This window comes from Camelus bactrianus, chromosome 34 (genome assembly GCF_048773025.1).
Source record: "Camelus bactrianus isolate YW-2024 breed Bactrian camel chromosome 34, ASM4877302v1, whole genome shotgun sequence".
Lineage (NCBI taxonomy): Eukaryota > Metazoa > Chordata > Mammalia > Artiodactyla > Camelidae > Camelus > Camelus bactrianus.
This window is the reverse complement of record NC_133572.1, coordinates 6,178,968-6,309,451: the sequence shown is the minus strand read 5'-3', so window position 1 is coordinate 6,309,451 and position 130,484 is coordinate 6,178,968. Positions and strand designations below refer to the sequence as shown.

The following is a 130,484-nucleotide window of genomic DNA, read 5'->3' as shown; positions in this document are numbered from 1 at the left end:
GAAAGACTGTTGGTGATCATGTAAGTAGGTTTAGTTCAACCTTTGGAAAACAGTTTGAAAATATCAAAAACTTTGAAAAGATTCATATCTTTCCTTTGATGTGAACATTTTTTTGTGGAGGGAGAGCATTAAAGAAATAATCTTGGATGTTTAAGACGTAACCACAAAAATGTTTACCCAAAGGGTATTTTTAGTAGTGATAAATCAGAAGCCACTTAATGGTTCAAAACTAAGAATTAAGTTAAATAAGTTGTACTACATGATGAAATAATACGTTGTCACTGAAAAATAATAATGAAGAAGAATGTTTACATATATGAGGAAACTACACAAAGTATTATTCCTAAGCGTCTTAAATATTAAATATGTAAATTTCATGTTTCTAAATTCTAAAAGAGATTAAAAACTATTAAGGTAAGCACAGTGGTTTCCCCTGAGTAATAAGAGTATAGATATTAATTATGTTTCCTCTCTATGCTTCTCTATAATTTTGAAATTATGAATAGTTATTTTACTCTTAATAAGGAAATATTTATTTCAAACAAGCCTAAATATAGTATCATTAAGGAAATAATTTCATTATTTAAGTTACAATTCTACTTTCTAGTGATGAAATCCAGTCCCCTTCAAACTGAGTTCCCCTGTCTTGTTTACAATTAACTTTTCACTCCAAAACTTTATTCCCTTTCTTATCCTGCCCCTGTTTGCCTCAGGATTGAAGAGAATCAAAGAAAAGGGGAGACTGAAACCAAGTAGGGCCCTGTGGGGTCTTCCCACGTACAACAGCCCCTCCGTGTCCCCAGTTTCTTATTTGTAGAAAAAGGCTTTAATGTCCTTGGTCTTCCCAGAGGTCAAGAGCAGGCTCAAGCAGCTAATGATTAGGGCACGAGAGTCAGAGGACTCCTAGGTCCTCCTGAGGGGATAGAGATAATCTGATGCCACTCCCCGCAGGTGGAGAATGGTGACTGCATGCTGACCACAAGCTTGTAGACCCCAGAGTGGATGGATCCAGAAGGTTGTGATTCCGGAAACATCACCCTGTAAGTTACCTCACCACCAACCAATCAGAAGATGGCCCACGAGCCCATCACGCCGCCTACGACCCGCTGCCCTAACGCTGACTTCAAAACCCCTCGCCTGAAAGCATCGGAGTTCAGGTCTCTTGGGCTGACGCTGCCCTGTTTTCCTTGCCTGGTGCCCTGCAAATAGACCTTTGCTTTCCTGCAAACGCTGTCAGAGTTTGGCTCTCTGCACTGTGAGCACATGAGTCCTTGCTCTGTAACACAATTACATATGAGTTTGCTTCAAGAATCTTCCCTGCGCTAAATTAAACCATGGTCACCAAACGTGTGGGCATCCACAGGCTACAGTGCCATCTAGTGTCTGCACAAAATCATTGCAGTCTTGTTTCGTTTCTGGGTCTAGAAGGTATATTTAACCTGGGAACAATCGTAGTTTGTTTTCTTTTTTTTTTTTAACGCAGTTTAAAGTTTATGGGTAACATAATTTTGTTTCTGTGTTTCATTATACAGACATTACATGTAGTTTCTGCCCCTTAGCCCAGACCAAGGAAATGCTTTGCACCCCAGATAGTAATCCTTAATATGTATTTTTGTTCTGTTTTGGGTTTTTTTCCAGCTTTATTGAGGTGTAATTAATATTCTTAAAAATTTAGTGGAGAACTTTCAAGTGAACTTGTAATATTGAACAGGTGTATTTTTTTCTGCTTCCTTTGAAACTCCGTTAAAACATTAATTTAAAAGATTGTTTAATGGTATAAGTTTTGAGGGGAGAAAATAAACATAAGAGAAATGTCCATATATTTTAGAATATGTCAGTAACTTAGGGCATAGAATCCTGGAAGCTAAGGAATTAGAGAGACAGTGCACACTTGAAGTTGGCTTATGGTGACCCCCACAGTCCTTTTCTGGTGTTCATACCCTTGTGTGCTTCCCTCTCCTTGGGTGTGGGTGGAACCCATGACATGCTTCCACCCCACAGAATACAGCAAACATAATGGGGTGGACACGAGTGCACATATGTACATAAGACTGTGATATTCGTCCTGCTGGAGGAGACTCTCTCTTTTACTGTCTCCCAGAAAATAAGATTCCATGTTGAGAAAGCCTTTGCTGCAAGAAACTGTAGCCCTCAGTTTGACAGCCTGCAAGGAACTCATTGCTGCCAACCGTCACACGAGCTTGGGAGCAGATCCCTTCCCAGCTGAGCCCCAGATGAGACCACAGTCACAACCAACACCCGGATGGCAGCCTTGTGAGAGACTGAAGCAAGGGACACACCTAAGCCCTGCCCAGACTCCTGGTATCCAGAAAGTGAGATAATAAATGCACCTTGTTTTAAAATCACTACGTTTATGGTAATTTGATGTTCAGCAATAGAAGATAAATATGGTAGAAGTGAAAAGCGGGGGAAAACAGGAGGACTAGACGAACATACATAGAGGGAGCAGGGTGGCGTCTGGGAATCCTCTCCACCTTGAACAACCAAACTGCAACCCTCTGTCCCTGCAGGGGATGGAAGTTTACTGCCAGGCATGACTTAAGCAAAAGGAATCTGAATTCAGGTTGGGAGTCTTTACAAAAGGCTAAGGGAGGAAGTACTTCATTAAAAACAGAAGAATTAACTGAAATTCTGAATAATGTTTGAAGAGACTCTGGGACATATATCCTAGTCAGCTTCAAGATCCTTAACAGCCAGGCTTAAGACAATGAGGCAGGAAACTGGAAAATTATTATTTTGATTTATTTAATTGAGATATACAGTAGCTTCACGTGTACACCATAATTTGTATATATTGTGAAATAACCACCACAGTATGTCTAGTTAACATCCATCACTACACACAGTTACAGTTTTTTTTCTTGTAATGAGAACTTTTAAGATCTCTTAATAACTTTCCCATATACAATATGGTATTATTAACAACAGTCCCCATGTTGTACGTTACAGTCCCATGATTTATTTATTTTATAACTGGAAGTTTGTACCTTTGACCCCCTTCAGCGCTACCCCCTGCCTCCGGCAACCACCAGTCTATTCTCTTCATCCATAAGTTCATTTTTTGTGTTTTGGGTTTTTTTTTTTTAATTCCACAGATAAATGAGATCGTACAGTATTTGTCTTTCTCTCTCGGATTTATTTTATTTAGCATAATGGAGAATTGTCCTTTTGAAAAAACTGACCATAAAAAAGACCTACAAATATTAAGAATAAGAAAAAATAAGCAGTCTCTCCCTGAATATCTGCAATGGTGTCCACTGATTCCAGAAACAGAACTCCCCACTGTTTATTTAGCATGTTGTTCCCACATATTAACGAGCACTCAAGGATCACTAGATATTTAGGAAAGCCTCCAAAAAAGTAGAGACCAAAACAAGCACCTATCAGATGAAATTCAGACCGAAACTGATAGCAAAGGATAGGAAAAATTCAAATTGTTCTTATAATTAATAATCTCAGCGTGGGGGGAGTAAAGAAAAAACTGCATCTCAAACAGAGTAAACTGAGAAAGAACATCTAAGGAACAAGAAAGAACCCTTGGAAATGAAAGTTATAAGAAATACTTTAAGAGAAACTTCTATACAAGTGTAGGAAAAACCTGAGGAAGTCTCATCCTAGTAGAATCTAAAAAGAAAAAGACTTAAAAACTAGGAAAACATATCATGATGTTAGAATATTGACCCGGGAGTAGCAGGATCTCACTAACAGGAATGCCAGAAAAAGGCAGTGGAATAAAAACTGGAAGAAACTGATGGAAGAAATTTGAGAAGTTTTTCTCAAAAGCTAAGAATATGAATTCCCTGCTTGTTTAAAATGTTCCATTAAATGACTGACAGAAAGGGTGAGACTAGACCCTCAAGACCCCTCACGGTGAAGTTTCAGAATTCAAGGGGTAAATCAAAGATTCTTAAAGTTTCCAGATAGAAAAGTTAGACTGCAGACACAGGATCAGAAATTGGAAGGATACTGTGTTTTTAACAACAGATTGTCATCTGACAGAAGGTGCCACTAAAATTCAGAGGATCTATTTTGAACCAATTTCTGTTCTGATAACTAAGGAAATGTCTCCGTTGTTTTGTTTTTTTTTTAATGGAAGTACTGGGGATTGAACCCAGGACCCCATGTATGCTACTTACAAGGTAAATTAGCAAGTGTAAAATCTCTTATGAGTGCATGAGTTTAGTTGACAAAATATAAATTTCTGCTCAGTTTCTTACAATGATCAATTTTTAAATGATAAGAAATCAAAGGTACTATTTTAGCTCTAACTAGCTCTTAAGTTCTCTGGAGAGCGGTTTTGAGAAATAAAACTGAAGGCCAGAAGAACCGCTTTGCCCACCGCGTTGCTGCGTGTTGCTGAAATTGTGTTAATGGTATATTTTCAGTACAATTTGGACAATATTTTCTGAGGTCCCTTTTAGTCTCTGGACAGATGGATATTTTCATGGCTGATGTAAAGGTTTCTTTCTATAGGTTTTCAACAGAAGAAAATAAACTACAGACCTGAAGTATGAGATGCGCCCTGGTGTCTTATATTGAGATAGTTGAATGCACTTATGAGAACAACAGTCAGTGGATTTGTCAGCCTTAACCCACTCTGCAGAAGACGGGTCTCTATGTCCCTGATTGAAACCCAGAAAGTTTGGGTTCAGATCATAGGAAAGTTCAGAGGGTCGAATGTGTCATCCTGGACGGCTGTGTGCACGTGTGTGAGTGTGTGTGTCAATTTACGATTCATGTGGGGATAGTACTATTTCTCAGAAGTGTGGGAAGGGGGATAGACAAAAATTAAACATTTTAGAAAATGAATAGATTTGATGAATAGATTTTTACATCTGAATTATCAATGCAGTTATTCCAGCATTGTCTCATTTTGCCAGTGTGTTTGGAACTTCAGTCTTTATCTTTTCTACATCTTCCTTCTACACTATCCTTAGCTTATCTCTTACAGTCTCACAGTTTCAACTACCACATACAAAGCAATGCATAGCAAAGTTTTATCTCTAGTCCAGATCGTTCCCTGATCACCAGACCTGTATGCCTTATTGCCTCCTTAACATCAAATCTAAAATCTCAAAGGTACTTCAAACTCAACATAGAAAAATAATTCATTACATTTCATCATAAAAGGAACCGTCTTCCAGTACGCCATGTCTCAGTAAGAGATATGCCATGCAAGACAGTCACACAATACAAGACAGTCACACAATACAAGACAGTCACACAATACAAGACAGTCACGCAATACAAGACAGTCACACAATACAAGGCAGTCACACAATACAAGGCAGTCACACAATATAAGACAGCCACACAATACAAGACAGCCACACAATACAAGACAGCCACACAATACAAGGCAGTCACACAATACAAGGCAGTCACACAATATAAGACAGCCACACAATACAAGGCAGTCACACAATACAAGGCAGTCACACAATACAAGACAGCCACACAAGACAGCCACACAATACAAGACAGCCACACAATCTATAAACCAGCTGTTATCCTATCTCTCTCTATCTCACACTGCCAAGGTTTATTTATTTTTTACAAAACTTCTCTCAAATCTGTCCTCTTCTCTCCATCACCACTTTCATGATCTTAATACAAAAGTGCTAAAACATTAAATAACCATAATAACAAGATCTTTTTGTTCCACTCTTAATCCATTTCGATCATCCGCCCTCATGAATCCTGAGTGATATATTAAAAATATAGAATGACAATCCAACCTTCCTATTTAAAAATACCTCAATGTTTTCTTTATAATTATACCAAACTCCATAACGTGGCTTAGAAATCCCTATGAGTCTAACCCTCCCTTACTTACTCAGGCCCTTCCTACACCAAACTTACCCAAACTCTCGGGACTGCAACAAATTCATTTTTGGAACTCATATCATTATTTCACCACATAGCCTTAGCAGAAGGTGTACCCTAGACCTGAAATTCTCTTTCCTCTCTTCTTTATCAAGTTACTTCCCAAGCATTCTCTATATTTCTGCCCTAAATATAGAGCTTTCTCAGGTGGCTGCATGAGACAGAAGATGCAAGCTCCAGCCAGAAGCAGAACAGGAACAGGAGGACCTGGCCGTCTGAGCAGGGTTCATATTTCCCCACGCACCTGACTTCACCAGACCCCTTCTACCCTCACCTCGCCCTAAGGCTCTCTTCACATTGCTTCCGTACGGTTTCTCCTACTTAATGTCAACCTGAGCTGTACTGGGGGTCTGGAACCTCATACATCATGTGAGGAAGAAGGATACAGGGAAGAAAGAAAGTAAACTCATCACTTTTTCAGAAGAGAAAGCCAGTCCTGTGCCATCTCCGTTTTTTTTATGGTAAGCTCCCCAAGCTTGGAAACCAAGAGACTCTATTACAAGCGTTCAAGATCAGAAGCATCTTATGTGGAGCTAAGTAGAATTAGTCTTTGGGAAAGATTCTGAGAGATTAGTCTTTGGAATCTTATTCTGGAGCCCTAAACCATACTTACCCAGATGGTCTGAGAGCTTCTATCCATATGACCCCTGCCCTGTGCCATCTATCCTGTGAGAAGAATGATATCTTAATTTTCTGAGAGTTTCCATCTTGGTTGTCTCTCTGTGTTTGCATAATTGGTGTAGAAAAATGGGAAGGCTACAGGACCAAAACAGAATTAACTCCTGCTAGGGAATGAGCCTAGACTTCCCTTACCTAGTTGACGTCTTTCACGAGTATTAGCAAAAATTGATACCGTAAGAGTAACAGAGAGAGAAAGAAATGCACATCACACTCTACAAATTAAAAATCACCTCTGAGTAATTTTCCCCAAAAAATCTCTTTTGGACTCTGTCCTTGATGATCCCAACTCTCTCGTCTCCATCCATGCAGTTTCCTCTTTTCTGGTCCCCCCCCCCCCCCCGCTCAGGTCCCCATCCTGCTCCTCACATTTTTTATTCTTCTTATTCATCCTAAAGAGAAATTCACCTCTGCCAAGTCCCCACCTCAGTCTGACCCCACAAATCCACCACGTTTTGGAGAGTATGTGGGAAGCCTCGCTAACATAACCCAATTTCGTACAAGAGAGTCATTATTATATAAAACAATGTATTTTGGTGACTTCCACTAAGCAGGATTCTTTTATTTTTCTCATGCACTTTCTATTTTTTTTTTAACAAAAACTCCCTTTTACTTCTCAGTACTCATTTTCTAGAAAGCGATTGCTAAGAGATTTACACTCAAATATACAATTATTTTGAAAGTAAGTGGAAAAACACTACAAATAAAACAAGATTGTCAGGGTATATTTCAAAACAAGGAAAACAAAGACTAAGAAAGCTGAAATGTCATTGATCAGCTGACCTCCTTCTCTGACCCACTCTGACTAGTGTAATACGGTGATGCTGTGAGTCTCCTGAAATTAATGTCAGTCCACAGCCAGAGCCCAGGAACCTCCCCAAAGTCTGATTCTTTTTCTTTTCCCAATGCATAGTCACTCAGGTAAATGGTCATAGATTTCTTTGGGGAAAGGTGGGGGAAAGATTAACTATAAAATGTTGATCACGTTAGCAGGGTCCTTACTCCACCTTTAATTAAAGACATTGTGGCTCTGTAAACTGGCTCCTGTCTAGGAATTGACTGATGAGACAAAGTTTTGGTGACTCAAGTTAGATTTCTGTTTGCTCACCCTAGAACTCTTGTACGTAAGGGAGGTCATGACAGATTCTTCAGGCAAAACAAAGTTAACCTCCTCACACAGGGGCAGAGGGCTACTTCTAATGGCAGAAAGGACTCAATAGAATTTAGAATTCCATAACCCTGGTTTGATTGGAATCTTCCCATATGTCCCCATTCTAGTTTTCAAGATCTCAGAAGACGTCTGCAATGTTGGGAAGCAGGAACAACCTTCTCTCCAGCCCCTCAATGGGGCAGCTAACCATGGTTTCAAGAAATTTCACTCCTGGGAAAATTCCAGATATTTCTAGGGACTTGCCTGGCTTGTCCCTGCATAAGTTGTGTCTGTTAACAACAAGCAGTTCAGATTCTCTCCAGCAGATGGAGCCATTAAACAAAGACATTCTTAGGCATCATTTGAAAACTTTTTCCATTTCTCTGTAATTTTCTAAGATGTTGAGAGCAGACACAAATATTAATAACTGATAAATTAGATGAGAAAAAGAAATAAAAGGCATCCGATTTGGAAAAAGAAGAGGTAAAATTCTCTTTATTGTTAGATGATATGATATATACAGAAAACCCTGAAGACTCCACCAAAAAACTGTTAAGACTGATACATGAATTTAGTAAAGTGGCAGGATACAAAATCAATATACAGAAATCTGTTGCATTTCTATACACTAATAATAACCTATTAGAAAGAGAAGTTAAGAAAACAATTGCATTTACAGTTGCATCATAAAGAATAAAATACCTAGGAATAAATTTAACCAAGGAGCTGAAAGACCTGTACACTGAAAATTACAAGACATTGATGAAAGAAATTTAAAAACACAAATAAATGGAAAGATAATCGAGGCTCATGGATTGGAAGAATGAGTATCACTAACACCTCACACCTGTTAGAAAGGCTATTATCAAAAAGATAAGAAGTAACAAGTGTAGGAAAGGATGTGGAGAAAAATCACCCCTTGTGCATTAGTGATGGGAATGTAAATTATTGCAGCCATTATGGAAAACAGGAGAGAAGTTCCTCAAAAAGTTAAAAATAGAGCTACGATATGATACAGCAATTCCACTCCTGAGTATTTATCCAAATAAAATGAAAACGCTAACCTCAAAAGATATATGCACCCCCATATGCACTGCAGTATTATTTACAATAGTCAAGATATGGAAGCAACCTAAGTGTCCATTGATGGATGAATAGATAAAGAAAATGTGATATATATATATAGTATATATATATAGTATATATATATAGTAGAATATAATTCAGCCATAAAAAAGAATGAAATTTTGTTATTTGCCACAACATGCATGGACCTTGAGAGCATTATGCTACATAAAATAAATCAGACAAATAAAGTCAAATATGATCTCACTTATATGTGGAAAATTAAAAATAAACAAACTCCTGGATACAGAGATCACATTGATGGTTACCAACCAGAAGCCAGGGAACAGGTGGTGGAAGGTGGGCAAAATGAGTAAAAGAAATCAGAGGTACAAGCTTCCAGTTATAAAATAAATAAATCTGGTGGATGTAATGTACAGCATAGCAACTACAGTTAAAAACACTATATTGTATATTTGAAAGTTGCTAAGAGAGGAGATCTTAAAATTTCTCATCACAAGACAAAATATTTTGTAACCGTGTGATGACAGATGTTAACTACACTTACTGTGGTGATTATTTCACAGAATATACGAATGACAAATCATTATGTTGGTACACTTAAAACTAATATAATGGTGTATGTCAGTACACCTCAATTTAAAACAAAGAAAAGAAAATTAAAACAATCAGTAACTGACTTACCCACTATAGCTTACTGATGAGGAAGGAAAAAGAAAAATAAATGCAATTAGTAGATACCATACAAGAAGCTTAGGGAGTAAGAGAGATTTAATTTAAGAAAACCCTGACATCGGGAGAAGCAAACCGATGTGGAGACTAGAGGGTGAAAGCGTGAGCCAAGTTGTTTTCAGAGCTTGCTGACGCATTGTGGTCTCTGGGAATTCCCAAAAATAACAGGAGGGAAATATCTGGACGTTTTCGAGACCGGAGGTGGGAGGGGGACAGAGAGGAGGTTTACAGGTCCCCGCAACCCCGCTGTCCACAGGTCTTGGTGAAACAAAACCTGTATCAGGAAACTGTGAAAACTGGAGTATCTGAGGATTCACAGTGAAGCCCAGACAGTGGAGCGGAGGAACAAGTGTTTCAACACGAGTCTGTGTTCTCCTGTCCTTTACTGCACGATGTATCATAGACCTATTCCATGTCGCTGTACGTGCTATATTGTATTTACAATGTTAGTGTCTGCCATCGTGGAGGCATATTACATTAATCTGAGTGACGATCAACACTTTACATCACCATTTGTTTATTTTTGGACATATTGTTTGTTACTAATCTTTTGTACCATAAACAGAGCTGAAATTAAAACAAAAAATGAGTTTATTAATTATCAGTTTCATGTTTTCTAATATAAATGAAAAGAGATTTGAAAAAAAATAGATTTGACTTTATAGACTGACTCCTGAGTCTGTCAGATTAAAAAAAGGTCTTAAGATTACCATTAGAATAGGATCTGCTAAATCAAATTTTATTAATCTAATCTCAAGTACTGTATTTACTGAATGTTTGTTTGTTGAAAGGGTAGAGGAATAAAATAAAAGTATGGAAGGGATCTGGCTTTTACAGAACCCCATGAGCTATAACTGCTCAGTAGCAATGTGATTTTTTTTGTTAGAAAACTATTGAGTGAACATATATGAAATATCAAGTGGAAAAAATATAAAAATAACAAAATTTGTGGCTCTGAAGAAATTTTCATTCAGCTGGATTACTAGTAAATTCTTTTTCTTTTTTTTCTGTTTTTCTAAATTAAAAAATTTTTTTAAACTTTTGTTATTGAGTTATAGTCATTTTACAATGTTGTGCCACATTCCAGTGTAGAGCACAATTTTTCAGTTATACATGAACATATATATATTCATTGTCACTTTTTTTCTTTTGAGCTACCTTAAGATCTTGCATATATTTCCCTGTGCTATACAGTATAATCTTGTTTATCTATTCTACATTTTGAAATTCCAGTCTATCTCTTTCCACCTCCCGCCCCCTTGGCAACCACAAGTTTGTATTCTATGTCTATGAGTCTGTTCCTGTTTTGTATTTATGCTTTGTTTGTTTGTTTGTTTTTAGAGTCTACATATGAGCGATCTCATATGGTATTTTTCTTTCTCTTTCTGGCTTACTTCACTTAGAATGACATTCTCCAGGAACATCCATGTTGCTGCAAATGGCATTATGTTGTCGTTTTTAATGGCTGAATAGTATTCCATAGTATAAATATACCACATCTTCTTTATCCAGTCATCTGTTGATGGACATTTAGGCTGTCTCCATGTCTTGGCTATTGTAAATAGTGCTGCTATGAACATTGGGGTGCAGGTGTCATCCTGAAGTAGGGTTCCTTCTGGATACATGCCCAGGAGCAGGCATATATGGGTCATACGGTAAGTCTGTTCCTAGTCTTTTGAGGAATCTCCATACTGTTTTCCGCAGTGGCTGCACCAAACTACATTCCCACCAGCAGTGTAGGAGGGTTCCCTTTTCAACACAGCGTCTCCAGCATTTGTCATTTGTGGACTTTTGAATGATGGCCATTCTGACTGGTGTGAGGTGATACCTCATTGTAATTTTGACTTGCATTTCTCTAATAATTAGTGATATTGAGCATTTTTTCATGTGCCTATTGATCATTAGTATTTTTCCTTGGAGAATTGCTTGTTTAGGTCTTCTGCCCATTTTTGGATTGGGCTGTTTGGTTTTTTCTTATGAAGTCATATGAGCTGCTTATATATTCTAGAGATCAAGCCTTTGTCGGTTTCATTGTTTGCAAAAATTTTCTCGCATTCTGTAGGTTGTCTTTTTGTTTTACTTTTGGTTTCCTTTGCTGTGCAGAAGCTTGTAAGTTTCATTAGGTCCCATTTGTTTATTCTTGCTTTTATTTCTATTGCTTGGGTAGACTGCCCTAGGAGAACATTTTTGAGATGTATGCCAGATAATGTTTTGCCTGTATTTTCTTCTAGAAGGTTTATTGTATCTTGTCTTACGTTTAAGTCTTTGATCCATTTTGAGTTTATTTTTGTGTATGGTGTAAGGGAGTGTTCTAGCTTCATTGATTTACATGCTGCTGTCCAGTTTTCCCAATACCATTTGCTGAAGAGACTGTCTTTATTCCATTGTATATTCTTGCCTCCTTTGTCGAAGTTTAGTTGACCAAAAGTTTGTGGGTTCATTTCTGGGCTCTCTATTCTATTCCATTGGTCGATATGCCTGTTTTTGTACCAATACCATGCTGTTTTGATTACTGTAGCTCTAGTATTGTCTGAAGTCTGAGAGAGTTATTCCTCCAGCCTCTTTCTTTTTCTTCAGTAATGCTTTGACAATTCTAGGTCATTGATGGTTCCATATAAATTTTATGATTTGTTCTAGTTCTGTGAAATATGTCCTGGGTAATTTGATAGGGATTGCATTAAATCTGTAGATTGCCTTGGGCAGTGTGACCATTTTAATAATATTGATTCTTCTAATCCAAGAGCATGGGATATCTTTCCATTTTTTTAAAGTCTTTTTTAATTTCCTTCATCAATGCTTTATAGTTTTCTGTGTATAATTCTTTCACCTCCTTGGTTAGATTTATTCCTAGGTATTTTATTACTTTGGATGCTATTTTAAAGGGGATTGTTTCTTTACTTTCTTTTCCTGTTGATTCATCGTTAGTGTAAAGAAATGCAACTGATTTTTGTACATTAATCTTGTAACCCGCTACCTTGCTGAATTCTTCGATTATTTCTAGTAGTTTTTGTGTGAACCTTTCAGGGTTTTCTACATATAGTAACATGTCATTGGCATATAGTGACACTTTTACCTCTTCTTTTCCAATTTAGATCCCTTTTATTTCTCTCTCTTGCCTGACTACTGTGGCTAGGGCTTCCAAGACTATGTTGAATAGGAGTGGTGATAGTGGGCATCCTTGTCTTGTCCCAGATTTTAGTGAGAAGCTTTTGAGTTTTTCACCATTGAGTACTATGCTGGCTGTAGGTTTGTCATATATAGCTTTTATTATGTTGAGATATGTTCCCTCTATACCCACTTTGGTGAGAGTTTTTATCATAAATGGGTGTTGAATTTTATCAAATGCTCTTTCTGCATCGATTGAGATCATCATGTGGTTTTTGTCCTTTCTCTTGTTGATGTGGTGTATTAAATTGATTGATTTGCATATGTTGAACCACCTTGTGTCCCTGGGATGAACCCTACTTGATCATGATGTATAATCTTTTTTATGTGCTGTTGGATTCTACTTGCTAATATTTTGGTAAGGATTTTTGCATCTATGTTCATCAGTGATATTGGCCTGTAATTTTCTTTTTTGGTAGTGTCTTTGCCTGGTTTTGGTATCAGGGTGATGGTGGCTTCATAGAATGAGTTTGGGAGTATTCCCTCCTTTTCAGTCTTCTGGAAAAGTTTGAGGACTGATATGAATTCTTCTTTGTATGTTTGGTAGAATTCCCATGAAGCCATCCAGTCCTGGACTTTTATTTGTAGGGAGGTTTTTTTAATTGCTAATTCAATTTCATTTTCTAGTGATCAGTTTATTCAATTGGTCAGTTTCTTCTTGATTCAGTCTTGGTGGACTGCATGTTTCCAGAAACTTGTCCATCTCCTCTAGGTTATCCATTTTGTTTCCATACAGTTTTTTGTAAATTCTTTTTTTTGAATTTGGTACACATCAGAAGCATTTGGTGATTATCAGTTGTACATAATCATTTAGACATCCACACACATCAATCCCTTAGTAAGTTTGATGCCAGTTTACAATAGTTTCAAAATTCAAACTAAAGATTTACTGAAGTTTGGAGAGAGGTGATTCTGGGTTCTCAAATTACGGAAGTGCTAAGAAGGTACGGAACTCTCAAGAAGACATGGAACTCATTTGTCACTAGTTAGATCATCATTTCTTCATCTCCACAATACTCCTAATTCCTTGTACAGCCCAATCAGATAGTTAAATAAGCTAGTCTGACATGACATTTCTCAGTTTCCATTAGCCAGAGATGAATCATACTACCTGACTCTAAATACAAAAGTGAAATACAAAAGTGACACAAAATTTTTGAGAATTAGGATGTTACAACAAGAAAAGTGGAAAGAGAACCAGGACTGAATCAGAGCTATGCCCACTGCCTGAAGGAAAAAGATCAGGGCACTATAGGATCAGCATGGCTACTGGAACTGAATACTTTTATGAAAAAGAATTGGCCTCAGAGTTACGAATTAGAAGTTCATTTCACCAGGATGCTTGGAAAAGTTGAAGTGAACAGTATTATGACTATAAGTTGAACAAATAGAAGATAATAGCACAAAATTATCCTATATTTGCTTTAAACAACTCACTCTCTCAGGTCCCAAACTCAAATACTTTAAAATTACCACTTAAATGGCACTTACTGTTTGTTTAGCATAGTTCTAAGAGTTTTAAAAGTATTAAATATTTGAACCTCATCAAAAAACTACCAAGGGGGGGGGGTTCCATTTTTATTCTCATTTTAAAGATGAAAACATTCTGAAGAATTTGAGTAAATTTTACAAGATCTCACATCTAGTAAGCAGCAGAGCTGAAATTTAAACTCAGATAATCTGGTTTGAGTCCATCCTTATCTATGGAGTTATATTGTAACCCAAGGGCCAGATGGCAACGTTTGTTAAGTGAAGATAAGAGTTTGGGGGACAATGATGAAATTGGACGGACATTCAAAATCAATATTGCTGTTGTCTACTTAAGCCTACGGGGTGATAAAAATCCCATAACTGTGAACCAAATACCCTGACCGTCCTTGGTGTGCAGTCTGCCTTGGACCAGCATTGTACCATGTGCATCACACACACATCTTAACCCACAAACTTTAACAACATGAGTCACTAACAATTCTTTTAGTTTTAGAGGAAACACCTGCATTTTGATGATTGTGTGACAATTAAATAAAAGTTTGTCTGTGGTCTAACATATCTCAATACAGAATATTCCATGTAAGAAGCACACTTTTGAATATTAGAAAAATAAATTTCACAGCCCCTAAGGAATGGATATATTTGGTGTTTTCAATAGTGAGGACTATGTAAATAATCACGCTTTGGGGAGCAGGGTGGGAAGGGACAGACTAGGAGTTCAAAATTGGTAGATACTGACAGGCATATGTAGAATAGATAAACAGGATTATACTGTATAGCACAGGGAAATATATACAAGATCTGGTGGTAGCTCACAGTGAAAAAAATGTGACAATGAATATATGTATGTTCACGTATAACTGAAAAATTGTGCTCTACGCTGGAATGCGACACACATTGTAAAATGACTATAACTCAATAAAAAATTTAAAAATAATAATCACGCTTTTCTCTCAGTACTAGCTACCTGAAAGCTCAAAGTTTATTCAATATTTAATAATCACAAGTTAGCTAAATATAAAAATAAAAATAAATATATAAATAATAGCAAGTTTGCTTAACTTTACAGCCTCGAATTCGTTGATCCTGATAATGAATATTTCTCCAAGAGTATATATTTTTGCAAATCAACTAAAACACTTTTAAAATAAATTTTGGTAGATATAAATGTGGGTTTTGGTTCATTTTATTTCATGTTTTTAAGGCATGTCTAGGACCTATGCCAGTGTTCATATGTTAAACATCAGGTAAGATACTTAAGAAAGACTTAGTTTAGGATGCCTATTTATGAAATAATTTTTGTGTTGAGGAGATGAAAAACTCTAATTGGTCAGTTCAGTTTATGTGCATATCCCTTAGTCAATGTGGCAGGAAGGGGACCCAAGACATGACAGTCCCAGGGGGTCCAGATTAGGTTCGGGAGAGAATTTTTGCCAGAGGAAAATTAAAATTCTGGAAGCTATTTCCAGAATAGCTGTGAAAAATGCCTGTGAAAAAACAAGAAAGAGAAATAGGTACGTGGTACAGAGAGAAGTGAGAGAAATGGCTTCGAATACTGTGCATGAAAAATTACTGTGTAGCAAAGAGTAACAATTCCTCTTTCTCATTCACAGTGACAGGAAGCAGCTGAAAGCAGGATGTGGGATTTGGAGGAAAGTTCCTAATGAGAAAGAAACGTGCTAAATGTATTTTTCAAAAACTTGGACAAAATTTTTAAGGCTTTGGGTTACATACCACACTTTTGACCTCAAATTTACTTCCTGTTTTTGAGAAGAGGAAGATGAAAAGAAAGCACAGATGCAAGAATCTTCTACTCTTACTCGAGGTGCATCATCATCTGGACCATTTTCAATTTCTAACATTATTTAGCACATCCCCTCGATATAAACCTACACCTTAGCGAGGCATTCATTTTCCGTTAATTAAAAAAGACATTATTATTTTTGTTGTTGTTGTTGTTGTTATTGTTATTTTAATTAATCCACAAGGAAGAGGTTGTGGTCTTTGTCCAGGTCTGGGTTAGAAGAGCAATTGTTCCAGAGAAGGTAAGAAATTGTGCTCCACGAATAGGTGGCAGAAGCACCTGCTCGCTCCAGGAAAAATAGAAGCCAGGTAGCAAAGGAAAACTGCAACCCTAAATGAAGGACCCAATTTGGTGGAAAGTTAATCGTATCCTGTGTCTCCAAAATGCATATTAGTGCCTGAATTTGGCAGCCCTAAGATATTGGTGGAAACAGCTTCTGGAAAAGAAAAAGACCTTCACCTATCATAGCATTAGCTTAGAGTCAGGATATGAAGAAGCTCCAGGTGATGAAAACAGCAAGAAGGACAAAAGAGCTGGTTACTTTCTCGTGCAGAATCCGCATATCCAGACCTTCCTCGCCATCAGTGTAAATTGCCTGGTGGGATGAGGCCAGCTGGCACAGACTTCCTTGTACAGACAGCACCCTCCCTGTCTTTCAGTGATGCAGGATTCATATGTTCCGTCTGTCCATCTTCAATTATAGAAACAGAAGACTGGATACTTGATTCTCCAAAAGTCCATGTTGTGAAGTAAGGAATGCTCAGCATCTGCACTAACCAAACCTCCCACTACATTTCATAATGATAAAATAAACACGGTCAAAATCAAAATTAAACTAAGCTTTGTCTGCTTTCAAATATGTCAAGCAATCTAGTGCCATTTAATGAATTAGTAAATAGCCCTACGCATTAAGTATCTGAGTGAATGCTGAGTAAAGGAAAGGAAAGTAATTAGTATTCATGACGATAAATGTGGGGCTAAACTAAAAAGATAAATTACTTTATTTCTACATATGAGATTTAAAATGCAGCGCAGTAGATAACACCTTAACAAAATTGCATATGAGGCATTTACATATATGTCAATTCTTACATGCAAAAGTTGTTCAGAAAAATTCTTAAGCACAAAATACTTAATTCTAGCTAAATAAGTAAAGAAATAAATATATTTTGTTATAGAAACAAAATTACAAGTCATTCTATCAAAATGAAAATATATTTATTACACTGCAAAATAGTTTATTGAATTACATGAGTGAGGATTAAACTTTCACTCTGTGCAGTTGCTTTGAAAAAATCCACACCTACAAATACAAGTGTAAGGATAAATGTGTGCTCGTCTTAGCAATTTGCTCAGTTCATTTATAGGTAGAAACTGAACTGGTACAAAACAGGTTGAATTGAATGGTATTGAGTGGAGGGTAGCTTTAGTCTGGGACCCAGGTTTCACATGGGAAAAGAAGTCACATCGCCTACTAAAGCAGTAAAAATAAGAAGAAAGGGTACAAAGAATAAGTCTTTGCAACATATTAGGGAAAGAATTAAAAAAAATTTTTCAAAAAGAATTTTCTTTAAAAACTAAAATACTTTTTGAATGAAAAAATTATAAAATAGCATGAATAATATAACACTACCATGTAAAAATTTTATCTTTACTTCACATATATTCTTATTCCACTCACTATTTGTATATAGTTTCTTCCATATCCAAAGCATCTTTTGATGTATACATACTGACAATTTCCAATCTTTAGCTTAAATATTACTTCCTTAAAATCTAGAAGCTTGTTTACAAATGCCTACTAGACAGTAGGACAGAAAAAGGAACTAATATTATTCACCTAAATGTGTTCCTTCTGTATTTCTCTTTCTGCAGGAAACAGAAACTGCTGGTATCGGTGGAAAATATTTTCAGTTCCACCAATACACTGGGATCTAAACATTGCTAACGTTATCACAGCCTGACCTCACTCCCGCTGCGTCTGTGCATAGAGCTCCCTACTCAGGACTGGAGTTGAGTGCCTCCTACTGGGCTTAGCCCACCTGCCCGTCAGCCTTCTCAGTTCCAAGGGCAGCTGGGAGGATGGGAGAGGCTTCTAGACTGAGAGAAGGGCTTCCTGCCATCTGGACTCCTGTGGTGAAGAGCTGTCTAAGCAAAGGAAAGGGACTCCGTCACTGCACATCCGAAATAATGACAAATAAATATCTGCCACACTATTTCCCTGGTCATCCAGACCAGATGCCTGGAAGTTATCCTACAGTTATCTGTGTCCCAGTGTAAATGTTTGACAGGATGTGTCACAAGGGGAACCAAAAAAAAAAAAAAAAAAAGTGAAGAAGAGGGCTTTGGTGTGATATGAAACAGGGTAAACAGAGAAATTTTAAAAGAAAGGCATAAAGGAACAGCTGATGAGATAAATCCAGGTCCTAAGGCTACCAACAACTGAGAGAGCTCTCTTTTGTGAATGAAGCCCTCTGAGGGTCTGGTGAACGGGATGACCCAGAAAAATTAAAAAATCACACACACACACACACATACACAGATTTTTGTATATGGTTCATGAATCCTTTGAAATTCAAGAATTTATTTGGTAATGTATTCCTTTTAAAAAAAAAGGAATCATAGTACCTCCTTCAGGATTAAGTTGTTTGGTCTCAAGAAATGTTCTGGTCTTGACTAGAGTTTCTCTATTCAATACTAAGGGATTGAATTTCCATGGAGAATTAAGAAATTAATCTCAGGAATTAGATGTATTAAAATAATTTGCACTGGCTCTGTCGTCCCCCATGAAAAAGAAGAAATCTCAAATAGCAATGATGGGGCATAGGGAGCAGAAACCATTGTCTATCCTGAAAATATGAAAAGTGATGCAGTTGAAGTGGCAAAACTACCCCGACCAACATTTTGTGACATGTTCCTCATTTGCAGTAACTGGTACTCTCTGCAGTTAACATTAAGAGGAAGGTAGATGCTGTCAGCAATGGACAAGAACTTGAGGAACACTGGTCTGCCCTGTCCAAATGTACCAAAATTCTTTACAATGGAAGATTTTGCATGTTGATTATTTCAAACAATATTGACTTAGTAAAAGAAAGGGGACTAGTCATATAAAATCATAACTAATAATAAATGTCTGAGGCGTTCCAAATAAATTCTATCAACACTCTGAGAAGGGGTCAGTATTTTAAAAGCAGATTCGAATGTGAATAAATTAAAAGGAAGAGAATGATGTCCCCAGTGGGATGGAAGAAATTTAAGGTTTATACTGTCGCTCCTATGGACCCCCCACTTCTCACCCACTCCCTGAGCTTTTTTCATGAGGTAATTATGTGTTTGTTTTTCATAGACGTCAATCCATGGTTAGTTTTTTTTTTTTTTTCAGGCTCTGAGGTCCTTGGCTACTAGTTATGGCCTCAACTCCTCTCATTTGCTCATATGGCTGTAAATACGAATCATTTTTCATTGTTGCTCCAGGATAGGTCCTCCAGAGGACACGGAGCCCTGACAATGAAACAAGAGCTGACATGGTTACTTATCTTGCTTTTGTAGGGTCCACGCTCTGAAACTTCTCTGGTAAGTGTTGAACACCTATAAAGGTATCACTGACCTGGAAGTAGTTTTAAAAGCATTGGAAAAAACTGCAGAAAGAATTTCTTTGAGTATATGAGCCCCCACGGCAAGGAATGGACTTGGAAGAAAAAACTCTCTTAGTTTGCTCCTAAATTTTCTGTTGGAATAATACTCAAGTTGAATGAGTGAGTCTAGAGACCATTTGGCAAACAGTTTCAAAGTAACAAAACAAAGGGTAATATCAAAATGCATATGACCAGATGGATTTTGTGGGATGAGTCAGTGAATTAATCAAGATTTGCAGATACTAACTACTATATATAAAATAGATAAACAACAAGTTTATACTGTGTAGCACAGGAAACTATTCACTATCTTGTAGTAACTTATGGTGAAAAGGAATATGAAAATGAATATATGTTATGTTCCTATGTGACTGAAGCATTGTGCTGTACACCAGAAATTGGCACAACATTGTAAACTGACTGTACTTCAATAAAAATATTTTTCAATTAAAAAAAAGATTGTGATCGGCCAATAAGTGTTTGTGGTCATTCTTTATTTAACAAAAGATAATTTTTTGGCTTTTCCAAGGAGATAAAATTTTGTAGATGCCAGCAAGCAATAGATTAACGAAAGATCCAGGTACCCATGTGAGAAACTAAGGGCAGGTGGAGAAAAGAAACATAGTGTTAATCTGATCTAGGTTGTTTTATGGAGAGTCATACTTTTTTGGCTCCAGTGGAAATATTGTCAATAACTTAGCTTGGGCCAGGGAAAGTGGCCAGGAAACAAAACCAGAGACCAACAGGGTAGAGAAGAACAAACATTCATTTTTTTAATTAAAAGAGATTTGTTTTTAGAAAGACTAGACTACTTCAACTATGCTGAACCAAAGACTGCGCAAAAAGGATCTGGGACATTCTTTCATTCATTCATCAGACACTGGCTGTAGCACTTTGATTCAGGTCAGTTACTATGTGGTGATACAGAGGTGAATGGATTGATTTCCTTCCATCTTGGATCTCGTAGTCCCTTAGAGGAGACAAACGTGAACAAAGAGATGTAATTTAATACGGTAAGTTCTATAATACAGTTTGTGGACCCAAAATTGTAGTCTGAGATTGATGGGGAAAGAAACTAACCCTCCCAAAAGGCTTAAAAGAGAAGGTTGTGGGTTTTTGTTTGTTGGGTTGTAAGTTTGTTAAGCTGGGGAGACGAGAAGAAGAGGCCACATCAGGTGGAGGTCACGACCTGTCCTCAGGCAGAGGAGACAGAGAACAAGAGTATTTGAAAAATAAGGCAAAGTTCAGTATGAAAAGAAGAGAGAGAGAGGAACTGGATACTGTACGTTGACATTTGAATTTCTAAAGTCATTCTATGGAGTTTAATTTTTATCTTGGAGATAACAGAAGAAAAAAATTCAATAACGAGGCTTATGAATAGAGATGTGTTCTAGAAAAACACCAGATGTGAGAGTAACAGGAAGTTTGGATTGAAAGAAAGGGAAGAGATTGGACTGGAGGAAAAGCGATTGGTTAAGAGGCCATCACGCATGTCTGGCTGAGGGGTAATAAGGGACTCAAATATTTAGAAAAATTGAGGAGGGAGAGAAGAAAACAAATTAGAGAGACTGATGCATAATTGTGACCAATCTTATTTGTGGGTAAAAGGATTCCACAAGTTGGATATGAGTCCCTGTTTTCTGGTTTGAATGTTTTATGAGAATTGGGAACAGGCTGTCAAATCTCAATCAAATTTACCGACTAAGTTGGACTTAGATGTTGAGAAAAACTAGTAAACTGGTAAGCAGGGAATCAGAGTCCTGTATTAGTCAACTGAGTAGCCTTGAATAATTAACTCATTTATGCTTGATCAATTTTCCCTACCTGTAAAATATGGCGGTTGAAACAGGGCCTCTCATCTCTAAAACCATGGCTCTGACTACTTGCAAGTCAAATCTTTGTGTTCTTACATATCTTTACCCTCGCAAAGGTGGGTGACTGTACTTTGCAACACTTCTTTTTGAAAAACATGACAGGACCAGCATGAAGTGGTGAAGGGAAAAGGAAATGGATAATGCATGGAACAAAGATGAAAAGTTGATATGGACATCATTTTGAAAAAAGATGAACCTTACTTCACATACATAATTGTCCGCAACTATTGCCCGTAAGGGATGCAAAGAGGCTGAAAGCGGCTCTCTTAGGTAAACTTCTTAATTTAAAAACCAAAGGGAAAAAGTTTTAAGAGATTGATTTAAAAAACAAAAACAAAAACAGACCACTGGCAGACTGAGCAGATTCGAGCAGGAGAAATCAAGAAGTGCTCTAGCAAACTGCGATCTGTGAATTACTGGCCCCAGCTTAGTTCTTCTTGCAGCTTCTGCGGTGCAGCTTTCTGGTTTCTGGAAGTCCAGGGTACTTCCCTTGACTCAGCCAGCAGGGAGCTCCAGCCAATGGGGAAATGGCAGTGAACTGAGTGGTCAGGCTGACTCTCTGGTGACTCTGACGTCTCCCGGAGAAGAGGTTCTAGAGTAGCAGTTCCCTGATCAGTCTGGACCCGAGGACACAGAGGTAATGGAGACAAGCAGGAGGCTGGCAGCCTGACGCAGAGCCACGGAGTTGCCAGCTGCTATCAGACAGTGCTTGGCTGATACAGCACAGACTGGTAAGTGGAGCCAGGGTTTGGGGTACAGTTTGTAGTAGAGAGAGCATTAAGGTGGCCATAGCTAAATGGTGCACAAGCAAAAGTGATGGCTTTAAGATAGCATATAAGCTTTGGGGATGGTTTATGCTACAGGTAGTCTTGAATAGAATAATCTAGCCATAGTTTCCCCTAATCTCTCTCTGTCTCTAATGTGTGTAGATGTATACACACACACACACACACACACACAGATTGTTTGGCTCCTGAAATAATTGTTTGGAAGCTGCAAAACAATATTCATACAGTCAAAAGCTCAACATACAAAATTAGAGAAAACTCTATACCTTATAGTCCACCTTTAAAAAATGTTAACCCGTTGCTTTTTGTCTGCCTCTCAAGGAGATGCCTTTGGAATACAGGCTGCCACGTGTTCATCCTCACTTATGCTGGGTAACCTTAGGCAGTTACAATCATCTTAGCACGATGCTAATAGCACAATACTTTTGTTATATTTGTTGCTGAACTTGAGGTCTGCTTCCTATATCTGGAGTAAAAGTTCTGCCTTTGAGAAGGCTTGTGGCAGCCCTCCTGACTAGTGGGAGGCCAGAGGGGAGAGCAGAGCGGTTGAATGCCCAGAGCTGACCTCTGCCACGTATAGCTGTGTTACTCCAAGAAAGCTTTGTAACCTCTCTGCTACTTGAAGTCGTTGCCTCCTCTATAAATCAGTGATAAAAATAAGCCCCTATTTGATCACGTTATGGTGAATTTAAATTAAATCATAAAAGTTAAGCGCTTAGAACTAGGCTTACCGTCAAGGAAACACAATAAATATTAGATATGATTCTTTCTGCTATTGTTATTGTTACTGTTATTACTGCTACTACTGCTACTACTAAAGCAAAATCATGTTCTTTCCCTGAAGTCTAAGTTGCTCTTTAACCCCCAGATCTTTTCTGTTGGATCTGCAGTGGTCAAATTAACTAAGAGTTTTGGTAGGTCGCGGTGATGATCTGAAGACTCAATCTGTTGGCTTCACAAACCACTGAACCTCACTTCCTTTCTACCAAATGCAACCGTCAGAAGAATCATGTCAGTCACCCACCACCACCTGCAGAAGCTCCACAAAGTGCAGTGAGAGAGAATGAGTTTTGGAAGCAATGCGCCAAAAAGGAAGGCGCTATGTGAGCGGTCAGACCTCTGAGCGGTCAGAGCCTTCATGGTCTGCGGACTAGCGCGCCGTTCTCACTGCAGGTCGCCCTGACGTGGTACTTGCGCTGCGGGCTGTCTTCCTTCCTTTGCCGAAGTAAATCCAGGTAGTGGGCAGGGACCTAGAATCCCGTGTCTTCACTCCAGTTTGTGTTTTTTTTTACTTAGAAGGAGACATGGATAATCAGAGAAGGCTGATGAATGCAGGAGATTCCCAGTCTTCAGGTAAGAAGCACGGGTCTGAGGGCGCTGGGTGCTCTGTGTGTAGTAAACAGACTTACATTTGGTGAGTCCTTGCTCTCGGTTTTGAGAGTCAGTGCCTCACATTCTTCATCTTTTTTCTTATCCATGTCAAATGACTTCCAGCTATGTATCCGAGGGAGCTTAAAAACAGTATAAATAAATCCATACTGTGTGAATAAAAGCTGCCTGATTTTTGGACTATTTTAATAGCTTTATTTAGATAAAATTGACATACATTTAGGGGGGAGGGTATAGCTCAGTGATAGAGTGCATGCTTAGCAAGCATGAGGTCCTGGGTTCAATCCCCAGTACTTCCATTTTTAAAACAGTAATAAATAAATAAATCTAATTATTCCTCCCCCCAATTTTTAAAAAAAATAAAATACACATATTTAAAGTATGCAACTTGATAAATTTTGGCATGCATGATGTACACCCATGAAACCACAAAGACATTCAAGATGATGAACATATCCATCAATACCAAGTGTTTTCTAATACCTCATTATAGCATTTTTCTATTGCCACTTTTAGCATGCCCTCCTTGATTCAACCACAGGTCAGCTTCCAGTCACTATAGACAGACTTGCATTTTCTGGAATTTTATATCGATGGAATCATGCACTATATAATCATTTCTCTTTGGCCTCTTTTATTTAGCATAATTATTTTAAAATTCTTTCCTGTTGTTTTAAGTATCAATAGGTCATTTCATTTTTATTGCTGACTGCTAGTCCCTCATATAGATATACCATAGTCTATTTATTTATTCAGCTGTTAATGAATATTTGAATTGTTTCTAGTTTGGGATTATTACAAAATAAGCCTCTATAAAAATGTGCACCAGCCTTGGTATGGACACACTCTTCCATTTCTTTGGGGGAAATACCTATGAATAGAATGGGCAAATCATATAGTAGGTGTATATTTAACTTTTTAAGAAATGTCTGCACTGCCTCCCGTAATGGTTGTGCCCTTTATGTTTCCACTAACAATGGATGAGACTCCCAGGTCTTCCATATTCTCACCAACACTTAGTATGGTCAGACGTTCTAATTTTACTAATTCTAATAGGTAGGTAGTAGCTTCTAAATCTGGTTTTAATTTGCATTTGCTTTATAATTATTGATGACGAGCCTCTTTTTATGTCAAATTTGCCTTCTATATACCTTATTTCATGAAGTGCCTGTTACACCCTGTTGTTCACATTTTTTGTCGTGTTGTTTGTTTTCTTATGAAGTATTGAGCGTTCTTTATGTATTCTGGACACAAGACTTTTATCAGACATCAGACTTGCAAATATTTCTCCAGGCTCTGGCTTGTCTTTTCATTTTGTTAAAACTGTCTTTTGAAGAGCCTAAGTTATTAATTTTTACAAGTCCAATTTATTACTTTTAATAGACCATGTTTTTGGGGCTGGATTGAAGAAATCTTTCTCTAATCCAAAATAACAAAGAATTTTTCCTATGTTTTCTTCTAAAAATGTTATAGTTTCAGGTATTACATTTATTTCTATGATCCTTTATGAATTAATTTTTATATATGGAATGTGGTGTGGATCAAAATCTTTTTTTGTACATGGATTCCAATTCTTCCAGTACTGTTTATCAAAATGATTATTCTTTTTGGCTCCTCTCTGGTCTCCACATATGTTGGGTCTATTTCCAGACTATTTGTCTATTTTTTATACCAATACCATGCTACAGTGACAACTGTGGCTTTATAATAAATCTTTAAACCCAGTAATGTTTGTCCACAAACTTAGTTCTTTTTTGAAACTGGCTATTCTAATTCCTTTGCATTTTAGTATGAATTTTAGAAATAGCTTGCCAATTTCTACCAAAAAAAGTCTGCTGAGAATTTTGTTTGGGATTGTGATGAATCTGGGTAGAACAGACATCATAACAGTGTTTTGTCTTCTGACTCCTGGGAACAGTATCTCTCCATTTATTTATGTCTTCAGTTTCAGCAATGTTTTGTAGTTTTTAGTGTACAAGTTTTATATATCTTTTTTTCAGATTTATCCACAAGTATTTAATATTTTATGCTACTATAAATGATATGTTATATTTTAATTTCCTATTGATAAATGCGAGTATATAGAAATATGATTGGTTTCTATATATTGATCTTGAATCTTATAACACTCTAAGCTCACTTATTAGTAATGAAGAGCTGATTTAATTTTTCTATAGGAGATGTTATCTCTTCCAACCTTACCATAGAGTCACACGAACCCCCAAAAGGGAATAAAAAGAAACCTTGTGTCTCTAAAATCATCGCTATCATCATTTTCCTGGTGATCCTGATAATTACACTGGCCATAGTTTTAGCAGGTGAGTTGAGTTGTCCATTTCCCAAATATGTTCATGTTAACCCTCCTCTAAAATATTTGGTCATACATGTATGTTTCATACTTCAGCTCAAGATTAAGGATAATTTCAGACATCTTTGTACATGACATGAGCATATGATTCTTCTTCTATAACGTGAAGATTATAGCATTTCTAAATACTATGAAGAAAAAAAATAACTTAATGTATATGAAATTCCTTTTAAGCCAGTGTTGCTTATAGTCCTTACTAGGTAAGGAACTTGTGGTAAAATGTAAATCACCACACTGCTTTTTTCATCCATAAGGTCCTATTATGGAAAAAAAAAACAAAAAAACAAAAGAACCAGACAGTATATTGGGTGACATAGTTAGTTAACAACGTACTATGAGGTTCTATCTCGCTGTGGACTGGCGGCACGCAGGGTGTGGAACGGCATCTAGCAGTGGACTGACTACTTTGAAAATTGAGTTCAAGGTGCAAAACATTTGATTTCTCTCTGATTGTGTGACTTGCAATGATGAGGTCAAATTTCCAAGCTGTCCTCATAATTCACAAGGGTAGGGATGAGTCATAGAGAATTAGACAAGAAAAAAGTGTTCCTGTCTTAATAACCAACTTTTTTACACTAGATTACCTTTAGGTTCTAAAAACAGCCTTGTACACCTCTCCTTCATGATAGTAAACTATGGACATACCTTCTACAGATAGCTCAAATTATTTTAATAAGATGTTTGAAAATATATATAAGTATATATGTGTATAGATGCGCATGTATAAATATTGTATGATTTATACATCAATGTTTTATAAATGTGTATAAAATATGTACATGTATAAAGTAATTTATAGAAATTAATGTGCCTACATATTATATAGACACATATACATAAATGTACATATACATATAAATGAATTTGTATGGTGTAGACATATTAATCAAGCTTATTCTATGAACTATGCATTAGGAGATACATGAATACATTATATCTGTGATTATACTGTCTATATCAACTTAATAATATCAGTACATACATGATAGTCAACACCATGAAAATGAGGGTCCAAACCCTTTGGGTTGAAGGGCTAACCTGGTGAATTGTATTCATGGGGATAATTGTTTTAAGTTAAGGGATTGCCACCCCCCAGGGAATTAATCTATTATTCGATCGTTTTTAGTTGAAAAGCACAAATCTTCCATGGAACACGTGTCATGCTTGGATGGCTGGATTGGCTACCTAGGAAAGTGCTTCTATTTTTCTGAAAATACAACCACCTGGGCAGCAAGTCAGAACTTCTGTGCCGCTCACGCTGCAAACCCCGCTGTGTTCAACACCACCGAAGAGCTGGTGAGGCAATGCTTTGGAACTGTGGTTATGTTTACAGAGGTTATAGCTGATGGGAGAGTAGAAATGGTCCAGAGAAGACCCTCTCACTAAGCAGAGGAGGCCCTACTTTCCATGTCAGCTTAAACCGTAGAAAGAGCTCACATCAGGTCAGATCACATTCATGTCACAGGTCAGGTCAGATCAAATCATGGTACGAGTTATTAGGCAACGTTCAGGAGATGACTTCCCCTACTTGACTTTTCAACTGGGGATAGGTGTATTTAAAAACAAGGCATACACTAGGCCTTTTCCCTAAGCCCTACATAAAGCTATTTAAATACTGCTGCCCACCAGAAAGACCCCAACTGTTCTTCAAAGAAGTTCAGCCACATAATCACCCAGCTCTACATTTTCAAGAGAAGTTACGGCTCCCAACCCCAGGGAAAGTCCAAAATCACAGTTCAGAATTGAGAAGTTCTAACAAAGCCCCCAGTCATGATTAACAGTTGTTAATCTACTAAGTTCATGCTAAATGAAAGTTGCCTTTTGTGAGACTACGTGAAAGAAATAATAAACAGAGAGTCATAGCAGACTGTTTGTCAGAGATACGGGGAAGAATTAATAAATGAGTCATTATAGCCAAGACGATCTGGGAGCTCTGGGGCACAGAAAAGAGTAAATAGAAAACCTTAAATGTGTACAATACAAATTGCCCAAAACAGAAATAATCGAGACGTAGAATGTCAGAGATGGTAAGAGACAGAAAGGCTAAGACTAAGGAGCATAAGGGTATATTTATCATTTATAGAAAACGTTCTCTACCAGGAATGGGCAGAAGAGAGATTCTCCCATCCTAAAAGGCACCAAACCTAGAAAGATTTACTGGCAAGTTTAATCGAGCTTTCACAGAAAAAAAAAAAAAAAAAAAAAAACTTCTGCTTTACAAAAACTTTTTTAGAAAACAGAAAAGAGAGGAAGCTAACCAATGCAATTTACTACAGAAGTTGTTACCGAAGTAACACAACCCCTGACCTTACCATGAACCAGATAAAGTCACCTTTAAGATCCTTTCCAAGTCTGAAAGTCTGTACTTTAATAAAAAATATATTGAAGTAGACCGAAAAAAAAAATCAAAGAGAATGAGGGCTTTGCTATTCATTCTGTAAATATTCTATATTAAAGAATTTCCTGAAGCGATATTCTGACCATTCTCAGTATTGGATTGGACTGAGGCAAAAACCAGGGCAGACTTGGCAGTGGATAGATGGGACCATATACAGTGGTTGGTAAGTCCTGGGTATATAATTTACACACCTGAAGCTGGGGCTCAGAGCCTTTCCCACCATGGAGAGATCTGAGTTATAATCCACATCCACCGTTCTCCTGGAAACTTCCTTTGTGGTGGAGAATAAAATGAGCTCAGAGAAAAAGTCATACTGCAAGTTGTAATACAAATGATTTAATATCTGTCATCTTCCAAAGATGATGCTTCAACATGATTATATCATCTATCATCTAACCTCCACAGCAGCTGTGAGGGGTGCATATATTTACCTCTATTTTACAGATGAAAAAAATCGGCGTTCAAAGATGTTGAATAATTAGATTATCTTACAATAATCTGCCCTTCTCCATCATATAGGGTATTGTTGTTTTGTGTTTATAAATCTACCTTTTTAGGGCAACAAAGCATACGAATTCAGTTTGCTTTATGTTCGAACAATGTGGTGTTGGGTTAGAGTAAAATCTCACAGCAGAGGAAATTTTTTCTCTAGCCATTCCCATCAGTATCCATTCATTCTGTGCCCCCCCCTTCTTCCTTTTTTCCTTCTGTGTTTTGTTTCAGGTTGAAAATAATTGGAATTGGAGAATGTGCTTATCTACACCAAATTGGGATTAGCAGTGCCAGTACTCATTTGGTTAGAAAATGGATTTGCAGCAGACCAGACACATGTATACCAAGAAGCTAAGACATCGTAGATCTAAGATGTTTCGCATAAAATGAAGTTTTTATTCCTTTTGAAATATATTAATATACAGGTACATGAAATTCATACTTAGAACTATTCACTAATGTTTCATTTCAAATCTGTAAGTCCATTTTCATAAACCTATTAGATTCTTGGCATTCAAGAAATATATGCCACAACATATTTAAAGGTTTCCAAATCTATTATAGAATAAAATTTCTGATACGTAATACATTAAAATATGAATGAAAAAGTTAGACATTTCAAGATATATAATCATATGACTTCAGACTGATGTCATTTAAAACTACTTGTTTTTCTAAGTAAGAACGCTGGCATTTTTACAGTCTCATTAATTTTATTATCAATGCTAGTTGTTGTCTTTTCTTTCAGTTTTGCAATATTTGCATTATTTGAATTATGAGATTCACTCATGAATGTAGTGTAACATAGTATAACAAGAATAGTGCGTAAGTGTGTTGATTTACTCGTTAAATCAATCTCTTTCACACACCAACCTTAGCAAAAAAAAAAAGAAAAAATGAAACAATAATAAAATGAGTTCACGTTCAGACCATCATAGGATGGGCGTCAGGTGATGGGTAAACAGCCTGAACTAGCAGAGTTCTATTTATGGATGCAAGGACCTACCACCTGAAGGACACCAGGAATAGTGCAAATTTGGGGGACAAATCGGGGAGGGAGTGGTTTGAACTTTGCTGCTCAAACTTCTTTCTATTTGAGAAAAACAACAATTTAGGTTCTGTGTCAGAATATATACTTTTCAGAGGATATTATCTTCATGTTTACTCGAGGTTAGCAATATCTCTTTGTAAAACATAATTTTTCTTAACATAATTGTGAAGTCTGTGATCTGCATCCTATGGGTGCTTAGTGTATACTCGCTATTAGAAATTTAAATAGTTCTATTAAACGAATACGTATTGGAGAGTAGGGCTAGTAAGAATTTAAGAAAATAACTTAGTAGAATTTCATTCTTTTATGTTTTCTTGTAGACGATACCATTTTCCATCTTTTAACCTCTCTCTTTACCCTCATTTTCACTTTTTCCCTCCCTGTTCTTTATAAATGTTTATTTGATTATTTTAATCTCAACATGAATAAGGGAGATAACTGTCTACAGGCAAATAAGTGCCAAGACAGTAAAAGACTAAAAGAGAAAATTTCTTTCCTAGTTAAAATCAACCATTACATGGTTCCTTAGAAAACTCAGGACTTTGTTCTTAAGGTCTTAATTGTAACAACTTGTATTATTACTCCACTGTTGTCCTGTATCAGGAGTATATAAAGCTATTTTTATTGAAAATTAGACTGTAATAAATGGTGGCAAGGAATTTAGCATTTAATCTACAGGTTAGAAAATCAGAAACTAGATAGACGAACCTTCTAACATTTAATTACCAAACAGTGTAAGACATATAAAAGCAAATGCACATGATGTGTAAAAAAGTTCAGTGCCAGCACAGGGAAGAAAGTGTCTCAGAAAATATAGGACAATAGCGATGAAGAATAGATGTGAAAAATGAATCCCATGTTTCTCTCCAAGTCAATCAGAGGAACAGTGGTGCTATTAGCTGATATAGACAGAAAAGGATATTTTGGAATTACTGAGTTTTAGGAGTCAATAGGTAACTCGGGGGGAATGTTTAGGAGGTTGTAGGATGTACTGTTCAGGGACTCCGGAGCAAGTGTGGGCTGGATATAGGACGTAGATGCAGACAGAGCTGCAGAGATCTAAGCTGTAAGCTTACATGACAAAGGGAGAAAAAGTGCATGGTGACGAATGGGGGAAAGGTACAGCTCAACCAGTAGAGCGCATGCTTAGCGTTCTTCAGACAAATAATCAGCTCATGTGTATTTAAGAAGCATTAAATGACAGTGATGCTTATTCTCCAGCATATGTCGCAATATTCTGAAGTATTGGATTTTCAAACCTTCTAGTATTGAATAATGTCCAGAATTAAGTAGAAAAATATACTAATGTTTCCAGTTATAGTTCTAAAAATTACATGATCATTGTATTAGCCTTTAATAATAGAGCAGCAATGTCAAGAATCTCTTTGTATGACTCATGGCTTTTATGGTATCTAATTCTTTCATTACTTAATGACATAGATTTTTTTAAATGTCTTCTTAATATTTTTTGAATTAGCATTAAAATAGAGTTACTACTTTAAAAACAAATTGAGAATCGTGGTGTTTTTTAGATAAAATCAGAAATATTCTCATATCACCATTAGGGGGCGATAATGGATAATTATGCCTGAAGTTGGAAATTTAATTTCTAAAACTATGGAAAGACAACTTCTAAGAGTTAAGCCTTTTTTATACTTGATTATAATTTTTGCTATATTTTTAAGTATAATATATATGCACTTAAATATAAATAAACCTGTATATGTATGCATATATAGATATACGCTAGTAAGTTTGAATAAAGTATAAAATTAACATGCTAAATTTTAAATTCTTAGTAGGAAAGCCAGGTGTTCAAAACAACTTAATGTAAATGAGGAAAGATATATATTCAGGAATATAATCTCCTCACTGTGTGAGAGTGAATACAATACTTCATTTGACTTAAGAGAGGCTCGCTTGGAAACGGGAATGCAAACTCAATTGATATATCGTATCTGTGGACATATGTTCCTAGAGTAATAATTTAATACCTATGCATGATTTCCTATTAAGAATTTATTGATTCTTTTTATCTTCTTGGAGTTCTGCTTTTGGCTAGTTCTAAATCAACATTTATCTCAAACTTCCCACCCTTGAGTTGCCGTACCATTTGATGTGCATTTCATCTATTAAAATAATCCAAATGTATTTGTCTTTGTCTTCTGAGAAATAGTCAAAAGATTTCTAAGGATTAAAAAAAAAAAAATCAGTGGAAAAGTAATGATACGGACAGAAAGGAAGCCCCCAGAAGAATGAAGAAGAAAAGTAGAGTGGAGAGTTCCTCCTCCTTAGCCAGGGGTGTTCAGACACGTCACTCTGCTGAACTGACCGCCTGGCGAATCGGAAAGCAATCCTGTCTGTGCAGGGCAGACTCAGTAAGGCCCGCCTTCCCGTGTGGACCTAACGCCGAAGGGGAACAAGAGGGAGTGGCCGGTGTGAAGATGCAACTGGACCTCTTCTTTATTTTCACACTTCTAGGCTCCCCAGCGTTAGATCTTTTTTGGTTGGCAGAGCTAATGCATCAAATGAGGTGGAAAACGGTTAATGCAAAGAAGGGCCAGGGAGCAAGGGGAGCGGGAATGACTATTAAAAAGGATTTCAGGAGCAAACCTAAGCTGTTTTTCCCTTCTGGGGGACTGGACGCAGATGTCACAGTCAGTTCTAATGGGGGTCCAAGTGGGAAGTAGAAAGTGGCCTCATTAAAAGCCTTCCCTGGTGAAGCAATAATTTTCCCCAACTGTGAACATACACAAAAAGCATAAACACACGTACATTCCAAAAGAAGTCTAAAAGCTTAAAGATAAAAGCTTTTAAAATGCCATAAATTATAATTGTCCAGTTTATTCCTAAAGGTTTTTCCACTGAGACTCTTCTAATTTACATATTATTTCATATACTCCCCTCCCAGGTAGGATCACTATATAATTTAAAACATTAATTCGGAGGAATGCGTGATCTAAAAATGACTTTAGATGTTGTGATTCAGGCAATCTAGTCCCTCAAAAACATACATATATGGATGTATATATGGAAATAATAAGACAAGCTTTGTTTTTAATGAGGATTTTTAGACATGACTAATTAAAATCATAACAGTTTTCCTCAGATCTCTTAATCCTTCATCATTTTTTCTCTGCTTCCCTTCAATAATTTCTACAATTTTTTCCACATTTCTCAAATGTAACTTCTATGATTTTTCCACATTTCTCAAATGTTCCTACTAATAAAATAGTATGTATTTTTGCATTCATTATACTAGGTAAACATGATTTTGTGTTCTTTGTACTTAATTTTTTGAGTCAAAAGTTTTATATTTCATTCCTTATAAATTGTAATTGCTTCTGTTCATACATATGAATTTGAAGCAAGTATTTTTTAAAATTCTTGTATGATCTTGAAGTTTTACTGTTAGTGTATCTAAGACCTTAAAGTAGTTCCATTGGTGAACTTATAGTCAATCAACAAACATCACTGGAGAGACTCTCTGCTCCAAGTCTCAATGTAGGTTCTTGGTTAAAAACACAAACAAGCAACACACACCCTAGAAAATTTCATTTATTGGCCCATATACACTGACACTTATTTTGAAAAAAGAAAAACAATGATTTTATTTCTCTGTATGAAGGTTATGATTATCTAGACTACGGAAGACTAGTAGTAAAAGTCTTGCTGGGAAAGTCAGAATGTGTTACAAATACATACTCAACAACATAAAAAGTACTTATTTATCATCCATTCTGTATCAGTCACCTAGTTCACACAGTGACAAGGATTATTGACCTTACAGAGCTTATAGTGCATTTAGAGACACAAGCAATTAAGCAATGGTTCAGGAGAAAAAAAGAAACTAAATGTTACAATTAGATCAGCACAGGGAGCTATGAAAATATATATTAAATCCTTATAATTTAGTCTGGAGTGGAGAACAGTCAAGGAAGTATTTTCCTCCAGATGACATTTAATTTGGCCACCTGAAAAAAAAAAGCAAGAGTTAAATAAGTGAGTAAGAAAAAGAACAATGTTTGTTAAGCTGAGACAAATGTATGATTAGATCAGAGACGAGCCATCATGACGCATGTGGGGAACTGAACAAAGTTTCGTGTGTTTGCGTCACTACAAGGGTGGAAGTCGGGGAGGAATGAAGAGGAGCTGAGACACAAAGCATTTGGTCGGAGACAGTAAAAGGTTTAAGCAATGAAATACCACGGAAGGGAATTAAGTAGTGAGTGATGTGGCCGAGTGTGAAGTTTAGAGAATCATAGTATGGAGAATGGACTTTCACAGACAAAAAAAAAAAAAAAAAAAATGCATGCAGTAACCCAAGATGACTGGGTGTGCAGGAGGATGTGTAAATGGACTCCAGAAATAATTACATGATAAAACTGACAGGACTTAAGTAGATGTTTGAATATTGAGGGTGAAAAGATGGAAGATATCATGAAACCCTAGAAATATGGGTTTGGGAGTCAACAATAAACGGATAGCAATTGAAGTTACAGAGTAACTTACAGCCAATGATTGCATATGATAGAGGACCCACTAAAACTCTGAGGAACATTAATATTTAAGAGATCAGAAAAGGAAAGAGACCTGCAGCAAAGACTGAGGAGGGATGGATGGAGAGGTAGAGAGAAATTCAAGAGAGCACCGTGTCGTCGACGCTAAGGTCAGAGAACATCTCAAGAAGAAAGGATCGCTCGACAAAGAGCAACGTTATTGAGAGTTAAAAGGAAGCCTAGGAAAAGCAGAAACAGATTTCAGAAGAACTTGGAGTGGGAGGCAGAAAGAGGAAAAAGCAAGCCTAAAAAGTTTTAGGAAATTTGACTCCAAAGGGGTGAGAAAAATTGGGCAGGAACTAAAAGCCACATGTGGTTAGTGAAAATTTTTCTTGTTGCTCTCACGTTTAATTATTGATAGAAAAGGAAGCATAAGAAGACAGAGGAAATGGTGAGAAATGGGTCTCCTTGAAAAAACTAAAATGGATGCAATCATGACTAGAAACTCAGAGGACTTGGATATTTGATTTAGACAGAAAGAAAGATAGCTCTTTTTTTGGAAATAGGAGGAGAGGACAAACTAATAAATAAGATACAGATACAGGTGTAGACTCAGTGGTAGAAAGTTCAAGAATATATCATCTGATGGCTTCTTTTAAAAAAAAATTAAATGCTCTTCCCCTAATGTGAATGAGAGGTATAGAGAGAGAATTATTGAGGAGACTAAAGGATACTTTGTCTGAAATAGCCACTATCATGCATGGAGGATGACTAGGGAAATACAGTTCTAGGTAGAAACAAAGAATCAGTTAAGGCTGACAGCCCTGGTGGATTGTGACACAAATCTACACTCTTACCATCAATCATTATCACTGTAATATTTGTTGTAAAAACAAAGTGTTTCTACAAAAATATATAAATTTTTTAAACTTGCACTTTTTTTTATAGGCAGGATACCTGTGATCAATTCAGAAGTCATCATCTGTGGATGAAGAGATCACATTTTGACAAATCCAGTAACTCTGAAGGAGACACTTTCCAGCAAAAACACCCTTCTTGGTTATCACAGCACAGGCGTTACCTTCAACCTCTCCCTGGACTTCAAATCTATCGAGGAAAAACAACGTTAGCGACGCCCATGGAAGCTGGACTCTTTCCCAGATATCTGTCTTCCCTTGAGCCAAAAGCACACAAAAGCACAACTGTGTGGTGCCTGTGTTTTTTCTCTCAGGAGAATGTACTCTCCAAGCTGGAATCTAAGACACTGTAATAGTCAGACAGGGAACGTACATTCAAAACAATTTCTTTCATGAAGGAATTCCTCCAAATAGTTTCTTAACCAAAAAACAGTCATTTGTAAATAGAAATCCTACATGTAAATAAAATGAAAATAAAAATGTAAGAAACACTGGTGAAATGTAGGAAATCCATGTGATCGTATGAAAAGGAAAGGTCTTAGGGACTGCAGCTGTCTGCGGGTGTGCCCCGCCCCCACACTTCCTAGGTTAAAATCCTAACTCCTTGAAGTGACAGTGTGAGGAATTAGGGCCTTTGAGAGGTGCTTAAATTATGAAGGTGGAACCTTCGTGAATGGGATTAGTTCCTTATAAAAGGGTCTCTAGAGAGCTCCCTGGCCCCTTCCACCATATGGGGACATGGCGAGAAGGCTCCGGCTACAGACCAGGAGCCCTCACCAAAACACAGTCATTCTCCCGCCTTGCTCTGGGAACCCCACCCTCCAGAACTGTCAGAAATACGTCCCTGTTGTGTATAAGCTACTTAGTCTGTGGGATTTTGTTACAGCAGCCTGAACAGACGAAGATCTTCTAAAAACCTCTTCTCACTGTTTGTCTCTGATGATATTCCTCGTTCTTACAAAAGGTCTTGAGAAAGAAGAACACTCTTTGGCACATCTAGACTCCACCTGCTAAAGACGCAACAGCAACCCCAGACTGGATGAGGAGGAGGGGGAGGAGTTAGAGAGAGGAGTAGGGGAGAAGATCAACTCCCTTCAAAATTTTTAAACTCACATGGACACCCCAACTAGAGTATTTCTGTGCTCATGTGTAAATAAGGATGTACCCAACCCCCTCACCCTTAACACAGAAGGAAATTGCCCCTAAATTCTGTTTTTTTTTTTCCTGTCTTCAACAAATAAGCCACAAGAAATCTTAAAAATCAGAAAATACTCAAAGAACCAGATTAGCAAATTAATCATTCTAAGCAAGTCTGAATGTGGGTTGATGGAACATCACTTTAAAAATACGGGAATAGATTTCTACTAGACATAATCAAAGGTAAAAATTTTAAATAAATTTAGTGTGTGTGGTACACAAAGATTATGACATGCGTGGGTACAGAACATAAATTTTAACAGGAGAGACTGTAAACAGTCTCTGGGTAAGAATATTCATTCATTCATATTCACTCATTCATTTGTATGGTGATTTTCTTAATATTTCCCAATAATTGAAGTCATTATTCAAAATAATGATACTAGTACCAAAAATAATACTAATCAAAATAAAGATTATTCTGTAAATCTTTAAGAAACACTTTGTAAGAATTTAAATTTAGAGACTTCTACATTGACCATGATTTTCCATTTATAGCATTATTTCCATTTATAGCATTATCTGTAAATTAAAAGAAAGTCCAAATATGAAAATACATTAGCTTAAGAGCTTTTGCTTCACTAAGGCAAATTTCCTGCCCGTTTGCACACTAACAAAGATTAAAGTCTTCAATCTGTGGGAACCAACTGGCTACCTGGAGGTTCAGGCAGCCCCCGTAAGGATCGGTACCCAAATGCCAACACTTACAACTGTAGGTTTAATGAGGTACCATCCAGCCAGGTCCACGCCTTTTGTGGATATGTAATGTTCAATCCGATCCAAAAGTAAATTCCATCTTGTATATTGCTCTGCACGAAATCCTGTGAAAGGAGGTCCAGAGGAAATTGTTACACCTATTGAAATAGCTTCTTCTGACTTTTATCAGGACTTGAAAGTTTTTGATATTTATCTTTCTATTTAGTAAAGTATTAAGAAGGCTGACGAGGTTTCCTATATATGTGTGTGTGTGGAGAAGGAAATTGATAAGGGAAGGTTTTCAAAACACTCTTGCGTACATGCGTACATTATGTGAAAATGTGTGCTACTTAATGGAGTTCAGGAGGACAATGGTATCAATTGCAACTGATGAAAGGGTTGCAAAGAGAAGATGAAGCAAAAACTAGGAATTAATAAGTCTGCCTAAAGGAGCAACAACTATCTCTGATGGCTGATGTCCACCAGCGTGCAGTCTTGAGTAAGATGGATGCTTATGGTGAAACTAAGTAATGAAACTAACGAACCCCAGACACTAGGCATAGTGTAAGGTATTGATAACGCTTTCGGTGAGCACCTCAAAGAGCTCCTATCTTCCTCTGCCAGAGGCAATGTGAAAGGGTGGCATCAATATCCCAGTGAAATAGGCAAGTTTATGCAACCTGTCAAGTTCTGCAGATTCCTCTTAGGGAAATACTGCCTAGCTCATAAGGTCATTGTGAGCACTAAGTTATATAACCTTTGTAACATGCCTACCACAGTGCCTGGCATATGGTAGGAATTTGGTAAGTGGCAGTCATTATTTGTCCTATAATTCCTTCATTATAAAATATACTTATTTCTCTTAGCTTTAAAGGGGCTTTTTTCATAGCAAATCAGCTCTTACCAGTTCAGCCTTGTCTTGGATTATCAAGAGATGTGACTTCGTTATTGAACAGGCTTTTTGGCTATCAATCCATGATTTAAAGGTTCTGAAAAAGTTATAGCATTTCTCTTCTTTCTGCACCCAGTCATTAAGGCATAAGTTTAGGCTAGGGTTTGCTGAAATAGAAAAATAGAAGGAATAGGATTGAGAACAAGGTTTGAGTATCAAAAACCATTTTGGCACTAACTTTGCAAACTAGTTCTTTAAAAATAAAGGTTTTTGGCTCACTTTTAAGAAATGAACTCCTCTTCCACTGATAAATAGTCTTTAGAAGCGATAAATGCCAGAAATAGTCATAGTTATTATTGGTTAATTACTACAGGCCAAATAATTTCCTGAATTCTTAGCACACTTGAATATATGAAATATAAGAAAGTTATGAAATACATAAAATTATTAACTTCACGTTCCTCATTTTGTAAGTAAAGGTATTAAAGCTAAGGCTAGTGAAGTATACAGTAGGAAACTAAAGTAAAGTTTAAGTAACTCACTCCAGGTCATATGCAGTAGGGCATAGGAAAACTTAAACAGAGAGTCTAAATGCCAAATGCCTAAAAGGCAGGAGAGAAAACTGTTTTGAAAAAAAAGTTCTTTTCGGAGTCCCTTTGGATGCAGAAGAATATGTTTCATAACACATTTTATCAGTGACTTTGTAAAACAAAATGTTTACCGTGATCCCAGTACCTCTATGACCACCAGACTTACCTCTAAGAAATGGAAAAACCTGAGAAAGTTAGTAAAATCAACCTATATTCAGAAATGGGTGCACACACATCTCAACTGTACTAATAATTTTTATATTTTAAGCTAAGTAGTAGGTACATAAGTATTGACTGTATTCTATTTAAATTTCTGTATATTTTAAATACTGCATAATATTTTTAATATCCACAAATCTGTGTGAAAACTTATCTGATATGCTTATAGTAAATGAAACAAACATGAAAATATGAACTGTAGAATACTCTACACAAATGTGAGTTATAACCACTAGAACCTGTGGGAGTGCTGGAGAGAGGGCATAAGGAGTCACATTATTGGGGGGAAACATCACATACTACGTTTCTGTTTTGAATCAGCAGAGCACCCTGATTTTTCACAACCCTCTCTCCAGAGCATTTTCTTTAGAAGTCACAACATCAAAGTGGGCTTTGAAATAATATATTAATCAATTAGATTTTAACTGCATTGGCCAGGAAAATTACCCAACAATATACCTCAGATCAAAGCTGCAGACAAACTTTAGTTTTGCTGAAATTCAGTGTCATAAACTATTGACAGAAATAAATGACTTCAAGCTCTTCTGCTTATTCAGAGGGTTCCCTTGCTATGACCTTCGCTAGGGTAGAATTTGGCCTCTAAAATAAAGCACGAATGATTCACTTCACTCTTCTTATTTGCCTGAAAGTCGCAGACCTCAACAATGAAGAAAGCCAAGCTCTGTCAGTGTAGTAACATGGAAGGCAATTCATCCATTGAAAATCACAGTTATTTGTAGAGAGAGTGACTGTTACTGACACGCCAAAGATAAAATGATGGAAAGTCAACAAATAATTCATGAGTGCTGTCGTGCTGGGACCCCCACGGGAGGAAGGCCTCCGGTGGTCCGGAGAAGCGCAGAAGCATGCATGCTTGGGGAGGGAGAGAGAAATGGTCATAATAGGGAATAACTGAGATGACCAATAAAAGAGACATGACATTATAAAGACTAAATCTCAAGGGAAAAGTACCATCACAAGCATACACATTAGCTATATTTTCATATTGTATTTGACTCTGGTATGGCCATCAGTATTTAACTTGAACGAATTATTAACCCAAACTTAACATCAAGACAATAAATATATTTTAGTATAATTCACGGTACTTAAACTGTGCGAAAGTTTATAGTTTTAGGTAGATTTTTTTTTTGACTTGGAAAATAGTTGTAACTTGTGAGGAAGGTTCATTTTCTTCTTTTGCAATAAACACATAAATAAGAAAAAAATAAGCACATCATTTTTTTTTCTTTACAAAAGAGCAAGGATGATGAAGAGGCAGTTTACAGGATAAAAAATTCAAAGATCTAACGTATGTGATTTTGCATTTAATTTCCCCTACTACATAAGAAATACAACTAAAATCAACTATGTGTATTTTATCATATTATATTAGCATGTATACTCTGAACTACGTATGTGTGTATGTGTCTTTGAAAGGATGAGATGGTAGGAAGTTGCAATGGAGAGAAATATTCAAAAGAGATGGATAATTGCTCTTACAGGAAGTGAAGACTCAGAGGGACTTGCAGACTACGTTAACGCACTTAGAATTCACTCTAAGGACTACAGAAAGTCACTGCAGAGTTTTAAGCTCAGGAGTGCCTGGCTGCTGATCTGCATGTTAGAAACATCCCATTGGCTGCATGGAGGTTGAATAAAGATCCAGATAAAATTATGTCACTAATTCCCTTCATAGTGAGACATACTGATCTCCAAATACCTTACAATTCAATCTTTTGAGATTATAATTTTTAAAGAATGATCTAAAGCACCCTAATCACATATTATAACAAATAATAATTATAAAAACAGCAATCAGCAGAGTATAGAAGAGTCAGCTGCATGGATAAACAGAGGAATATAACGCTGGTATAACGTCCTTGGGTAATAGAGTAAAAGGCAATCATATCAATAAAACTATTGTAGACTAATGCACCTCACCATTTTCCACCAAATCATCTCCAACAGTGAAGGACAATGAACTTGTTCCTTAAGGGCCCAGGCACAATTTCCTGAAAAGCTGACTTCATCTTAGGTTCTCACACAAATGCTACACTCTAATCCTTACTATACTATCTCAATTAACTTCCATGAGATAAAATTGATATTCCAGGAACATGACTCTATTGTCATCAAGTAATGTAACCACAGAACCAGCCCCAAACTGGCCCCATCTTGTTTCTAACAAGATACTAAGTTGTTCTCCAGAGAAAACAGAACAAAACCACAAGTCCTGCAGCCAAAGCACATGCAGAGGAGAAAATTCTGATCTCAAGAAACACTAGGAACCAAAGTGTCTCCCCCAGTGGCGTTAAAGGACTGGCAGACAACTGGAACCTTAAGGCTTGCGGGCTTTCAGAAGCGAAAGGTCTATTGTCCAGGGTGATTCAGAGCTGATCTTTTGCGCATTTTTTTTTACCCCTTAACCATATCTTACCAGAAACAGCACACCAACCTCCCTCCTGTAACTCACAGAAGCTTGACCGAAACCCAGACCAGGGATGCAGGTTCAAGCCTCCTGTCTCCTTGCTAGTGGGCCTCGCAGTACATCTTTTTCTTTTCTCAGAAGCCAGTGTCATAATATTAGCTTCTATACGTGTCAGGGAGTGAGCCCTTTGCTCCTTGACTGTGATCATATCATTCTCAACCACACCACGTCCTGTGCTCACCTTACCTTTCAATATTTGCATGCTTAGTGCAAGCAGCTACTCTGGACCTCTGTCAGGAAAGAGTTTTATCAGTTTAAACCTCATGTGGAAGTGGTATTTGACTATATCTCACACATCTGGCTGGCAGGGACTTTTTCTTAAATTTTTTGCTGTCTCAACATGTCTTATCATTAAGCCAGGTATTTTGTCTATGCCTCTAAGTATATAAATCAAATAAATACATTAAAATGTTGAAAAATGGGAAGAGAGAGTGATGTTGAAACCAAGATCCCCTGACACCGAGCTTCTCTGCAGAATTTACGACTAACCACTCTATCCAAAACCTTATTCCCTTCCTCATCCAATACCTGTTCCCCTAAGATTGAAGAACATCAAAGGAAAGGAGGAAAGGGGGAGTTGAAACCGAACAGGACCCGGGGGCCCCTCCCAGGTACAAAAGCCTTTCCATATCCCCCGTTTCTCATTTGTAGGCTTCAGTCTCTTAGACCTTCCCTGAGTTCCAAAGGGCAGAGTCAAACAATTACTAATGGGGCGGGAGGAGGGAAGGCAGAAACAGAGGAAAAGCAGTCAAGAAACAATAGTGCAGCAATAAATCGGGGTCTTTGTTCCTCCTCAAGGGATGTACATAGCAATATATCTCTGAGTTCTTCCAGAGGAACTAAGGTCCCCAGCCAGGCAGGGGATGGTAACTTCAGGCTGAGCACAAGCATGTGGACCCCTGACTGGTAGGATCCAGAAGGCTGATGATTGACATTCCTGGAGCGACGCTCTGTTACCTCATCACCAACCAATCAGAGGAAGGTCACACACCCTGCAGACCTCCCCGCAAATTGTGCCTATGAAAACTCTTCCTCAAAACCATCCAGGAGTTCAGGGGCCCTTGCAATAAAACCTTCTCTGCTCAAAACTCTAATGTTTCAGTATCTTTGGCCTCACTGTGCTTTCGGACACACAAACTCGGGTTGGACAACAATATGTGTGTTACCTAGCAAGGAAATTACAACACTGGAAGTAGCAGCAAGGTGGCTGTTGGAGACAGCGGTACTGAGAAGAGTTTTAGCAGCAGTAAGGCGAGCACGTATAATCCAAACGGTGAGCCTGAACAAATTAGCAGGAGCCAGACTTGGAGGCAAAGAACTGAAATAAGAAAATGACTTCAAACCACTGAAAGGGATCTGAGTTCGCCAGGCCAACATATTCCATTTTGATATAAGGGTCATTTTAAGCTGAAGACACTTGAGATGCAGCAGATACAGGAGGAAGCCTTCCCTTATCTGACTAGAAGCAGACACTTCTGAGAGAGAAGGCTGCCATAAATCCCCCTTTTAGGGCAGCTTACTCCCAGGAGAAAGACTGAGAGGAAACCTTCCCGAAGTTCCTTCTCTCGGGGAACTTTTTGGCCATGAAGAAGTGGGAGAAACTACTCACATCCGCTTAAACAGACGCTGTCGCCAGTTCTTACTTCCCGTTTGTACTCTTGAAAAACCCACTTGTGTAGAAAGACAAGTGTGTCTGTTCCATCAAAGTCATTTCTCCTCCCTCCCTGCTAAGTAGGTGCCCAAGCCTTTACCTTTAACCACTTAGAGTCAGCTGCTTCTTTTGTTAGCTCTCATATGCATACAAATAAACCCTTTTCTCCTGTTAATCGGCGTTGTCCTCCCCTACAACATAGTGAAATAAAACCACTCACTTGTGAAGTTTGTATTGTCCTGCTGTTTCCTGGGAGAGAAATTCATACAATTGCACTCTTTGGTTCCATTCTCACTACCAAACATCTCGCTGCAGGAATATGTGCTTAGATGACTTACTAAGAAATGAAGAAAAGTAGTAACACTAATTAGATTTCTACAAATATAAACCTGTGCCTTTTAATTCTCCATTAAAACAAGTGAATGCACAGACTACTGGTTGACAGGAGGTCTGTTTATAACATTTTCACCTTTTAATTTGACAAAGGATGGTGATAAGCTTAGAGATTCGGATGTCCACTTAGGGAAAAAGTACGTAGAATTAATAAAAACAAATTGCCTAAATAAATTTAAAATATATTTAAATTTGCATCTGTTTAGTATAATAGGTTAGAATTCTGTGTGATCTTCAACTAGTAATGCAGCCTCTCTGTTCCACAGTTTCTTCATACATAAAAAGGGGAAATATTTAATGAATTTAAACTTCTTGTAAGGCTAAAAGATAATGTTCATAAAATGTTTATCACAACTCCTAACATGTGTAGGTCACAACAAATAGAAACAGTAGCAGATAGAATTACAGCTCTTACTGAGGTAGATCTCATTTTTAGGAATAAATCTTAAATTTTACTTACCCTGCAAATTTCAAGCAACTGATAAATGTTGTCAAAACTTCAACATATCAAGTCACATGTAAAGTGTAAAAGTTTTATTTAAATGACCAAATCAACTTTCACAAAACTAAATGCTTTCTCCAAAAGATAAAACTCCAGTTCATGGAATTGTGACTACTAAACCCACACCGTTTAGCGATTAATTACAATTATGAGCAGAACAGACTTTATAAATGAACAAGATTTTTATGTCTTCTGTATAGGGAAAAACTACAAATTATTAATAAAATCATCAACTGTGTCTAATACCAACATAATTTTTTAAAACGATGAAAGAGAATATCAGGTAAATGTGAACAATGATTCTGAAAAAGTTAGAGAAATTTTTAAAACTCCAAAGGAAATATGTTGGTCTCGACAGTTGAACATACAGCTTCAATTTACTCACCCCAAGTGGTTAGTCCTAACACTGCGACAACAAGCAAAATCAGGGCGATGCTAATCAGTCTCAGAGCAGTCTGATGCCATTTTGGACATTCAGGGTAATCTGTAAGAATTAATTTTTGTTTCTGAAATATTTAAACATTTAAAATGAACTTGAAAATGTGTCATACAAATGTCATATTTGGAGGGTATGCATTATCTTAAGGTGAGGGAAAAAAATCTACAATCTCTGTTTAAATTTCCTCGCCACAGAGAAAGGAGGGGAGGGACAATTTAGGAGTTTAGGATGAACAGACACACCTACTGTATATAAAATAGATAAACAACAAGGGCCTAGTGTATAGCACGGGGAACTATATTCAGTTTCTTATAACAAGATATAGCAGAGAAGAATTTGAAAATATATGTAATTATATTTTCTATATAGTTGAGAAACTAACTGGAACTGACATGGTAAGTCAACTACACTTCAATAAAAAGATAAATTAAAAAAATTCATATTGCCACAAAAAACTAAACAAATTGCCTTACCATGAACACATGTTTAATTATCTGTAAAAAACTGGATGTGTTGATTCTAAATTAGGAGTCAATATGCTTTATTTGCTATTTATTAAATACTCCTCTTAACACTTCTGTTCCAAAACTATAATTCATATAATAATCACATTAATTAAAACATGTCCACTAAAACCTGTCATTTATCTTTATGTACATCTTGACTGAATTAAACAGATAATATTCAGTGTGACTGAGGCCCAGGAAGGAAAAATATAAGTACCAAAATACCAAAATAATTGAATGACAGTAAAAATGAATGCCTCATGTAGAAACATAAGCAAGATTGAGTACTGCAGCCATCCATTTTCCTAAATGTTGTTTGAAATAAAAGTTTATATCTATGTCAACTCGTGAAACAAAACTCAGGTGCCAATCTTTATGATTATAAACTTTGCTTCGATTAAGGAATCATTATAACACTTTCATAATTTTTAACCCAGATCAAGTCAAATCTGATTAATTATATACTCAACTGAACAATGTTTATAAACGTATAATCACATGCCAGGAATTGGGCTGGATGTAAGCGTTGCAGAGAGAAAACTGCCCAGCCGATGGGGAGACATCTGCGTAAGCCTATTATTTCAGAATAAGTTGATGAATTTTCTGAGCAGTAAATTCTAGTTCAAGTTCTTAAAACTTCCCATTAAAAGCCTAAGATTACGAGACCCACAGAAAATTCTCGCTGTATCGATTCCTACCTGTGCATGCCCACTTGCGTTGGCAGTGGTAGGGGTGTTTCCTTGGCTTCTTCACCATTGCTCTCTCTATGTTTTGACTCTGTCCAAGCTTTCTATAAATAGAATAATCCATGTTTGAATGAGATGGAGAGACAGACATCACCTGATCAAAAGCAGTCAGTGTCTACAGACTGTGGCACCGAAACAAAGCTTAGAGCTAAAAAACCACAAAGGATATGGCTTAAGTTGGGGGAACTTCATTGTTTGAATGAGTGTTTTCTTTCAGGATATTTTAGATTTATAGAAAAATTGTGAAGGTAATACAGACAGAGTTGCCATATACCCAACACCCAACTTCCCCTATTATTAACATACTACATTAATATGGTACATTTTTTGAAACTTAATGAATTAATGTTGATATGCTATTATTAATTAAAGTCTATATTTATTCAATTTTTCCCTAATACCTTTTTCTTAGTATTTACCTAACACCTTTTTCTAATCAAGGGTCCCATTCAGGATGTCACAATGCATTCAGTCCTCACGTCTCCTTGGGAGTGACAGTTTCTCACTCCTTCCTTATTTTTGATTATTTTTAACAGTTCTAAGGAATGTTGCTCAGATATTGTGTAAAATGTCTCCAAACAGAGATAGTCTGATGTTTTTTTCTCATCATTATATTTGGGTTATAGGTTTTTGGAGGAAGACCACAGAGATAAATTACCATTCTTAGCACACTTTACTAAGGGTCCGTACTATCAGCATGACTGCACTTGACTGCAACAGTGTTTGGCAGTTTTATCTACTGCAGAGTTACTCTTTGTTCCTCATTTCCATGCTGTACCCTTTGGAAAGAAGTCAGTGTGTGCAGTCCACACTTACACCCCACCTCTTTCAGAACGGAGCATCTACATAAATTATTTGCAATTGTTCTGCAGAGGATACTTGTTTAGTATCTCATTTACTTACTTATTCAATCATTTCTTTCAGTAAAAATCATGCACATTTATTTTACATTTTGAGTTATAATCGAATACTACTTTTTTGTTCACATTGTTCCAGCTTTGACCATTGGGAACTCTTTGAGTTGGCTCCATGAGTTTAAACTGATGTCTCCACCTCTAATTCATTACACCAGGGGCCAGGCTAATCTCCTCATTTGCATTGTTATAATCTCCCACTCCAATAGTGGGAAACATGGCTACCACCATCACCATTCATTTACTAAATTGTTCAATTCCAATATATATATTTAGTAGTTTCAGAGATGCTGTCCCGTATCAATGTGGGAGAGTATTTTACTCCTTACAAAACATCTGATCTATCCAAAGCATCCATTGAGACATTTGGGACATGATTCAGCAAATAATATATTAACTTTGTTAAAATTTTATTTGTGTTTTTATTATTATAATTCATGACAAAATTTGGATTTCACATTTATCCTTTCTCCTTCTCGAATGAAGTTTGGCAAGGTTACTCCTAAATCCATGAGCAATTTTTCTCAATTGTTGGTTGTCTATTTGCTCTATCTGTTAATAATTTTGTATATATAAATTTGATTTTGTCATTATCTTCATAACTGTGGTGGCCGTATTTGAATGTGACCACTAAGAGCTTGGGTGATAACTTGTCCATTGCTTTGCTGTTGATCTTTTAACACTTCAGTGAATCTCCAAATTGAAGAATAATGCACTACCATCAGCTCTTGAATTTTGCCAGCCTTCCGCTGAGTTGTTCATCCCATGATCACCATTTAATACTGACGTATAAACACTCTAAATTCCTGGTGGAAATCTTGGAGCTTTTGATCTTCTTTTGCCCCCGCCATGCCATCCATGGACATACAGTCTCTCAGCATAATCCATTAGATTGTCTAAATTCTCTTCTGCATACTCCACAATGTACTCACAACTTTCATTTACATCTTCTAAAGGCACAAGCGGAAGCCCAAACAATATGGTGCACACTTACGGGTTAACCATACTCATATAATCACATGTCAGACCCAAAGACTTTATATATATATACATACACACACACATATAGCCACAGTGATTGTGAAAAGTGAAACAAGCATTCTTAACTTGCTCATTTTGTAGGAGCAGTCAAATTGTATTTGTATTTGCATCCAAAATCCATCATGCACAATGAAGGGTTAATGTTGAGATTTCTTTCCTGTGCAAATACAGGTATTTTCTTATATACATATGTAAGTCTTGTCTTACCTTTTCATTGTGAGTGCATAAATCAATGGCACATCATAGGTTCATTGCCCTAAAAGAAGCCCCTGTGTTTCACTTTCCAACCCTATCCCTCTCCCAAACTCTGATAATATTTACCTTCTCTACAGCTTTGCCTTATCCAGACATCATATAAATGAAATTATATAGAATAGGGCCTTTTCAAACTGACTCCTTTCAATATTAAATACAAAGATTTATCTATATATTTTTGTGGCTGGAGAGCCCATTCCTTGTTGTTGCTGTTCCCAGCACATGAATGTACCACAGTTTGCTTATCCATTCTCCTACTGAGGGCATCTTAGCTGCTTCCAGCTTTGGGCAGTTATTATAAACATTCATGTACAGTCTTCTGTAGCATTCCATTGTATAAATACACCACAACTGCTTTATCCAGGCACCTGTCGATGGACATTCAGGTTGCTTCCATGTCTTAGCTATTGCATATAGTGCTGCTATGCCTTCTGAAGTCATAGTATTGTGAGAGATAACATCTGTATCTGCGATGAGAAAAACCAACACACAGAAGAGGAGAAAACAAATACTGGAGAAAATAATCTGTTGCTCTTCAGACTAAAAAATGTGACTCATACAGAGTATGAGAATATATAACCCAAGTCTTTAGAGAAACTTTTTTTGCCTGAAGCAGAAATCAAAATTCTTTACTGGTAGTTTATGTAGAAGAAGTAATAAGAGTCTAGATCAATTAAAGATGCAGTGAGCCAATGGGAATGTATCAAAAGAATCACTGAATGTGTGTTAGTGACCAGAACATCCAGAGAAGTTACGCCTTCAGTTGCTCCTCTCTATGACATTTTGTAATTTGAGAACTGGAAACTTCATTGTACTATTTTTTCAACATGGACATTATGTTTCATTCATTTATTCATTTTATTTCAACTTTTTAAAAATTTTAATCGGATAATGGGAGAGTTTGTTTCTGCTTATATGTTAAAATTGTTTTAGTCCTTACAAACTATTCAGCTGGAATAATTTAAATGCTTTCCCTCTCATAAAATTATTAAAAATATGTTCTACCTATTTTTCTATAATGAATACAAACTGACAACACACACATAGAAAGAATGACTGCTTTTAATTATTGGTCTACAGTGAGAGAATTTATAAGATAAGACAGAAACATATGCACCTTTTATTACTTAAAATGCTCATTCAGATTCCTGTTTTTGACACATTCAAGCAATGTCTCATAATTTGAAGAAAAAAATTGTATGGATCTGTAAGTCTCGTGAGAAATGAGAATCTGAACTATTGATTTACTTTTTTTTTTTCCCCGAGGGAGCAAGTGCAAATAATCTAGGTTGTGGTCCCTGGTCATGATCACATTTCCTGAATGGTCTTATTAAAGATAATGATGTGGTCATTTGAAACAATACCGATTCCAAATGAAAGTATTGATTTCTGGGACTCAGAGAAAGGAAGCCCTAGTCAGAGGACCAGTCCTTTCTATTTCTGTGCAAAGGAAAGACAGCATCTCCTGTTCACATGTAACCGAATGTTATTCATCCCTGATCCTCAGAGGAAAGCAGAGCTCAGCCACAAGCAATACAGGATTGGGTCACTCAACTCGCCATTTGGTTTTGTGTGTGTGTGTGTGTGTGTCTGTGTATGTGTTTGCTGTTGAAAACATAATACAACTGAAAATACACTGTGAGCTAATAGAGCTAAACCATTTTTAGAATTGTGCCTCATAATTCCTCTGGCAATAATCTGTTAACAGAAAAATCTGAGCTGTTGACCCTGGGATATTTTAAAAAGTGACATATGGCAATATACATTTTGGGAGGGTTTTTTTGTTTATTTTTTTTTATTAAACAGTGTTGTAAAAAGTGTTTCTGCACCTACTGAAGTACATGGCTGTGCATCATAGACTTTGCGAGTGTAAGGAGATAATTAAATGAACCAAATTCATAACTTTGGAGCTGAAATCAACCATAGATAGAAGCCTTGTTCCAAATTTGTCATCACAGCCTTTAAAAAGTTCAGATTCCTGGTTCCCAACCCCCAAAATTATAATCCAATAGATTTGGGGTGGTACATGGGAATGTATATTTTAAACAAAAGCTCTCCAGATCGTCTTGACACACATTGTAACTGGGAGGCATTGGTCGAAACGAACAGTTCAGCTTTGAAAAAGAAAAAATATCTTCTGATGTTAACTGCTCACCCAGACAATTGTAATAAAGAAGAAACTAAAACACAGCCTCCAGCACTCTTTCTAGCATACAAAATTACTCTATTACTGACTCTTTTTCTAATGGATATAATTTGACAAAAAATGAAATTGATAGCTCTTAAGAAAAGTTAAGTGAAGGTAACTATCTTGTTAGTTTTATTCCTCTAAATATCTACAACTTGACAAGCTGGGTCATACACCAGGTCCTGTTTCTTTAAGCACCCAAATCACAATATCCCAAGTTCCATCCCACTTTTACGAATAAAATCAGTATTTACCAATTTCACTTTCCTGAATATTTAAAAAAGAATCAATGACAATTCTTCTGAAGAATTTCCCAAAAATTTAAGAGGAAGGAACCCACCCAAATTTATTTTATGAGGCCGGAATTACCCTGATACCAAAGCCAAAAAAAGACAATAGAAGAAAAGAAAATTACAGACCAATATCCCTGGTGAATATAGATACAAAAATCAGAAAAGATACCTGCAATATACAGTGGACAATGGACTAGCATCCAAATATATTAAAATAAAACACCAAGAAAACATAGGATAAAGAACACTCACAAGCAAAAACTGGGCAAAACACTTGAAAAGACTTTCACAACAATGGATATTTAAATAACTAGTACACATGAAAAAAGATGGTGATTCTTGCTTATAATCAGGAAAAAAATGTAAAATTTAGGAAGCTTGACATAGCATTATATAGCTTTCAGATTGGCAAAATGTAGCCCATCTAACACAACCAAATATCACAGAGATTGTGAAGCAACAGCAACAATGACCTATTGTGGGTGGAGATGTGCAACCATTTTGGAAAACACCTTAAGTGTTATCTAGTAAAGTAATAGAAACATATTCCCAAAGAACAAAAAAATCTAAGACTTTTTCCTAGAAAAATTAGTGATGGAATTGTGATTATGTTTACCAGGACACATATAAAGAATATTCATTGTAGCTGTTTTCCTTTAAAGCCTCAACGAACAAAAAACACCTGAATTGTCCATCAAAAGAATTATTTTAATTACTGTTGCAGTAATTAAAAGTGATGATCTGAATAGCTACATATAACGACAAAATAGATGTCATGACAGAGATAGAGGCGAATGCCGGTGGGAAGAGGGTTAGTGGCTGCCGATTTTGTGACAGTTATCAGTGAATAATTTTTCTTCTATCGCTGTTAACATTTATTGCTTTCTTACACAACCTCGTAACTACAGCCATTCTGTGAATGAAAGTTTGGAGAATGGGGGCTTTTTGTATAATATGTTAAAGTTGTAGATGTTTTAATGTGATAAAGTCAAGAGTGACTTCATTATTTCCACTATAGTTGACTTAGGTTACATAATTTGTTTAAAGTCACAGAATCAGAATAACGTAGCAGAGATTTGTACCCAAATCTGTTCCTGCACCAAAGTTCTGTTTAAACTAATGTATTATACCGCCCCCTAGTGGTATGAACCTACATTCACAGGCATCTGTAAGTGAAATCACGTTATTTTCCCTTTATTGAGGACTTGGGAAGATTGAAGACCTATTTACTTATCCATCATCAAAGTAATCTTTTTACTTTTTAAAAAATATTCATGTATTTCTGAATTTGTATAATTATATGCTTTAGACATGCAAGGAGGGATTAATTATATGAAAGGCTAACATGTATAGTGTTTGTGTTTTCTGAGGCATTGTACTATATATCCTAAAAGTTATGAAACTATTATTATTCCTACCTTAGTAGTGAAATGAATGACTCTCAGAGAGTCTATGTAACTTGCCAATATTGTATGGCTAACCATGGCCAAGTCAAAGCTCACACGCATTTGTTCATCACCGAAGCCCATTCTTGTAACCATGAACTACACTACGTAGTATAGTTTTTCCCTAATTAGAATTTTTGTCAAGGTTCTATTCTTTCACTGCCTGATGAATGCTTCTCCAACACAGTATCTTCTGACTGACCAGAAGCATCAGATCTTTTGAAATCAACCCTTAGGTAACACCTCGTTCAGATACTCATTTGTGTAAACATAACAAGTAAACAAATATCTGATTAATGCCTATGATCTATAACTGTCTGAAGTAACCGAGAGTTTGTTTTGGAACATGTGTTGATTTTGCCACTCCACTCTTGACAGTGGTGGTGAAAAACTGATGGTAAAAAAAATTCTTCTCATGTGCCTTAATGTCTAAATCCAAACCATACCTTCAGAGCTCCTGTCCAATATTGTAGCCATTAATCATATTTGAGTATTTAAATTTAAATCATTATAAGTTAAATAAAATTTTAAAATCTAGCCACATTCCAAGTACTCAACATCCACATGAGACTAATGGTCACTGTTTTGGGTGCACTGATATAGACTAATTCCACCACTGCACAAAGCTGATTCGACAGTGTTGGTCTAGAATAAAGACAATAGTTTTCCTCTAGATGTTAAACAAAAGTAAGTCCAGCTCATTTGTTTTCAGACAATAAACCATAGATAGTGCAATGCATTTTACAGCAGTTGGAAACAATAGCTCTTTTCAATAATTGGATCTGTAAGAGGTGCAGATGTTAAGATCCAAGTGAAGCAAGACTGAATAAGATGTCAGTGTTTAAAGAGAATCTCAATATAGATGAGCAGTGCCATAAGTGTGCTCAAGTTTTGATCCATTACTGAGGTCAAGTAGATACCTTTAAAGTAAACAGCAGCACGTGTCTATAAATGGCAGAGGCTTCTGGTGAAGAATGATGTGTCTACTCTTCCAATCGCTCCTTAAATGCCCTGCAACACATATGGTACCATAAATTAAATTTTAAGTTGAATATGTGTCACAATATGGAATCAGTTTCTACAGGTAAGCAACCAATGGGATGGGATTAATCAAGTTCCTTAATGGCCGGCAGAAGCGCTACCACCTGCGCCGCGACAGACAGAGATCTGGGAAGTGACTACAAAGTAGCTTTTGAGTGCGGCTAATGACAGTCTGTCAAACTGGCATGGAGAACTGAAAGAGAAACAGCCCAGGTGAGAAATGACCTCAGGACAGTGCAGGAGGCCAGGGAGGAGCCCCTGCTTGAAATGAGGATTCCTTTGACTTTTGCACACTGGCTGCACCACAATTCTACAGATGGAGCAAACAAGTCATTGAACTCCCACAACTGAGGGAAGAAAATATTTCATGCCTCCGCGAGAGAGCTGGAATGCAGATTTTAGCAAAAAGCCACTCTGCATGAAGTTTGGTTTGAAGCGCCAGCATTCAGAGTCCTTCCAGCAGTAGTCACACGAGGCTTGGACTTGTCTGTCCTTCCTCCTTCCTTCTCTGAACCAAAAGCATGTGCTTTGCACCTTCTACTGGTCTCAAGAGGCCACTTAGATTCACCCACGGAGAAAAGCAGCCACGCTCTGTAATGCCGTCGAGTACGAAATTTAAGTGTCACCACATGACCAAAGTGCTCTCCAGTCTTACGCTGGAGAGAAGTACGCTGAAAGTTACCAACTCTTTAATGAAACGTCCAAAAACTGAGCGCTCTCTTTTACATAGCAGGATATAGCTCCACTCAAGAATGAGGAAATAGAAAAAAATATGCATTTTTATGAACAAACACACTTTTCTGTGCACATGGCAATCTGGTGAGAAGAAAGAGAAGAAATATATTACTCTGAAAATATTTCTTTCAGTGAAATCCAAATTTCCAGGACTATTACAAAGAATTAATACATCAATTACATGAAAACTTGCCCTCATTAAGCAGTCACTCTCTCCCCCTCGTACCTCCCGCCCTCTCGGCACCAAACCTTAGGCAACCACTTATCTACTTACTGTCTCTATAGATTTGCTTATTCTGGACATTCCATGTAAATAAAATCATATACTATGTAGTCTTTTGCCACTGATTTCTCTCACTTGACTCAATGTTTATCTTTTTTAAGAAGTAGCCAAGTTCAAGTCGTTTCGCAAACAGGTTGTATTTTCTATTTGTTTTCTATTTTATAGACACAGACAAACTTATTCTAAAATTTATGCGAAAGGCACATGAACTAGAACAGCTAAAACAATTTTGAAAAAGAAGAATAAACAGAGAGGAATCACTCTACCAGGTGGAAAGGCTTACTATCCAGCTCCCTGTTCAAGACAATGGGATACTGGTGGAGGGGGGACTGGTCAATAGAGCAGAATTGAAAACCCACGAATAGACCCACTCAAATACGACCAAGCGAATTGTCACAAAGCGGCAAAAGCAATTCAATGGAAGAGTAATAGACTTCTTTCTCAACAAATGGTGGTGAAACATTTGAATAGCCCTAAGCCAAAACAAACAAACAAAGAAAACCCAAACAAGCCAGCCAAAAAAATTCTCACTTAAGCAAAAGTCAATTCAAAATGGATCAATGACTTAAGCGAAAAACACAGGCATGTAAAAGGCTCTGGTTAAAAGAGCAGCGCACGGAATCCTCCTGATGGAACGGCTCTGTGTCTTGATAGGGGTGTTGGTCACACAAATCTACACGTTATAAAATTGCATAGAACTAAACTCTCTCTCTCTCTCTCTCTCTCTCTCTCTCTCTCTCTCTCTCTCTCTCTCACACACACACACACACACATACACACACACATTCATGTAAAACTGGTGAGATCTGAATAAAGTCAGTGGATTGTTACAACGTCAGTTTCCTGGCTATGGTACGATGTTACAATTATGCAAAATGTCGTACCGTCAGGGGAGACTGAATGAAGGGTTTATGGACTCTCTCTGTGTTTTTTCTTAAATTGTATGTGAATTATTTCAAAATAAAAAGTTTTGAGAAATTAAAATCAAAGAAAAAATTTAAAAGGTAATTTTTGTAATTTAAAAAAGTCACACAAAGGAGATACGAGGAAATGAGAGCCAATGATAAAAGAATACAAGAAAACATACTGGTGTTTCAAAGAAAGAATTTCAAGAGATAGTAATGCAGCTGGTCAAATGCTTCAGATGGTTGGATAAGATGAGAACCGAGAAGTGATAAATTCATCTTTTTTTTTTTAATTTACTTTTACTAAGCCAGTAAATAACCAACACATTTTCCAAAGAGACGATGAACCTGAGCAGTGAAATTCCCAGTAGTGCTAGTGAAGACAAAGAACTACCGCACCAGCTACAGGCAGTGGGTGTAAGTCGCCGTTTCCATCCTTAGGGGCCTAGGAATAGACCCCAACATAGGTATCTGCTGGCAAGGTAGCCTTCGTTTCTCTGAACAGTTCTAGTTTCAAAAATGTGTATATAAATGTTCCAGAAATCATGCTTTTAATTCTAATAAAATGATAAAATAAAATTATTATGTAGGGTCAGATGCTAACATTGCAAATTAATATATAACGTTTTGTTTTCTTCCTTTCTTTATCCTCACGATGACTAGGTTTGCGATTTTTGCCAGAACTCTTCACTGATGTTCACCGAAACCTACACAATGATTTGTACTAGAATTAAAACCATAATTTCTGAAACTCCCAATAGTCTTTACATTGTTTCAAATGGGCATATACTAACCCTTACACCATTCCACATACCAGCCTGAGAATAACTGTCACAATATAGCAACATTTTCATAGAACGTTCTTTAAGGCATCGGGCACATGGAATGCGAAGTATCTGTGAAACAACATTATAATTATGTACAGAAGGTGTTTCCTTGAAATTCTCCTTGTGAAACTTAAGTTCTAAAGATTAAAAAAACAAAAACAAAAAAACAAGGAGGGGAGAGTTTAGCTCTAGTGGTAGAGTGCATGCCTAGCAGGAAGGAGGTCCTGGGTTCAATCCATCAGTAAATAAATAAATAAAGCTAATTACTTCCCCCACCCTGTACCACCAAAACAGAAAAAAGAGAACACACACACACACACATACACACACACACAAAATAAACATATAAAAACCAAGTGTCAGATGTTAACAAAACATTAAAATAATATGAGCTTTCTATTAAGATGACAATGACATTGTAAATTCATAAAAAATACAAGAGTCTTATATACCAACAATTCATCATTGAAAATGTGTTCCAGATCCTTCTTTCAGCATAGCATTACTCATAAATATTTAACATAACGTATTTCTAGTTAAAAAGTAGCTCTGAGGTAGCAAATATCAGATGTATGTTCACTTAGTTATTAATACGCCATGCAAACATGCGCCTAATTTATTCTTTTTGTCAAGGTCACCATTGTAGAGTATGGAAGTCAATCAACAAAACCAGCAAGTCAAGTCAGCAGAAAGTGGTTCTTTGTCATTTTTTGAACAAAGAAAGTCATTTATACCTTTTCTTATAGTTCTAAAGGATATTTACTTTTTATGGCAAATAAAGGGCTAAAGCACAGAATTATAAATACTGGTAATTCTTTTGGCATTAAAACACACTAAAATCACAAGCACAAATGCTTATATATTAAATATTAAGGCTATATGTGTATATATATGCACATAGTATATATGTATGTATGTATGTACATATGGTCACACACATGTCATCTCATGTGTATGTATATTTGGGAATACACTTTGGCAGTGTTCTCCAGCAGTGGTTTGAAGTTGGCTTGTGAAGAGGTGCAACATTTAACACATCTCCTGTACTCCAGGAGGCATGTGTCTTAATCATTCATTCACAGATATTGTATTTAAAGGAAAGTAACATTTTCTGATTTGACAGAGTGGATTTCTCCAGAATGAACTGCAATCAAAACACATCTGGATCTGCTCTGGGTCAGATTTTGTGATGCTAAAGAAGTTTGTCTCTTAAGAGTGAATAATGAGGAGGCAGTTGGACACAGTCACTGAGATTTCAGTTGATTGCAAGCAATGTTCTTTTCTTTGGGTTGTAGGATGTCCACTAGCTTATGTACAAAACCAGTCTTCCCTTCCTCTGTGTTTGTTGGCAGGACCTTCACTCATGAGGGATGGTGACTCATGAGGGATAGCGCGTTCTTTATGAGAAGATTGTGACTAAAACTTTTAGGGTGAAAATTAAAGCAGAACTCAAGCACGTTTTCGCGGAACTGAAACTTTTCAGTCATCCGATTTAGTGCTACTAACTGACTGTCAAAAAGAACTGTCTTCAGAGTTATTGGAGGAGCATAAATGTCCACACGTTTGTAACTGATGTCATTGTTAGGGTTTTTTTCCCCTTGTTTTTCAATCTGAGGCTTGGGAGAAGAGTCAGTTGCTTAGTGTAAGAGAGAAAGAGTTTGCTCTGGGGGAAACGACACCTTCCTTTCTACTTCTCTATTTTGCTGCTCATTTTCAGTAGGATTAGGTGGAGCCTAACCTCGGGCAGCTGCAGAGGTACTTCTGTTTCCTGCTCCTGCAAGAAAAAAAGAATTTGATACTTCTTGGGGATTTGAAACCTCTAATCTAAGTTTTAACTCTGAAATAGTGTTTATATCTTCCAACGTTGCCACAAATGGATTTTCGTACAAATATCTCTAATAGCCCTGCAAGGTGATTTCACTTGATCTTAGCCAAGAAGCAGAGAAGCGATGGGGGTCGATGTGAGAGGACTGGCCCCTGTACCACCAGTCATGCTCCCTGCGCTCTGCGCCCGACGCACCACTTCCAGGCGAGGTTTTGGTGTCGGCGAGTAGCCTTTCCAATTCCGGACCTATGCTCTCTGGTAATTTCATTTGCATGTTTTGACGTGGGTTTATAGTCTTATCTATAAAATGGATGATTCTTTGTCTAAGAAGCAGTTCAATTTTTATCAGTTCCATCTAAAGGAGTCAAAAGATCATCACGGCACTGTACATCTTACCCTGTTACCTGTCTACACCGAGTTGACTCTATTTTTGATCCAAAACTAATGAAGTGGCGGGAGTATTTTTCCTTGTTACAATTGAAGTAGTTTTACATGCCTGATAGTTTGATAGTCTGTCAACCTCATGACCGTGTCGTCATTTCAGCCAACATCCCCTACACTGATTACCGTTCTCCTCACTCCATTTGTCGTAGTATCTACTGTGTTCATTGGAAACAAACATTTCATTTGATCATTTTCTTGGTTTGGGCCCAAACACTTCAATTTTCTTCCACAGCTAACCGCCATCTTGTCATGGTCTGTATGGTGTATCTTCACGCGGGCTTCTCCATCTGCGTTTTTAGCTTCTCAGGCTTTTTCCCATGGAGTTTTATAAGGACTCTCCAGTGTCATTGCCAAGGGCAGACTCAAGATCATTTGGGACACATATCTGACATCAGTAGTTACAAAATGCGGGGAGCTGCCTCAAAGACTGAGGGTCCAGCACTCAGGAGTTAACAATCCTGTTTGCAAGACATAGCCCTGGGAAAGTTGCTCTGCAAAGATTCCCTGTCCCGCCACCCCACCTTAAAGATTATAGATTAACAGGTGTTTGTCCTGGAAGAGGATCTGGACTTTGCTCCTTGCCCAAGGAAAACAAGATAAGGAAAGCTTGACATCTTAACTTTATGACTACAATAAGTATGTCCAAAACAGCATTGTAAAAGATCTTGAGGCACACTATGTAATCCTCCTTGGTATGCAATGTTTTTTCTCCTTAAGCATTATAAAAAGAATTGCTGAATAAACCACAGCGGCGGTGTCAGGTCTCTGCCTCGGCAGGCTGCAAGACCCGTCCCTCTCGATCCCATTCTTTGTGTGTGTGTCTGTTCTTTTTTCCTAGTTGTGGCGACCACGTCTTCAGACCTGTTTGTTTTGCCAGCAGGCTCCGGCAACAAAAGGAATGTCTTGTGACTCCAGAGAAATATTTGCAGCCTCATTTTTAAGCTTTGCACCCAGCCCATTTTTACCTATCTCTTCAAGCCTGGATTAAGAGTTTATTCCAGATTTCAGTGATACTACAATTGCATCAGTCATTTCTGGGCAATCAGAGATGCAAGTTGTACCTGTCAGCTTGGTACAGGGCACTGCTTTATGATTGGGTAGCCCAGAGCCAAGGCAGGCATCTGGGTTGGGTAACTTTTCAGCAGAGTCTGCTTCTGAGTGCCATCTGCATCAACAGCTTACAGCTTCTAGGGGCTGCAGAGCATTCACGTGGCTCTTTCCATGTGAGGAGTATTTCAGAGGATGAAGAGGGTGCTTTTTGCTTTGTTCTTCTCAAAGCCAAGTTCTCTAAGGAAGTGGTTCTCAGCTGCAGGGAGCCTGTTCTCACAGTACCCGCTCTACAGAGATCTAATCTGTTTCATCAACACTCACGGAATTCACTCCACAAACAGCCGGTTTCCCTTGGGTTTTGGGCGAGTCCCATGGGGCACTCTGGGACTCTCACACTGAAGCAAGGGATGTCATGTCTTCGTAGGTGGAGCCTACGGTAAGGGTTCAAATTACATGATCTGGAATTGATTTTGAACCTCATAAAAGTCAGGGCAAGGCTTACTTACTAAAGCATTAAAAGGGCACCTGCGATTTCCTCCTGCTTTTTTCTTGCTGCTTTGGAAAAGGCTGAAAAACCCTTTATTTTCTTTCTCTTTCATGGTGCCTGGGTTCTGTGATGTTTGGCAGGACTCTTTGCTGGTACCTACGTCATCCCATTCTTTTGGTCAGGAAGGGACTTTGTTGGGTAGAGAGGCTCCTGAGTCTGATAACCCCTCAGAAGCAGGGTGTGCTGGTCAGTCTCACACGTGCTGCAAATGACAGGGACAAAGTGCCGAAGTGACCCACCCACTAACCCTCGCCATTGTCTTCCGAGTTTTCTCTTCTTTTCTTTGAAACTTTGCAATGACTGTATTTCCATGAAAACTGAAGACAGTACATTTCAGAATTGGGGATGAGGAAAGGCAGACAGCAAAAATCAGATACCATTTTTAAATGTTTCACTTCAGTTTACCAAAGGACCTATTCGATTGTTGAGTTACAGACAGCTTTAAAAAAAAAAATGTTCCCTGATAGATACGGAAAATCAAGCATTAAAACAATGTTGACAGAATTCCAAACGACCACAGTAAAATAGTCCCTATCAGTTCACACAGCCTCATTCTACTGGACTTGGGGTCAGCAGTCTCACAAAGCTGTCTGTTTCTCAACTACAAAGAGTTCTGGAAATCTTGATCAACACGCTGGAAAGGTCTGACCAGTGTCCAGGCAAGGCCACCAGAAGCCTGTCCCCACGAATCTATTTTTTGGATGGGAGTGTGAGGAGTTTGAAGTGCCCCGTACAGTCCCTTTCTGTGGGGCTCTGAGGTGGTCCTTCGTCCTTGAAGTCACAAACTCTGACCCTACCAAGTTGCAGACACTTCCTTTTTATTGTTTTTTTGTTTGTTTTCTCTCTCTCTCTTTTTTTTTTTTTTTTTCATGTGTCAGCCTTGGCCACATGCTGGAATCAGCTGAGGCGGGGCTAGAAAATGCACTGGTGCCTATAGTTTTGTCCCACACCTGGAGGGCCTGATTTAACTGGGCTGGGGTGTGGCCTTGATACTGTTTGTTTTTTTTCTCCTGTGCAGCCAAGATTAGAGCAGGGCTGTATTAAAAGCTAAGCTTCCTTCCTGCCTTTGCTCACACAGGGTTGACATGAGTTGGGTGTAACTAACAGAGTGGGATGCGTGGTTAAAATAAAAAATCATTCTAAGTTAATAGGAACACTTATTAATTTAATTTGGGGGGGGCAGGTAATTAAGTTTATTTATTTTTATAACAGAGATACTGGGGATTGAACCCAGGACCTCACACAAGCTAATCACACGCTCTACCACTGAGGTAGACCCTCACCAGGACCACTTATTAATACGGAGCCTTTAAATGCCCATTCTTTGTAACATTCCACAAAAACAAAAGAACAATTAAAAACAAAAGCCCACATGCAGGCCCTTCAGACAAGCGTCAGAGTGAAACAGAGCGGGCTGCAGGTGGACAGCCACACCTTTTCTTTTTTTTTACGCCCATTTTACGAAAGACAAAATTGGAGTGCAGAGAATTTGAGTAGCCTGCTCAGGGTCACAGGAGTAATAATCAGAGTCAAGAATTCTTACCAGGCAGCCTGGCTCCCACACTGCAAGCACAAACCACTAAAGTGGAAGAGCGCCCCCACCCGGACCCCCACCACCGCTATGCTGGTGCCCCTGGCAAAGCAACTTCCCTTCTGAACAAAGTCCGAGGAGCCTCCCCACCTTCACAGGCTGAGCTCTGGTGATCAGCCCCTCCCTCTGGCCTCCTGAGGGGCTGCTGATGCAGGTGTGCCCAACTCGAGTGAGCTCCATGGGGCTCATGGTTTGAAGCCCTCTTGCCAGATGCAATGGTGTTGTGGAAAAATGTGTTCCAGGTCAGCGTTACAGCTCAGTGTTGCAGCTCAGTCCTGACAGCAACCTGGATCCAGGCGAGAGACTAAGCCGCACTCCTAGATTTGGAGAACTCAGGTTTATAAGGCCCACAGGAACAGAGAAGTTAACACTCCAAGCTCTGGACCCCATCTGCACGTTTACACAGGCTTTTATAGGCTGTTAGTTTACACTTTGCAACATCATATGCAAATAAAATATAACAAAAGTTCACCAACCAGGAACAAGCTTTGTAGAAATAGACCAATCAGGAGGGAGAGAAATAACCAATCAGGAGTGAGCTCCATGCAAATGAATTACTACAAAAAAACCAATCAGAAGTTACGGAACTGGGCCAATCAGGAGTGAAGGAAATAACCAATCAGAAGTGAGCTCAAGGAACCGATAGAATTTTAGGGGTAATTAAGACATTTCAGAGGCAAAAGGTGAGATAGAGCCTTTGGGACAGGGAACCAGACGGTGCTGGCAGGAGAGTAGTGGCCCTGCTTGGGGGTCCTGCCGGTCTTTTTTATGGGGCTTCCCGCCTCAATGGAAGTGAATGTAACTCCAAGATCAACCCCTATGAACTCAGAGGGGCTGAGACAAGACCCCCCCCCCCTCTAGTCATGTGATGTCCTTTGCACACATAAGATAAAGCACCCCTTTGGGGATAGGGAGACTTTTCATAAAAGTACCTTATCTGCCCCTTCTGGGCTGAGACAGAGCCAACCCAACCCACCCAGATGCAGACATCATGTGAGCTTTCTTAAAACTGATCATGCCCTAGGGCGTTCTCCCGTTACAGGTCGTAGGGCTCTTTTTTCATCCAAAATCGTTCCCTTTAAAATGACCCTCTCCACATCCAACATTCCAATCAGACTATTTGGCTTAGAGCTAAATAATGAGATTATTTACAACCTGCAGCAGATCAGCCCTGCGGCTTGGAGGCTGTAATGACACTGTGCACACAGGAGCATCAACAAGCCGTGTGCTACCTGGAAGAGTAGTAGATGAATTTCCTGCAGAGGGCGATGTCTTAACCACGTTTGCCTTTTGTTCCAAGATGAAAGGAAATTTCCCAGATCTGTCAGCAGAAGAAACTTCTATTTATGGTCTCAGCTGGAGGAAGTGGGGCACTGGTTCGCGTCTTCTCTGCGGTGACAGCTGCGGGCAGGGGGTGGGACTGCAAGGGCAAGTGAGGACAACCTGTGTTTGTGGTACCCAATAGCCCTGCCCTGTAGGTGTCTGCACCTGCTCTCTGTCCTCCCACTCACGCTTCCTGGGAAGAAGTAGCAACTTCTCCATAGTTCAGTCCAGCGCCTAAGGTCACCATGCCCTTCCAAGGCACAACAGGGCTTTCCCCCACACCCTGCACCATTTGCCTACCCAGAACTCAGGACCTGCTGCGCCTCTTCCAGGGCATCGCCCGGAAGCGGGGGCGAGGCTGGCTGCATCCCAGCCAGAGAGGCATCCGGCCAGAGGGAGGGTTCGAGGGTGGGGGAGGGAGACACTGACTCTAGGTTTCCACTGAAAGGAGGTCACTGGTGACCCTGACAGGAGCGGTTTTGGTGAAGTGATAGGGAAAAAAACCAAAAACTTAAACAAGCAAACTAAAGCAGACATCCACGTGGGTTCAAGAGAAAATGAGCGGAGAATAAGAGAAGAGGGGATTATCGACATCTCTTTTGAAGGTGTTGCTGTGAAAGGAGCACCAAAGTAGCTGATCATTGTCATTCTCACAGTGCAGCTGTGATGGGAGCTGTTTAACCCAAAGGAATCCTTGATTTTAGTTCCTGACGCTGCTCTTTAACTTATTGTTTTAATTTCTTTGGGAGTTAAATCAGCTAGCTTGAAACCATAGACTGTTTCATTCTTGCCAAGTGCTTAGGTAAAGGGACAAGAAAGTTTGGATGGAATGGTTGAAGATGAAGAAAAATCTGATGCAACACAACATTGTGGAGAGAAGTGGGAGGGTGGAGAACGACAAAAGCAGGACTGGAGCGTTAAGATTTGCAAAGTGGGCTCTAGAAACTGGGAAGCAGAACGCAGAACAAACAGTGTTGACAGACAACATAAAAACATTTATTCTTCCCAATTTTTCTCAAGGCACACCCTGCTGACAGTCTTCTCCTTATCATTTGGATTTTGCCACCAGAAGTCACTAGAGCTCAACTTTGTCCATCAGAGATGAAGCCTTCCCAAGAAACATACCAATGGTTTTCAAAGACAAATAAAACATGGCTGAAAAGCAGAACGAGCTGTAAAGAAAAAACACGCTGCTGTGGTCATTATCTAGGGTTCTAGATGGGGAGGACTTGACTACATGATGTCCAGAGTCTTTATTTAACACATGGCAAAAGGGGTTTTCTTTGCAATTATATTTTTCTGTTATTCCTTTCTGTGACAACAACAACAAAAGCAAATAATAAGCCACGGTGAGAAGGATATTTTAAGTCAGTCACTGAGCAAGGGCATGCTTGTTAAGTATTTTTGGCTCCTGGGGCACAAAACAGAAAGGTCCCTCCACGCAAAGGGCTGACCTGGAGGATCAGCACAAGTTTAACTGAGGACGTAAAGCCTGAGGTGCCTTTGAGTGAAGTAGGAGTTAACCTGAAGAGGTAAACTGGAGAGGCGGTTCAGGGTGTGGAGGAGGTGGAGGAGGGCTTTCTGAGTAGTGAAAGCAGCCTTTTAAGTTCGTCAAGGCTTGCTGAAGATTTTTGTTAGTTTCTCATTTCTTTTCTTTGCCATAAAAAATAAAACTGTACCTGTTCTGAAACTGGTAAAACTGGGAGCTATATCTTTTTTTGGCCACCCGCATTCCATAGGATGAAACTGATCTTTTGCATTCTGTTCTACACAGTATTCTATCCAGTTTGTACACTGAGATCCCCACTGTGAACAGAAGTTCTTATTTCACCATGTTTCAGTTTGCACATAATAGTAGTTTTCACAGCAGTAACCAAGATCAACCACAGTATGCACTTTTACCTCTTTTTCTTCTGTTCCCAGTCTCCTCAGAATCAGAACACATATATCCCCTGTGCTTGTGAGGCGGGAAGCCCCATAAAAAGACCAGCGGGACCCCCAGGGAGGGGCACTGCTCTCCTGCCAGCACCATCTGATTCCCTGGCGCAGAGGCTCTCTCGCTTTTTGCCTGAAACTGCTCACATACCCCTAAAATTCTATTGGTTCCCCGAGCTCACTCCTGATTGGTAATTTCCCTCACTCCTGATTGGTTATTTCCTTCACTCTGATTGGTTATTTCTCTCTCTCCTGATTGGCCTATTTCTACAAAGCTTGTTCCTAGTTGGTCAACTTCTGTTCTATTTTATTTGCATATGATGTTGCAAAGTGTAAACTGGCAGCCTATAAAAGCCTGTGTAAACTTACAGACCGGGTCGAGAGCTTGGAGTGTTAACTCCTGTGGGCCCACTGGTGTAATAAACCTGAGTTCTCCAACTCTCCAAGTGCTGCTTGGTCTCTCGCACAGATCCATGTTGCTGCCACAACTGAGCTGTAACACCGAGCTGTAACACAATTTTCTGCAACACTTGCAATATGGTGTCCTCAACACTGGCCAGAGAACCGTGGTCCAAGCCTGGTGATGGTATTACGTACACCCAGGGCCCCTCAACACTCCTAGCAGGTGAATATTTGAGTTTCTCCATCAATCACCCATGTCTCTTAATTTTTCCATATTTTTCAACGCTCTGTCTTTCCATTCTGTTCTGTGACAATTTCAGTACAATCTGCTACCTCACCACTTTGCTTTTTGTTTTCAGCTAGGTCCATTCTCCTGTTTAGCCTTTCTATTGAGTATGTTTCAACAATAATTTGTTTTGTTTTGTTTTCAAGATTATAATCAGGTTCTTTTTCTTTTTTATATTGATTTTTGCCTGTTTTATACCTACTCCTTTATCTCCGTAGGAATAGTAAGTATAATCCCTTTAAAAGTTATCTTGGGGGAGGAGCGGAATCAAGGTCATTTTTCTTTAATTTATTTATGCATTTTTACAAATCATTCTGTTAGCTCTGTTTCCTTAGGCACAAATCTCTGTGTTGTTGGAGACTGCAGACTATCTTCTCTGTCATTGGTCTCTCTTATACATTTGGTCGTTTCCTGGGATGCGATGGCTTCCTGGTGAGGCAATTTCAGAATGGCCTGAGTCTTGGCCACGGAGCAGGCTCCGCTCCGGGCCAGCAGTGATGCTGATGCTTCATTTAGGCGTTGAGGTTCCCATCCAGTCCCAAATGGCAAATCTCTACCATTTGACGAAAAACTGTGAAAGACTAACTAGTGTAGATATTTCTTTGGCTCCTTTAAGCACTGACACTCCATCACATCACTGGTAAAAATAGGTGTTTCCTCTAACCTGAGACATACTGGGGAGAACTGGAGGCAGCCACTCGCTGTTCACTTTAGTTGAGTAGAAAATATTCAAGTAGAAAGTGGAAACTAAATCTGTGCCCATAAGCTATATAACTGACCTCATAGCACAGATTCCAAAATTTCTTTGGCAGGAGGCTAAGATCTGAAGCCCAAAATGATTGTGCTTCTCCTATTAGTTTTCTACAAACAAATAGAGCTAAACATAGAGATTTGTTAAAATAATACAATGTTGACTTACTAGTATGAAATATCAGATCTTGAGGAAAAACCATATTTCTATAAAGTGAATGTGTAGAGGAGCTCTATGACACTGGGCTTAGAGAAAAATTAAACAGCTTTGATCATGTTTGATATAAGTGATCCTACTGAAAAAATATTTTAAAAGTGAGCCCTTTTCTTATGACCAGATGTTGATGCAAAACAAAACAAAACAAAAACAGAAAAATGAAAGTGTTGTGAAAATACCAATATCTGAGTATGTATCAAAACAAACCTGTTTCATGAGTTTAAAATATGTTTAATGAGTTGGATTTTCTTAATAATCACATATTTCCTGTTAAAAAAAAATCCCACCGCTCTGATTCAAAGAAACAAACAATTATTAAAACATGAGCAGAGAAATTTAATAGGCTTTTTATTAAAGAAGGTACACAGATGGCCAACAGGTACATGAAAAGATGCTCTACAATCATCAGAGAAAAAAATTAAAATCTCATACCTGTTAGACTGGCTGCCATCAAAAAGATAAGAGACAGGTGTTGGCAAGAATGTGTAGAGAAAGGAACCCTTGTCCACTGTTGGTAAAAATGTAAACTGGTACAGCTTCTATGGAAAACAGTATGGAAGTTCCTCAAAGAATTTAAAATAGAACTACTGTATGATCCAGCAAGTTTCTCAATGTCTCATCGCTCCTTTCATGACAGTATTATAGCTTTAGTTTATTACTGTGTATTATTTCACTATATGGCCATATCACTTTTTATGTAGCAGCATTCTTATTGAAGATCATGGTTTTTGTAATTTTAAATCTTTAATGAAAATGAATAAATTTTACAAATAAGTAGATAAATTTTAAAAGATGTCTAAAATTATGTCTTTAGAAAAAGCTGGGCAGATCGTTCATGCCAGGTTATGCCAGATGCCTTCAGAGAGCCTCTGTCAAACACCTGTGCTTCCAAATTGTCCAGCCAAGGAGGCAGAGGAGCTAGGGAATGCATCGTATTTTCTCCCTGTATCCTGTCCTCTTTAGTCAAAGTTTGCTCTGGAGGAAGTTAATTCTCTATGTCAGTCAGGGTTCTCCAAAGGAAAAGAGCTAAATAGAAACACATTGAGAGAAAGAGAGAGAGATTTACTTTGAAGAATTGGCTCATGTGATTATGGAGGCTGTTAAATCCAAAATCTGCAAGGAAGGCCAGCAGACTGAAAACTCAGGGAAGAGTCAAAGTCCAAAGGTTGTCAGGCTGAAGACTCAAGGAAGAGTTAACATTTTAGTTCAAGTTTGAAGGCTGTCTGCTGCCAGGATTCCTTCTTATTTGGAAGAAGTCAGTCTTTGTTTTATTAAAGCCTTCAACTGATTGGATGAGGCCCACCCACATTAGGGAAGGCAATCTGCTTTACTCAAAGTCCACTGAATTTAAATCTCATCCAAAAAACATCCTTACAAAATTATCTGGAAGAGTATTTGACCAAATATATTTGACTCAGATATATTTGGCCCAGCCTGGTTGACACAAAAAGTAACCCTCTCCCACACTTATGGATCTCCCCAGTTCAGCACATACTGGAGAACATAAGCCAAATTCACTGCAGTGAATCACAGCACTTTCTCTGGATGGAGAAGCAACGGAAGGAGAAGGAAGCCTCAGCTGAGGCCTTGCATAGCAACAGACTTCAGGAAGTCCACACAGATGGCTCAAGGAGAAGGGAGCTCAGTAGACCTTACCACACACCCATCTTTTTAACCTTGTGTGCCAATAGGTGAGAACCAAGTTAGTCAGTGAAAACAGTAACCACAAGAACAGACTTTAAACAGACAGGATTCTACTACTGGAAAACTGAAGAAAATGAAAGCACTGAATTTCAAGCAAAGTAATTACATTAGAGAAAGATTTAAAAGGTGACCCTAAGCAGTGTCTTGGCTTCACCCCATTACCAAAAGCATCATCTTCAGTTTGTTTATCAGTATAGAGACTAATTTATTAAGCACCTACAAATATACATCTGAAGGTCATTTAGGGCTTTGTCTCCTCATCTGGATGTACATGTCTGGCTTTGAACAAATCCACTTCCTCTCCGAGTAGTGCCTGGCGCTGCTGGCCCCTTTGTCATTCAAATAGGCACATTCGCCTCCTCCTTTAATAGGAAAACTGCAATGGAAGAAGCAGAATCAATCAGTTGGTCACTGGACAATCCTTCAAAAGCAGAGAGAATAAAGATGGAAAAATAAACAACATTAACTCAGCTTCTAAATAGAAGACACATCACACATACCATCTCTTCAATATTAAAAATTACCCAGTAAGATATTTATTATTATTATCTCTTTCTATAAACAAAAACAACAAAAACCTTTGAACTTCCCAAGGTCCCGTAACAAATAAAACTAGGATTTATACCTAAATCCATGAAAAACCAGGGCCTAAGCTATTTCCACCTTCCTCACTCTGAGAAAGAGAAAAGTGAAGAAATGCTGCTATGTTGCAAGTACCTTCTTTTCATTCTTAGGGCCAGATTTTCTCCTGGCTTATGTGTTGATCACTAACTAGTCAATGGGCTTTGATTAGCTGCAGCTACAATAAATCAACTAGAGAGTCAATGAAGCAAATCTATCTTCCATCTATAAGCGTAGTGTTCTTTTTCTTTTTTTTTAACATTTTTTTATTGAGTTATAGTCATTTTACAATGTTGTGTCAATTTCCAGTGCAGAGCACAATTTTTCAGTTATACACGAACATACACATATTCATTGTCACATTTTTTTTTCGCTGTGAGCTACCACCAGATCTTGTATACATTTCCCTGTGCTCTACAGTATGACCTTGTTTATCTATTCTGCATATGCCTGACGGTATTTACAAATTTTGAAGCGCAGTGTTCTTTACTACATCCAAAGCTCCAGTTGGCTCGTGGGAAAGGTCAGACCCATAGTCTTTTCTCAGCATTTTCAGCAATATTCCACTTCCTTAAATAGCTGGAGACCTCAGCAGCTTTTTCTAAGCCCCAGATTTCACGACAGTCTTCATACTTCCCTGGTTGTTCTAGTACTAAAAATATGATGCAGTTAAGCTGAGTTTCATGGCCTGACACAGACATTTGGGTCAGCATTTAGACTGTAACTTTCTCCACTTTGCTAGTTGAAATTTCAGTACTCTGATGGGATTTGCTAATTGTTGAGACATGCTAGGTCTTAATAAATATAATATTTTTCGTTTCTATAGTGATCATCAGTTTTCAATAACTGGATAGTTAACAATGTATTTGATCCTTAAAACACTTTTAGACAGAGTAAATACATCAGAATTGTAAAGAAAGAAAGGTTAATTCTAATATTTATCAAGCATCCAAAATTAGGCACTGCAGATACCACAGTGGATAAATACACATTCTAATTCCTATAACTTACTATCTGTCCAAGGTCAAAGAGTTAATGAGTAAGAACTAGCTTTCAGACCTACTAATGTCCAGTCCAGGGCCCTTGTCACTAAATGTTTTCAGTGTTGACTATTTTATCATCATAAAGCAGCTTTTCAAAATCCCCTCATCTCCTCAGACAAGAAAGCATTTAGTGAAAATATCTGAATCCAAGTCTCCCAGCATTATCCAAACTGTTTTCAGTAATAGGAAGATCTTATAAATATACAATTGAGATTAAATTTGACAACGCCAAACTTTGCCTGTCCTATACCTTATAGCTATAATTTTATAAATATCAGGTATTATTACCATCTCTCATCATCCCCCGTAAAGGGCCAAAGACTGATGCAATGGTAGTTTAATTTAGCAACTTATCTTGCATTTACGCAACATTTCAAAGTTCAGCACATCACAGTCATACACCTCAAAACTCTGATCCTCATGTCAACCATAAGATCAACAGGGCAAGTACAATCGATTTTGTGACAGAGGTAAGTAAGCTGTTGCATGGTTTGCTCAAACTGAAAAAGTTGGTAAATGGCGTAGGCAAGATTGGCATCAGATCTGTAGTCCTTGTACCACGCCACCTGCGATAGGCTTTGGGTTGCTTCAAAGAGCTTGCAAAGCCCTTGCAACACACCAACTGGCACTTCCTTTATGACTAGTCTTAAAATAAGAATCTTTAGAGCAAACAACTGAAGAACACTCTCATTTTCAGGCAAAGTAAATTCAAACACAAACATTGCTGCCGTAGTTTTCAGAACTTACGAACTGTTCCATTCAGTGCCATTTATCCATTTCCACAGCTGTCCTTCTTCTCTGCTCAGCCCAATCCAGTGGTCGTAAGGGCCTTTATACCTTAAGAGGAAATCCTTCCAGAAAACACAGAGATGATATTCATTAACCTGGCATTACCCAGCCTCTCCCAGAAGAAATGCTGCATTTACGCTGGATTTTTAACTGTTCTTTTAATTTTCTTCTTGTTAATCTTATATTGCATAATAATACACAGAGAATACATTTAAGCTATCTATTTCTGTCAGTACTGCATCCGTTGTACACCTTCAGTTTGGGTGTTTTGTGTTCTCATTTACTTTGTGTCAATGTATTTTCTAATTCCCCTGTGATTTCTTTTTTCATCATTGGATATTATGAGTGAGTTCTTTAGTTTCCACATGGCTGTGAATTTTTCTGTTTTCCTTCTGTTATTGATTTCTAGCCTCATTCCATTGTGACTGCAACAGGAACTTGGCATGGTTTCAACCTTCTTGATGTTTTAAAAACATGTTTGTTTTAAAAACAAACCTTGGGTTTATCCTGCTAACACAGCAAGTCATTATATACTTAACACAACTGAGATGCACCGTTTTGATGAGCAGATCATTTTTTGGAAACACTATTTTCATACTACATAAAATACAAGAGCTTAGGGTAACATGAGATTAACTCTACTGTTGAACCTGTTAGTAAGGTTTTCATTTTTTTTGTCCTTTTCAGCTCCAGAATTTGTTTGGTTCCTTTCTACCTTTTTATTGATATTCTCATTTTATTTATATCATTTTCCTGATTTCTTTTCATTTCTTGCCTGTGGTTTCCTTCAGCTCACTGAACATATTTTAAACAGCAGATTTAACATATTTGACTAAAATTTCCAACGTCTAAGTTCCCTTAGGGATGATTTCTGTCAGGTATTTTTTTTCCTATGAATAGTCTATTCCTTTATATGTTTTGTAATTTATTGTTGACAGTTAGAAATTATGGGTATTTTGTGATAACTGAATCTTATTCTTCTGTTCTTCAGGGATTCTTGAATTTTTGATCATTGAAGCTTGGAGCCATCTCTTTGTGATGTTTCAGAACTGTTTTTTGCAGAAAACGTATTCCCTTTTGCATGTGGTCACTAAAATCTCTGTTCTGTTATCTCTCTATGATCCACAAGTTATCTGCCAAATATTTTCTTAAATGTTTGGTCCTCAAAGGGGAAAAATCAAACGCTATTTCTTTATGACCCTTGGAAACCACTTCAGTTGGTGGAGTTTTAACCAACTCCTTTGTGCCTGCCCCTTAGCAATGAAAAGCAGATCTCAGAAATGACAGTACATAACCCCAGTATCTGGAGGTCCTCATTGCCAACCCCGGCTCCAGCAAGCTGCACCAGGACCAAGGACAGCAGTCCCCTGGCTCCCTGCTATAATGGGGTGTGAAGAATGGTGGCCACTACTGAGCAGGAAGGCTGAACTTCACTAGATAAACTGAAATTTACCAACCTCTTCAGCAAGTGTTCAACTAGACTCCACAGTTTCAAATTAGTTATTTTGGAGAGTTTCTGTCAATTCAATAGTTATTTAGGTGGAGGCACAAATTCCAGGGGCTTCCCACTCTGCTGTCTTCCCCAACATCACTTCTCCTTGACTTATTTTGAAGCAGTGTTATTAACTTCACAGAAATTTAAAATTGTTTCCACCTCTAATTTTGAAACCCCTATTTGCACAACTCTTGCTCATAATGAGACAGGAAGGGGGCAGGGTACAGCCATTCAAGGAATGCTACAGCAATTAACATCAAAATGGTAAAAGATTCAACTCCTAGGAGGCCTTGAGGCTCAAGATGGTGTGAGATTTAACTTCTAGCAGGTCTTGAGCTTCATTATATGCTCACTGTAATATATTAACATGGTGAATAACGTGCCCACAGGCACCAGGGCAGTCCCAAGGCTGGCCACAAAAGGTCAGAGTGGGAAATGGCCAACTTCCTGGGAATCCCAGCCCCTTCCCCAGACTAGTCAGACTGGTCCTTCCACTTACTAGCATATGAAGCCCCTGAGCCCATAAAAACTGTCAACACTGCCCCCGCACCACCCCCCCCAATTCGGAGACGGCTCATACTCTGTCTATGGGGAATGTACCTACTTTTAATCTGAGCACCCAACCCTCACACTTCATGGCCTTTCTCTTGCCTTTCAGTGTATCTCTCTGAAGAAATTTACCTTTACTCAACTGTGGCTCGCTCTTGAATACTTTCTTGCGCAAAGCCAAGGACCCATACTTGGTGGGGCACATCCCAGGGGCTCAAATGAAGCCTGGGAAAGGCCCCCCTCACGCCCCACATCCATTTTTCCTGCTTCAATAAGTCAAAGAAGGCACTGGCTTGCTCTCTGACTATCTTCCTGCTGTGAATGTTAGGGGAATTATAGACGGCACACATCAGAATGAAGGACCTGCTGGATTCCTCTCTTCTTATGCTGAAAATTAAGTATCTACGTAAGTATAAAAACACAAAGAATATCATAGTGTCTTAATGGGGTCAAAAATTTTTATTCTAGCCAGAAGTATTTTCTTACCAGTTCCTGGAGAGTTTCAACCTGAACAAGGTCAGCACCTTGTGAGTTACAAAATCTCTGGCTGAATGTCCAGTTCTTGGTGTCATCAGAAAAGTAGAAACACTTTCTTTGGAAACCAATCCAGTATTCTGGGCATGCAGGTACAAGACATTCTGATGGGTTTTGGTGGAAGATAGCTCTAGTTACTGAAATGAAAAACAACTGAAGTTTATATTTTCCTACATAGTTTTCCAAGCAGAGCAATCCCCAGATGGGCTTTCTAGAGAACAGGCCCTTTCATGTTCCCCACCTCTTGCTTAAAGAAAAACTTCTATTTCCTGAATCTTCCCTGAATTTCAAGAAGTCTTACTCACCAGTTAATTATCAGAGAAGTCAGAACACACACAGACAAAGAATAGCAATCAGGCAGGAGAACTGGCAACAATTTAAACAATGATCACTCAGACAGCAGTCACTGTGTGTTTATTTTCCCCTGAAGCACACAGGTAGCAATCAATGATTCACATTCCTAAATTGTTTTTTCAGAAATCAGACTCCCGTATGATGAAACCAAGCACTTAAATCCCAGACCATGGAGAACTAGAAGGTTAATGATTGAAATTCCTGAAACATCACCCTGTGACCTCACTTCCAGCCAATCAGAGAGCTGTGCACGTGCTGATCACGCACTCCACAACCCTTTCCCTCACTCTGTCTTTAAAAACCCTTCCCTGAAAGCTGCTGGGGAGTTTGAATCTTTTGAGCATTAGCTGCTCATTGCTCCCTGATTGGTGTCCTGCAGTAAACACTGCACTTCCTTCACCACAACCAGGTGTCAGTAGCTTGGCTTTGCTGTTCTTCAAGTGAGCAGACCCAAGGTGAGTTTGGTAACACAAATGCTTTCTAATGCATTTTCCACCAGTTTTGTGAAATACTAAAAGTGCTATCGCATCTGCTCTGATTCATGCAGCATGTGTGTTGTGGAAATAAAAGCAAATCTTTGTCTCCAGCTATGACAGAATAGAGACTGCTACACATACTGGACAACAAACCTATTGACCAAAGTTCAAGCAAATCTTTCTTCTTTGTATTTGTTTTACAAAATTCAAGTTTTGTTAGAGAAAGTGGTGAGTAATCACTCTGCTCCACATTTCTGTCCAGAGGTGATCTTGAGCAAATATCTAAGAAATCTTGGTAGGTGACCATGAGGATGACCATGAAGGGTTAATTATTACTTCTGTCTTAAGTCCATTGTCCAAGTTCAATCATATACAAGTTTTATCATTACAACACCAACCAGTAAACTGAAGCACAGAGTAGTTATTAGAGCTGTCCAAGGTTACAGAGCATCACAAGTAAAAGAGCTGAAATTCAATTTCGAGACATCGGAATCCAGAATCTGCACTCAGATCTGTGCCCTTAAACGTTACACTCTCACTTGTAATTTGACTGGCAACTTGGTGACCTGAGAGCAATTTAATAAAAGATGAACAAGTGGTGAGGATGACAAAGGACATAAAAATATAAGAGGACATGAGCATATACTTCAATAAGTTATTACCTGTCTTTGAATTAAATCGTAAATTTTATTTTAAATTGCTCAGAGTTATAGGTTTCTGTATTATTCTGATCACACCAAAACTTATCAAGAAGACTGACCTGGGACCTCAATGTTTTTTGGCCCTCTCTTCTTTTCAATGTCATTAGCCTATACCCTAACTAATATGTTGTTTAAAAAATACACACTGAATCCTTGCCCAAAAGTCAACCATAAACACAATTTTACAAACTGTACACATAGGCTGTTACTGGACTATTTCAATATATCTTCTACCAGAATCCTAGGCCCAATGACACTGAAGTGATTTTAATTGAAAACGTAGTTTCTGAGAAAAAATATATATAGTAAAACCACATGATAAAAGGCCTGGTAACAACGTAAATTAAAGCATAATCTGACTGTCAATTGGGTTCTGCTTTCTGTAGATTCTGGTCATTCCATTAAATTTGTGGCAATGTGACTTCTATCTTACCCAGTTAAAACTTAAAACCCTCTTATAAGGTTATTGGAATTTAATTCACTTGGTGAAATAAAAAAAAAACTATTAGGAGCTATAAAAGACAAGAAAATTATCATGTCTTCTTTTAGTAAATGGAATTCTCTAGGTGAACAAAGATTGCAATTCACTTACCGAAAAAAGTAACCAGTACACACACCATGAATGTCAGACATAGGATAAGAACCACATGTAGTTTCAGGATAGGTTCACCAGGATGCCTTTTGGAAGGACAATAAACTGGAAAAATCATCAAAAATTATTTTTTACATTAAATACAGACATCAGACTACTAGATGCATTCCTCATCAAAATGTTACTTCCGTTTAATTTCTCCTCTTTTCACCAGAGAGATCTAGTGACCTGTCACTTTACGAATTTACAATTCAGTCTTTAAAGTTGTATTGTTCATAGAAGTTAAAATTAAACACACAAACTATGAATTAGCCTTGCTGTGTCTTGAACTAGCTTGGTACATTTGTCACGATTGATGAGAGAATTATCAGTACATTATTATTAATTATAAGTTTATAGTTTGCATTAGAGTTCACTCTTTGGGTTGTACATTATGGGTTTTGACAAATGAATAAGGAAATGTACCCACCGTTAGTGTCATACAGAAGGTTTCCACCGCTCCCCAAATCCACTGTGCCCCACCCATTCATTTTTCTTGCTCTCACCCAACCCCAAAACCCTGGCAACCGCTAATCTTTTTACCATCTCCCTTGCCTTTTCCAGAATATCATAGAAGTAGAGTTATAGCACGTGCCTTTAGATAGCCGCCTTTCCCGTATCAATAGCATTTACGGTTCCTTCATCTCTTTTTGTGTCTTGATAGCTCATTTCTTTTTATCACTTAATAATACTCCAGAGTATGGATGTAATAGTTGATGAATTCACCTATTGAAGGACTTCTTTTTTTTTTTTCAATTTTTCTCTCCTTTTTGGATGGGGTGGTGGTAATTAGGTTTGTTTATTTACTTATTCATTTTTAGAGGAGGTGCTGGGGATTGAACCCAAGACCTTGTGCATGCTAGGCATGCACTCTCACGCTTGAGCTATATCCTCCCCCAAAGGACTCCTTGATTGTTTCCAAGTTTTGCAATTATGAATAAAGTGGCTATATACACTCTTGTTCAGATTTTTGTGCGGATGTAGGTTTTCAGTTCATTTGGGTAAATACCAAAGAGTGCAATTTCTTGGTCATAGGGTAGGAGTATGTTCGGTTCTGCAAAACGCTGACAAACTGTCTTCCAAAGTGGCTGTGCTATTTTGCAGTGCGGCAGCAGTGAATGAGAATGCCTGTTGCTCCACAGCATCACCAGGACTGGCGTTTAGGATTTCAGCCATCCTAATGGGCACGTGGTGGTCACATTGTTGTTTTGATTTTCAGCCCCCTGATGTTGTTCTACCAAGCAGAATATGATTATTTGCACTCTGTGTATCTTTTTTTTAGTAAGGTGTCAGTTTAGAGCTTTTGCCCACTTTTTAACTGGGATTTTTGTTTTCTTACTGTTGAGTTTAAGAATTCCTTATATATTTTGAGTATCAATCCTTTATCAGATATATGTTTTGCAAAGATTTTCTCCAGTCTTCTCATTCACTTAATGGTATTTTTTATAGAGCAGAAGTTTTTTATTTTGATGACCCTAACTTTATTTTTTTTTTCTTTCATGGATCATGCTTTTAGCATTGTATTTAAAAACTCCTTACTGAACCCAAGGTCACCTAAAATTTCTGTGTTATCTTCTAGAAGTTTTACAGCTTTCCAGTTCACATTTAGGTCTTTGACCCATTTTAACTTTTGTGAAAGGTGTAACGCCTGGGTCTAGATCCTTTTTTTTTTTTTTTTTTTTGCATATGGCTGTCCAGTTGTTTCACCACCATGTGTTGTAAAAACTGTCATTTCTCCATTGCCTTTGCTCCTCTGTCAAAATCAGTTGATGAGAGGTGAGTCTGTTTCTGGGGTCTCTTTTCTCTTCCATTGGCCTGTTTGTCTACTTTTTCACCAATACCACACAGTCTTAATTGCTGTAGCTTTATAGTAACTCTTGAAGTTAGGTAGTGTCAGCCCTCCAACTTTGTTCTTCAAAACTGTATTGGCTATTCTGGACTTTTCATCTTTCTGTGTAAACTTTAGAATAAGTTTGTAGATACCAATAAAATACCTTGGTGGGACTTTGAATTGAATGACTAGATTAAGTTGGGGAGAACTGACATTGTGACATTATTGAGTCTTTCTTTCCAAGTACATGGAATATACCTCCATTTATATTTTTACTAATTTCTTTCATCAAAGTTTTATAGTTTTCTTTATACAAATATTATATATATATATATATGGTTATATTTATTCAATTTTTTGTTTCATGCTAATATAACTGGCATTGTGTTTTTAGATTTTTAAAATTTTCTTTATGGATGTCAGTTTTCTATTTTAATTCCATTATGGCCCGAGAGCATATATTGTATGATTTTTCTTCTTTTAATTTTTAAGCTATGTTTTAAGGCTCAGAATGTGGTCTAACTTGGTAGATGCTTAATGGGACCTTGAGACAAATGTATATTCTACTGTTGTTAGATAAAATAGTTTTATCTAATTACTGCTTTCTTTAATTTGTGGGATCTGATGCAAACTACAATTAGTTACAGTCAGAACTGAATTGAATTACAGGATACCCAATTGGTGTCAGAACACAAAGCCACAGAAGATATACTGGTCAAAGAAACTGGGTACTATATCCTGTGGAGTTTCCTTTCCCTGGGTTCCTGCTCCAGTCAGGTGTGGTGCCTGTATCCAGTAGTGTACCTCTTCAGTTCTGGGGCAGTGATTTTCCATATCACCTCAGTTGTCTGGTCGATATAAGAAGAGATGTTGTTTTTTTTTTTTCAGTTTTTTCTTGTTCTATAGATGGGAGCAATGACTTTTAAGCCCCTTTTATGGTAGACCAGATATCTAAAGTCCTTTAGAAGACAGTTTTCTCTTTTATGCCCTGGTGCTAAATTCATATACCCACAGGACAGGACAGGACAGGACAGAGGTCTCAGGTTAAGCCTAAACCATAAATTCTAGGCATCTATGAACATTTCTGAGGGCAAGAGGATAGGCCAGTCAAGAGATCTCAAATGGGAGGTGGGGTTATCTGAAAAAGCATGGACCAAAGGCAAAATAGGCTGGGTTAATACAGAAAAGAAAGGGGGAAGATATATAGCTCAGTGGTAGCACGTGTGCCTAGCATGCATGAGGTCCTGGGTTCAATCCCCAGTACCTCCATTAAATAAATAAATAAATAAACCTAAATACTCCCCCTGCCCCCCAGAAAAACAAACAATAAAATTTTTAAAAACAAAATAAAAAAGGAAAGTTGATTAATAAAAACTTTTTGTCATTTTATTGTAAGTGCTATCAAGGACAGAACTTGGTCGATTTGCTTGCCATTTCGTTGTACCTCCAGCATCTAGATCAGTGTCTATGAAATAGAAAGGATTCGATAAACACCGGACAAATGGGTGATTCTGGTTCCATGTAAGTGGAGTTAGCACAACACAGACTGTCTCTCCTACTGAATGTAACTATAAAGCCTTGACAGAAAGCACAGAGCAGCTACTTGAGGACTCTAAAAACTATATAGCAGCAGTAATTCTATGAAAAACACCAGAATTTGAGCCACCAAGTCCGTGTTGAACAAGCCCTCCTCCGTCTCCCCAGTGGCCGTGCCCTGAGTGTAACACACCCAGAAGCCAGGGATGGAGCGCCCATCAGGGCACAGACCGAGAGAGCCTCCGGAGAAGCAGTCCGGCTCCGCCTTGAGTAGGGAAGTGAGCTCCTAACCCAGACAGTATGAAATTACCTCATTTTTTTCTCTCTTTGTTCTCCATTCTTGTGTGCCTCAAACCTGGGGCAATCTCAAGACAGCAGCAGCAGTGACAATCACGACACCTCGTGCCCGAATCCCGGAGGGAGGTGAGCCACCCTCTTCACTTGGTGGAACTGTGGTTCCAAGAAGGTGGAGCCAAGTGCTTTGCTTTCTTCCGCCTCCTTTCTCTTTCCTCCTGCTATGTGGGCTTACAGATGCAGCCACAATTGTAGAAGTGCATGTTCTAGCAGGGTAGCTACAGTCACAAATTTCTGGCTGAAGGATGGAAAGAAAAAAGCTTCTGGGAACCGATGACAAAGATGGAGGAACTCTGTAGAGACCTCTGAACCTTATTTGTTAACTCCTGGCCTCACCTCTACCCTCCACATACACACACAAGCTGTGCATGTGTACCCTTGACTCAAATTAAAGCACTGAAGACATTAAGACCTAAATTATTTATAATAGAACATTGCCACAATCCCAGATCGGCCACTGGGTGAAGCACTTACAAGAAATATCTGAGTAACACTCCAAAGGCTCTGAAAACTGAACTGACGTTGGGACCAGAGACCACAGAAGGCCTAAACATAGGTAGAGTGATTTCCTGCTAAAACCAATGCTACTTACGTGCTCTAAAAATATAGACACAGTCCAAGAGTCTCATAAAAAAAACTTATTCAAAATGTCCAGAATATAATCCAAAATTATTCAGCATATGAACAGCCATGAAAGTTTTCACTTGCATGGGGAAAGGCAGTCAACAGAACCCATGCTGAAGTAATGCAGAGGCTGCAATTATCTGGCAAATATTTTAAAGCAGCTGTTATAAAAATACTCAAAGTACCAAATGAATGAAGAAATAAATGAAATAATTTAACAAGAATTAGAAATCATCTTTTTCTCATCTCAATTGCCTTCTCTCTAAGTTGATTACTACTTTTATCAAGGACAAAAATACCTTTTCTATCCTAAATTATGGTACCTCAATTTTCCCCAACTAATAAAAATTACCTGGATTGAACCCAGGACCTCATGGATGCTAAGTACATGCTCTTCCACTTGAGCTATCCCTGCCCTCTTGCTCAGCTTTTTGATTTGTAAATATCTTTTACTTACTTTTTAATGTTTTCTCTCCTATGATCTCCCATGATAGGTTTTCTACCTTATTGAATAATAATAATACGTTACGTCTGTGTAACACTCCACAGTTGGTACTCTTCTCAGTGAAATTAATCATTTCATTCTCAGTCATAAATTTAGCTCAACTCTGTCCTCTCACATCTTTCTCTTAATAATCCCCTCTTTGTACCTGTTAGTGCAAGGACTTCAATATCTGCTAATGGTCACACAAATTATAAAGCAGTATGTGACCTCCAGCACCTCGTCTCTCATCCTTGGAAGCTCTGTACCAGTTAACCATTTTCGGTGTAAAAACTAGAGTCCATCAGTATCACTACCTTCCCACCCTGATTACCACACTCACTCCATGCAGCCCAGCCTCTTACCTGAATTTTTAATCAATTCAGTTGGAACAAAGTCTTTCTCTATGTTATCAGCACTATGCATTTTGTCTTCCATTTTAAGAGTAAGCTAAAATTGCAGTCAACCGTTTGAGCTTCAAGAAGCATGTAAAGTAGAAACCATTTGAAATTAGCATTAAGGAAATGAAATGGTTAAGCTAGGCAAAATATGAGTGGTGTAAAGATAGATCAGTGAAACACGTCATAACAGAATACACTGAGTTTTTCCGTGATCTCTTTAACAGGTAGTGAAGGTACAAAAACAGATCTATGGATCAATAGATAAGAATAGAGAGCCCAGAAACAAACACACAAACTTTTGGTCAATTAATCTTTGACAAAAGATGCAAGAATATATAATGGAGTAAAGACAGTCTCTTCTTCAGTGTTGGGATAACTGTACAGCTGCATGTAAAGCAGTGAAGTTAGAACACCCCCTCACACCATACACAAAAATAAACTCAAAATGGTTTAAAGACTTAAAGATAAGACAAGAAACTATAAACCTCTTAGAAGAAAACATAGGCAAAGCATTATCAGACATAAATCTCAGCAGTGTTCTCCTAGGGCAGTCTACCCAGGCAATAGAAATAAAAGCAAAAACAAACAAATGGGACCTAATTAAATGTATAAGCTTTTGCATAACAAAGGAAACCGTAAGCAAAACAAAACAACCTATGGAATGGGAGAAAATATTTGCAAAAGATGAGAATAACAAGGGCTTAATTTCCAGAATATATAAACAGCTCCTATAACTTAATAAGAAAAAACAAACAACCCATTCAAAAAATGGGCAGAAGAACCAAAGAAGCAATTAATTTTCCAATGAAGACACACAAATGGCCAATAGGCACATGAAAAAATGATCAACATCACTAATTATCAGAGAAATGCAAATCAAAACTACAGTGAGGTATCACCTCACACCGGTCAGAATAGCCATCATTCAAAAGTCCACAAATGATAAATGCTGGAGAGAGGATAGAGGAAAGGGAAACTCCTACACTTTTGGTGGGAATGTAAACTGGTGCAGCCATTGTGGAAAACAGTATGGAGATTCCTCAAAAAACCTAAAATGGACTTACCATATGATCCAGCAATCCCACTCCTGGGCATATATCCAGAGGGAACTTTAATTCAAAAAGATACCTGCACCCCAATGTTCATAGCAGCACTATTTACAATGGCCAAGACATTGAAACAACTTAAATGTCCATCAACAGATGACTGGATAAAGAAGCAGTGGTATATGTATACAATGGAATACTACTCAGTCATAAAAAAGAATAAACAATGCCACTTGCAGCAACACAGATGGCCCTGGAGAATGTCATTCTAAGTGAAGTAAGCCAGAAAGAGAGAGAAAAATACCATAAGATTATCACTCATATGTGGAGTCTAAAAAAAAAAAAGCCAAATAAACTTAATTACAAATCAGAAACAGACTCACAGACATAGTAAACAATCTTATGGTTATGGAAGGTGGGAAAGGATAAGTTGGCAGTTCGAGATTTGCAGATACTAACTACTATATATAAAACACGTAAGTTTCTACTGTATAGCACAGGGAACTATATTCAATATCTTGTAGTAGCTTATGGTGAAAAGAATAAGAAAACAAATATATGTATGTTCGTGTATGACGGAAGCACTGTGCTGTACACCAGAAACTGACACAACATTGTAAACTGACTATACTTCAATAAATTTGTACTTTTGTTGTAAGACAGATTGATGCTTGTTCATTTGAACAAAGAAAATAAGGACTTATTAAAAGGGATAAAGAGTCTGTCAGAGGAAGAGAATATTATGCAAGTGGAAACAACAACAACTCTAATCCAAATTAAAATCCACGCCTCTGTTTTTCTGGCCATTATGAAAAAGCAGCTATGAACATTCAGTACAAGGCCTTTGGGTGGACATTCATACATCTTCTTGTTGGGTATGTATCTGGGAAGGGAGCTTCTGACTTATAGGGTTTGCTTATGTTTCACTTTAGTAGATTTATCAGTGTTTTCCATTTCCTTAATGTTTTCAAAGAACCAGTCTTTAGTTTGGCTGGTTCTCTCCACTGCATTCCCTTTTCTATTGTCTGCATTTCTGACCTTTAACCTTTCCTCTTTCTACCTTTGGGAGGTCCAATATGCTGTTTTTTTAATCTCACTTTTTGAGACAGACAATTTGCTCATTCATTATTTTCTTTCTCCTTTACCAATACATGCATTTAAGGTTAAAAAATTCTCTACGAGTATAATATTAATTAAATCGTGCACGTTTTGATTTCTGGTTGATTGTCATTGTTTGTGGTCGTTAGGTCCCATAAAGTTTCCATAAAGTTTCCATAAACTGAATCAGTGACTGTTGACCCCATTGCTCCTGGAGAAATAAAAGCTGAAGTTCCTATGATCCTCTAGGCAAAGCATTTACATCAACCAATCAACAGGTAGCCTTGTTTTATGTGTGTTTCTATTTCAAGACAGAAGAGGCAATTTTTCATTCATGAGCATGGAGGTCTCATAGAAATGAGACCTAATAAGTGTTCAAAACAGGCAGCTTTTATCCTGTTTAGGAAAACAAACAATAAATTTGTGAGAAATTGACAGGGCAAAGAAATTTACGCTTTGGGTGCTTAATTAGTGAAGAATCTAAACTGAGTTTGGGCTTGGAGTAGTCAATCAAACAAGTAACAGGGTTTGTTTATGCAGGTTTCTCAGCCCCAAATTCCCTGTCTCTGGTGATAAGAGCATCCTTCCACCCCCAGAAGCAAACAGTGTTCTTCCTATGAGAGACTTATACTCTGCGTTCAGGGAGACAGGTGGGAGGGTCAAAATGTCCATCCTGCGTCCGCCATTTCTAAAGTGACTTTCGTTCAAAATAGTCCGTATGCCATTGAGGCACATTCAGGGACAGTCTACCATGGGCCCTAACAATAGCCTGCATGTAACAAATTTTTCTAAGTATTTCAAATTCCCTAGAAAAGAATGTGTATTCACTCATCATTGGTTAGCTGTTTTCTCTGACAACTAGTCAACCATTATTGTACCCATTGTTTTTGTGTTTCCTCTAAGATAAAAGAGTATCCTTCACTTTATGCTGTCTCATATATTTTAGGACTTTACCACTTCCAAGAACTGCTTGAACTCAATGCTTTAACTCAAATGACTTCTTTCCCAACTTTTTATTGTTGTCATGCACTCAATTCTAGTTTTACTTTTTACACTTCTCAAGGTATTTTTATTATTGTTTTGTGTAATCAATATTAATTTCTATTCCCCTTTCCATGGCTCTTTGGCTCTTGGCCACATTTCCATGTTTCTATCTGAAATCATTTTTCTCCTGCTTGAGGAATTCCTTTTAATGTTTCCAGGATTGGGGCTGATAAATTCTTTTACGCTCTACATAAATGTCTTCATGCTAACTTATTTAATTCTTGCTGCAGTTTGGGGTTATAAAATTTCCACTGGATTTGTATTTAGAGAATCCACTTCTCTGGTAAAACATGTCATTTTCATCGACTATTGTCTGGAATGTGTTAATCATAATCATAGGTATTTTAAAGTTTGGGTTTGATCATTCCAATTTCTGAGTCATCTATGTGTCCGCTTCTTATTTGTTTATACATTTGTTTGTTTTACCTCTTGACACAATAAGAGAATTTTTGCTTGAATTTTGTCAGTGTAAATACATCTGTATCTAGATCTAGATCTAGATCTATATATAATATGAAAGCTTCCTCCAGGAGTATTCACATGATCACATTATCCTCTGGTCAGCATTAGATTGGGTAGCTATTGCCTTAATCCACCAAGGACTGAGTGGATTTAAATCTACATTGCAGTTTCTGCAAGATTCTCTCAACCCTTTCTCTACCATTCCACCATTTCTTGTTTGTTTTGGTACCTATGGTTAAGCCTTCTAGAAATTCCATCTGCGAGCTCAGATTATTACTAAAGCTCCTTCTCCTTGTTGGAGATTGAGTTTTTTTCTCCTCAACATCAGATGACTGTCAAAAATCCACTCTGCTTTTCACATTTGTCTTCCTAGTCTCTCCCTGTGAAGTTGAAGAATCTGCAAATGGCTTGAGGGGAAAAGATTCATCTCACTTCTCTGGCTTTCTCTTCTCTTTGGAATTTTGGCTCTTCAAGGACATTGACAAAGATTTTTTATCTCTCCTAGGAGACTGCCTGCTAGCCCAGAGCATGTCACCCATCACCAAGGGGCCTCTAGGAGAAGAATCTCTCACAAAATGTTTACTCACGTCTCTGAATCTTTCCTTGGAAGTGTTCCAATTCCTTCAAAGATGTTTTTTTAAATCTGGCTCCTCTAAATTCTCAGTAATAGTTTGGTGTCTCTCAACTTGTATTATAGACAGAAGTACAGAGGAACTTTCAGGTTTATCCTTTTTCCATCATTTCTTTATTTTGTTATCAAAGAGGAAAAGAAATAAACCTTGATAAATTTCACATTTTCTCGGAATTCCCATATAGGTGACAGAACTAATAACGTTACTTTTACCGCTATTCTCATGGCATGATGACCTAAAGCTGCAGTTTATTATCACTTCCTGTGATCCCGAAACTTTGGGCAAAGATTGAAAGATATGTTCTCATTTAATGGGTCCAAATATTATTACTTTGATTTTAAGAAGAGTTCCTTGAGTGAGAGTTCAAGTAACTTTGTCTAAGTTCACAATTAGGGGCAGAGTTCATGATTAAATGATTTGATTTGGAAATTAGTTTGAAATGAAGGTCAGTAAATAACGGTCAAGTGTTGACTCATGTGGCACTTCTGCATTAGTCACACCGTCTATTAATATAAAATTTCTCAGTTTCTACTAAAAACTGCTAACTGAAAACTAGCCTTGCCACCTGCCTCTACAAGGACATGATCACATTGGCACTTGCCATCCACCTCTGCTGGTATTAAATCATGAGCGGCAGCCACTGACCTCCAACCCTCCCTGAAAGGAGCTCAGGGCGGAGATCAGGAATGATCAGTCCATGCTTTGGAAAAACTGGCAGAACAGGGCTTCATACAGTCAGATATTTTCAGAAGATTTTTATGAGCCCAAATGCTTGCATCTCCTCATATCTAGAAAAGCACTAAAACCATTAACGGCGACATCCGCTCCTCATGACCAGTAGCAGCCTCTGCCTGTGTGTGTGCTTGACTGCACGACCCTCCCCTTCACTGAAATCATATATAATACTGGGTTTTCTCCACCTCTTTGGAACAGTTTCTCAGAGCTTTCTGAGATGCTGTCTCCCAGGCTACAGTCTCCATTTTGCCCCAGATAAAACTTATACAACTCTCACACTGTGTGTTGTTGGTTTTTTTTTTTTTTTCTCTGTTTTCCCTTACACCAGGTGAAGTTCCTTATTAAACCACGTGATTTCCCGTAACCGCTGAGCCAAATCAGCCTGTTTCCTGTAACTGCTCCTCTTTCTAACAAAACGAAACTGAACATTTTGTGGCTGGAGTCAGAATTATATGATTACTCGATTACCATTTAGAGCATGTTTTTGAAGCTTCACACGTTTAGCTCACCATGCCAGGTGAATTCTAAGCATACAGTAATGAAAAGATACAATCTTTTCCTTTCAGGAACTTAAAGGGGGAACTGGAAAGCTGAGTGAGTATTTAAGACGATTCATTGGGACAAGTTGCAAAAGGCAACAGAAAAATTTATTATGAGAGCACTTAAGGAGAACCCTGATCCCAGGGAAATTTTTCCAAGGAGATGTTAACTAAATTTGCAAACTGAAGAACTGAGTAGGTGTTAGCTAAATGTGAGGCATTTGAGGTGCATGGAGAAGTGTTCTAGTTGAAAGGAACTGCATTAATTTATGCCCAAAGAGAACATAATACATAGTAGATTTGGGAAAACTTCTTAAATTTAAAATGGCTTGAGTACAAATTATGAAAGAAGGATGAGAAAATAACCGTCCAGTTAACACAAGGTCTCCTTATCCATCTATGTGAGTTCATAACTCCTAAGCCATAGCCTCTTGTCTATTTTCTTATAAAACCCCATCTGATAGCTGACACCATATGTGAGACATAGGACATGTTTTTATATGGTTCTTAGGGAGTTGTGGTATGAAGGGGGAAAGTACACAGAATCATTTTAATTTCACTATGGAAAGAATTTTATTCTTTCCCCTACCAAAGTTTTTTTAATTGCACCTACATTTAGGAGACAGAAATGAGTAATTGACTGGATGTGAAGACAGAAGAAAAAGCCCCTTCAAGTTACCCATTACTCCATTTTATTCCCTGACAAATACAGAATCATAATCACTAACATATATACCTTGAAATAGAAGCATCTGATATTATACTGAGTGAGAAAAGCTAAACTCAAAAGACCACCACCGTTATGATTCCACTTATACAATATTCTCAAAATGACAAAATTACAGAGATGAACACATTAGTCGTTGCCAGGGGCTAGAAACTGGGTCAGAGGGTGTGGAGAGAGAAGGAGATGGATGTAACTGTAAGAAGGAAGCAAGGGGGATGGTTGTGGTGATGCAGCAGGTCTGTATCTTGATTATGGAGCTGGTACACAAATTTGCACATGATAAAATTGCATAGAATTTTAGACACACACAAGTGCATATAAAACTGGCAAAATCTGCATAAGATTGGTGGATTGTACCAACTTCCTGCTTTTGTTGTAGTTATTAAGACATTAATTGACAGAAACTGAGTGAAGAGTACATAGAACCTCTTTGAACTTCTTTTTACACTTCCTGTGACTCTATGATTATTTCAAAATAAAACAATGATAAAAGAAAAAGAAACCTTGCAAGTTACTCATCAAGTTACCCATTACTGCTCTAAAGAAGTGTCTGTCTCAAGCGATTAAAATAAAAGTACTACAATCACTGATATGTGATTGGATGTATCAGCTCACATCTGTGAGTTACCAGGTGACTTCTGCCCCCGCTTCCCTCGGGCCTTTCTGCCTTTGACAACAGGATGGATGGTAGATGTAGTCAGTGAAAGAGGAACGCAGTCAAGGAGAGAGACAGGAAAGAAAGAGCCTTTGGAGCCAAGTAAGTCCAACACAAATAATGACTCTTCAGCCTGGTGGTTATTTGACTTCACATACACACAGTAGGTAGAACACCAGACCCCCTAAAGAAACCAAGTCCTAACCCCCCAAACCTGTTGATATGTACCTTATATTTTTTAAACATGAGTCTTTGAAGATGTGGTTAATTAAGGATCTTGAGATGGGGAGATTATCCTGAATTATGTGGGTTGGACCAATTGAATACCATGGCTTCTTATTAGGGGAAGGAAGCAATGTTACCATCAGAGAGAGATTTAAGATGCTACGCTGCTGGCTCTGCAGATGGAGCAGGACGCTACAGCCAAGGAATTCAAAGGTCTGCTAGACGTCCTAAAAGGTGAGGAAAAAGATTCTGCGCTGGAGCCTAAAAAAGACACATGGCTCTTCCAATACCTTGATTTTGGCTTGATCCATTTTGAACAAACAGCCCAATCAAAAAATGAGCAGAAGATCTAAATAGATATTTCCCCAAAGAAGACACACACAGATGGCCAACAGGCATATGTAAAGATGCTCAATATCACTATTGGAGAAATGTGAATCAAAAGTACAATGAGGTGTCACCTCACATCAATCAGAATGGCCATCATTAAGATGTCCATAAATAACAAATGCTGGAGGGGGTGTGGAGAAAAGGGAACCTTCCTATACTGTTGATGGGAATGTAAACTGGTGCAGCCACTATGGAAAATAGTATGGAAATTCCTTAAAAAACTAGAAATAGAGTTACCATATGATCCAGCAATCCCATTCTTGGGTGTATATCTGGAGAAACACAAAATTCAAAAAGATACATGCACACCAATGTTCATAGCAGCACTATTTACAATAGCCAAGACATGGAAGCAACCTAAAAGTCCATTGACAGATGGCCGGATAAAAACGTGGTGGTATTTCTATACAATGGAATACTACTCAGCCATAAAAAAGAATAAAATAATGTCATTTGCAGCAACATGGATGGACCTAGAGACCATCACGCTAAGTGAAGTAAGCCAGAAAGAGAAAGAAAAATACCATATGATATCACTCATATGTGGAATTTTTAAAAAGGAAAAAGAAGATACTAATGAACTCATCTACAAAACAGACTTGCAGATATAGCAAGCAGTCTTATGGTTATGGGGGGAAAAGGGGTGGGAAGGGATAAATTTGGGAGTGTGAGATTTGCAAATGTTAGTCACTATATATAAAAATAGATTTAACAAATTTCTTCTGTATAGCATGGGGGACTCTATTCAGTACCTTGTAAAAGCCTTTAATGAAAACGAATATGAAAATAAATATATGTATGTATATACATGACTGGGATATTGTGCTGTACACCAGAAATTGACACATTTTTGTAAATGACTATACTTCAGTTTTTTTAAAAAAGCTGTCAATTCATAAAAAGACATTGAGTTAATGGGTCTTAAATACTCGTTACTAAATGAAAGAAATCAATCTGAAAAGCTGTACAATTCCAACTATATGATATCCTGAAAAAGGCAAAACTATGGAGACAATTAAAAAAAAAAAAAAAAAACTGGTTATGGGGGTGGGGGGAATGGAGGGAGATAAATTGGCCCAGAAGAGAGTATTTTAGGGCAGTGAAATTGTAATTATGCACATATGTCAATATACTTTTGTCCAAACCCATGGAATACAAAACACCAAAAATGAACAGTAAAGTTAACTATAGACTTTGGGTGATGATGACGTGTCAATGTAGGTTCGTCCCTGGTGAAAGATGTCCCATTCTGATTAGTGTTACTGATAATGGAGGAGGCTATGTATGTGTCTGGTTAGGGAGTATATGGAAAATCTTTGTAGCTTCCTGTCTATGTTTTTTGAAGTTATCTCTGTTGCAACTGGACCTTTTTTATTGTTGAGTTTTGAGAGCCCTGTATTCTAGGTGTGAGTCCTTTGTCAGACATCTGATGTGCAGATTTTCCTCCCACTCCCAGGCTTCTATTTTTATTCTCTTACAAAGTATTATACAAAATAAAAGTTTTTCATTTTGATGAGATCTAGTTTTTTAATTTTTTTTCCTTTTATAAATCATGCTTTTGGTGTCAGGTCTAAGAATTTATTGCCTAGCTCTATATCCAAAATTTTTTCTCCTGCGTTGTTGTTTTTTTTTCTCAAAATTTTCTAGTTTTATGTTTTAGATTTAAGCCTAGAGTCCCTTTGGGGCTAATATTTGCTTCAGATGTAAGATTAGGTTGAAGTTCATTTTTGCCAGTGGATGTCCAAGTACTCCAGCATCATTTATTTACTGAATTGCTTTTGTACCCTTGTGAAAATTCAGTTGGCCATATTTGTGTGGGTCTATTTATGGGTTTGCTATTCTGTTATGTTAATCCATGTGCCCAGCACTCTGCCAATATTACTTTAATGACCTTAGCAATAGAGTAAGTCTTAACATCATATAGAATAATTCCTTCCACTTTATTCACCTTTTTCAAGATTATTTTAGTTATTCTAGGGCCTAGGGCCTTCCATTTGAATTTTGGAATAAGTTTGTCTATAGTCTATATGTCTACGAAAATCCTGCTGGATTTTGATGGAAATTGCACTGAACCTATAGATCACTTTGGGAAGAACTGATATTTTTAGTATGTTAAGTCTTCAAATCCATGAATACAATCTTTGCCTCCATTTATATGTAGTTTTTCTCTCATTCTGTATCAGCACTTTAAAATTTCAGCATTCCTATCTAGAATACGTTTTAATTTTATACATAAGTATTTCACTTTCTTTGGAATGATTATAGATGCTACTGTGTTTTTGTTTCCACATGTTAATTGTTAGTATATAATAAATGATTAATATTTGTGTGTTAAACTTGTATCGTGCAACTTGCTGGACCCACTTAATTCTAAGGGTTTGCTATTTTTTATATTTTGAGGTGTTTTCTACATAGATAATCTTGTGATCTGCAAATTGAGCCAGTTTTCTTTCTAATCTGTATGTCTTATTATTTTTATTTTATTTTTATTTTTATTTTTATCTTATTGTATCACCTAGAACTTTCACTCTGATGTTGAATACTGATGGAGAGAGAGGACATAATTACTTTGTTCCTGATATTAAGGAGAAATCATTTAGTCTTTCATCATTAAATATGATGTTAGCTGTAATTTTTTTTTTTTTTTGGTAGATGATGTTTATTGAGTTGAAGTGCTTCCCCTATTCCTAATTTTCTGAGAGTTTTTAATCAAGTTTTCCCCTGGTTCCTTTAGGTGACTTTCTGTTGTATCCTAGAACTTTGGCTATTATGTTTGGAAACTTGGGAACTATTTATTTTTATTTTATTTTAGACTGCCTGTCTAAACAGGCAGCCATCCTGTTTAGACTTAGCATGCATGTTCTGACTACTGTTGTGATCAGTGGTTCCAATGACATTCTAATTTTCAGAGACTTTCCAGTGTTATTTTGATCTCCTTGGTTGATCTGGTGCCACAAAGGCTCCCTTGGTCTCTGCTGGTGCTGCTTTATGGGGCAGAAGGACTTTCCCAAGCTGCTCAGCCTGGCCTATCTCATTGGAGGAAGTGAGATTCCACCCCACAGAGATGAAGGAAGCTTCATAGATGGTGATGAATTCACCTTTACTGGTGTTCCTGGCCATATGGTGTCTCTGGGTGGGACAGGGGGGTCTCAGATCTGGAAGAATGAGAGCTTTCCTTAGCTGCTCATGTCACTGGGTCCACTAGGTCCCCTTTGCTGGTGCTGCTGGACTCCCCTGGAGTTGTCAGTGGGAAGCTATCCATCAGGGAGAGGAAAGAGACTACCTGGGTTGCCTTTTATCATTAGATTGGGGAATCAGGAAATGCCAAATCATAGTAACTTTCTTCTGTTGGGTGTCATGGGAAGGGAACACAGAATTCTCTGACAGTTTTAGTTCTCCAGTCCTGGGGTCCCAAATCTTAAAACATTCTCCACAGGTAGTTCCCTGAGTTATTTCCAGACAAAGATCAGGGACAGATGTGTCTACACCAGCTTGTCCTACAGGAAGTCATGGTCCCACCCACATTTTCCATCGAACTCCTCTTGCAGTAAATCTAATCTAAACTCACTTTTGACCTTGCTTCTCTTCTTTTCCATTTTTATTACTCTGGGTCTTTCTGTTTCTTGCTTTCCTTCTGTTCTTGGGTCATCTCTGCTCTTGAGGTCTCAATACGCTCTCTGGTTATTACATTATATTCTGAGAAACACCAGAAGTCCAATTCTAATATTCTAATATTCTGACTGGAATATTAAGAGCATCCAATTTTCAAAATGAAACAGCCTCCATGGGCATTCCCACTGAAAAGATTTAAACACCAGCCCTAAATCTGTTTCACATATTGCAAAATAACAGCTGTACACACATGGGACATCCTTTCCAATGAACAAACATTGAAATATATTTCTAGTTTATTTATTTCATAATCAGAACATTAGCCTAATGAACAATGACCTCAAATGAGTTTAAATATAACTTGCATCATTGCTGTGTTTAACACGGGTGCCCTTTATCTCAAGTGTTTCCAGATGACTTTCAGGAGAGTGTTTCATTGCTAAACTCTCCTTGACTCATAGCCAAGAAACTCAGAAGAGTATTAAGTACACTCCATAACATAGCAGGACTACATGTTTTTAAGTAAACTGGCCACAAACTATTAAGGGTAAATATGGTGTTTTAAAAAATACACAACAGAAAAATATGTCACTCAAAAATGTATTTATTTTATTTAATACAAAATAATAGCATCCCCACCATCCGCTAGGGAGTACACAAAGCACAGACAACATGGTGAAGGAAAAGCACTGTAGTTTCTCCCCACAGGTAAATCCTACTTCTGCACCCACTGTGTGCCTCCGGCCACTCTCCTCGAGTGGGCGCCCAGTTTGTCCCAGCTCTCATTGTTGCAGAAAAATGTGTTACAGCTCGGTGTTACAGCTCCGTTGTGACAGCAATCTGGATCTGAGCGAGAGACCAAGCAACACTCAGAGAGTTCGAGAACTCGGCTTTATTATGCCAGCAGGCCCACAGGAGTTAACACTCCAAGCTCTGGACCCCATCTGTAGGTTTACACAGGCCTTTATCATATGCAAATAAAGTATAACAAGTTGACCAACTAGGAATAAGCTTTGTAGAAATAGACCAATCAGGAGTGAGAGAAATACCCAATCAGGAGTGAGCTCCATGCAAATGAAGTACAACAAATGGACCAATCAGAAGTGAGAGTAATAACCAATCGGGAGTGAAGGAAACAACCAATCAGAAGTGAGCTCAGGGAACCAATAGAATTTTAGGGGTAAGTAAGCCGTTCCAGAGGCAAAAAGTGAGATAGAGCTTCCCGGTCAAGGAACCAGATGGTGCTGGCAGGAGAGTAGTGGCCCTGCCTGGGGGTCCTGCTGGTCTTTTCATGGGGCTTCCTGCCTCATCATGACCACAGCTTACGGTGTGATGAGCATCCTGTTCCATGAGAGGTGGTCTGAACCACATATCCCAAGAAAGGCTGCCTGGTGGTAGACTGTGAGTAATTCTCAGTCAGCAAGCGTGTGTACATTTATGTATTGATGGGTGGTTCCTGTTTTCATGAAAGCAAAGATCAGATAAGGGGAAACCATGCATAAAGTCACAATTTTTAAATGTGTTATTTCATCCTGATTATAAAATTATACTCACTTAAGAAATTTTTGAAATTCCCAAAGAGTATATGAAGAAAAATTAAATTCAATCATTAGAGAAGCATCATTAAAAAGTTGCGAAATGAGAAAACTGATTAAGAAAGAGCAACAGAATGTAATGAGTTTTAGATGGGGGAAATAAACGCCATGAGAACACAGGAATGGGGAAACACAACCTGATGTAAAGATCGGAAAGTACCTCCAAGGAAGGTGATGTTTAAATTAAGACTCGAGATGAGCCAAGCAAAGGACTTCCTTATGGCTGCAGATCGCTGCTCACTGGGCACAACCAAAGATGATCTGCACCTCAGTCTTCACTCTCTGCAGGACTTCAGCTCTTTGACCCTGCAGCAGCCAACGTGGCTAGATATAATTCCAGTTACTCCCGAATAGCTGTGCCCTGATTGCTTCTACACGTTGCTGGAACAGCAAGATTATTCCCAATGGTTGTGAACACCATGGACTTTCTGTACAAGCCCTGGTTTGACAAGTTGCAACTTCTGGAACAGTCCCACAAGTTGGGGTTCTGTGCGCTAGCAGAAAAATTGCTCGGCATATGATCACTTTTCTTCACTTTTTAATGGCAATTTGGAGGCAGGGGTAGAGATTTTAAAGAAAATGACTAAGAGGAGAAGATAGAAAACATTGACATAATTACATTTTATGACCTTGATTACCATGAGGAGTTTGGGTTGTATACTGAAAGTAAAGGAGAAGTCATTAAAAGATTTTTCAAAGGAGTGACCCATTCATATTTTGCATTAGAACAAACATTTTGATTACAATGTAAAGAAAGAGTCAGAACAAATTTAAAGTGGAAGAATGAGTAAGTCCCAAATTATGCAGATTTCTCTTTCTGTTGCAAGCCATGTATTTTGGAGGCTTGTTCCTATGAAGAAATGTTTCCCACATGAATTTTCAATGATTAATTCAACCAGTAATGATTTCCACTGAAACATTAGAAACTGATTTATACAGTGGACAGACTTCCTGCTGGGGGCAGAGGAAAATAACAACTTAACATCACTTAGACATTCCCACAGGGGTGGCATAAGTATTGGGGCCATTTTTACTTTTATTTCCATTGAGCAATAATGGAAGAACAACAACTATTTAAATATTTACTATGAGGCAGATACAGTGGGAAGAGACTTTGATCTCTTGGCTCATTTGAATCTTAAAACTAGCCACTATATTAATCTTTCACATGAAGAAACTCTGCTTTGAGGGGCTTTGTAAATTATCAAGGTCACAGCTGGTAAGAAATGGAATCCAAGCTTTAGATTTATGGATTGGAAACCAGTTTATAAGAGAATATTAGGTCAGTAAGGGTCGGAGTCTGACTCAGATATCATCTGTGAGCTAGTCACACTCAGTTTATCAATATGAACTTTTTTTTACTTTCCAGATTTCTGTGGAAATTTAGCTTCCTCTATGAGAAAGACAGCAGAAACTAAGAAATGAGATAGAATCTTGTAGTCATGAAGGCATATATATTTGAGACACTGTGCTCATCTCTGAGGACACAGAAGTGAACTAGACATATTCTCCGTGAGATAAAATGCAGTGTAAGGCAAAAAGTATCAAATACATAGTCTCTAATATATATAACATAAATATAAAATATATATAAATATATACAAAATTGTGCAGAATTATAAGAGGAAATTGACAAATACACCAGTGAAATGGGAGAAATATAAGTACATAAAGAAAAACGATGTATTCCCCCCGACTTTATCTTTTTTTTTGAAATACAGTCAGTTTACAATGTGTCAGTTTCTGGTGCACAGCATAATGTTTCAGTCATACGTACGCATACATATATTTGTTCTCATAGTCTTTGTCATTAAAAGTTACAACATGATATTGAATATAGTTTCTGGTGCTATACAGAAGAAACTTGTATATCTATTTCTTATTTTATTTTATATATAGTAGTTAATATTTGCAAATCTCAAACCCTCAATTTATCCCTTCTCACCTCCTTGGCCCCTGGTAGCCATAAGTTTGTTTTCTATGTCTGTGAGTCTGTTTCTGCTTTGTAAATAAGTTTTTTTGTCTTTTTTTTTTTTTTTTTTTTAGATTCCACATATAAATGATATCATGTGGTAATCTTCTTTAAAGAGAAAGTATATATTCTAAATTGCTATTTCATCCTTTTTGGGACTCATCAGTACAGTGTAGCTAGGATATAAAAATTTAAAACATTTTATTTCTAAAGCTCAATCATATATGAACAGTACTAAGATTGGGTATTGAATGCCTAAAGACTTCACATAATTAATTATTTGTCATTTAATTGGAATAAAAGCAGGACTTTAAATCCAATAAAGGGTAAAATAAAGATGGGTATTTGTTCATAGATACAACATTTATTTAGCACACTAATTTAAAGCATAAATACTGAGAATTCTTTACAAGAAGCAAAGTCCCTTTACGCAGGAGGAGGGATGATACCATCTTCCAGACCATCCTCTCTATCCCTGACAAATCTGCCCAGTGTCCCCACTTACCTAACTACTTAATATTGTCTTGCTACAAATCCAGTTCCTTTCTGTGTAGGTCCTGGCGCTGCTAATTCCGTTGTCACTCAGATAGGCATATTCCCCAATCCCTGTGATGGCAAACCTAAAACCAAACACAAAAATATTAACAACAATGATAACAAAAAATCACAGGTGGGTCACCTACATTTATTCCCCTTCTATGTTCTATTATCCTAGGTAAAAATACCTACTCCAGGTATTTTTAATGTGAACGAGAGAAAAGTGAAAATCTGTCATTCACATTACTTCTTAAATATACACCATTTCTGTATTCCGTTCCTTTTATAGTCTCTTGAATATCGCGAGATTAGCATCACCGATAACACACCCAGCTGGTACCGGGCAGGTGTTTAACGAGTGCTTGCTGTTGTAGCCAAGTGAGCTGTGGCCTTCGGGGGCCTTCAGTGAAGCTCATTCTCAGGGTCTCCTCACCTGCTTCATGCACGTGTGGAAACAACAGTGTTTACTTACTAGTCAATTCGTTAGAGGGTTGAGCTTTGATTGAAGGAAGCAAAGGAGCCCCTCCGTTTTATCTGCTCCAATGCAACGGTTACATGCACATTACTCCCACTGAGATGTTCACAATCCAAGGAGCGGTTACCAAGTTCCCTCCGGTGAGAAAACCTTAGGAGGGTTTCCCACTGGCTCCCTGACCACCTCCTCTAACGGGGAGACGCAGCAGCTGGGAGAGTGGACTCCAGAGCCTGTGGGTGGCGAGTGTTCAGTGGCTTCCTGGGATTGCAGGACCTCCGTCGTGCACCAGCGTCTCCCTCCACATTCTTAATAAAAATCTCAGCGCAGTTTAAGTCAGCCGGCGAAAGTGGCAGAATCATGTCAAATGTCATCTTCACATGAAAGATTTCAGCTGAAGTCACAATAAGGCAAGTTTTTTCAAAGGCAAAGCTAATAAATGGAAGAGTAGGTGAGGGATTTATATTTCTTACCCCATCGTGAAATAGCTTCCCATGATGTTAAATTTATTTTCACAGGACACAATTCACATGCAAAACCACACGTCAACTCCATGGAAGGAAAAGAAATCTAAAAACATACGGGGCGTTATATGCACTGCTGTCTGTCCACTTCCAAACGTGACGTGGTGATTCTCTGCTAAGGCCGATCCAGTGGTCAGGAGCGCCTTTGTATCTTCTCAGGAAATTCTGTTATAAGACACAGAAAGTAAAAACATGTCTCTTTCACACTTCTCTTGAGTCTCTCTTCCCTCTGGCCTCCTTCTCCCTTTGGGTGGGAGCCTCGTAATAACTGAGAAACTTCGCCTTCGGAGACAGCCCAGTCTTCAATTCTCAGCTTACGTCACCCAAATATCTCTGAGCCTCAATTACTTTAAAGTGACCATCCATCCCAACTTGACTCAGGAAGTCCCAGTTTACGTCTGTGGTTCCAACATAATATTAATATTAATATTGTCACTCCCCCAAATGTCCCAATTTGGGTGATAAATTACACAATTACCATGTTTCTTGGTACAATAGGAAGAATGTCTGGTCTCACAGGTTAACTGTGAGGATGATAAGTAAGAATGTATCCAACTTGTCTCACAGAGTTTCAGGCAGAGAATACACCCCCAACAAATGTTAGGCGCCATCATGCAGCCCCCGCCACCACGTCTGCCCAGACCGGGCTCCTTCCTCCTCTTCCAGCTGCAACCTGACGCAGCCGGTCCTTCGCGGGGGGGCTAAGGATTCACCAAAGACCGTGATCCTAAAATATTTCTTACCAGCTCCTCCTTGGTTTCAAACTGAGCAAGACCAGCTTCTAACGAGGCACAGAACATCTGGCTGAATGTCCAATTCCTTGAGTCTTCAGAAAAATAAAAGCACTTACGCCCAAATCCAATCCATCATTCTGGGCAGATAACACACAGAACGCACTCTGTGTTTCTTCCTAAAACTTGGACAGACACAGTGAATGACAATAAATACACTTTCTCATCCCTTTTATCTATTTTCCCACTTACCATCCTGAGTTCAGTCTTATTTTTTTACACGTGTGTACAGATGTATATACATGTGTGTATGTGCATGTGTATATATACAACCAAATTCCAAAGTGAGGTGCTTAAAGAAAAACACGCCCAAATACCAACTGGACTCTTGGAATTTTATGGCCTTTGCTAATACCAATTTGTTTTTCATAAAATCTGAACAGGGGCTACTTTCTACAGGTAGACAGATTGTTAGAAATGCATGGATTTCTCCCAATAAATAGTTTTCTTTTATACATATTTCTTTACATAATTTCCTTCATCATCCATCATCTCATTCTGCATCCTGAAGTAGAGCCCCAAGTGCCTGGCTCTGTAATGCATCCTCCGGGCGCTGTCCCGCTCTTGGCGGCGTGCGGGACTGCTACTGACAAACGTTTCTAACGCCTCTTGGAACGCTGCCAGCGTCAACCGTTTATAAAACACCGACCACAACACAGTAGGGAGAAACGTGGCTGCATTTCACTCCTTGCCAAAACAGCAGGCCTTCTGAGATCAGTGTCCCTTTTCTGGTTTCCGGGAGAATACAACATTGAGAGCCCATGATCACTTGCCAAGTGCAAGCTAGTGCACTTTTCCTAAATCATTTTATTATATTGAGGATTTGCCTTGGAAGAGAATGTGCTCCAGAAACTAGTATGTGAGTAAATCTTTATCTTTATACGGTGATCTTTTACCCCTGAGTTCAGTCCTGAAGTATGCACGTTCGATGGTTGCTTTCCTAAGTCATCAGTAACAGTCTTACCCGGGTCCACTGGACTTCAAGCCACGTACCTGTGCATATGAGTTTCCTGGGGGAACGCAGACAACGATGGCTTTAAGGAACTCAGTTTCTATAGCATTTAACTTCTGTAGTACTCTCTCCGGGCATCATACAGACTCCCCTTTCCCACCTCCTCCTTGATATTACCCCTTCTGCCTCTTGACAAAAGAAAGGCAAACTCCTTCCCTTCCCTAAATTGTAGTCTGTACATTTCTATATATGGTACGTTTCTAAGGGGGTATAAAGCCTCCTGGTGGACAAGACATCACACAGTTCAAAGACTGATTCCAGTGCCAAAAATACAATGTAGGGTTTCCTGTAGTTTTCTGTTTTCTATGTATTTCTGTTGAATAGGTATAAAAATATTTTGGCCCTCGTTAGATGCTCTGAAAACAGCAAGATTTCAGAGTGTACGCTATGGGAAGAAAACACATTTTTGGTTCATAAGCTTACCTTTCCCTCCCTTATCCAATCTGATAGAAATTACTGTTGACTCAAATTTCAAAATATCCAGAATCTTACCAACCTTTCCCACTTCCACCGTTCCCCTCAGGCCCAAACCACCTCATCTCTGGCCTGAATTTCTACAAGATTATCTTAATTCCTGATTCTGCCCTATTTTTCCAAAAATCTATTCTCAATACAGCAGTCAAAATGATTCTTCTACAATGAAAGTCCCATCATGGATTTCCTCTCTCATGACTTCCTCTTGCTGATCGTCCCCACCGCACTCCAAATAAAAGCCAAAGTCCACAACTGACTCTTAAGGCTACGGCTTCCCTGACCCGTAGCCTGTTACTCTTCCACATTCTCCCCTTGCTTTAGCTACAGAGGCCTCTTTACTGTTCCTCATACACCCCAAGGGGGTTTCTCTTTTTTTTCTACTTGTTCCCTCCACCTGAATGCCTTCCCCCAGAAAGCCACATGGCTCCTTCATCTCCTTCAAAAGTGTGCTAAAAGGTCATCTTCTCAAGGAGGCTCACCCTGGCCACTACACGGGTACCTCAATCTCTTCCACTTCCATTTGATTTATCATAGTGTCTGTGTCTCTCTGCTAGAATAGAAGTTCCCTGGGAGCAGGGGTTTATTTTTTGGTTTATTTATTTATTTTTTTTTTGCATGTTTTGTTCATTGAAATTCTTCAAGCACTTTATACAGTGCCTGGCACATAGTGGAACTCGATAAATATTTACTGGCAATATACATGTGCAAAAGAGCATTGCAAAGTTTGGAGGACAAGTAACTTACCTGCCCAAAGAACGGAAGGTACAAGCACGCTTGCAAGTAAGGATGTAAGTGCGGTCACGTAACAAAAAACTTTGGCAGGGGTTACGGGAGAAAAAAATTCCTGAGCATTTTCTTTGGAGCTTGTTACCTATGAATACAAATGTCACAGTCTCAACTTTATGGAGGCATCAGGAAGAAAAACTTAAATTTGTCACAGAATCACCCCACACAGTTAGCTGTACCTCAGCTCCCCTGTCGCCAACCCCTTTCATGAACGATCAGGGTTCATAAATGATTGTCGTGGCCCAAAGGGAGCCAGAGATAAGAGAAACTGAATTTTTTCCCTTAGAGAATTTTTCAGTTATTGGAAAAAGAGCTAATGAGAGAGCAAGAAACAAAAAGAGTAGAAATGAGGATGAAAAAGAAACATACAGGGGGAGGGGATAGCTCAGTGGTAGAGTGCATGTTCGCATGTACAAGGTCCTGGGTTCAATCCCAGAAGAACAGGAAGAAGAAAGAAGAAAGAAAGAAGAAAGAAGAAGGAGAAGAGGAAGAGGAAGAAGAGTTAGAGGAAGAGGGAGAAAGAGAAGGAGGGGGATGGAGGAGGAGGAGGGGGAGGAGAGGCGAGAGGGAGGAGGATACAAACAATCCAGATTCACCTCCATAAATAACAGATTTGTTTAGAAGTACTGGGGGGAGGTTTAGAAAATGAGTTAATATAATTCATCATATTAAAAGAATAAGAGAAGAGAAAGGACATGACCATCTCAACAAAATACAAAAAAGTGAAAAATGTAATAGTCATCCAAGATAACAAACCCCGGTAAATTAGCAATTGAAGGACTTTCCTTAACCTTATAAACTTCATCTTCATGAAAAGTACAGCTAGCATGGTACTTAAGGGTGAAAGAGGGCGTATTTTCCTCCAAAGATCAGGATCCAGGCAAGGATGTCTGTGCTCACAGATCCAACTTAACATTTTACAAGAGGTTCTTTCATGGACAATAAGGCAAGGGGAAAAAAAAATGGAAGGAATATAGGTTGGAAAAGGGGTAAAAAAGTGTTTCTAGAAGTGACATCTACTCATCTCCCCGTAGAAATATCAATTTGAAAATTATCTACCCATGAAAATACCCTCCCAAGAGCCAAGGATCCAGGCCCACCCACCCCCGGGCCTCACACCGGCCCCCGCCCCCTCCAGCGAGTCCTGGCACAGAAACCTGCCTCTGGCCACTTCCAAGCAGCTCTTGTTGTAGGCTCCTAGGGGCCCGGCCTCTGTCTCCCCCCTGCACCTGGCAAGTCCAGCAGCTCCGGGTGGCTCCTGGGACACCCGGCTCCTGGTGGCCTCCTGGGAACCCAGGCCCCCAACACCCTTCTCCCAAGCCTGGGCAGCCCAGCGCAAAGAAAGACCCTTTCCCCGGGGAATGGAGAGTAGCATGAGTTCACTACCGACCCCAGACCCACCTGCCCCAGCCCCAGCCCCAGGCTGACCCCTGCAGCCCTGTGGGACTCCCTGCAGGCTCCCCCCACCCCAGTGTCTGCCAGCTCCAGTGCCCCAGGTGGCTCCCGGGTCACCAGGCTCCTGGGAACCCAGGCCTCCTTTCACCCAGGACACTGCTGGCCCTGGAGGCCCTCGCCAGCTCCTGCGTCTGCCCTGCTGCCTTCCTAGAATCAAGAAACCACCATCACCAGCCATCAGGGAGACACGAATTGAAATACAATGTGCTGCCCTGTGAGCGCATTAGAGTGGCAAACACAACAAAGCAAACTAACAAGACTAAGTGACGGCGCAGGAATGATACAGACTGAATTCTCACGCATTGTTGTTGCAAATGCAACAGTACAGCCACTTTGGAAACAGCTTGGCAGTGAGGTATGGTAAACACAGACTTACCATAGGCCTAGCCATCCCATCCCCAGGCACGCATGCTAGAGAAATGAAAACTTCCTTTTGCACAAAAGCCTCTACCTGAGCATTTACATCAACTTCATTCACTATCACCAAAACCTGGCAAACAAGCCAAGTATCCTCCAGCTAGTAAAAGGGTAAACTACCACTAGGTACTAAGAAAAAGGGAAAACGTGACCCTATGGTCCCAGTTGCTCGTTTCTTATTTTGCTTTGGCTTGATATATTTTAGTCACGCTCTCCCTCCCTCCACATCCAGCCAGCCTCTAGCCTGCCTGAAAATGTAAACAAGCACTAAAAAAACCCAGTACGATGCAGCGATGCGCGTGGCTCCCCTAAGCAGATCTGTCGGTTAACAGAATGTGAACACGGGTGTCACACACGGCAGTGCCACCTGCTCCCCGCGGCTCACGCTTTCTTGCTTCTCAGATGTCGTCCCCCTTCTTGCCCTATTTATAGAGTGAGAGCCTTTCTCAGAGCCTTTCTGAGGTATTTATTTTTATCGCCTATTTTACTTACATGTATAAAAGCAGACGCACCTCCTAAGAAAATCAACATTCAAAGCATGAAAAAAGAGAGCCCTTTTCAGACTCCTGCAGTAGCCCTTACATGAATAACTTTTCCCCTTATCTAAGTCCACACTACTGATGCACAATGCCATATGGATGACTTTCAAATGCATTGTACTGAGTTAAAAAATAATTCAAACTATAGACATCCCTTTCTCATCAAATTTGCTATAAACTAAAAATGCTAAAGGATTCACTGGTGGGTAGGTTTAGGCTCCAGCTCCCACCCCCAAACACCGACATCTATTTGTAAATTAAATTTCAAAAGCTCTATACACCCAAAATCCCACTTTTTAGGGGCAAGTTTTAATCATATACATATTACACAATTAGTAGTGTCTGAATTTGCCATCATTCTGGGATATAAACAATCTGTTATTTAACATCATAATGTGCCTTGCCGGGTGAAAGCTGCCAATGGAAATCCAGAGAACATTTTTCTCTTAAACTCTTGTAACTTTTTGTGGCTTTCTCCTACCTCCAAAATCTTTAAGTAACACACACAGTAATAAAATAACTGATGGAACAATTACACACCTCTCCCCCCACCCACCCAACTCCCACCCACCTCGGTCCCTCCAAACTTCTCACCCTCCACAGAGACGAACTGTGAAGTACTAACACCCCTGAAATGCACTTTCCATCATGCATCCATGGGAGAAGAGCACCTGTCTCCCCGACTCCCGTTTTGTTTTGTCAAAGTTTATCAGTTTTACATTACCAAGCCTCCCCTTCTCCCAGCCTTTTCTGAAGGTAGAGTCTGTCGATAACGTTTCCAAAGATGCTTCCACAGCACTCATGTTTCTGCTTCAACACGAACACTCCCCGGTTGCAAAGGCAGCAATGAAAATGAAAACAGTCCACTTTGAATTTGTTGGCTAAGCCGTGAGCCTTGATAACAGAAAGTTAACAGAAAATCCCTCCCTAATCACATGGGAATGGAATAACTTCCTGAGGATGAGGAATAGTGAGGGGCGATTTGTAAACATGAAATTCCTTTTGTTGTCACTGTACGGAATCTATATTGTAACAAACATTTTTTCCTACTTCAAATAGTTTATATTTAAAAACATCGCAGTGACTCATAGACAATAGTATTATTTCATGCTACTTCTTAAATAAAAATCAGTTCTACCATTTTATTCTTATTCATGTACATTTATTTCAGCAGGAAGAACACTAACTCTAAAAGACATTAACAGAAAATTAGCAACTACCCCTGAGCGCCTGTTCACATAATCAGACATGACATCATGATACTACATGGAATCTTTAGCAACTATGCAGACACTTGATCTTATTTTGCTTTTAACGTATACCGTGGCTTGGCATTTCACCCACTTTATATGGACGCCATTACAGTGAACTTCCAAACTTCTAAGGAGGTGTCTCCAGATTCCACAGTGTCATGACACAGGGTCTCCTTCCCCACCCCCTTCACTGCCATTTATTGGTGCTCTTCTACGTCTGTTACAGGCGTTTAGAACTGTGTCATTATACACATGACTGGATAAAGACACTGTGGTATATTTATACAATGGAATGCTAATCAGCCATAAAAGATAATGAAATATTGCCATTTGCAGCAACATGGATGGACCTGGAGATTGTCATTCTAAGTGAAATAAGCCAGAAAGAGAGAGAAAAAGACCACATGATATCACTCATATTTGGAATATGGAGGAAAAAAGGCAAACTTAATTGCAAAACAGAAACAGACTCTCAGACACAGAGGACAAACTTGTGGTTACTGGGAAGGGAGGTGAGAGGTGGCTGGAGATAGACTGGGAGTTAGATATTTGCAGATACTAACTAATATATATAGAACAGGTAAACAACAAGTTCATACTTTATAGCGCAGGGAACTATATTCAATATCTTGTAGTAACTTATGATGAAAAAGAAGGTGAAAACACATATATGTATCTTCACGTATGACTGAAGCATTGTGCTGTACACCAGAAATTGACACTTAACATTGTAAACTGACCATACTTCAATAAAAAAAAATATACAAGAAAAAAAGAAAAAACATATAATTATAAAATGATTATTATTCCACTTTGACTTTCAAATACATCCTTTGCCTTTGGAATTTTTCAAACTATCGGATAGAATGTTTCCATTGGCAGGTAAAATATTAAGTTTGTGGCCCTTCTGTGTTACTAGGTAGCAGCATTTTCTGCAAGTGTGGTCCACGGTCATGGTCCAAAGTCACTTAGGATGCTTGCTGATAAATACACATTCCTTGATCCTCTGCAGATTTATGGAATCTGAGTCTCTGTTGATAGGGCCCAGGGAAATTCATGCATGCATGTATGTATGTATGTATGTGAAGTCTATTTGATTTACAATGTTGTGTCAGTTTCTGGTGTGTAGCAGAGTAAATCTCAAGAACATAATGTTTGATGTAAGAAGACCGACACCATAGAATACATCTTGAACTGTTCAATTTACATAAAGCTCAGAAACAAGCAAAAAGTACTGTGTGAGCTTAAGAAAGAAGATGCTTTTGACAGCAAGAAGGGACCAGTGACTGGCAGGAGCACAGGGGGCTCTGAGTGCTGCTGGCTCCACTTTCATGTTTGGGGCGGTGGTGATCACTGCGTGGTAACCAAGTATCACCTTGCGATACGTGACTGTTCACTATGCTAAGATAACAATGTGTACTAAATTTATTTGTGTGAAAATATCTTTTATTTAAAAAAAGTGCACACAAGAATAGGTGCCTGTTGGGGGATGGAAATTAGACTAAAATGAGAATAAATAAAGTAGAAGAGGATTTACAAGAATCAATAAGAATAGTGTGACATCAAGTTGGTCTGTAACTAACTTACCAACTGTACAGCTTGTGGCTTAAGATGGGAGTCAGGGAGTATTTTTCTTGGGAAAAGACCCCATGGGGGTTGAGGACACTTGCACTGAACCTTAGAGGAAAGGCTGATTTAGACAAAGTTGAACTTGTTATCTCAGCTCTAGGGAATAAGGTAGAATCAGGATTCTATACTGTGCTTACAAATTCGAAACACTAGGGGAGTTTTTAAAAAATGATTCTAATGCACCACAAGAGCTCAACTCTACAAGGATCTCTGGAGATGGTATTTGAGCACTCATCTTTTCTAAGAGGTTCTCCCCCACCCAAATGAGTCCAAAACGGAGCCCATATTGAGAACCACTGGTATAGAAAGCATCAATAAGAGAAGGTTACAAATTGATAAGCATGGAGTCTGTGCAGGGGGCAGGGTGAAGGAGGCGGGGGCAGCTGCCCCTGCCACGCAGTGCTGGCGCTCTGGGTGCAGGACCAAGCCCTACTTTAAAAAAATTGTAACAGTGGTGTTTGGTGTTGAAAAGGTAGATCAGAGACAGTAAATGGCCATGGCTATAGCCACGGGGGACCCATGGAAGGTAGTTCTGCAATGAGGCATCAGTGATGAGAATGGTGCTTTGGGGAGACCTAGATGGCAGTGGCTTGTAAAATGAACTACAGGTGGAAGAAACTAGCTATAAAATAATGAAAACATACTTTGTTTGTAAAACATTTCCCATGTGCTCATTTCCTTTTCTAAATTCTAAAGTTTAAATTTCTCAAGTCCATTTTTTCTTGTTGTGCTTACTCTTGGAATGCTGATCATTCTAATAACAAACAGCAGAAAGTACCTCTGAGAGATGAGAGAATACAAAATTGTGATGAGCTTTTTTTTTTTTTACTTGGCATAATTCTCTGGCCATTCAACCAAATTGTTGTGAGTATTTAGATTTCACTGGGTTTTTTTGCTTTTTGGTTTTTTTTAATTGTTGAGTAGTAGTCCATGGTGTGGTTAGCCCCTAGTTTGCTTAACTGTTCCTCTATTGAAGGACATCTGGGGTTTTTCCCACTCTTGGACTGTCATGCATAAAATAGCTAGAAACATTTGTGTATAGGCATTTGTGTGAAATGTGTTTTCATTTCTCTGGGATAAATACTCAGAATGTAACAAAGAAGAACAAAACTGACTCCACATTGGATCTAGTCCTTTAGCTGCAATCTCTGTGCTTTCTTGCTCGTGCTTAGCCAAGCTGGCCCTGCGCCTTTGTCTCATCAAAGGATGTTACCTATATCCTGAAATATGCATGATAGCCCTTGCTCGAGGCTGTGCCTCCCAGGCTTGACCTGTAAAGCCATAACACTTTGCATTCACATAGAAATAAAGAGTTGCAGAACGGAAAATAACATTTGTCCTGCTGGAGGTTTATAGAAACATCATGGCCAGACCTACATGGACGGCTGCAAGAACAGAGGATTATCATGTCACCATCACTGTCAGGCCAGCACCAAGAAGTCTGCAACAGCCAGTCACACCCCCTTCCTCTTTAGTGTAAAAGAAGCCTGAACTCTAACTCAGGCAAGATGGCTCTTGGGGACAAGAGTCCACCATCTTCTTAGTCTGCTGGCTTTCTGAATACAGTTGTTATTCCTTGCCCCAAGGCTCCATCTCTCAATTTATTGGCCTATCATGTGGCAAGCAGTATGAGCTTGGCCTTGGTGACAAGAATTCTGCTTGCTGGGTTGTATAGTAATTGCACACTTACATAAAAAAACAAAAAACAAACCAAAAAACCTGCCAAACTGCTTTCCAGAGTGGCTGTAACATTCAAGAATTCCCATCAGCAATATAGGAGTGAATCAGGCTCCCCACATCTTCACCAGCATTTGATGTCCTTCTATTTTATTTTAGCTATACTGAGAGTCATGTAGTGATATCTCGTTGTGGTTTTAATTAGCGCTGTCCCAGTGGCTAAAGATGTTGAGCGTCTTTTCACGTGCTTATCTGTTAATCTGTGTATTGTCATCAGTGAAATCTGTCTTTATGCCTTTTGTCCATTTTCTAATTATGTTCTTTGTGTTTTTGCTGTTAAGTTTTAAGGATTTTCTTATATATTATAAATATACATTTCTACCCACCCTTTCAGCTACATGTGGGCACAGAAATAAATCTAACTGAGTGTGGATCAAGGTGAGGTGTGTCACAGTGTCACTGGGCACTGATCTTCCAGAAATGGACGTATGTTCACAAAAGCTTTCTCTCCCCTTTCTCATTTAGGTGCCAATGACAAGGAGACCTTAGGGACAGCACAGCCCCAAGATAAGAGAGATATGGGTCTCTGAGTTTCCACGTGGAAGAAAGCTGCATCCTGACCAAGAACTCCTATCGTCCACAGCTGCATGAGTGAGAAGAAAATGTATCCTGTGCTGTCAATGAAACTGGGGGCTTACCTCTAGCAGCAGCTATATAACATATGTACTTCGAGTGGCAGCCACATTTTTACATGTTTTTTGTATTCCTAATCATTTCGTATCCAATCACTAAATATTTGCAGAGTGTTTACCCTTGTGGTAGGTGCTGAGAAATAAATCCTGCAAATTCTGATGAAAAGGGTAGAGCAGACACCTGGGACATCTTGGGGGGAGGTCTGGATGGATTTTCCTGAATGGCCAGCCAAAGCGGGTGTCTGTTTCTGGGTTGAATCAAGAGACTGATGTTTTAAAAGGTTATGATTATATAGTATCACAAAAACTGGAACATAGATCAGAATGATGGCAAATTGAAATTATAATAGATTAATCTCACTGCAGCCTACAAAGATGCAGTTGTGAGGCTGCTGAGGGTCTGGTTTAGAGACGGGAAGGAAGGGGCAAGGCACAGCCATTAAAGGAATGACCCAAGAATTAACACCAAAATGGTGGAGAATTCAACTCCCAGTAGACCTTGAGACCCAAGATGGTGGGAGATTTGACTCCCAGTCAACCTTGACCCCACTGTACGTCTGTGATGTTAGCGTGCTAAATGGCACTTCCATGGTCGCCATGACAGTTCCAAGGCTGCCCATAAAAGATCAAAAAGCAGGCAGTGGACCAATTCCTGGGAAACTCAGCCCCTTCCCCAAAGCAGTTGGAGTAATCCTCCCACTTGTTAGCATACGAAGCTACAGAGCTCATGAAACTAGCCACACTCTGCCTCTGGCCTCTCACTCCCTCACCTTTTGAGAGAGCCTGCACCCTGTCTATGGAGTGTGTATCTACTTTTACTTTACCCCCCGCCTCGCACCCCAACCTCATGGCCTCTCTGGCCTCCTGAGATGGCCTACACTCAGTATGTCCATGCAGTGTGCATCTCTCTGAATAAATCTATTTCTACTCAGTATCGCTCACTCTTGAATTATTTCCGGTGTGAAGCCAAGGACCCTCACTTGGTAGGGCACATCCCAGTGACTCACCCCAGATGTGGGACACAGCCATCCTCTTGTTCCCTATTTTTTCCTATATCAGCTTCAGAATTCAAGAACTTGAACTTCCTTTATTTTATACCAGGCCCAAGGAAAAAGAGGACAACGCAGACATAGCAAAGGCCTCCAGCTGCAGTGTTAATCATCTCAAGGTCCCTCCTTGTCCTTATGCAAGTATTTCAAATGCAATCCTTTTTTTACAATCATTTTCCCTTCTTCCCAGCTCCAATTATAATTCTTCATCAACAAGTTTTGTAACTCACTGTTTTTGCTTTTATAAACTTCCTCCCTTTTGTAGTCTGGCAAGTCTGAATTCAAGTGCTTCCTGACTTAATCTCCAGATTCTAGCCCTAACAAAGTCCCAAAAAAGCCCTCTTTATCTCACTCTGGTCTCTAGCATTTTTTTTTTTTTAAATCTTGTTCTGATGGCTTTTTTTTTTTTTTTTTTTTTTTTTTTTTTTGAGTGTGCGGGAGGTAATTAGGTATACTTCTTCATTTATTCTTAGAGGAGGTCCTGGGGATGGAACTAATGACCTCATGCATGCGAAGCACGTGCCCTACCACTTGCGCTATACCCTCCCCCAGGTCCATGTTTCTGAAATTGCAGGTAATAACAGCAATGTGTTATAAAAACAGTGGCACACCTAACCTGCATGACAGCTGGAAGACAGCTTATTCTGCCACAGCGAGCTTGAGGATATCCAGACCCAGTTTAAAAACAAGCCTCTCCAAGAAATTTGAGGCATTTGTGTTCTTGGAAACCAGGGGGACCCAGGCCAGTTGCCAATGAATCTTGTGAATGAAAAATACTGCCTGCTGCGTCAGTAAACAAAGGGTGTTGCAAGCATCAAGCCTCAGCCACTGCTGCCTCCCCCATGGTGCCCTCTGCAAAGGACACTTAAGATGGGAAGAATGCACACTGGCCCTAGAGAGCTAAGGTGCACATCAAAGCAAGAATTTCAAGGAGTGCAGACTTTTGCATCTTCCCATCCATAGAAAAGCACTAAATTCATTAATTTGAGATAACTGGTTTTCTTTTTTTTTTTTTTTTACATTTTTTATTGAGTAATAGTCAATTTACAATGTTGTGTCAAATTCTTGTGCAGAGCACAATTTTTCAGTTATATATAAACATATATATATTCACTGTGACTTTTTTTTCCACTATGAGGTACCACAAGATGTTGTTTATATTTCCCTGTGCTATACAGTATAATCTTTTTTATCTATTCTGCAGTTTAAAATCCCAGTCTGTCCCTTCCCACCCCCTGCCCCCTTGGCAGCCACAAGTTTGTATTCTATGTCTATTAGTCTGTTTCTGTTTTGTATTTATGTTTTTTGTTTTGTTTTGTTTTGTTTTTAGATTCCTCATATGAGCAATGTCATATAGTATTTTTCTTTCTCTTCCTGGCTTACTTCACTTAGAATGACATTCTCCAGGAACATCCATGTTGCTGCTAATGGCATTATGATGTCAGTTTTTATGGCTGAATAGTATTCCATCATATAAATATACCCCATCTTTACTCAGTCATCTCTTGATGGACATTTAACCTGTTTCCATGTCTTGGCTATTGTAAATAGTGCAACATTGGGGTGCAGGTGTCATTTTGAAGTAGGGTTCCTTCTGGATTTATGCCCAGGAGTGGGATTCCTGGGTCATATGGTAAGTCTATTCCTAGTCTTTTGAGGAATCTCCATACTGTTTTCCACAGTGGCTTTCCTTGTTTCACTCTTCCACTCTTAATGATTTAGATGTCTTCTTTTACAATTTTGTGTTTATTCTTTTTGTAATTCATGGTTGTTCTCTCCTTTGCAGTTATGAGTTTCTCATTTTTGTAGCATCCTGCTTCTTTTCTATTTAGAGTAGACCTGTCAATAGTTCTTTTAGCATGGGTTTAGTGTTGCTAAACTCTGAGTTTTTGCTTGTCTGTGAAGTTCTTTATCTCTCATTCTATTCTAAAGGATAGCCTTTCTGGATAGAGTATCCTAGGCTGCATCTTTTTTTCATTCAGACTTTGAATATATCTTGCCACTCCCTTCTGGCCTGCAGTGCTTGTGTAGATAAATCAACTGAGAGCCTTATGGGGGTTCCCTTGTAACTCACTCTTTGTTTTTCTCTTGCAGCCTTTAGGATCATTTCTTTATCCTTGATTCTGGCCAACTTGTTATTACATGTCTTGGTGTGGGTCTGTTTGGGTTCTTCCTGTTTGGGACTCTCTGAGCCTCCTGTACTTGGATATCTGATTCCTTTAGGTTTGGGAAGTTATCAGTCATGATTTCTTCAAATACCTTTTCAATCCCTTTGTTCTTTCTTCTCCTTCTGGAACCCCTATTATGGATAGATTGGCACACTTTATATTATCCCATAGGTCCCTTATATTGTTTTCATTGTTTTTTTATTTGTTTTTCTCTCAGCTGTTCTGACTGGGTGCTTTCTGTTGTCCTGTCTTCTAGGTCACTTATTCGTTCCTCTGAATTATCTAGGCTGCTTTGTACAGACTTCAGGTCAGCTCCCAGTTCAGCAAATGAGTTTACTATTTCTAATTGGTTCTTCTTTATAGCTTCTATTTCATTTTTGACATATTTTATGTCTCAAAACACTATTTCTTATAGTTCCTTCAGTAGTTTGATCACTCCTTTTTTGTAATCTTGATCTAGTAGGCCATCAATCTCTATTTCCTTGATCTTGCTTTCAGGGGATTTCTCTTGATATTTTAATTGGGAGTGGTTCCTCTGCTTCTTCATATTGCTCATATCTCTCTGGCACTGTGGCTTAAGGAGTATCAGTTATCTAGTTCTCCTGGAGACGCTGTGCTCTTAATAGTTCTATTAAGAGGTCTTTGCATCTTCGCCCTGTTTCACGAACTCAGCTTGCTGTTTCCAGAGGCCCTCTGTTGGCACTCTCTTCTGTGCTGCTCCCAGTGCCTGTCGGCTAGCAGATCGCGCCCCCTCCCAGCACTGGGTCAGGTGCTGAGCTCTTATCCGGTGGGCGGGCGGGTCACTCCCCCTCTAATGCCACAGTCAGATGCTGCGCTCAGGGGAGGAAGGTGTGCGGATCGCGCCCCCTCCCAGCGCCGTGGTCATGGGCTGCGTTCCTGCCAGGAAAGCATGTTGCCACCCGCCCTTTCCCCGTGCCGGTCGCTCTGCTCAGCTGCATGCCTCGCCTCACATGGGCGCTCCGGAGGCGGGCTCGGGGAAGACCGCGGAACGGCCCCGCCCCTGCTCCGTGCCAAATCTCAGCTCCTTGTTTGTCTTGGCTGCCCGAGTTCTCTGAGGTGCCCAGGCAGAAAGATCCTATCTGCCTCCGGCTGTAAACAAGTCTCAGTCCTGCCTAGGAGGCCGCAGGGATCCCCCGGGGGAGCGTTCAGGGCCCTGCCCCGCCCCCGCCCGGGCGCTCGCACAGGAGGGGACGGCGGCTGTGGCCAAGCCCCGCCTCTCTTCTCGCGAGAAGCGCCAGTGATGGCGGCGCAGGGCTGAAGAGACGGAGGCTACGGCACCCCTCCCCCAGGGCACGCCAGCCGTGTTGCTCTGCTTTTTTCAGAATTTATGGGGGGCCGAGGTTGTTCTGCTCCGTATCCCTTCCCAGCCATGGCGCGCAGCCCCCTGCGGTCCCCCGGGGCCACCTCAGTGCAGCTGCCCCCGGCCCTCCGCCCGGCTCGGGCCGCCTGTCCCGACCCCAGCCACCGGCTCCCGTCTCGGGCTGCGTGGAGCGGGGACCCTTTGTGCCCGTTTAACTCAGTTCTGTCGGTCAAGGGCTGCTCGGGGCAGGTTTGAGCCTCGGAGGCTCCCCCTCCGTCCCCCTGGCCTCTCCGTTGGGGAGGGGAGACCCAGCGAGCGAGCGCCAGTCCTCCTTTGCCGCTCCCTCCCCGTGGGATCGGTCCCACACTGTTTTGCTTTTTCTTCTTTCTTTTTTCCTTTTTTTCCTACCAGATTTTTGGCGTCTTTGTCTTTCAAACAGGGTGATGTTCTGTCGGAGTATGGCAGGTGCTCTGGTTGGCTGAGTGGGTCCATAGATGTGAGTTTTGGTGTATTTGTGGGAGACGGTGAGCTACAAGAGTCCTTCTACTCTGCCATCTTGCTTCTCCCCACCCTGGTTTTCTTTAATTAAGAACAATCTTTTGATGTTCTGATTGCCTGGTTGCAAAAACTCCTGTATATCCTGGATCCTCTACCTCTCAGGAGCTGTCCCTCACAGCTGTCTGAGAGGCTGTGTCCTCAGCTTGAAATCCTCAGAAAATCCAGGGAATCAAACATAATTCTCAACTTTTAGGTTGTGCATTTTTCCCCCAGTCCAACACACTCTTTACTGTACCTTAATCCCAGATCAGGGGTGGTCCTAAGGAATCTCCCACTGGCCCCCTGAACTTCTGCAAACTCCCATGTAGAAGGTGTTGGAGGCCCTGGCATCTTGGGGAGAAACCAGTCAAAAAAAATGTGTTGCTCTGTGCTTTATTAGGGTTGCAGCTCTCAGGAGACCCAGATTAGGAAGCGCTTGAATTGTGTTCCCAGGGTCTACAGAATTGGGCAAATTTATAAAGGCAAAGAAAACTAAAAGCTTACAGAAGTTGTTGAGAACTATGACTGGTGATTAGCTCTGGCAGGGAGTAAGGGTGTGCTGTGTCTTTATACAAGGATTGATTGGGGATCAAGATGGTTACATAGTAATGGTTTGTTGGCGGTGGCTTTGAGACTGTGAATTGCAGCGGGCAGCTGCTTGCAGATATTGTTTTGAAAATGATTGGTGGTGTCCTTGAGTTTGTTGCTTTTCAGAAAATTCGAGTTCTTATGCAAGGTGTCTGAATTCACATCCACCATGGCCACCCAGCTCTGTTTTGGTGGCCTGAACCATAGTTACTCCATTTTGATTTTTAAATGATTTTAAATGTGTCATTACTGGTCTCCATCACATGGTCTTTACTCAATGATTTTTTTTCGTGGACTATTTTAATCCCTGGAATGATTTAAAAGTTCCAGCTCCTGGCAAGAATAAAAAGCAAGTGACTCTTTAGAAGACACTTTGGCTGTGTCTGAAGAAGTTAATATACTCATCAAATGATCCAACAATCTTACTTTGCATTTATACAAATGAGTTGAAAACTGAACTTTACGCAAAGCCTGCACAAGTGTATTTATACCAGCTAAACTCATGACTGCCCAACTTTAGAAATAACCCAGATGCCTATCAATAGATAAACGTATAAACAGAGCTGTGGAGCCTCCAAGCAACGGTGTAGTATTCAGGGACTTGAAGCAAAAAGCTGTCAACTCAAGAAGAAAAGGAAAAACCTTTAATGCATGTTGCTAAGTGAAGGAAGCAATCTGAAAATTTACATGCACTATGAAATTCCAACTATCTAACATTCAGGAATAGGCAAAGCTATGGAGACAATGAAAAGATCTGTTGAGGGGCTGGGATGGGGGTGATTGGAAAGGATGAAAACGTGGAGCCCAGGCGATTTTTAAGGCAGTGAAACTATTCTGTCTGATACTGGAATGATGTATATATGTCATATACATTTTTCAAAATTCACAGCATATAGAACACAAAGAGCAAGCCCTAATGTAGACTGAGGGCTTCAGTTAATAATAATGTGCCAGAATTTGTTCATCAGCTGTAACCTATGGAACACTAACGCAAGGTAAAAGTAAGAGCTGTGTAGGAGGAAGTAAGGTATATGGAAACTCTCTGTATTTTTTGCTCAGTTTCCCCACAAACCTAAAATGAAGTCTATTAATTTACAAAAGCAGATGACTTTTAGTCAGTCTGTTAATTGCTTTTCACTCAGTGATATAGGAACCTACACTCATCCTTAACCTAGAACTGAAAGTTACAGATGTTAAACATACAGAGCACTAAACTCACAGCGCCCCCTAGTGATGCTCTGTATGTGTGACATGAGGTAAGGATCCTCATCAAAGATGATTTGTTGTCAGAATCCCTCAAACACAAGTTTGAAAGAGGCACCTTAGAAACCACTGGAGACAACACGAAAAAAACAAAAGCTCTAACTCATAAAAAATAAACTGATGGAGATTGAAAGCTGTATTTTTGGTTGGATCTGACCACAACAACATTTGGAAGAGACTTTTCATGCATCCATCACTCCTTGCTGAAGAGTAAATATAATTTTAAAGATGTTTATTTTACAACACGGGCCCAGATTACGAAGTAGTGATTTCAAAAAAAAAACAACAAAAAACAAAGAGGTGATTCCCAGCTTTGTACATCAGAATCACCTGTGGGGGAAACAAAACAAACAGCAGCAAACAGAGGAGCCACATAGCTGTGCCTGACGAGAGAAAATGTAAAGGAGAAGGTCAGGAGAAGCATGCACAGATTATGTTTATGAGCAACCTTCATGACAACCTATTCTTGAAGGTACCTAGTGAAAGGTCACAATAATATTCTCACCATCTGGATTATAGCAGCTGATAAAGCAATCACAACTTTACAGGGTAAAACAAAGACAATGTACAACAGCCATATATACATATAAGTTACGTAACAGATATATACCCATGTATACATATATATCTTAAAAGATGACGTGGTTTAACAAAGTGAATCAGTAATGATGGGTACTTATGGAGATCAGACTCCTACTTTCCCACTGAGACTGAGGGGAAAAGGAAACGGTCTTTCTTGATGATTATATTCCAAAGACATGGCTCCCAGGCCTTTGGGAAAGACATTTCTAGGTTGTAAAACTGGCAAGGGGCTGAGACTGACAGACCAAACTGGCTGAGAGAGAGAATTTACAATTGCAAGTTTTCCAAAGTAAACGCACTAAGACAAAGGAGGTAAGGAACGTAGGGCTGTGCAGTTCATCACATACATACATCCGTCTTGTTCAGAGGCACTCTGATATTCCGTCACCCTTCAGGTTTCTAGCAGAAGGCCTAACAGAATATTTGGTTTAAGCTTGCAATATGGATCACGTTTTGTGTTGCAAGCTGTTAAGAGACTCTTAGCAAAGCAACCCAATAAATATTGCTTTCATCCACTCGAACTTAAGACAAACTACTTAAACAGGATCAGAGCTGCCTTTCCCAGGACTGTGGCCAGCTTTGGGGAAAATTTTATTTTAGTTCTTTCTCTATATGACTTGTTATTACAGTATTCTAAGAGCAACAAGTGATGTGAGAGGGTGCCATAGGAGCCTGAGTTTTGGAGATAGGAAACAAATGGTCGGTCTTGCCGTTTACTCATCCATAAATTCAAAAATGCAGTACCTGGATAATGCAGGTAGTGATGTACCCAATAAAATAATGTAGAATGAAACATTTACTGATGACTTTAACATTCTGACTTCCCCATACCTAAATTTTAAGGACAGAAAAAAGAAAAATAGAAAAAAGCTTACAGTGCCCCCTAGTAGGAACTATTGGTAAAGTAACTCAGATTAAAAACAAAACCAAAAACAACTTGGGTCTTCTTGAGGAGCTAACGTTTCACCCTGGCAATCACTGTTCCATTTCTCTACGTGCAAATGCCCTCAAATGTGCGGACAAACATCGAATGCAAACCCTTGAAGAGCAGCCCCAGCGTTCACCTCCCACGGTGCTGGCAGGCTCCCACACCCACACACACCACATCTCCAGGGGGACTTTGGAATTAAAACTTCAAAATAACTGATTCTGGCTGTGTTATTTACAGCAGTGGTTTAAACGCTTTAACATGCCTGCCTGGGAACCACTTGGGGATCTTGTAAAACGCAGATTTGAATTCACTGGGTCTGCGGGAGGACCTGGGGTTCTGTATTTCTAACAACCTCCCAGGTGAGGCCTGTGCTGCCGTGATGGGACAGCTGACAGCTTTCGACCCTGGCGTCTGTTCAGTCAGAATACTCACTGCTGGGTCAGCAAAGGGGGCAGGTGCCTGAAGTCCTTAGGAGCGTCTCCTCCCTGAGCAGGAGGTGGTGAGGGTGATCACGGGCAGTTTGCTTCGGGAAGGCTGGGGTGTCACACAGCATAAAAGGGGGACCTACACCCAGAAGCAAGCAGCTGTTGTTTTCCGATGCCCCCACCCCCTGCCCTAACTGTGCAAACTCAGTTACAGGAAGGGAGGGAGAACACTCACCTGGGACAGATTCAAGAATCTCTTCTCAGACGTCCTCAGAGCCCCAGGGAACAGTCTTCCTAAAACTCCACACCTTCTGAGCCTGGCATTGGGGAAGGGGAAAGGAGCACTGAGTGGCTTAGAAAGTGACTGAAGGGGGCACAGGAGGTGACATCCGTTTTGGAAAGAGATGCTTCTCTGCTCTGGGTCCCTCCCCCCTGGTGACTCCGGTCCGCGAGTACAGGGCGATGCACTTCAGCAGCAGGGGAGGGAACAGGGGCTCACGGAGCGGTGCTCACGGTGTGAAACACAGGACAGCAGGCTCCACGTGGGGTCGCTTGTGCTAAGTCATCTGTGACAACTTCACCAAAATGAGACTTCATTTAATTATAGCTTTGGCGTCCCCAGAAATGGAATTTTAAACCAGTCAACCAGGAATTCAATTGCCTGGAAAGCACTAGTTGGATCATCGGCCCAATAGACCCCCGCCATCCCTTAAAGGAAAGTAACTTTGCCCAGTGCAACTTCGTTGATGCTACTCCTTTTCTGCCTAAAAGTTTTCCATTTTGCACAGCCCCTCAGAGCCCCTTTCTGTCTGCTAGATTGCATGCTGCCCAATTCAAATCAATTTTTCCTCAAATAAACTCTTAAAGTTTTTAATATTCCTCAGCTTCTTTTTTGACAATGAGACAGTGTCTCCAGGGAGCAGGTCAGAGGAGAAGGTAGGAGTTTCAGTGGCCAGGATAATAAATCCACTGAGCTGCCTGCTTCCATATCAAACAGACCGAAATGCAGACACTGCCTGAGCAGATCAGTGATAAAGTGCAGTGTTTCCTGTGCAAAACTGAAAATAAGAATCCTTTTCAGGTCAAAAGTCTGACGTACACAATAAATATTTTTCTTCCTACTTCAGAAATTACTTAAAACAAATACTAACATTTTTCAATGACTTTTGGAACGACTAAAGATGCTGTATCTGTCAGCAGCGTGGGCAGGAAAGAGCTCTTTGCAGGAAAGCGCTGTCTGCGGGAGGCTTCTTTTGTCTTCCCAGTTGCCTAACTTGTTGGGTTTGTTCCTTTGATCATAAGAGTGTATAAATGGAGAATAAGACGTTAACAACCAGCTCTATTCCCTAGCTCCCCCTTCAGTCATCTTGCAAACAAACCATGTGAACAAGATAGCATCCAAAGAAAAGTTCACAAAAAGCTGACAAGCTGCAGGCAGAGGGTGTGGGGATGACTGTGACTCCCCGTCTCAGTGATTAACTGAGCTCACTTCCCCATTTCCCTTTATAACCTTCAGGGCTGAGCCGAATCTTTAGAGATTGTCTTTAGGAGACACTGAGCTCTCCATCTCCCCAGGTTGCAGCCTCTTCTGATTAAAGCACCTTTTCTTTCTTCGGACACTTGCCTCTCAAATCATAGACTTTTGAGTGGGGAGAAGCCAAACCTGAGTTCACTGACACATATTCATTGTACACATTATTCATAGTTTATTTTTATAGTGACTATAACACGGAGAGTGTAGGCAACATGTACGGGGTCTACCTTGAAGTGAGGCTTCCACCAGCCAGAAGCCCTCTTAAATCTGAAAGGGAACAGGGCCCTGTAGCGCCCCCACTCCCACCCCCACCCCCCGCCTCTTGTTCTTAGAGCAGCCAGCGTCTCCCAGGCCTCCAGGAGTCAGAAAAGAGCAGCCTCCTGGAGTTGAGGACAAGCCTGCAGGCACTGGGGGACGGCAACGCCTCTGACCGCCTGTCTCACTGATTAACTGGGATCATTCCTTCACGTTCCTTCAAAGCTTTCATGGCTGAACAGAATCTTTGGAGATGGATTTTTGGAGGGGACTCTGAGTCCACCAAACTGTAAGCACTCTGGTTAAAAGCAGCTTTCCTTTTCGGCACCAAAACTGTTGCCCCAGGATCACACGCCTGCCGCTCCCTCAAATAGGAACCAGTTATGCTTATCTCAGTCTTGGGAGGCAGCTGCAGTGAGGAAAAACAAGAACGAGTTAGAACCAACAGAGGCCAAGGTGGCGGAGGATGTGACTTCCAGCAGGTCTCCAGCCTCGTTACACGCTCACTGTAATGCGTTAGATGCTAAGGGACACACCCGCCAACGCCATGACGACAGCAATGGGAAAAGCCCACGCGAGGACTGCAAAACTCAAACAAGGACCGATTGGCTCCATCACACCTGGAAGGAGGGCATGATGGTGGAAGCCTCTCATAAAAGTCCACGTGGCCCGACCATCGTGGCTCCTCATTCGAGCACTTCCTTTCCCCACTTGAGAGCTTTCTGTCCTTCTCCCTGTCGAGCACTTTCCTTTCTTTCCCACCTTTGAAAAATAAGAACAGTTTTCACTCTGTCCCTCTGCCTCGGCTGTGAATTCTTTCCAGCCGGCAGGCAAGGACGCACACTTTGTTGGGTCTCCTAATTTAGGGGTCTCGCTACCCACTAACAAACCCATTACACAGATTGCCTCAGTCTTCACAAAGCACCACTATCTCCAGATTGTACTGATCTAGAAACAAGCTTGAAAAGATTATACATGTTGTCCAAGGCAAGAAAATAAGCAAATATTAAAGCTGTCATGGACCAGTCACCTCTCTGCGCCTACTGCTTTGTCCCTTTTTGAACAAGAACATCTGTAAGGCTTATCCACAGCCCACCGTTGAGCACTGGGCGTGTGGGGAAGAAATAACTTGTCCCTTTAGTTTCTCAGATCCACGTACCTGCAGCACCTGTATTCAGACAACGAAATCCAAGGAAACAGCCACATACGAAACTCATTTATTCGATAAGATTCTGCACTTAGAACCGATGATTTAGCGGGTTTAGATGCTTGGGAACCTTGAGAGGGTGAATGTGCTTTGCGTGGAGGGAAGATGTGCATCATTGCAAGTCAGGGACCCCCCTCTAAGGACCCCCAGTGACCCTCCACCCTTATGCTTTTATGTCTGTGTGTAGTCACCTCTGCTGGAGTCTGGACTGGACCTAGTAACTGACTTCTAATGACGATAATACAGCAACATGAATATACACCCTGAGGTCGCCCCAGGCGCTAGAGCGGGAGAGGGGTGAGTCAGGAGTTTGGAATCAACACATACACATGACTCTACATACAAATAAAGAAACAACAAGGACCTTCTGTATAGCACAGGGAACTGTAATTGATTTCTTGTAATAACATATAATGGAAAAGAATCTGAAAATATATAACTATATTTGTATGTGTATGTATAACTGAATTGCTTTGCTGTACATATGAAACTAATGCTGTAAATCAACTGCACTTCAGTTTTTGTAAAACGAATATAGGTGACTTTTGAGATTAGGTTACAAAAAACTGTGAATTCTGTCTTGTGTAAACTCTCTAACTCTTTATTTCTTGGAACTCTATGGAGAGGTCCCCGTGTCAATCCATCTGGAGTAACCATCTAGAACCTGAGGCCAACTCACAGCCGTGTGAGTGAGGCTGGAAACAGATTTTCCCCCATTTGAGCCTCAAAATGACTGCAGTCCCGGACAGCACCTTGACTGAGAAACCTCAGGTCAGAGTATCCAGCAGAGTTGCACCCCGATTCCTGAGCCACAGACACCACAATATAATAGATGATTCTTGTTTTAAGCTGCTACATCTGGAGATAATTTGTTAAAGAGTAGTAAAGCCAATACAGCCATCCAACATGCGTCAAAAAATAGAGAGAAAATGTGGGGTGTTGTTAGAAGAGGATTAAATGCAAATGATACTGAGTTAGACTGCTAAAATTTCCACATTAGAATAATGTGATTACTACTGCTTAAAACACTTTTCTCATTAATGATACAATATATGTTTAAAATTTCACTAGGGGATCTGAAGGTGGAGACTGAATACCAGCAGAAAAGTATTTTCTGAAAATCGGCTGCTACTAAAGCGTTCAGCTGACATTGAAAGGTTCTGCATGAGAGATTAGAGATCAGCAAATGATACTTCTTCTTATCAATTGTTGGAAAACTGGGATTGTGTTTAGTTACACAAGTCCTCCTCTTGTACTCCCACCCAAACCCCACTTCCATTGCTCCTAATGTGTGTGTATATAGTTTACCTGTTCCCTGAAATTCTTTGACAGTTTCATATTATGCCAGGTGTAAAAGTGAAAATTCCTGGCTCATCCATGTTACTATATGCGCCCGTCCCTTTCAAAACTATCTTTGAGCAAATGACTGGCTTGGAAAGCTACCCCCACACAGAATGAATTTCCAGAAATAACTTGCCGGGGGCCTGTACATAGATGCTCCCCACACACTGTTTTACTGCCATCTTCACCATAGTTAGGGTAAAACAGACCCCAAAGCAGATGCAGAATTTGCATTTGAATAAACATTTCAGAAGAAATAAGATAATTTCATATAAATATTCTTCGTACTTTAAGAAGTCGTGGACAACTTAGACTGTAAAGAGAACACTTAGAACACGTGTAATTAGAAGGGTAGGACAGAATTGAGGAAAAATAGGCTGGCATCACTCAGCACAGGAAAGGAGGGTGAAAAACACCCCTGACACCCTTATCAGAAAGAAAGGAATGCCCTCGGATACTCTTCAAGAGAGGAAAACTGTAGAAGTATCATGTAGTAAAATTGACTCTGCCAAAGTTAAAGCATTTGAAAAGGCGATTGTTAGGAAAGATGGAGTAAGGAGAGCTAACGTGCATAAAAGGAGTGTTTTGAAGACTAGAACACACTACAAAAAAATTAAGCATTAATAGGAAAAAACTTTACTCAAATAAGAGGACAACTAATGTGACGGTTACAGAAAAGAAAAGAAAAAAAAGAAGTAAAGCACATCCTGACGATGTTTCTTATTTTTCAGCATAAAGAAAATGTCTGCTGCTTACGATGCTCACCTTAAACTTTGCCACAGCCACACGAATGGCTGAATATAAGAGAATGTCTACACTGTGTGAGGAAACGGGGTGAGCCAAGCTCTTACACCCATCCTGTTCTCATGCAAATATAAAATCGAAACTTAACACGAGGAACTTACTGAATACAACCCACAAAGACTCTTTCTGAAAGTAAACGAATTAACAAAGAAACCCAGGCAACGAATGGATAGTTGAAAATAAGAATCTCAGAAAGAAATGAAGAAAGTACTTCAACTATAGATTCTCCACTAGAGCTCAGGGCTGTATCCAATATTGAAGTTTAAACTAAGTAGCACATAACCAATCTTACACTCCATGTGAAGAAGTCTACACCTGAGGCTGAACCACAATTGTGATTGTTCTTACCCTCAAAAGAGATACAAATGTAAGAAACATAAATGTGGCTAAGTTCTTCTTCTGGCAAAGGTAGAAATTCATTGAATAGACTTTCGATTGACCAACAAATATAAAATTAAGAACATTAATTCAAATTATAACACTTACAGGGTGATGCTATGGTGGCATACGGCATCCGTCATACTCCCCCGTCTTTAACTTCTAAAGTTTGGCATCTAGGCATGAATAGAAGAGCCTCTGCGCGAGCTGTGGTACCCAGCACCATACCCCAAGGCACTCAGGAAGGGTCTCACTCACCCCTGCATTGGGTGACAGGCAGACATACCCCAGTACAGCTGTGGAACCCGCAGGAGCCTGTGAACTGGCTCCAGCCTCTGAAAAATGACGGTTTGGGCAGACACCTCTGATCAAGAGAGCCTTAACAGGAGTTCAGGCTTCTAAAGGGGAAGTTCTAGAATTCCACAGGAGCTCAAACCAACAACAAAAAATGAAGTCTGTGAGCATCACTCCTTCCCAAGGCCACACAGCTTAGAGAAGAAAAAGGCTAGGGGTCACTTCCAAGGGGAAAAGGGACAGCCGTGAGGGAGTGCCTGGATGCTCCAGCTGCCTGGGATGTTTCTAAAGGAATCTCTTGTTCTCCCTCCACACTCAGAGTATTACAGCAAGAATCCCATGACTCGGGGGGAAGGAAGGGACTGGGAAAGAGGCGGATAAGAGTATCGGAGGGCATTAAAGGGCTGCCTGTTGCCTCTGTTCTACACTCAAGCAGGAGACCTATGCAAGACCTCTGGGAAAACTTCATTTGAGGATCCCCCAACTGTCTGTGGGTGCCCCCAATGCCCCATGTGCCAAACTCACACTTCCCCCAAACTCTGTACCTGGTTCCTGGCGTGCACTCCTGGCGGGGGGGGGTGAGAGCAAGCTTGGATAAACAGGATGCACAGAAGACAAGCCAGGGTCTGAGCACAAGGGAGAAACTACAGTCTTGAGCTACAGCGCTACCTTCTAGGGGAGAAAAAGGAGGTTACCAACCTTCAGGCTGGCGTGTTGTGAGGTCGAGAGAAGATATGCAAGCTTCAGAATTTGGCCAGGAGAGGGAGCAAGAAATGTGAAGCCAGTGTGTCTACACAAGATTGGAGAAAGCCTCAGAATATAAGCAGGACCTGCCTAAAGTCTCTCTCACCTGAAGGCAGCTTGTGAAGATTGGGGGAGGTGACTGCTACTTTGAGTGTGAAAACACTGATGCAAGACTCCAAGGAACATAAATAATCAAAGGCACATGACATCAGCAAAAGGTCATAATAGTCATCCAAAATCAAAGTTCAAAGACACATAGATTTGTTGTTGACCAGACAAAAAATTTCAGAATAGCTGTTTTGAAGACATGCAATGAGCTACAAGAAAACACAGAAAGACAATTCAGTGAAATCAGAAAAACAACACATGAACAAAATGAGAAATCTAACAAAGAGATGGAAGCCATAAAAAAGAATCACACAGGAAATTCTGAAGTTGAAGAATTCAATGAATGCAATGGAGATGGCAGTAGAGAGAAACACCATCTCTGAAGGGAGAAATAGACAACAATACTGTAATCATGGGGGACTTCAATACCCCATTTTCAGCAAAAGATAGATCATCCAGGCAGAAAATCAACAAGAAAACGTTGAACTTGATGTGTGCATTAGACCAAATGGACTAACAGACAGTTATAGCGTATTCCATCCAACAGCAGCAGAATATACATGCTTCTCAAATGCACATGGAACATTATTCAGGATAGACCATATGACAGGTCACAAAAGAAGTCTTAGTAAATTTAAGAAGATTGAAATCGTACCAAGTAGCATTTCCAAACACAATAGTGTTAAAACAGGAATCAACAACATCGGGAAAGCTGGAAAAATTACAAACATTTGGAATTAAACAATACTCCCCAACCAACCAATGAGTGAAAGGAGAAATCAAAGGGGAAATTGAAAGTATCTTGAAAAAATGAAAATGGAAACACAGCAGAGGCACCCATGACTCAGGCCTCTCCTTTTCCCCACATTGCTTAGCCCAGGAGGTCCCCTGCATGACAGAGGTGCCTGCCATCCTGGTGCCCTAGGGGACGATGCCAATGACAGCAGCAACGCCAGAAGGAGAAACTCACCAGAGACCCTGAGATCCCAGCGGAACAAGCAGTGAGAGTGAGGGCACTGGGTGACACATTCGGCAGAGGTGGTAGAGGGTGGAAAGTGCGTGCTGAATCTCAGCTATAAGCAGAGGCACCCCAGGTAATAAAAACCAAAACCTGTGCTATTGCACCACCTACCGAAAAACGAAAGAAATACTTTATTACCAACCTGTTGAATTAGTAGAATCAAGTGGAAAAAAAGAGAAAAGATGATTTACTTAAAGAAGTCTTTGCTACTTCTAATGTGCTGGATCGGGACAATACATCAAACACCTAGAAAAAGCACAGGAACACGGTACCATAAAAAGAAAATGACAATTCTCCAGAAACCAAACTTAAAGTCATGGAATACTGTAATCTAAACAATATAATTTCAAAATAGCTGTCATAAAGAAACTCGGCAAGCTCCAAGAAAACTCAGGAAGGCAGTTCAATGAGTGCAGGAATAAAACTAAGAATGAACAGAAGGAATACTTTACTAGAGGGACTGAAACTCTAAAAAAAAAAAAAAAAAACTAAACAAATTCTGAAACTGAAGAACTTAATAAATGAGATAAAGAAGGCATTAAAAAGCATGAAAAATAAAGCAGATCACACAGAAGAAAGAATTAGTGAGCTTCAAGAAGGAAATCTCAAAATGATACAGGTAGAAGAAGAGAGAACTGAAACTAAAAAAAAAAAAAATAGAAAAGAAGAAATTCTACGAGATATGACTCTTTTAGTAAGAGTGACATTAGTGCAATGGTATCCTAGAGGGAGATGAGAGAGTATTTAAACAAATCATAGCTGAGAACTTCACAAACCTGGGGAAGGAACTGGATATACAAGTTCATGAAGCTAGGAGAACAACCCTCGACAAAAAGATCAACTCCAAGACACATTATATTAAAGCTGTCAAAAGTTAATGACAAAGCAAGAATTTTGAAGGCAGCCAGGGAAAAAAGGAAGGCAGCCTACAAAAGAACCCCCATTAGGCTATCAGCAGATTTCTCAGCAGAAACTCTATGGGCCAGGAGAGAGTAAAATGACATACTCAAAATAATGAGAGATTAAACCTATTATACAAGAATGCCCTATCCAGCAAAGTTATCATTCAGATATGAAGAAGTGCTTCCTCAGACAAACAAAAGCTGAGGGAGTTCATCACCACTAGACCTGCCTTACAAGAAATGTTAGGAGGAGGGTATAGCTCAGTGGTAGAGCACGTGCTTAGCATGTACTGGGTTCAATCCCCAGTACCTCCATCAAAAAAAAAAAAAAAATTAGCCAAAAAAAAAAAGTTTAAAAAAAAAGATGAAATAAATCAACAAAAGAAAGAAAGAAAAAGAAAGAGAGATTGAGAAAGAAAGGAAGGAAGGGAGAAAGAAAGAAAAGAGAGAAAGAAATGCTGAAAGAAGCTCTTCTACCTGAAACAAAAAGGCAAAATTACACAAAACTTTAAGTAAGGTGGTAAATGGACAGACATAATCTGAAAATGTCAATTCTGTATCAGAATAGATCATTAAAAACTTAATTATAGAATGAAAATTAAAAGGAAATAATCCTAAAATTTATATGGAATCAGAAAAGACCCCGAATTGTCTAAGCAATACTGAAGAAAAAGAATGAAGCTGGAGGGATAACCCTCCCAGACTTCAGACAATACTACAGAGCTACAGTCATCAAAACTGCATGGTATTGGTACAAAAACAGACATATGGACGAATCGAAAAGAATAGAGAGCCCAGAAATAAACCCACAAACTTTTGGTCAATTACTCTTTGACAAAGGAGGCAAGAACATACATTGGAGTGAAGACAGTCTCTTCAGCAAGTGATGCTGGGATAACTGTACAGCTGCATGTAAAGCAGTGAAGTTAGAATGCCTCCTAACACCACACACAAAAATAAACTCAAAATGGCTTAAAGACTTAAACATAAGACAAGACACTATAAACCTCTTAGAAGAAAGCATAGGTAAAATATCATTTGACATAAATCTTAGCAATGTTCTCCTAGGGCAATCTACCCAAGCAATGAAAATAAAAGCAAAAATTAACAAATTGGACCTAATTAAACTTATAAGCCTTTGCATAACAAAGGAAACCATAAGCAAAACAGACAACCTATGGAATGGGAGAAAACATTTGCAAGAGATCAGACTGACAAGGGCTTAATCTCCAGAATATATAAACAGATCATACAACTTAATAAGAAAAAAAAAAACTTCATCAAAAAATGAGTAGAAGACTTAAACAAGCAATTCTCCAGCGAAGACATACAAATGGCCAATAGGCACATGAAAAAATGTTCAATATCACTAATTATCAGAGAAATGCAAATTAAAACTACAATTAGTTATCACCTCACACCAGTCAAAATAACGATCATTCAAAAGTCCACAAACGATAAATGCTAGAGAGAGTATAGAGAAAAGGGAACCCTCCTACACTGTTGGTAAGAATGTAGTTTGGTGCAGCCAGTATGGAGATTCCTCAAAAAAACTAAAAATAGACTTACCATATGATCCAGTAATCCCACTCCTGGGCATATATCTAGAAGGAAACTTAATTCAAAATAAATAAATAAATAAATGCACTCCAATGTTCATAGCAGAAATATTTACAATAGTCAAAACATGGAAACAACCTAAATGTCCAATGACAGATGACTGGATAAAGAAGCTGTGGTATATTTATACAACAGAATACTACTCAGCCATAAAAAATAATAAAATAATGCCATTTGCAGCAACATGGATGGCCCTGGATATCATCATTCTAAGTGAAGTAAGCCAGAAAGAGAAAGAAAAATACCATATGATATCACTCATATGTGGAATCTAAAAAAAAAAAAAAAATTTTTTTTAAAGACAAACAAATTTTTTGTTATTTACGAAACAGAAATAACTCACAGACATAGAAAACAGCCTTATGGTTACCAGGGGGGAGGGGGTGGGAAGGGATAAATTGGGAGTTTGAGATTTCCAGATACTAACTACTATATATAAAATAGATAAACAACAATTTCATACTGTACAGCACAGGAAACTGTAACTATATTGCATATCTTGTAGTAATTTATGGTGAAAAAAATATGAAAACGAATGTATGTATGTGCATGTATGACTGAAGCATTGTGCTGTACACCAGAAATTAACACAACATTGTAAACTAACTATACTTCAATAAATATATATATATATATATATATATATATATATATATACACAAAAAATGGGATAAAATCACATTAGTTGAAGTTGATATTTGTATAAAATAAAAATTGCTGATTATGAAATGCATGTAAGCAAAATGCTATTGAACATAAAATTATGGCCAAGAGCATATTTGAGACTTACAATGAAAACAAAACAAAGGGATTCAAAATGATGTGGCTCATGCATGTAACATATATTAACACTTTTCTCCGTATCAAGCTTAAAAATGAACAAATAAAATTTACAATTACAACTAAAGCCCTTTCCCTCTTTCTTCTCACCCAGAGGTAGCATCTAATCTGGGGTTAGTACAGATAATTTGGAAGCATGTTTTTTATGTATTTACTAAAATTACTAAATATTTACTAAATGTTTATTGACTAAGGACACAGAGAATTATTTTATGCAATTTTCTACTTTTCTTGGCATTCAAAACCCAAGTCTCTTGGCCTCTTAGTGTAAGACTTTTTGTTGTTTTGGGGTTTTTTTGCTTTAGATAAATTATCTTATCTTCACCATTATTCACAACACTGCAGCCACCCACACATTACCTGGAAATTTTCCCCACTCTTTTATGACTTTTCTGAAGACCTAGATTGTACTTTACATTTTTTTTTGTTGCTAAGTTTGCATTCTGTATATGTATTTCGTATTTAAATTTTACTTACATAACCCTCCCAATATGGAGTGTAACATAGCAGATGTTTTATGAACACAGACTGAATGACTGTATTGGAGTAATCATGTCACTTTGTAAAAGGACTTTGAGAATTTGATTTCTAGCAGCTGCCTTATCTTCCACCTACATCCTCTATATTTAATAATACAAAAACAGTAGGAGAACTGGTCTACTGTAAAAATAGATGCAAGTCTTAGGCTATAAAAGCCAGTTTTAACAGTATCGATATGCATTTTAGTGACTGAACTTCAGGCAAATGCTGGATAGGACCACCCACCACTAGCTGACACATCGTGCAAATAATTGAATGTTTCTAGAGAGATATTTGTGGAAAGTATTTCCTGTGCATAAAGGCAACTGACCTAATTTTGTTTGCAGGGGATATTTCTGAACGTTAAACACACACACAAAAATCTCTGTGCAGTATCTCTTTTTATCATCATGTTGAAAATGTTCTGAATATTGGTATAATCCGGTGTGGAATAAGCTAGAGAAAGTGCATTTACTGTTCAGAAGGGTTTGTATTCGGTCTTGTATTAATCAGTTGACTCAGCTGGGTGTAGAAGTCTTTCATTTTTGCAGTGTGATCTGCTCCCCAGCACAAAGATGAAGCGTGGGATAAGCACGATAAATACATCACACATTCATTTATTCCTTCAGTGTATATCCATGTAAGATGTTACCAAGTCCAAGGCTGTCCTGCTCACTGTGCAACAAGCCAACAAATAAGGGACGAGGTGTTGGGGAAAGAAATAATAACTTTATTTGGAAAGCTAGCAGACTGAGAAGATGGCAGACTAGTGTCTCAAGAACCATCTTACCTGAATTGGACGTTAGACTTCTTTTATACAAAAAGCGGAGGCGGTGTGGCTGTTTGTTGCAGACTTCTTTGTGCTGGCCAGACCCCAGAGGCAACATGACAATTCTTTGTTCTTGCAACTGTCAGTGAAGGTCTGGTTATGACATTCCTGTAAACCTCCAACAGACAAATGTTATTTTCTGTTTTGCACCTTTTAATCTCTATATAAATGAAAAGTGTTATGGCTTTAAAGGTCAAGCCTGGGAGGTAGAGCCTTGAAAAAAGGCTATTATGTATCTTTCAGACTTTATTATTTTACAAAGGTGCAGAGACAGCATGACTCAGCACAAGGATTAGAACTAAAGGAATAGATCCAATATGGAGTCAAGTTTGTTCTTCTCTGTTACAATTAGTCTCTGGCATTAGAAAACAATCATGTTTCAAGGGAAGGAAGTTCTTTATATATTCTGGATACTAGCCCCTTATCAGATATATGATTTGCAAATATTTTCTCCCATTTTGTAGCTTGCCTTTTCACTCTGTTGATTGTGTTCTTTTATGCACAAAATTTTTTAAGCTTGTGCTGTTCCATTTGTCCATTTTTGCTTGTGTTGCCTGTGTTTCCGGTATTGTACCAAAGAAATCATTACCAAATCCATCGTCATGAAGCTCTTCCTATATGTTTTCTTCCAAGAGTTTTATACTTACAGGTCTTACATTTAGGTCTGTAAGCTATTTTGACTTAATTTTTGTCTATAGTGTAAGATAAGTGTCCAGCTTTATTATTTGGCATGTAGATATCTAGTTTTCCCAACATCCTTTGTTGAAGAGACTGTCAATTACACACTAAGGAGTCTTGGCGCTGCCATTGAAGATCACATGGCCATGTACATGGAAGTTTATTTCTGGGCTCTCTATTCGATTTCATTGGTCTATTTGTCTGTTTTTATGCCAGCACTACACTGTTTTGATTACTGCACTTTGCAGTATGTTTTGAAATCAGGAAGTTGAGTCCTCCAACTTTCTTCTTCTTTTCAAAATTGTTTTGTCTAGTTGAGGTTCCCTAGAGAATTTTTCTCTATTTCTGAAAAAAAAAGCCATTGGGATTTTAATAGGAGTTGCAATGAATCTGCAGATCACTTTGGCTAGTATGCACATCTCTTTCTTTCCTCTTTTTTTAAGGTTTTTTGTGTGGGAGGGGTGTGGGGGTAGTGAGGTTTTTATTTGTTCTTAATGGAGATACTGGGGATTGAACCCAGGACCTCGTGCATGCTAAGCATACGCTCTACCACTGAGCTGTACCCTCACTCCTAGCACATTTCTTTTTTTAAATTGAGGATAGTTAATGTAAATATTATATAAGTTTCAGGTATACAACATAGTGATTCACAATTTTTAAAGGTTATACTCCATTTATAATTGTTATAAAACATTGACCATGTTCCCTGTGCTGTACAATGTATCTCTGTAGCTTATTTATTTTATACACAGTAGTTTGTACCTCTTAATCCCCTATCTCTATCTTGTCCTTCCCCCCTTCCCTCTCCCCATTGGTAACCACTAGTTGTTCTCTATATCTGTGAGTCTGTTTCTTTTTTTGTTATATTCACTAGTTTGTTTTACTTTTTAGATTCCACATACAAGTGATATCATACAGTATTTGTCTTTCTCTGTCTGATTTATTTCATTTAGCATAATACCTTCCAAGTCCATTCATGTTGCTGCAAATGGCAAAATGTCATTCTTTTTTATGGCTGAGTAGTGTTCCATTGGGTGTATGTTATCTATCTCTATATTATATACATATATGTATGTACATATATCACATCTTCTTTATTCATTTATCTATTGATACACACTTAGGTTGCTTCCATATCTTGGCATTTGTAACTAATGCTGCTATAAACATTGGTGTGCATCTATCTTTTTGAATGAGTGTTTTTCTTTTTTTTTTTTTGGATATATACCCGCGAGTGGAATTGTTGGGCCATATGGCAGTGCTAGTATGCATATCTTAACAATATTAAGTCTCCCAATCAATGAACATGGGATGCTTCTTCATTTATTTATATCTTCCTTAATTTCTTTCAGCAAATTTTTGCAGTTTTCAGTGTACAAGCCTTTCACT

General features: G+C 38.9%; 4 protein-coding genes and 1 long non-coding RNA gene across 24 annotated transcripts; 1 reads left to right on the top strand and 4 right to left on the bottom strand.

Annotated features, from left to right (window-relative positions):
* Nucleotides 1-22,098: 22,098 nt before the first annotated feature.
* On the top strand, nt 22,099-35,592 carry LOC105062190 (C-type lectin domain family 2 member A-like). 9 transcript variants are annotated; one of them, XR_012503955.1, is made up of 8 exons: nt 22,104-22,253; nt 22,632-22,682; nt 23,229-23,663; nt 25,877-26,017; nt 27,194-27,363; nt 28,525-28,628; nt 29,189-29,382; nt 35,456-35,592. XR_012503955.1 is itself a non-coding variant. In XM_074357342.1 (5 exons), exons 1-5 carry the CDS (start codon nt 23,615-23,617, stop codon nt 29,310-29,312), a joined length of 588 nt encoding a protein of 195 aa, XP_074213443.1. In that variant the 5' UTR covers nt 22,115-23,614; the 3' UTR covers nt 29,313-32,159. The 9 variants fall into 9 exon arrangements, 1 of the variants encoding a protein (XP_074213443.1); XR_012503954.1 differs by lacking the exon at nt 22,632-22,682 and having other exon boundaries at nt 22,099-22,253; XR_012503953.1 differs by having other exon boundaries at nt 22,632-23,663.
* LOC105062333 (killer cell lectin-like receptor subfamily B member 1B allele A) lies at nt 33,549-64,503 on the bottom strand. Of its 5 annotated transcripts, none has more exons than XM_074357340.1 (9): nt 64,356-64,503; nt 62,363-62,550; nt 45,699-45,790; nt 44,441-44,539; nt 43,381-43,497; nt 38,222-38,376; nt 37,330-37,442; nt 35,465-35,614; nt 33,549-33,982 (listed from the first exon to the last, which is right to left on the bottom strand). In XM_074357340.1, exons 3-8 carry the CDS (start codon nt 45,754-45,756, stop codon nt 35,476-35,478), a joined length of 681 nt encoding a protein of 226 aa, XP_074213441.1. In that variant the 5' UTR covers nt 45,757-45,790; nt 62,363-62,550; nt 64,356-64,503; the 3' UTR covers nt 33,549-33,982; nt 35,465-35,475. The 5 variants fall into 5 exon arrangements, with proteins under 5 accessions (XP_074213441.1, XP_074213438.1, XP_074213439.1 ...); XM_074357337.1 differs by lacking the exon at nt 62,363-62,550 and adding an exon at nt 52,803-52,893; XM_074357338.1 differs by lacking the exons at nt 62,363-62,550; nt 64,356-64,503 and adding exons at nt 52,803-52,893; nt 61,221-61,603.
* Nucleotides 64,504-66,374: 1,871 nt separating this feature from the next.
* LOC105062189 (C-type lectin domain family 2 member D) lies at nt 66,375-80,282 on the bottom strand. Its single transcript, XM_010946385.3, has 5 exons — nt 80,132-80,282; nt 74,902-75,006; nt 72,731-72,915; nt 70,159-70,262; nt 66,375-68,123 (listed from the first exon to the last, which is right to left on the bottom strand). Exons 1-5 carry the CDS (start codon nt 80,202-80,204, stop codon nt 67,985-67,987), a joined length of 606 nt encoding a protein of 201 aa, XP_010944687.2. The 5' UTR covers nt 80,205-80,282; the 3' UTR covers nt 66,375-67,984.
* Nucleotides 80,283-91,920: 11,638 nt separating this feature from the next.
* On the bottom strand, nt 91,921-116,745 carry LOC123614439 (C-type lectin domain family 2 member D11-like). 8 transcript variants are annotated; one of them, XM_074357854.1, is made up of 6 exons: nt 116,257-116,745; nt 99,454-99,580; nt 97,176-97,348; nt 96,491-96,597; nt 95,405-95,519; nt 91,921-92,788 (listed from the first exon to the last, which is right to left on the bottom strand). In XM_074357854.1, the coding sequence occupies exons 3-5, from the start codon at nt 97,230-97,232 to the stop codon at nt 95,405-95,407; spliced, it is 279 nt and encodes a 92-aa protein (XP_074213955.1). In that variant the 5' UTR covers nt 97,233-97,348; nt 99,454-99,580; nt 116,257-116,745; the 3' UTR covers nt 91,921-92,788. The 8 variants fall into 8 exon arrangements, 3 of the variants coding, with proteins under 3 accessions (XP_074213955.1, XP_074213953.1, XP_074213954.1); XM_074357852.1 differs by having other exon boundaries at nt 91,921-93,233; nt 116,257-116,729; XM_074357853.1 differs by having other exon boundaries at nt 91,921-92,178; nt 116,257-116,707.
* A 1,123-nt stretch (nt 116,746-117,868) lies between these two features.
* Nucleotides 117,869-122,527, bottom strand: LOC141575951 (uncharacterized). The gene is made up of 3 exons (XR_012504088.1): nt 122,380-122,527; nt 121,649-121,800; nt 117,869-118,219 (listed from the first exon to the last, which is right to left on the bottom strand). It is a non-coding gene; the product is annotated as an uncharacterized LOC141575951 (long non-coding RNA).
* Nucleotides 122,528-130,484: the final 7,957 nt, after the last annotated feature.

Excerpts from the sequence above, each read along its gene's own strand:
- LOC105062190 (XM_074357342.1), top strand. The coding sequence starts at position 23,615 with ATGGATAATCAGAGAAGGCTGATGAATGCAGGAGATTCCCAGTCTTCA. Across the intron at positions 23,664-25,876 it reads AGGAGATTCCCAGTCTTCAG|GAGATGTTATCTCTTCCAAC; the intron begins GTAAGAAGCACG and ends ATTTTTCTATAG. Across the intron at positions 28,629-29,188 it reads GGGACCATATACAGTGGTTG|GTTGAAAATAATTGGAATTG; the intron begins GTAAGTCCTGGG and ends GTTTTGTTTCAG.
- LOC105062333 (XM_074357340.1), bottom strand. The coding sequence starts at position 45,756 with ATGGTGAAGAAGCCAAGGAAACACCCCTACCACTGCCAACGCAAGTGG. Across the intron at positions 37,443-38,221 it reads TCCAAGACAAGGCTGAACTG|GATTTCGTGCAGAGCAATAT; the intron begins GTAAGAGCTGAT and ends CTCCTTTCACAG. Across the intron at positions 35,615-37,329 it reads ACCTCATTAAACCTACAGTT|ATTTGAAGTCCAGGGAGAGG; the intron begins GTAAGTGTTGGC and ends TTTCCTCGATAG.
- LOC105062189 (XM_010946385.3), bottom strand. The coding sequence starts at position 80,204 with ATGGAAGACAAAATGCATAGTGCTGATAACATAGAGAAAGACTTTGTT. Across the intron at positions 70,263-72,730 it reads TTGAAACTCTCCAGGAACTG|GATTTCCTCTTAAGGTATAA; the intron begins GTAAGAAAATAC and ends GTTTTCTGGAAG. Across the intron at positions 68,124-70,158 it reads GGCACTGAATGGAACAGTTC|TTTTCCTATTAAAGGAGGAG; the intron begins GTAAGTTCTGAA and ends CTTCCATTGCAG.
- LOC123614439 (XM_074357854.1), bottom strand. The coding sequence starts at position 97,232 with ATGTTCTGTGCCTCGTTAGAAGCTGGTCTTGCTCAGTTTGAAACCAAG. Across the intron at positions 96,598-97,175 it reads TTGAAACCAAGGAGGAGCTG|AATTTCCTGAGAAGATACAA; the intron begins GTAAGAAATATT and ends GTCTTATAACAG. Across the intron at positions 95,520-96,490 it reads AGCAGTGCATATAACGCCCC|GTTTGCCATCACAGGGATTG; the intron begins GTATGTTTTTAG and ends GTTTGGTTTTAG.